This window comes from Salvia hispanica, chromosome 5 (genome assembly GCF_029641045.1).
Source record: "Salvia hispanica isolate PSC_SH4W2 chromosome 5, Shi_PSC_v1, whole genome shotgun sequence".
NCBI lineage: Eukaryota > Viridiplantae > Streptophyta > Magnoliopsida > Lamiales > Lamiaceae > Salvia > Salvia hispanica.
In genome coordinates, this window is record NC_142696.1 from 41917932 (window position 1) to 42058371 (window position 140440).

Consider the following 140440-nt stretch of genomic DNA (forward strand, 5'->3'; position numbering starts at 1 on the left):
GGGACGGAGGGAGTATTTGACACGTATTTACCAAAATATCCAATGCGGGTACCCGCAAATCTAATATTATCATGTTTCATATTTATTCTGTTTATATAAACTAATTTGTGATAAGTATAATAAGTTACTACTATTAAAATTGACATAATATTTATTGACTATTGTTCCATATTTAAAATCTAATTATTACTCCGTTCGTCCCACTTTAGAATTCGATTCCTAAAGTGGGATGGAGGGAGTATTATTTTTTAATGGGCAAATGAAAGAATTCAAAGACCGCATCATAGTAAATTCGAACCCAAGACCTTTGACCTCGGGTATTACCACTCTACTGTTTAGCCAACTCACAAACACACAAGTTCAAAGTTTAATTTCAATACTAACTTTATTTTCTCAATGATATTAGTTTTGACGGAGAGAGTACTAGTTTTAACGATATTAGTTTTAATAATAGATTTTACTTATTTTTAAAATAAGGAACTTTTGGAATGTAGTAGTGGCGCATCGGGATGAGCGAAGAAAACTTAAATTTGAAAAAATGTAGCAAGAAAACATTGTCAAAATTAGGAGTCATTAAATAAATTTACGCTATGTGACTATGGCCCTATCTTAGATTAAAAAAAATATTTATAACTATAAATACAAATGCACAAATCTATAATCGGGTAATACTTAGGTATCTGAAACTTTAAAAAAAAGTCATTTACATCAATCACGCGAATCCATAATTTCAGATATTGAGTATGAAGTATCCAAAATTCACTCGGTATCAGGCTTAGATTGGATATACTCAAAAGCTTAGAACTAAATTTAAAACCATATGAATAATCGAGTTTTCAACGTTGAGGACATAAAATCAATAAAAAAAATTCAAAATTGGTATGGTTGATGACACTTATTCATTAAGATTGCGTTTACTGTATAGGTAGGTGATGATTAAAAGACCATTATATTGCACAAGTGAAATTCATATCCATATACGGCTATGATAATAGGAACAACTATATTTATTTTAGAGAAAATAGCTTATCTTTTCCTAAACACGTGAATTTCTAATGAAAATGTTTCGATATTTTAGGAATTCATTTTTTTGTTAGAGTGTTTTAAAATTTACTAGGACGCAACTTTTTGTTTCCAATTATGTGACCAAATCAGATCCATTAGACGAATAAATCAACATCCAAGATTATAGAAACTTCTTTAAGTCATTTTCTTTCATTTTTAGGTATGCAAAATTTGATAAGAGAATCCGTTTAGAAATTGCCGGATAATAAACCTCAAAATTAGGAATCAAAATGTTATTCCTAATTCCTCTTATTTTTCCCACCCAAACGAAACGTGTAGTATTTCTTTTGACGTGAGTAAATACAGTTTTCAAATTTTATCTTCCACTTAATCTAACAACTGATGAATAGTAAAAAGTGAAAAACAGGTCTTTGTACTTTCTTCTATAAATTTTTTTATTTACAATGCATTTTAATTTTATTAAATATTTTTACAATTTATTTATTAGATTCTTATACTATAATATTTTGATTTTAGAAGTTTTTTAGTTGGATCTTTATTTAACAAATTTTATAATTTAATTAACTTTTATTGTGTTGATTAAATTTTTTCTCTTAAATATTTTAATATTTAATTTTAGTTGCAATATCGATTCAATATTTATTGAAATATGATAAATTTGTAAGTTGATAACAAGCAATATCAATAAATTTTTCCATTTTTCAGATGATTTTTTCCATTTTTCAGATGATTCATGAGTCGATATTGCAACTGAACTAATTTCAAAACAAATATAAGAAAAAAAAGATAAATAATTGAATTTAATTAACACAATAAAAGTTAATTAAATTGTTAAATTTGTTCAATAAAGATTCAGCAAAATTAAAAATAAAAGTATAAGAACCTTTTAAATCAAAATGCATTTGTATAAAGGACCTAATGATCTAAATGACCTGATAAAAGTATAAGAACTTAATGAAAATAAAATTGTAAAATGACCTAATGAAACAAAATGCATTGGTACAAGAACCTAATAAATTAAACTTTAATGAAATTTATAAAATTGAAAATGCTAATAACAGTTTTTATTTTATTATAACCAAACTAAATATTCAAAATAAAACAAACGCAAATTTATAAAATTAAAAATGTTAATAATATTTTTTATTGTATCGTAATCAAACTAAATATTCAAAATAAAACAAACACTAAAAGTGTATCGAACGGGGGCGTGCTCATTGGTCTCTAAAACTTAGATCAAGTTTATGTCAGGTATGACATAAAAAAATGCATTGCACTTTGAACATTATTTTGGGCTTGTCTCCAAATTGAGGCCCAATATTTTTCTTAACTCAAAAAAGAAATTTACTACTGTATGGAGTAGGTCCTACCGGGAGTCGAACCCAGGTCGCTGGATTCAAAGTCCAGAGTGCTAACCACTACACCATAGAACCTCTTGCTTTGCCATAACATACATATTCATAATAACAAATCACTCAAAATATCAATCCGAGTTCCGACAAAAACACCCCCAAAAGTCTAAAGGGCATTTTTTATATACATTACTCTCCAAAAATGGTTCTGACTCTTTGATTTCCCAAGATATTGAATTATATTTTCGTAATGTGTATGTTGTGTATGTCATTTGACGTGAAAAAGTGGAGAAGTAGTATTGAATTATGTTTTCGTCAAGTTTATTCATCTTCTAACATAGAGATAATCATAAAAATTGTCATTTGTGCGAACCCTAGTTTCAGTTTCCACCGCCACATCCATTACCTTCCATACCAAATTTCACCTTTGTTTCACAAATCAAGCTTGAAGGAATTTTAAATGACACACATGTAATTCAATATCTTAGGAAAAAGTGTCAGAAAAAGGTGCCTACTTTTGGGGAGTTAGTGTACAAAAATGTCCGCAAATGATATAATCTGAAAATTGAGGAGAGCTTTTGTCCGAAAATTAGGTCAAAAAGTAACAAGGCACCTGGAACGGGCAAATGGTATAATCTGAAGGCGGCAAATGATATTTTGCAAGCATAGGGACTGCAAATGTTCATCGTTGATTGTATAAAGCCTAAAAATTAGTTCACTCAACTTCTTTTATCGTTTTCATATTTAACTTCAAATCAAGGGGCAGAATAAAAATTAAATCTTCTTCAATTAATTTCTCATCCAGTGACTGGCTCATTGCATAACCTAGTTGTGAGTTTATTTTCATAAGGTATAGTAGTACTAAGAAAAAGTATTAGTGTCGAAAGTAATAAAGTACCAACTACCAAATGAGATAATAACTTCTATAATACTTCAGGAAACACCCTAAAATCATGGGGTGAGAATAATACAGACATTATTTGAGAAACCTTTGTGAAGAAGGAAGCTGCAAAAGACAGCTAAACTAATCTAAAACAACGCCCATAATCTCAAAGCACAAAAGCAGGGTATGAATTTTATCAAAAAAAAGTCATGAGACTGCCCAAGCTCGAAACTCACGGCAGAAGTGAAGACGATCAAAGGCACCATACCCACAAATAAAATAGTGACCCCATCTGTGATTCTTCAAATCAATTCCTAAAAAGAAAATTAATATCTCCAGTACAAGCTAAGGAAACAGAATGCATCAAATAACTAACTAGTCCTATTTCTTATCAATGACCAAAAGAGCAGACATTTTTCAGCAAGAACTCCAAAAAATCATCAAACAATCTCTAATCCATAAACAATTAAATTGCATTTACTTACTCCTAGATAAAAATCATTGATAATATGAATAATGATAAAGCATATAATCAACAGTACTAGTTAACTATCATCCACTCACAGTCGTAAATAAATATAAACTGGTTCGATTATATACTCAAATCAATATACCTAGGTCCACCTTGAGAGAAACACACAATAGCTAGGCCACAGGTTTGTTCAAATTAACCACCTGTGTCATAATTTCTCTGAAAGTAAGCTAAAGAAAGAGCTACACATCTCACATGTCTTTCAGATGACCAAACTAGCACGGCCGCGTACAGCGATAAGAGAGCATACGTCAATCATCTTTAATATTCAGTTTCCACAAAATCTATCTTAATTAGCAAACTAAAGAGTAGTAGCATCTTGCAACTTCACCTGATGATTACCGTTTTAGTGTTTTACTCAAATGGTTATAGTAAGATCTAGAGGCCAAGCTGAACCAGACAGAATAACAGAATTGCGAAGAGAATTGTGCAGTTTAACGCCTAAGCAGTGACTACGAGTTAGCATTTCAATACGAACTTAAATAGATCAAGCACCAATTATAGAGAAGACTTAGCCATGAGGATATGGCCTCAACAAAGACCATTTGCTAACATTCAAACATGAGCAATAATATTCTTTTTTCACAGTAGCCAACTCTTATAAGGACAGTTAAAGTAAAACCCTATGAAGCTAGCCAACTAGGAACTAAAACTATCTACTAATTCCACAAGTTAAAAAGAAGTCACGGGAACAATTCATCATTGTATGTATCTTAATAATAAGGTACGGATCTGCAGAGAGGCAAAATTAGATTTCTGAACCAGGAAATAAAGTGGATATAAAATGTCACATGCAATTATGGCTATGTTTCTCACGGATGTACTTTTAAGGAGTTTCTGAAGCTCATTATCGCCTCATCTTGGAACGACTTTGCAATTCCAGCAGCTGCTCAAGTGATACGAGGGACCATCTGTCCTCGGCCTGGGTAAACACCTTTTGGTTGAGGGAGTCTATAATTATGCTTATATTACCAAATGCATATATTTGATGCCCATCTTGCAATCTACCAGGTTTGGGCTTGAACAGCAAACCATTTTGCTGAGCATAGATTTCAATAACTTCTTTCAAGCTCATCTCGTTTCCACCACTAGTGCCCTCTGCTGGAATTTCATTATGGGAACTTGGCATGGTCCTATGTTGAGCTTGTGCAGCAGCTTTTTTCCGAGTTTCAAACTGCCTTTGCTCGCGCACCCTGAGATAGCTAATATTCTCTTTCAATCCAGGTGGAGCCACCTCCATGCCTTCAACCGCCTGGTTCATCATGGCCAAACCAAGATTAAGCCTATACCGGATATGCTCATTTGCCTGAAGTTCTCGAGGAAGGAGCTCTTTCCAGTTGAGATACCACTGGGTCACTTCGTCAAAATTTGGTTTCGAACACAACCAATGATAAAGCACTTCTTGCCACTTATTAAAGAAAACATCCATTAACTGCAGCATGTGATGAGTAGGAATAGCAGACACCCATTTCATGACACAATTAAATTGTTCGAGACTCTGATTGGCTGGATTTATCTGGAATTCATGCATGACAGTCAATAGTTTTGGAATGATGTACCGAACCATTAAGTGCTCCCAACTGGCAGGATCAAAGACAGTCTTCCAAGGAGACAATATGGCAAAAGCTGATCCATCACTTGGGTGCCAAGCATGAAGAACACTGGCCAATCTATTGCGAATCGTGTGATAGCAATTCTCAAACTTGTGACCCAACAATGGTAACCAAGGGTGGATCCACTCATGGATGGGAATAGTTTCTCTACGCGGATCCCAAGAGTCTACAGCAGCTGATATTTTTGGCATAACAACGTTGTCGAGTATGGCCTGTAGGATAGAAGGAGGCAAAAGTTCTTCCCAAGAATCCAAATACCTAAGCATGGGCTCTGCGTCCCTTGCCTGCCAAGAGTTGGTCCCAGATATTCTTACAGCAGGAAATACGACTTCCATAAGCAGCTGCACATATGGAGAAGCTGTACTTGAGAAATTCAAAGAATCTTTACCTTGCAACAGTGTCTTCCACAATGACACAACCTCAGTTCCATGAGTTGGATTCTGGAGTGGGTCCCATCCCTGAAATATTCTAATAAATAGAGGCAGAGCATGTGAGCACGCAATGCAAGATAAGTTGCATAATGTGTACTCATCCGGAAATCTTGTCTGTAAATCTACAAATGATTTAGCAAGTGATTCTAAAGTTAACAATCCTGAAGAGCTCTTCTCACCCAATTGGTCCAATACAGCTATTATCTCCTCCATGTTTCCAAGCCGTTGTTTCTGGTCATCAGCCTCCTTTTGCAGCTTCTCTTTTTCCTTCTGTAAAGCAACCACAGTCTCCCTTTCGTTTCTCAGATTACTATCAAGTTTCTGAATGTCATGCTCAATTATATCAACTATCAATTTGATATTATGCTGAAGTTCTGGCATCGGGACATCATTTTCCCTGGCCATTTCTTCTGCATTCAAGTTTTCCAAATTTGTCAAAACCCGAACTTGTGGCCCTCTCATGTCAAAAACCTTCTGAACAACTTCAAAACCTTTCTCTTCCTTCTGGGCCAACAGTTCTGCAGCTGTTATATAAGCCTTCTTCTTTGAAACTTTCTTGGACCAAAGCTTTTCATTAGTGCGACCTTCTAAAGAATGGCTTGGACGTGGAACAGATTTTTCATCTACTTCCTGTATTGCTGGAGGAACGGCTTCTTTGTAGTCATTAAAACCCATTCCCATATTCTTAGGCCGAAGCTTGGCCTCAATAGGAGCCGTAATTCCCTGCTCATTTTTACCAAGACCACCACCCTTGTAGCCCATCTTCTCAAGCAACTTCATTCCAATACCCTTGGTATGCTTCTCAAATTCACCAACACCATTTGGGTCCAAGTCCCTTTTGCTAGCTTGAGATGATTTTTTGGCTGCCCTAGCCTTCTCCTTTTCCTTCTCTTCCCGTAACTTCGCACCTTCCCTGATAATCTTCCCAAAGGCAGTAGGCAAGAAGTCATCATCTTCTTCCTTGTCTTCATTTGCCTTTTTCGAATCAGCAGAACCAAATCCGAGACCTAAACCAGCAGGTTTGACATCCTCCTCCATTACATCATTATCCTCCCTGGAATTATGTTCAATCTCCTGACTGGGCATAACTGTGCCAGTTGAAACAAAACTGACTGGCTTAGAGTAGTCAGTCTTCTTAGACGAATCCTTCCTGCGCTTGTTCTTCGACCCAAACCCCTCGTCAGAGTCACTATCACCAGAAGCAAACACACCGTAAAGAACATCGTCTTTGGTCTGCACACGTTTCTGCTTGCGCTTGCCATAAAACTCCCCACCAATCCACTGGCCATCATCATAATCATTATCCATGCCGAACCTTTCCCTCTCCTGATACTCATCCATCTTCTAGTCTGGAAAAAAATTACAAACACCAATCAAGCAACTAACAATTAAGGTAGGGTATATGCAATGATAATTAAATTAAATGACAACCATTTTCCTAGTTTTATTCAAAAAGTAGCTCGCACAGAGGCAGCGTTTCTAAGAAACGATTAGGGTTGTCAAATTGGGTGAAAAATTACCTAATCGGGTATCCAACCATGCTAAAGCTCATTTAAAACCTAATTTCAATTCCCAGTCTCATAATACTATATTATATCAAACCATAATTAAAATTCCAAGTTTTCAACTCGATTAATACATCTTGTAGTTTTGTTATAATCATAATACTAGTATATGAAACCCCAATTTCAATTCCAAGTTTTCAAGTCAAGCTAAAATGTCTAAAATCATCTGCTAAATATGTAAAAACTAAAATTAAGAATGATATTGCTAAGAGGAATGAATAGCGAGTAGAATATGACTGACTGTTGGGTTGAGGGAGAGAGGAGACTGTTTTTCGGGTCCGGTCGTTGCGTCGAGCTCAATCGGCGGTAGGGCAGAGAGTCGGAGAAGCGAGAGAGAGGCGGAATCGTGGGAGAGATGTCCCCAAATAGCAATAGGTGTATAACTATTTAGTTACTCCCAATTACAACAATTTCTTGGGCTACATTATTTTATGGGCTTTGGAATAATATAATGGGTCGAATCCAAGTTGTGAGATGTTTAGGTAATGTGTTACTTGAGCTGAAAGACTTGAATTTAAATTGACAGGTTTATTCAAGTAGGGCTCCGAATTTGAGTTTGCTTCATTTATGATACGATTAAAATAAACTAGATTATGCTAAGTATATTTTATTTATTATAGTATAAATTTCATTACAATATTTTTATTTATTCCTAAGAATAACTTATATTCCGTCCGCCCTAAGGTAGTTGGGTCAGTTCTTTATTTTTTGGCATGTATTTTACGAAATTAATATTATCAAATACTAGTTAGAATAAAGAGAAAATAAAATAGAGAAGAAAGTGTGAGAGAGAGAGAGAGAGAAAATTAGTGGAGTATGCAACTGCCCTCCATGTCCCGAGAGGCATTTCGGTCCAAAAATACGTCGAAAAAGTGAAAAAAAAAAAGATTAAATATGTGATTAACCTCTAAATTTATAGATTTCTCGTGATATTTTTAAAGTTCAGAGACTAAAAAAGTCTAACTCTCAAATATCAGGAATTATTTGTGTAGTTCACTTTTTATTTAAAGGGTAAAATGGTACATAACTCACAAATCTTTGTCAAAATTTGATATTTTTCACAAGCTTAAAATTTTATTATTTGTTAAAATATAACTGGATAAACTTTCCGCTTCTGATGCATTTAAAATTATCAGGCATATAAAAACAAATTCCGATATATTTTATGACACAAAAATGATAACTAGCATATCATTTAGTACGAGTACTAAACTACTATATGCATGCACTTAATAAGATAATATCCACCAAACTTGGATTTATGAATTTGTAACAATTTCGCCACCAAATAGTAGGTCGCCCTAAAGCAGTGATTTGATTGTTACCACTTACTAGTAACATTTTTTATATAATCAGAAATGCTCAGTACTCTAAAAGAGACTAAAGTTACCCTAAAACAGTAGCATTAAAATAGCAACAAACTTTGTCTAAAAAAAAATTAGCAACAAACTCTTAATACTTTTGAGTTATGAAGACTCAAGACAACGATAATATTGAATCTGCCAAAGATATACTAAAAGAACACAAATAAATCTGACCAAAAAATAACAAAGCTAGAAAGGTCCCAACTCCAAATCATGAGAGAGCTAGCTTAACATATTAATTGAATCTGCACAAATTAAGGAAAACATTTGAAAAATAGTTCACGACAATAAAAAAGGAGAAATTAAGATAGTCACTTTTCAATTCATTAATTTAAGAAGACCACTAAAAAATATCTGAAGACCAGCAATCATGAAAATAAAAACAACAATCAACATCAAACCTCTACCTTGTATTTACTCAAAAAAGAAAACTACAATCTACCACGTACCATGTCACATTAATTAAAACATTTATCTATAGTTATAAAATGGCACTTTTTTCACATAAGCCATTGCAATTGGCATGCCGATCTCAAACAATTTGTATACTTTAATTAACGTGCAATTACTATAAACTAGAGAATAAAGATAATTTAGTGATAAGATATGATGAGATTAATAAGTGATTAGAGATTACACTCAAAGGACATCTTATCCTCTAATTAAGTATCATACATCCAACTTTGTGCCTACCTTCTTGAGTATAGCTTTGTTGAACGACAGAAGGCACGGTGGCATTGATTCCCAAATGTTACAATCATATAATTATGTGACTTTTGATACATTTATCAGCAATTAACGTCATGCGGAATGAACAAATAATAAATAGACAAGATGTCAAGATGGAGATTGCTTTTAATAATTTCTAAGTTTGTGCTATTTTTAACGAGGTGCCAATCCCATCCTAATTGAACTTGATTAAACTCATCTAATTAATTATTATTAGTATAAATTATGAAATTCTAATTACACGAAAATTACTAAGTTCGATTTTAACTTTTAGATTAATATAATAAGAACAAAGTTCGATTTATGATTAAGGTTGATGGTTGCACCTTTATTACTTTATTTTGAGTCAGGAAAGCTCTGGTGATGGAGTAGCACAGTTTCAAGAACAAAGTTGGGTTCAACCTGTTTGGAAGGGACTTAAGCCCATACCGAATCCATTTTTTAATTTGACGCGCATTGGTGTATGGGCGGGCACACATGGTGGGTTCGGGGGCTTAAACCCGTACCAAGTTCATATTTTCAATTTTTTTCTTTTATATAATTTTTTAATATACCAAATTTTATATAATTTGTTACGTAAAAGTCCGTATTAGTGGTTGAACTACCTAAAATATATGCATTCGAATAAATGTAAAAAGCTTAACTATTAGTACTAATTTATAAAAAACTACATCTACAAAAATTAATGTATATTATAAACAAATCAATGTAAGTTTAAATAGGAGGTTATTTTATTTTAAGTTACAATGTACACACTACACACGTTACATAATTGGAATATGTAATTTGTTATGAGATAGAAAATGTGTCTCTCAAATATTGTCCAATGGCAGTAAAAGAAAAGGGAAAACAAAATAGACCAAAAACACGCATATGGTTGATTTAGGAGGCCGTACAAAATCAAAGATCCATGGTGCCACCTGTCAATAAAGTAGGCAGACATTTGTATGGAGATCATTCTTGATAAAGCGCATTACCATTTGCTGATGACATATGGATTAGTAATATAAAGGATATAATTAAGTGAAATATAATTGATATGATGCAAATTCAATTGGTTGAAAGGTAAAGTCAGAAATTACTATTGATTTTTTAGAAATAAAATAAAAAAACAAGAAAAAACTCCGCCGAATAGTTTGAACAGAGAGGATAGCTTACTTTGTTTCGTAATTAACGGCACAAAAATATTCTAGTAGTATATTAGTACACATTTTCATCTTAAAATTATAGTACTGCTACTATATATTTTTTCTATTCTTGCAAATACTCATCTGAAATGAGAAACTATAATTTTCCAAGATTACTAAAACATGGGTATATTAAGGACAAATATTTATTTTATTTCCATTTAACAAAGAAACGGAATAAATATTAAAATTTTAACAATTTATATGCATAAGAAATATTAAAATTTTAAAAAATCGACACTTTATATTCATCAATTAAGATCTACATGTGCCGGATTAATTTCCATTTTTAGAATAACTAATGACAAACTTTATGTACTATATAATAGTAATATTTTTTATGTGCACGTACGTACTTAATTAGCATAAAATAGAATTTTAAAAAGGCTATCAAATTAGTTTTGTCATGGGCTTCTTCTAATGATTGATTGATTTGAGTACTAGATTGTCGAACTCAACGAATTGAAACAATATATCATCACATGACGTGTGTCGTGTGCATTAACTTCGTACACACATTATTTTGATTTTGAGCTTTAATTGAATGTTATTATGTAGACACAAGGAGTAATATTTTGCACAAATATTTAGTATATTAATGTTTGTTTCTTATACTGTATTTAGGGATGAAATTAGTATGATGCATGGGATTAGCAGCTTAAACGAGGCACCACCTAAGTAGTTAATCATCTAGGACTTGGTAGGCAAGTTTAAGTAAAATTTGTTGAGGTAGCAAAATTTGAGTAAATGTGTCAATGGTTGAGACACTGGCTTGAAATTATGCACTCAAGAGTTATGCATCTATGTGTAATAATGTAATTGTAGAAGATCGTAACAACAAGATAGATTATGTTGAAAACAGTATCGTACTCCATTTACAAGACAATTATCAAGCTCGAAATGATGTCGAATTTAGTTCAGATAAGCTTTCTGCCTATTCAAAATGATGAGGACTTGGAAATTCCGATTACAGTCTAAAATAGTGATGAAAGCGTTGTGGAGGCCAAACAAAGCACTACTGATTATGGTGAGCAGCCTAATTAAGCAAATTGCAAATTGCTGCATATTTTGTGATTTAAGGGGATTATGTCCCTTTTTTAACTAATAGGAGTAACAAGTATAAATCAAAGTCTTAATGCTTCCAAGCTGCATGTTAGGTAATTTTTGTTGGCTGCCGCCATATAAAATATTTCATGTTTCTTTTTCATCTGATATTTTGTAATAATACGGTTTATGTATTTTAGTTCAAGCAAATAAGAATTTCTATATACACCATATTCCACTATTGAAATCGGTTCATCCATCGCTCTTAAGATTTGATACTGATATATGTGCCGTCAATTGCCATGACTAATAATTATCATAGGATACTACATCTCGTATTAAGTTGCGAGATTATTTTAGTTGGAGGATGTGAGTGTTATTAATTATTATATTTAATCATGAGATATAATCTTGCAAATTTAACAGCCTCATATATTATTATTCTTTAATTAACCTTCTTTACAAGCGGAAAAATTTAGAGATCTTTGATAATCATCTGCTCCAAAGACTAATCAAATCCATTGAATACCACTGACATTTTTAAAAAGTAATATTTGTGAAGCTATAGTGCACCGCCATATTTATGAAATGTACCTATCACATCAAGTTTTGACTGCCTAAAATTTGGAGTTTCAGAATCCAACGCGAAATATCTCACGTGACGACATTTAATTGAATGTTGCCACAGACAAAAATAACGGCTTAGTTATTTTGATTTCTAATTTAAGTTTTTGACGTGGCATATAATATCGGTTCATGTGGAAAATAAGAAGAAAGAAGAAAGAAGAAGGAAGAAGGAAGAAGGAAGAAGGAAGAGTAAAAAAAAATTGTTGAAAATCAAAATCATAAAGAAGGTATCCATAAATGCACTAAACATCGTTTGAAGTATTTTCTAAATACTGGTCATAATACCTTGATGCAAAAATTGAAAAAATGGGCAAAAATCTTATGAAATAGGTAAAAGTTATATTATATCAATAGAGCCGCAAATATGAAAGTAACAATTTCGAAGAAAATAAATTTGTAATTCAGACTTATATATTACTAATTTATAATAAAATGTGATTAAAATGAAGTAGTGCACGAGATTCATTACTAAAAATTTTAAAAACAAAATGTAAAATTTGATTGAATGGACTAATTATTTTTTACAAGTAAATGAGAGAACACCTCATCACATTATCAATCGAATTTACGAATATCTAAAAAGAATAGAATAATATTAATTCTCAAATATTTATTGCATGCAACCGTCACACTAATATTTAATATTGTAAAAGTAGGAGTATAAAACGAACATATAAGTTTGACCGATATATTGACAAACAAATTTATAAATTAAATCAAATCACATAAATTGGACCATATATATAGTTCGATCGATGTGATCCGGGCCTGAAAAATCACGTTATTTAATTAAATGCTAATCAAGGAGTAATCAACTATTGGAGGTTACCGCAATCAAATTTTAGCGAAACAAATTGTCATACAACTAAAAAGGCGATTTAAAAAAAAAGGCAATAATTTCAACGCTCAAGTTTACGTGGCTGTGGATCCGCCAACAATCTCTATTATTCCGTAGGGTTACAAACAATCAATCATTACCTTAGACAAGTATCTAATTACAAAGAGTATCACGCCCCCAAGACCTAAAAACTTTATTTTCTTTACTTAATCACATTTTGTCGTAGGAGCTGTTGATAATCTTGATTTATCTTTGCCTTAATTAGGCGTGAGATTTGAAGTATTTAATTTGTTTTAAAATTATTTTGATACTATATTTTGTTCGATTTCTATTTACAAAATATGAAGGGTATAAAAAATGGAGGCACTTTGTGCTTAACAGTTAACACACAGACCGTCTCTCACTTAGCGGCTCTATCAGCATACACACGGATTACGTGATTTTAGTCTCTTCAGATCCTATTTTTACTCAAACTCCTTCATATTATAATAACTCATAGGTCTAGAAATGTAATCATTCATCATCATTCCACATCATATTTAACACCATTCATAGTTGGAGAAGATTAGGAAGCCATGAGAGCAAGAGATGTCATATAAATTCAAACATAAATAAAGATTTATATGTGGTTTCTATCTAGTTGTTGTTAGTGTTTTTATGACTTTTATTGTAATTACTCACCCTCTTAAGCACACGCATGCGTGCCTTACCGGTGTTTAGGATCGTTGAGCATGTCGTGCTCGCGTGCAAGGTCGTGCAGAGCACACATTTTCCTGCCCAATAAGGAGCCACCATATGTCATTATTTTAATTTTGAATATTAAAAAAGATTTTAATTTATTGTTTTTTTATTCTTTGATTTTATCCATGAATACACATTTCCTGTAATTTTTTTTATTTTTATTTATTTTAGAATTTAATTATGTAATTGACTCGACTTATTTTAACACAAATAATACCCACAAGTGTACGGGGCTAGTGTAGCAATTAGCAAGCAAGAGTATCGTATCCCACAGAGACAAGATCATATCAACTCAAGTACCACGAACAAATTTCGATTACTATCTAGACATTCCAAGAGAAATGGTTTTGTTCTAACACTACTATAAGCATATAACAATGAAAAAGAAATTAAAAGTGACAAGAGGAAATAACCACAAGTGAAAAGATATCACAAAAATGAGAGTAGAGTTTTGGATCCAACTACAATGGAATTGTCTTGTGATTGATTCAACAACTTGGATTACCCATTTTATGTTTCTAGGATTACTAGAAAAGTCGCTAGCCTAGGTTGAGCCCCCTCGCGAGTGTACTCACCCCGTTGATTAACCCTTAATATTGAAGTCTCCTTCTAATATGTTTAGATTAACTCCATAGAGCAAAAGACCCAAGCCCTCACTAAGGTTCCTCTCTCTCGAGTGTAGATTATCAAAGTGATGCTCACTCTTTTATCAAACCTAGATAGGTATCTCTCGATTACAACTATAAAGGTAAACAAACCCAATTAGTAGCTATGCAATTGAATTGAAAAGGCACAAGAATGAACAAAGAAATCACAAGAGCTAAGCAATCAAAAGAAGTCCTTGAATTAATCACAAACATCCATTGTAGTCTTTACCAAAACTCCACAATAAGATTAGCTACTCATGTTCTTCATGAAAACCAAAACAATGGATTCTATCAAATACATCAAAGAAAGCAAATAAATACTCCTGTGGAATGATTCTATGGATTAGAGGCTCCAATCTCTCGATATGTAGTCTTCAATCTTCAAATCTCCCTTCAAGGTGTTCTTGGGGAAGTGTGGAATGTGTGGTAGGCGGTAGAGTGTAGAATCTGTGAACCCTAGGCGTTCTTCCTTTTAATCCCCCATAAAAAATCGCGTTTTTGGCATAAAAATATGCCAAAATAGCGTACCCGGCCGGGTGGAATTATAAAGAGTATATTTCACCCGGCCAGGTGGTCATTTCCGACCAATTTCTGACTCTTTTAGCGCAGAAACACCGTGCCCGGCCGGGTGGTGAATTCACCCGGCCGCGTGAAATTTTCTGGAACGCGCAGTGTTTCTTATAACGGCCATAACTTCTTCTACCGAACTCCGATTGAGGCATGCGAGATACCCACGTAAAGCTCTTTCGAAGACGAAGAGATTGATATGCATTAGGGGCTGATTGGACTTCGAAACTCCAGTTAATATTGTCTCAAACCAAGGCAGCTGCACTTGAACCTTTTTCTACACATTCTTAACATAATGGTCAACATACCAACATAATAGAGAAGTGGATATAAACATGCCCAATAATAGACAAAATATGATCAAATTCATACAAAACCACCCTCTAAAACCATGTAAAATCCAAATATGTCAGGAATTTTCACGGTTTTAATAAAATTTTAGTACTCCATTATTCATTCTTACATTAATTTAACAGAAAATTATAAATAAGGAAGAATAAGAAAAAATATAGATCGAGAATATAAATGAATAAAGTAAATGTTCACTTTATTTTTTTGGTAATTACCAATGGTATCTACCGGCCGTCTCAGTAATTATTCCTCGTGCTGATTTATAGACATTTTAATGGGTGGGACAGCTGGCCCAAAGATTTAAAGCTGCTCCATACCCAAAGACAAATGTTCACTTTATTAGTGTTTAATGGTTGTGGATAGTGTTACTGCTCAAGAATTTGCAGGATCTAAAATAGTATAAATCCGTATCCTAGCTAATTTTTGGGAATATCTTTATAATCGCTGATGGAAAATTCGAATATCGTTTAAAAGCATCCCCATATTATGTTAATAAATTGTGTATCACATTTCGAGGTCGCTTGATTACTGCGATCGATTATATAAAGCATCGAAGATTAGAAAGTGCATGCATTAGCTAATATATAATTAAAAGATAAATGATTTTATGAACTTTAATAGTGAATATGACGTTTCGTTTAATTAATTGAGCTAAAGTGCCTAGCTAGTGATCTTATCTAACATAGTAAACAAATACTAATAGAAAAATTGCACGAAGGCTACTATATGATATTTGTCAGATTAATTTGGTACTTAATTTCTGTTTTAATTGTATGTAATTAGCACTGTACTTTAATTCATGTATTGGGTTCCCTTTTAAGATTTTTAAATTTTTTTTTTATCTTATGCGGAAATTGAAACTCTACTTATGTTGATTATCTCACAATAAATTTTGGACGCGCGTGCCTCTTCATTTCTCAATAGATCACTAACTCTACAATAAAATTATGTTCTAGCTTGTTCTATAGATGTCACTAATTGCGACATGCATCTTGTCGATGAATTTAACTATTAGTATGTACTATGAGTATGTCATATATAGTACTACTAATATATACGCATGTCACAAATTTAGTGACACTTGAGGGTGTAATTATTAAATAGAACCGATAGTAATGCATCGTTAATTAATTAAATCGGGATACAAAAGTATGTTTAGTAGTACTACTTTTTTAAAAATCCTAATCTTATCTATCCACTTGTATAGTCTGAAACATTAATTAGTTAGGATTGTGAACTTTGAGAGAACTTAGCATGCATGCAGAAAAGCCACACCGACCTAATCCAGTCACAAATATCTCATATTTATAATAGTATGTGCCAATCATTTTAAAGGTGAAAGATTCACATATTCATTTATTATGTGCATGATTCATTATAATGTTAATTTGTTGTATAGTGTTCGAGATTCTGTATCACAAATTCACAATCATGCACTGGAAAATGAAAAGAAACATGACAAACTAATTATTTACTATAATTAGACTAGTTAATCTCACCTTGATAGCTTCGCAAATAAACTCATTGAAAAATAAAATTAATTAGTTCTCTTCGGAAAACATCATGTAGTACTGATATAGCAATATAAGAAAATAATGGTTTAATTCCACTTATTAGTTAGTTATTAATTGAGGCCAGCACATAATAATAGTACAAGTATTCTTTTCTAAGCCACCACACAAATTTAAAGGCACATTTGCAATAGAGTTTGGCATGATTGAATTTGATCAAGAACTTTTAACACAGCCCATATAAAGCGGGAAAAGAAAAAGAAATATAAAGTCGAGAACCCCTTTTCTCTGTACATATTAGCACATTCATTTTATTTATTCTTCTCAGGTAGAATCATAATTAAAAATAACCACATAAAATAGAAAAGGAGAAGTGATTGGAAATCAATCAAGCCTCAGGAGAGGCAGCATTTTAATTTTGTAAAGAGAGCTGATCCAAACATGACATAAACCACCAAGACAAGATAAGCCTACAAAATCATATCTTCATTCATTTTATTTCATCTCTACATATCTTCAAAAACAGGGTCGAAATAATGGCCCCATTCTATAATTGATTCCCAAGTGGCATTAAATAATAGCTATTTGTTCCATGTTAGATTTGAATTATTGCTCAATTGGAGTACGTATTGAGATAAATGTTAATAAAATACTATAAAGTTTGAATTCCTTTTTTTCCTCCTCAATTATGTGCTCATACCACTTTGTCCTGAATACTATCTAACCATGCATCAATAATATTGTAGTATTTCCCTGCAAAGTTTCCTAAAAAAGGTAGGAGCTTTTTCCCTCCAAAAAATGTTATTTCGGCTCGTTTATATAAATAGCTAATTTGCATTAATTACGCAAATGCACCCCTTTAATGTACATAATTTCACTTTAAATAATAAATAAAAGTATAACTATATAGGTTTGTGTCAAAATGACAACCCCTCTTAAAGTGACACCGTGACACCACTTATACATCAATATTATAAACGCTACACAGCAATATTACAAACACTACACAACAATCTATAGATTGTTGTATAGTGTGTCGGATATTGCTGGATAAGAAAAATTGTTGGATAAAGACCAACAAATTGCTGGCCGTCTTTTTTCAGATTTTTTTTTGCCACGTGGCAGCTTATTATTCGTCCACGTGTACAAATGATTGGCTAGGAATGGTGGTATGGTGTTATTTTAAGGGGTGATGGCACCCTAACATGCCCCCTAATCATATATGTATAAATTTCTTTCTTAATTGATACAAACTCATTTAATCCATTGTAAGGAGAAATACAATGCATTCGACACTTAAAAAAAAAACCGTTAAAGACATTTTTAATGCAATTAACGACACTAGTTTATGTTTCTAAATATACCACCAACGTTTCAAAAAGTATCCTTATTGTTGGTGTCCCAACTAAAATTAGAGAACGCAATGAAGGCGTCCTTAAAAACAAAAGACTAAATAAGTTGTCCTTAATTTATGAACGCTTTCTTTTGCATCTTAAATTGTGGTTATTTTTTAAAACTTTCCAAAATAACTAATTCATACGCCATAGCTAGATCTAATTTTAAAAAAATCTATACAAAATTGGGCAGCATGTATAATTCGTTAGCTAGCTAAGTATGAAAGATTTAAAGAGAAAATATTGTTACATGAATACTATTGAGCGGTCGATTAGAAAATCTAACCAAATGAATCCCATACACTACATGCAAATTGCAACCGAGGAAATGCCGGTTGAGCCCTCATCTCCAAAATACAAAAGGTTAACTTTATATCTTTTTGGTCGAATTTATCATGCAAAAGTGCCCATTTAATTCACATTATTGCAAAAGTGCCCCTTTCTTTTGTGAATAAATAGGCACATACCAACCAAATGTTAGCCATAACAACTGAGATAGAGTATTATTTCAATCTCTAAATTTGCTAGAGCGATATGGCTGGTTTCTCTGAACATTGGGCTCTTGCATTTGGACTACTTGGTAAATTTTTTGAATTCTTATTTTACTTTAAGTAATTCTATTATGCACACACATATGATATAAATATATTTAGTGCTCGATCAAAAAAATGAACAAAATCTGATGCGAATCTGCATGGTAATCATCAGATTCAATCATGCATAAAAAAGTACGTGCTCGAAACTAACATTTTTGGTGTACTTTTTTGAGGATAATACTTTAGTATATCCACCATAGCTTAGTTTTCATGCATGTGTACGTCAATTTATGCAACCTAACTAACAACTTTAACCTAATCATTACTTAAGATCGATATTCATAATATTTTCTTGAAACAATTAAATTATGAATTCTCTAACATTTAATTGTTTATGCGCAGGGAACATCATCTCGTTCTGTGTATTTCTCGCTCCTTTGTAAGTAATAAATACTTTATGTACTAATTAAATCTTACAAAATTAAACATGGATATCTATATCTCACAGTTTCAACTCTATTTTCACAGACCAACTTTTTACCAAATCTACAAGAAAAAATCAAGCGAAGGATTTCAATCGATTCCATACGTGGTTGCTTTGTTCAGTGCAGTACTATGGATTTACTATGCACTTCTCAAAGGAAACGCTACTTTCATAATCACCATTAACTCAGTTGGCTGTTTCATCGAGACTTTTTACATTGTCTTTTATTTCTATTACGCCTCAAAGAAGTCCAAGGTAATAAATCATTAAAAGAAGTAAATTAACTTGGCTCATATATCCATGCATGGATCAATATATAGTGTGTTTTAAAATAATACTATGTTGTATTTATACGCAGGTAACAACGATGAAGTTCCTAGGTTTGGTTGTTGTAAGTGGAATGGGAATATTTTGTGTTACTCACTTCCTAATGAGACCTTCTCAACGTCCCATCGTAGTCGGGTGGATTTGTCTCGTGTTTTCTTTGTGCGTCTTCATCGCCCCTCTATGCATCTTGGTGAGTACGGATTTACACAAAAATTGTAACATTATGTATCAGTATTGTATTTTATATTATTAGTATTAAAAGTTTATACGATAATTTTTGCAGAGACAAGTCGTGAGAACCAAGAACGTGGAGCATATGCCGTTTCTTCTCTCATTTTTCCTTACAATTAGCGCAGTCATGTGGTTTTTCTATGGGCTTTTGCTAAAAGATTATAACATTGCGGTACGTAACATCCATGCACCGGATTTTGATAAAAAAACAAATCTACTGCATGTTCTATGTATCATACTAGTGGAATATGGGGTCCATTCAGATACACACACGCATTCGTATAAAAATATATAGTATATACGTATTCATGTTTTTTCTTTCTCTGTCTACATAGATTCCAAACGTGCTAGGCTTCATCTTCGGCTTGCTTCAAATGGCGCTCTACGCGAGGTACAGAAACGTAGACAAAATCATGGATCATAAGCTCCCAGAAGTTCAAAAGCCAATAAGTGTTACGGAGGAAGAGAAGAACAATATTCACAAAATCGTTGAAGTTTACAAATTGAGTTCACTTCTGAATTCAGACAAGAATGGGGTGGAAGCAACGCCGCAAACTCAAGCTTGATTTGAATTTGTCCAAATTTGCATGGCATCCAGCTGCATGTGATCATCTAATTTAATTACTATGCTTTTTAAATTAACTTTTGCAATTTATGTGTATTAATTAGTAGTATATTTGTTGATGGAACATGATGTACATCGACTTGTTCTCAATATGCTGGAATGAAAAATGGATGCCTTTATTTTATATACTGTTCTACTCCTCTTTCTTCATCAATTTAAATACTCATATATTGCTTTCTGCAATGTTGCTGTCGTAAATATCTTGTAAATTTCTTATCAGTTTGTGCCACGTGTATATATAATAGACGTAACGTGGTTAGATTGTGTACACAATTAGCGCACATTTTATTGTCTGCTATAGACAAAAAAAAAAAAAAAGGCTTCTTTATCGAACACACTGTGAAAAGTCGAGCTAGTAAATGAAATAACTGTTCAAAATTAGAGGAACTTTAATTTTGAAATGTGAATTGATCCCTTAATTACTTGAGATGGAAAATCGAGGTTTAATTGCAAAAATAATTAATTGCTTGTTATTGATTGTGGTATCCAAGAGTGAAGAGTGTCATATATATCAAGGCCCGTATTTGTGTGCAAAAAACCCAATTTCTACACAGTTTGTGCGCATATATTGCTTTCTCAAGCCCGTGTTTGACAGCAAAAAGCCCAATATTTCAATTTATTGTCCATTTAGGTTGTTTTATGGGATTAATTATACATACTATTTCATATTAGTATTATGTACGTAATGTGTCATCAGTAGCAGCCAAAGAGGTTATATCTATCTCTATATATTTGACAAGGTGTCTGGATTCAATGCTACCCCAATAAAAGCTCATTGTTATCGTATCACAAAATAAGATTAATGATAGAATATATCTTAAATTATTTCGAATAATACTATTTACTAATTGTATCAATTTTATTCCATGTTTTTCAATTTTCCAATGAAACTCCTATCTTTTCAATTTAATCAATCATTTTCAAGTAATTGTTATTTCAAAACAAATTAACATTCTCTTAAAATAGATCAGTTTAGTTTCCAACTTGTAAAAAATAGTGGGACCAACTGTATTGCAAAACTAATGGATTTATTTAGTGTTATGTATATACCCGAAAAACTCCCGTAAAATTTTAAAAGCATGGAAAAAATGAATATGTATGATTTGCATCAAATGAAAAAAAAAGAAGCGAAAAAGAGCGTTATTGTATCGGTTTTAGGGTATGTTTAAATGTCATTTTTGGTACCATCAACTCTTACCGGATCTATATTGTATTGTAAAAAGAACATCCAAATAATAATTGAAAATTTACAAGATAATTAATATATGGTGATATATCATCTTGATCTTAGAATTGGAAGGATAACAAAGATTCGATTTTATCGAAATTTCAACTTTTGCTGTGAAAAGTTGGGGTTTATAATTAGGACAAATATGTTGAATGACATCAGCCAGCTTGCTATAATTGATGTCCCTGTCCCATGTTAAGGCACGTCTTCATTCATGTCTGCCGCCACCATTGTAGGAGTATCTATTAATTTACGTCTGTGTTAATAATATCATGATAAAAAAAAAATACTATACTGGAAGAAGTTGGGAAAATAAAAAAATAGTTTTTGAAATATCAATTTATCATGCACAAAATCGAGAGATTTCAATATATAACTCTGAATTAACTTGAAAATGGAAGAGAAATTTGAGTTGGCGTTGCCGATTACTGATAATCTTTGTATTTTATTAGTTGCAAAATTCAGTGTATCATGTCATCCTAATAAATATCACAACTAGTTCTCTTTTATTTTAATATTATTTGATTAAAAAAAAACTTATATAGTCAAACTTTAGTCATGAGTTTTTTACTCGGAAATAATTTTCGTCTAAAGTTTAGGTACTTTTAATATTTTATTTGCAATGTTTTTAGTGCAGTGATGTAATCCAATCTTTTGTAAAAAGCGTTGGTTAATTAAAGCTTTTTTCTTTATTGTGGTACTTTTCCTTGTCTCATCAGTCAACTGCTATGGAAACGACAAAGTAAATTACATCGTCTAGGTGAATATAAACTACTTATGTATTAACCCCGAAAAATGAGTAAATATTATCAGAGTTAATTTTTCTTCTTTAAAGAACGTGACACGTTCCATTCCATATATGTATATAATCAAAAATACGTGACACGTTCCATTCCATATATGTATATAATCAAAAATACTCATGGCGATGATTACATCAAAATCATTAAACTGGTCCCAAAACCAAAAAGAATAAAATCAATAAGCTTGGTAATAATTAAGTTATCATTACATATAATGACAATTTGAAGTCCAAGTCTAATTGTGTATCGTGTTGATGCACGCAGTTATGCCGCAAAAATTTGTTGACTTGTGTACACGTGGATGATAATGCCGCAAAACATAATGAACCAAATTTGAATTAACTTTATGTGTATATGTAGACTTATCTTGAATAGTAATGTTCCAATAACACCACAAACGAAAACATGATATACTATTGAATATCCAACATAACTATTGATTTGAGTAATTTTGTTGTGTGTGGACTATATTATTTTGGAGTAGTGATCCAAAATCTCAAATTTCAACATGACATAAAGAATACAGAAGACTATTCGAAATGTGTGAAATGACGGTATATATCATTTGATTATTAACATTACCAAACTCAATTCAATATTGGTAACACAATTACGTACATGCGTTGGAATTTTTTTAGAAAAAATGGCCAAATTTTAGAGAACAGTGCAAAACATCTTTAAATTGACTGCACATTTGTCAAATACAGTACATCTTAGTATTTTTCTTTTCTACGATGTTTCTATTTGTGTTCCTTAACTATAGTTGAGACACTAGAAATTAGAACACATTGAAACATAGGTGATGACATGTATTTAAAAATATAAATTAGCATTCTTAATTGAATTACTCTGTATGCATGCGGTTGAGGCTCCATACACAGACCCTCTAGTTCGCTGCTACTGGTTATATATACCATTTAAATTTTAAGTATACAATCATGTTATCCTCTTGTACTTGTTTCTTTAAATTGTAGAAGCTCCAAAAATATAAAAAATAAAAATTAAAGTAAAATATTTTACTAGCAAAGATCTACTGTAAAATAAATGGACTCATCAAAACCCAATGAATTAGGTATTTTCATTGGGCTAGAGCCAGTGGATCTAAACTGCAGGCCTAGTACATTAATTAAGGAACTTAAATCTAACACTACCTATTTTATTCAATAAACCTATGCAACCAAATTTTGTACAACCAAAATTTAGTTTATTTGAGAAAAAATGTAATTTATTTATGCATTTAATTAAAAAGTATAGACATATATATAATATAGGGAACGTTCATAATATAACGGTATTTGTGTATAATTTTTTAAATTTTTTTGAATCATAAAATATAATTAATGCATATTTTAATTCAAATTTGAAAAATAATAGAAAAATAATTCAAATATAAAAATAAAAAATTGAAAATAAGGCCAAAAACTAATAAAGTGTTTTTAATTTGTTAACTAACTATATTTATTATTTTAATATTTAATTAACACATCAAAATTACTAATATAATCTTGTTTTGGTTGTACAAAATTTGGTTGTTTATCAATACTCTATTTTATTTACCTTGAATCTGCAGCCTAAATCTAATTCAATAAAAGTACTCATACTGTACCTAGTAATTAAGAATGCGCAATTTGAGGCGACTAATTCCACCCAATAATTGGAGCCTTAATTTGTTATCAGCTTTTATATAGGACTACTTCCGTCCCCCATATTTTGACACACTTTGATCCGGTACAGGTTTTAAGAAATGTAATGGAAAATGAATTGAAAAAGTTGGTGGGATGTGGATCCTACTTTTAAAGTATTAGTTTTATAATAAAATATGAGTAGGAATGAGTTAGTGGAATATGGGGTCCACTACCAAAAATAGTAAAAGTGAAGTGTGTCAAATTTTCAGGGACGGACCAAAATGGTAAACTGTGTCAAAATTTGGGGGACGGAGGTAGTACTAATTTGCGTACTTATTATACAAAATGAGAGGAGAGTATAATGAGGGATTGGGTTTTATGGAATGAAGGAATGAAGTGAGTTAGATGGGAAAGTGCAGCACAAAAGAAACGTCAGTTAAATGTAACAAAGGAATCAAGTGAAGAAAAAAAGAGATAATAAGATGGGCAAGTGCATCACAAAAGAAACGTCAGTTAAATGTAACAAGTGGTGATGACGGGGCAAGATATGATTGGTTGAGTGGCTGTACAGCATAAGATATTTACTGAATAGGGCATGGAATAAAAGGGTGAAGCATGAATGAGTCAAACAGTGCCCATAAACTCTAATTGTATGAGTTGTAACCCTTATGCCCAATTGGATTAATGGTGGTTGACACATCAGAATCATCACATTTGGGTCCCTTTTGTCTTCGCTTTCTCTTCAACATCTTCTCTCTCTTTTTTTGGTGAATGTATATCGAAAAAGTTTAGAATATTATGTCCTTCAAAACACATTTAGCTAGGAGTATATAACTAATATTTGCAGAAAAAACAGTAATCAGAATAGAAAATCTTGTGTGAGAAGATACTACATGTGGTAGCTAGTACTGAGGAAAGCTAAGGAAATTAACTAAGACCTCTGTCACATTTGTTTATTTAATTTAAGTTGATTAGTAGAGACAATAAAATCGAAAGGTAAACGAAATAGGGCATGAACTAACCAAATTAGGTTAAATGGAGCATTGAGTGGGTGTAAAAAGAATTTCAGGTAGTGATTAAACCCAGCACTATAGATTGTTTTTTTTTTTTGAGTCTTGAACAACTGTAAAGATGAAAACAAGTTGAAATTCACCCTCTCACCTTCAATCCTTCATCTATATAAATGATCCTTCCCACAACCAATCTCACTCACCTCATCACTCATTTAATTCTAAGGCTATATAGTGATCTTTTCATCTGGAAGAAATGGCTGATTTGGCTTTTGTTTTTGGCCTTTTAGGTACGTATCATAAACTACTACCATGCAGAAACATGCAACTCATTTATATCATCCTCACATATAGATATAATTACTCAATATTTTCTTGAATTTTTTGTCCGCAGGCAACATTGTGTCATTCATGGTCTTCCTTGCTCCAATGTGAGCTTCCAATCCAACAATTTTCTCTTCATGATTATCATATCCTATAAATTTATATAGTGACAAATTTAATTTTGTTAATTTGTAGTCCAACATTCTACCAAATCTACAAGAAAAGATCAACTGCAGGCTTCCAATCCCTCCCGTACATCGTGGGATTGTTCAGCGCTATGTTGTGGATGTACTACGCGTTTCTGAAGCCCGACACCACCCTCCTCATCACCATCAACTCGGTCGGCTGCTTCATTCAGTCTGCGTACATCTGCTTCTATCTTGTTTTCGCCTCTAAAGACACTAGGGTAATACTTACTATTATGAATTACATATAACTTCATTTTCCATTTTATTTGAATCTAATGAACTCCATCTCCATCAGATTCAAACCGTGAAACTGATTCTCTCGTTGAACGTGGTGGGATTTGGACTAGTTCTATTCCTAACTCAGTTCTTTGCCAATGAATCAAACCGCGGCAGTATTGTTGGATGGATTTGCCTTGTTTTCTCCCTCTGTGTGTTCGTCGCGCCTCTAGGCGTTGTGGTAAGCACCTACATACATATATATATGCAGTGATCAAATTAATGGTTTTCACGAAAGATAGTCTAATTAGGGTTTTGGTGATTTGCAGAGACAAGTGATAAGAACGAAGAGCGTGGAGTACATGCCGTTTCTTCTCTCGTTTTTCTTAACCCTAAGCGCGGTCATGTGGTTTTTCTTTGGGTTGCTACGCAAAGACTATAACATTGCTGTAAGTCTTTTAACAAAGATTAAAAGCAGCTCAAATTATGATACATGAAACCCTAATTGCTTTACCTTGTACATGTAGATTCCTAACGTTCTGGGATTCAGCTTCGGGGTGATTCAAATGGTGCTTTATCTGATGTACAAAAACGCGAAGGAAGGAGGCGCACAAGTGCCTGAAGTAGTAGAGGTTAAAATAGAGAAGATTAGTGAATTGAAGGAACAGATCATTGATGTTGTTAAGGTTGGAGGAATGACTTTGGAGATTATTCCTTTAGGCGCGGACGGAGGCATTATCGTTGGAGGGGATAAAACCTGCATCCCGGAATAACGAATCAGAGAATATTTGTGTTGAATTAGCTAGTGTTAGTATGGTCTTGAAGTGGCATAAGGGCCACATTGCTTTATTTCATTTCTAGATTGTTATGACTTTCGGTTTTGATTCATGTTAATTAGGTTGATTTCTACTTAGGTGTTTCTCATTTGTTAAGGTCAAGTGTAATGTATGCTTCAATTAATCAAATGCTGCTTAATTATCTCTCTCTTTTATTCTCGTGTAGTAAATATTTGAAAAGGCCAACAACAGTTAGAATTGTCCCCACATTTTTGCCTTGAACTTGGCTGTGCAACTTCATTTTTTGTATTTTGTGACGACATAAATTAAAAATAACTGAATCTGTTGCGAGTCCAATTGCTGAGGAATTTGGTATAAATCTGACGCCTGAAAGTTACAAGCATGCTATTCCAATTTGGGTTTTGACTTTTACTTTATATACATTTGCGTGACCAGTCCAAACATCCTCACGACTAACGACTTGAAAATTGATTTTTAGAATTGAGGAAAACGGTCGTTAAATAGTGTGATCATAGAAAGAACAAAAAATTTACACTATAAAAACTTCGAAACAGGAAATATTGTGGATTGTGATGCACTCGCATACGGGCACCAACATATGATAGAAACAACAAAAAAACTAGTATGTAGTACTACTAAATTAAGAAAAAACATGTGGCAATTTAGAGTTTAATTTAGACCTTGACTGTAAACGAAATCACAAAGGGGCAAAAATACTTTTATTAAGATACTCAACAAGTAAAAAAGAATATTCTGTTTGTCTGCCTAGTGAGGATTAGCACTCGAATTGACAACACTATTTTTGAAATATGAGAAGTACTTGTAAATTCTTGCTGGTACATTCGGTTTGAAGGAAACTGAAATCAAATGTTTGTAGAGGGGATTTGACCAATTTAAAACCAAGATTAGTTAGAGCATTCACAACTGTGCTCGCCGAGACGAGGCATCGTGCGACATTGATGCAGGTGACTCGTCTCAAGAGTGTCATCGTCGCCACAATTATTAAGATGTCTTTTGTATACTTTTTAACTTTTAGAATTTTAATTATGTACTCTTTCTGGTCCTACCGAAGAAGACTCAATTTCCTTTTTAGTTTGTCTCCTCCACTACTAAAAATGAAAACTTTATTCTTTCCACTAACACACAAAATAACACTATATAAAATCATGTGCTGCTCAAGGAATGTGTCATCTTCCTTGGAACATAGGGAGTAATATTTAATTTATGATTTTAATCATGCAATTTTACTTTTGAGTGAACTACACAAATGGTATATGATATTTCACTTTCGCACATAAATGGTACCTGATCTTTATTTTATATCGTTTTTTTTACCTATAAATCACATTTTTTGTACTTGATGCAATTTTCACCCAAAATTGCCCTCTAAACAAATACATTTTTCTATTTTGTGTCATAAAGGATAATTTAGACATACGCAAAACTAGTACCAAAAGTTATATTATAATATCTTCTCTTTATACTATTATTATTAATTCATAGTAATATTATTATTTTGATGTTATAAATTAATAATTAAATTATTTTTTAATATCATTCAAATATAATTAATTATAATTATAATTATAGTTAGTGGGTCATCTTCAATTGCTTATAGCATTATAATCCAAAATCAAGACCAAATCTCCAACCTTAGATTTTAAAATGAGTGGATAAGATTAAATCTTACGAATCTCAATAAATAGAAGACAAATATCAACAAAAGGTAAGATCGTCATTTTGTTATCATATCATAATTTTTGTGTTTTTTTTTTATATTAACATGACATGAGTATTTCAACACAAGTACACAAAAATATCAATCCAGATTTATTAAGATTTCACATTCATTATATTGAGATTTTACATGCATAATATTGAGATTTTATATACATTATATTGAGATTTCGTCAAATCATCAACATACACGAAAACTGAAATAAAAATCATCAAATTTCATCATTCTATCATAATTTTCGTGTTTTTTTTTATATTAACATAGTGTATTACAAATATCAACAAACATTAGTATTTCAACACAAATACATGAAAACATCAACCCAGTTTTATTGAGATTTCACATGCATTATATTGAGATTTCATCAAAATCATCAACATATACGAAAATTGAAATAAAAATCATCAAATTTCATCATTCGAACATCGTCGGAATATATGCAATTGAGATCTCGTTGGAATCCTTATAAAATTACCTTTAATTTGATACTCTCTCCGTTCCGCGGTAGTAGAGGAGTTTCTTTTCGGTACGGGATTTAAGAAAAATTGTGTTAAGTGGGTTAAATAAAGGAAGAATAAAGTAAAAAAGTGAAAAAGGTAGAGAGATAAAGAAAGAAGAAATTAAGAGAGAGTAAAGTAAGAGATAAGAAATGTGTTGACTTTTGCTATAAAAGGAAATAACTCAACTAATATAGAACTTACCGAAATGGCAAAATAACCCAACTACCGCGGAACGGAGGGAGTATATTTTTTGCAAAAATATAATTTAAATTGAGAGAGTTACGTAAATTTTAAGTTTTAGAATAATTTTAATAAGAGGAGATTGACATTAATACCCTTTAATTTATTTTAATACTCCCTCCGTCCCAAATTAAGAGTCACTTTTTACCATAAAAGTCTGTCCCAGTTTAAGAGTCACTTTTAGAATTTTCCATATTTGGTCATACAATTTTACCCCATTCTTCATTAAAATTACATAAAAATGTCATTATCTACATTAAAATAAATCAAAACAAAAATCAAAAGTCAAAAGGGACCCACCTTCAACCAACTCCATCATCTCACTTCATTTATTATACATTCTACCATCTCACTTCATTTATTACACACTCCACCATCTCACTCCATTTATTACACACTCCAACTCTTTCTTAAAATCCGAGCCATAACAATAAGTGACTCCAAATGTGGGACGGAGGGAGTAATTATTTAAATTTAAAATACTCCCTCCGTCCCCCATTAGGAGTAGTACTTTGACCGGACACGGATTTTAAGAAATGTAAAGAAAAGTTGGTTGAAAAAGTTAGTGGAATGTGGGACCCACTTTTTTATATTGGTTTTATAATAAAATGTGAGTGAAATGAGTTAGTGGAATGTGAGACCTACTTACCATTTATGGTAAAAGTGAAGTGCTACTCTTAATTGGGGACGGACCAAAATGGAAATTAGTAACTCTTATTCAGGGACGGAGAGTATAATACACCTGACATTATATCAACCACTAGATCTCCTAATCTAATAGTTAAAAATTGGTCTTAGTTTTGTATTGTTAATTAGCTAGCAATTGATCACCTCCCTATAGTTATAAATATATTTAATTATTATAGTTATATTACTGATATAATACTAATAATTAATAAATAGTTATAGTATAATTTATTTAAAATTATGAATCATATCATATATAATAATTATTATTATTTTATATTAAATTAATAACTAATTAATATAGTCTTAATAAAAATTTAAAATTGTGAATTGTATTCATAATGATATAAAGAGTTTAATATATTTAGTTAGGTGTTTCAACCCTAAAATGAATATAAAATATTTTAATAAAAATATTCAATTAATTTAATTACTTTAAATAATTAATTTAATTAAGTGTTTTGTTTATGATTTATATTATGAATGCAATTAGATGTATGTATAAAGCACTAAAAAGAAAGAAGAAAAAGAAGAGAAGAGAAAAAAGAGGAAACATAAACTAAGGAGATAAAAAAAGGGAAGATAAAAGTACTCACTAAAAAAAAAGAAGAAACTAAAGAAGAAGAAAAAAGAAATAAGAAAGTAAGGCAAAAAAAATCAAATGTTTGGTATCATTTAATTGAAATTTACAAAAATATCTTCCATAACAAAAAAATCACATGTTTGGTACCTAGGATTATTTTTGTCACGGGGTACCAAAAACGATATAAAATAAAGATCAAGTACCATTTATGTCCGAAAGTGAAAGATCTGGTACCATTTATGTAGTTCACTCTTTGCTTTTTAAGAATTTATAATGCACTTTTTGATTTTTTAATGAATTATTTCAATTAATACAGTATTTTAACATGATATAAAAAAGAATTAGTGGAAACCATGAATAATTAAAAGAAGAAATGGTTAAGAAATGAACGTTGCCGGTGTTGTCTCTTTCTTGACTAAGAGATAAGGTAAAAAGTGGCGTGAGCTCATAAATAATGTAGATAAGAGTCTGTTAGGATATGAATAAAAGACACTTTTGTGGATGGCCTTACACTCAAAGCTACAACCTTTATTTATAAAAAATGTCCTAAGTTTTGAAAATTCAAAATAAAGTTTTTAAAAAGGTTAGATTATACAGAAGCTACACCTGATCAACTATTAGCACCTAAGAAAACAGAGGGAAATAAAAGTAAAATAGATTGAGATTCTGTGTGGGTGTTCAGTGACTAGAAAGTGGTTATAATTGAACTTCAAGATAGGCCCACAATCTAAATAGGAATAGGTAAGTATCTAGACATAAGTGAAGATATTGCTCAACTATGGAGTATCCATCCAGATTTAAAACAGGAATCTTCTATATCTGTAAGAACAAGTAAAATGAGTAGACCAATGCTTTTGGAGTTGGATATTCTTTTCTTAGGAAAGCAACTTGCATCTGTAATCAACGCATCTCTAGGTTATATCTGAGAAATATGGGCCATACCTTGCTTTAGTTGATGAGCTTTGCATACAAGCTCCTTTTATCTTCACTAGACTCTGTAATCCACTACATTATGATCAGCAAAACCTGTGACACTGGCTGGTAACGTTGATTGGAATTTCATAACGAAGGATTATAAGCACACGTACATGAAACTCATGAAGTGAGATAGTGTTGAAGGGAAAAAATGAGAAAAACCAATCGTGTAAACTGAAATAAATCAAAAGTTTCTAAACACTCCATAGGCTTAATTGTTTTAAGGATTTTCCCAGTATTTTGAATTCTTGGAGTAGATTGATACATGTATGTAAAATGAAGAGAAGTTCAAATCCAACTGTGCAGAATGGATGGAGACAAGTGGATATATGCTTATGCCACACTTATATGAGCAGTGAGTGAATAAACCTGTTTCGTCAATTAACTAATCTGTTTTACCATGTCAACCATAACTGTGATCTGTCAAATATAACAAGAGAGAGTTGGGACACCCAAAAGCATGGCATTCTCTGAAGTGTTCGAAAATTCTAAGCATCTGAATGAGTATATCTTTTGGATATCTATGTATGGAGCTTGTATACAGATACAGAAGTTTTACATTAAGGTCATTCTAAGAGGAAAATTTTGTGATTACACTATCATAGCTACGTTGACAGATTTCAGTTCCTTCATTAACTGACTCATTCTATCAACTGCAAATATGTAAAGAAAAACAAACAAAAAGAACTAACTAAGAGATGCCCATTTTGGATATGGACACTCGTACGTCCAATCAGGGCCCGAGTATCTAATACAATGCAGCCACAGACCTGCTTCATGTATATCATATCTGCATTTTAAAAACAGTAGGCGTCAATTGATTTCCCAGCCATGTAAAGAGATCCAGTGCATTAAAAATTCAAGGAAAAGAGTAACTTTTTCAGCAAGAGCAGTTAAGTCATTCAACCAAGTAAAAGGAGCTAGCACTTTCAACAATTAAGAATAGTAAGATATATTGTATATCATCTATGAGACCTTTCAATCCATTGTATTGTAATGCAATGAATATCATACAAAAAGAAAATCAACTAAGACATAGCATTAGTCAGATTGATGCACTAGCTTTTGTTTTGAAAGAGATCCATAACCTATATCATATACATATTGCAAAAAAAACACATCATGACCAGTCATTGTTAAGTCAATAAAATCTTAAAAAAGATCACTCAAAGAGGCAATAAAATCTTTAAAACAGTGAAATGTCGGAGCTTATAGAAAAACATCATTGCACCATTCAAGAACGGTTTCTCACCCTTTGGGTGGCAAATCTGGGCAGTTGGTACACATAGGATCGATGTTGAAATCTTCAGCACACTCATCTTCAGAACCAGACTCATTAATCTCACAATGATTGACCTTTAAGGGAAGTCCTGGGTTTGCTGCAGCTCTATCAGCACTCAATCCTTCAATAGAACGATGAGGAACACTTTCCGATAGATAGAGAAAGTCATTAGCTATGGGATGCCCCAGATACTGCAGATGAACACGTATCTGAAAGAGAGGAACTTTGATGTTACAAAAAAACACAGTATAAATATTGTGATGGGAAAATGAAAAAAGTGAACATGTTTTTCAACCATAGTTTTAAGTTACTGCCCATGTCGATCATTAATTAAAACCTTTATACGAAACAATTTTAGCATGCATATGTAATTATTAAAAAATATACTTCCTTCAATTATCAGAGATGTTAAAATGAGAGACACTTCAGTTGGCAGTATGAGTCTTTTTACCTGATGTGTCCTGCCGGTGATTGGCTCACATAAAACAATGCTTTCTGTTCCATTGGTACTAACTCTAGTAAATTTGGTACAAGCGGACTTCCCTTTCGCAGAACTGTTCCCAGTTGGACCATTTTCTACCTGCATAAGTCTAAAAGGCATGATACTTCCAGGTGCTAAAACTACGATGTAATAAAAACAGTTGGTGCATTTGGCACATACAATTTTAGATATGCTACCAGATAAATGTAATAAGATGGGCAAACAAAAACAAGAAAAAATGATAGTACTACACCATGTAGTTTAGAAAGTTTGAGCTTGATGCATCCATTGAAATCTAATAACTTTCTCCTATTTGATTTTCCCTAAGCCTTTTGCTAGTTAGATTTTAATTGACACCTTACTATTGCTTTGGAATTTATTCACAAACCTAGTTCTATAGTCTAGATAGCAAAAGGCAATTTGATAGCAGTAATCTGTTGTTTGATTTCTTCAATCTACGTTGATACAACCTTGTTTTCTACTGTACACACTACACAATGCACTCGTGCATTTGCAGTGTGCTAATCTTTTCGCAAACAAAGATCAATATACAACTTCAAAACCATAAAACAGGGATGAGGAATACTTAATTATCACCTCAACCGTGCTCCTTCCTTCTCGGGCATTATAGTTGACATTGACATCAGCAACTTGCTGCACATTAAAAAAATTCATGTATGTCATATTAGAACTTATGATACAACATGTATGTCATATTAAATCCTTCCGAAAGATTAGGTTTATTTAACAAGGAAAATTATAAGTCAATAAGAACGTGCAGTTAAGTACCTCATCCTCAGGAAAAACTCCTGTCACTCTTGCAATATACTGTTTCTTGACTTCTCCTGATTCAATCTAAAGGAAAATAGATGCAAGAGTAGCATGCATCAGAATGTGATCATCCAACTCCTTTGCGTCATATGGTAGCGGTATGCATGTTGTTCAGGTTATCAAATAGTAAATTGCTCTCTTCATTGACAGGTTAGAATTAATATGGTTATTCAATATCATATAAAAGCCACAAATGGCAAGAAGTATCACTGTATCAGGTAAATTGTTTAATTTTTTTGAAAGACTTCCACTCTGAAGGTTTAAGCTTTTAAATCATACGACATTCTTTAAAACGCAAATTAAGACAGACTAACTAATTTGTTCTCAATATACTATATACATAAGCCCAAATTTGCAAACCTGTTGTCTGAAACTATCAGCCTTGGAAGCACTTCTAGCTATTATAAGAAGTCCAGAGACCAAGCGATCTAATCGATGAATTGCTGGTATTTGAATGTCAAGGATACCAAGAAGAATCTAAACTTACAGATGAAGTAGGAGAGAGAGAAAAACAAATGGTGTAGCAACTAGCAATTTCATGGGTGTAATCATGTAGATAAATTACAAAAATTCTCCATATTAGTCCAATCAATGAAAAGTAGGATACGGAATAGGGGTGCCAGGTCATGCTCTGCTTGAAGAATACCAACAACTGTGTTCTTCCTATATTGTCCACATGGATGCACCTAAATAGCAATGAGTTCCATTTCAGTCAACCCACTTGATCAAAAACATAAAAAGAATAGCCATAATGAACTAATCAGAAACCCAAAATATCAATGATCTAGTCACGCTCAATCACAGCACTTAAATATTACTGAGTTTCTGAAAACAAGGATTTGAGCAAGAAATATTTAGCTGAATGAGTCTGAAGAGAGCTAGAAGGGAACCAAATATGAGTCTTTTTTTGCAGTTTTCAACCCTCCAGATCACTTTGTGTGACACTTATTAATCATTTCATCAATGAGAATCAAACCACATCATTAGAGCCTACAGTTATCAACTAACATCCGCTTACATAAATAAAAATACCCTATTATTGCCACCAACTTATCATATTACTACCCAACTCAACCAGGGAATGAAAGTCAGTAAATGGAAACCAACTTATCAGTAGAAGTCACTTACAGGAGTTGTTGCAGGCTTGTAAACAGTTACAACATCTGGTTCTGTATGGAGAATCTGGATATCCATAGCCATAACTGGTGGTTCATGCCTACAACCTTCAGAATATTAATTACACTGTCTAAGTACAATTTCACCATAACAGTTAAACAGAAAGAAGGCGAAATGGTAACAGTATTACAGTAAATGATAAGAAAAGGTTACAGAGTATTAATGATTCCAAATATAAAACCACAAAATCCACTAAATGTCTATGAGTAAAAGGCTCAAAATTATTACCTATGCAGAAAATGGCTTATTTTTTGGGATGGCTTAACTACATATGATATAGGAACTTTCTGACCATCAACTTGTATGCGTCCAGTTTTCACTGCAGACACCTGTCATTGACTTATGGCATAAACCACTTACTTGTGCAAACAAGTGAATGTTACATGATCCACATATCCCATCCTCGAGAATTAATGTAAAGCATTTTGCAAACTCAGGGTTATTCAAAATTATAATTTATTTGATAAGTATGGCAATAATAACAAAGCATTACAAACCAACAGAAAAATTAAATGCACATAATCTTTTATATCCCACATGGAGATCAACAGTCCGGGAGTGAGGGTGGAACCTTACAGATCCAAGAATCATTGCAAACCAACTCTAGCGAAAAAAAAGACGAAGTATTTTTTTGGCTCAATTTATATTCGAGTACCATATAAAAGAGTACTCCTATAATGAAGTGAAGTTCACATTAGTGACAAGACAAACACAACATCAACAAATTAGGTAGATTATTTCCAATCATGTCATACATATTAGTAGAAAAATTGGTAATTAAGAGGGCAATTAGCACAAAGAAGCCAAATTAAATTTGAACAAAGGAAAAATTATAAGTTAGTTACATAGTAATCGCGAGGTCGGCCTTTAAATTCATCGGCAAACAAATCGACAATCGTCTTCCCCGCCCATCTATTCTTTGCCTGCACACATTCAATCCAGCTTGCAGTTGAATAAGTAGTAAGCAATTGTAAAGAGTATACGAAACACCAACGTTTGCAGCAGACTCACATGTGAAATGAACTCGAAATAGTAGGGCCTCACATATCTTACTCCTATTGAATTACAGAAGCAAATGAGTGCATTTGATTGAAGAAAAAAGTGGGGGGTTTTGGGCGTAGAATTACCGTGGCGGAAAATGTAGTCTTGGCGATGAGGAGGATTGGCGGGAGTTTGCCAGACGATGTCCATGGTGTCGTCTGGTTGCCTCCTCTTTCTCTTCATACCATTAGGTTTACAAAATCCTCTTTCATCTTCATTCAAAAAGTATGAATTCTTGTTTATGTTTTTTTTCTAAGATTGAAATTAGAGCCCAATGCGTGGCCCATGCTAATATTCAATATATCTAAAATTTTAAAAGAAACGAAAAATAGTGGAGTATACAATTTTGTGTATGCAATGTCAGCAACAAAATTCTCTCCGGGAATATGCTCCAACAAAATATTTGCAGGACAACATACATTCAATTGAATTCTTCTCATTGTTGATTTCCAATCATTTTAGAAATTATAAAAAATAAAAATGATTACACAACAAATAAGAATGATTTATAAAAAAATTAAAGATATGGGATTTGAATCCTATACACTCTAAGAGCATCCGCAATGGTGCTTAGGCCAGCCATAGGCCAGCCATTCTCTCCTCTGCCACGTCAGCAACACTAAAAAAACCACCTGCCACGTCAGATTTAGGCCAGCCATAGGCCAGCCGCAATAAAAATAATTCAAAATATACTACATTTACGGAATTAAAATTGCGATATACGGAATTAAATTTACGACACATATACGGGAAAAATAATCCATTCCATTAAAAAAAAAGTACAAAGATTTTAAAAAAAAAGTACATGATTTTTTAAAAAAAAAAAAGGGCTTCAACACCCGAGCCCCGCCACTCTCTACTCCTCCTCGCCGTCTCCGCCACCGCTGCCGCCACCCGTGGTATCTGAGCCCACGTCGGAACCCCCCAGCCGTGACCTCGCGATCTCTAAATCAGCACGCATGCTCTCGAGCATCTCGTAAAGAAACCTCTTCTCCGTGGGGTCAGTGGCGTTCTTCCACTCTCGGAAGACCTGTAACATCTGAGCCCGCGTTTGGTTACGCGAATGGAGAGTGTACTCGAGTGGGGCGGCTGGGAGGGCGGAGGACTGGACCTCGCGGGGCGATAGGGGGGATCCGCCCCTCGCAGCCCGCTGCGCCCGCTTCTGTCCAACCGGGCGGGGGCGACCAGTAAATGAAGGAGGGGATGGAAACTCCTCAGCATCCGGGGGGAGGTCGTGGGATCCGCCGCTGCTGCCGCTGTAGTCGCCGCATAGTTAAGTCGCTGCTTCTTCGGCCACCCAGCGTCACACCCCGCCCGGAACTTCTCCGAGTCCTTCAGCAACAAGAAGCATTCCCAGAAGGTGAACTCCTTATACTTCCCCTCCAAGGGGAACTGACTCGCGGCTATCCTCCGGGCGTCGTCCTCAGTCTGCCCACTTCTGAGCTGACGGAGGGCGTTGGCGTACAAATTCGCAAAACGGCCCACCGCGGCCCTGGTGCGCTCCCACCCCTTCCGGACCTCCTCGTTGCTGAAGTCCTTCCCGTGCGGGCAGTGGTTCTTATAGGCAGCCCTGATCTTCGCCCACATGTTGACGACCCGCTGGTTGTTCGCAACCAGTGGATCGTCGCACACCTCCAACCACCCCTTGGCCACCGCGGCGTACTCATCCTCCGTCCACTTCCTCCGGCCAGTGGCAGTGGGCTGCGATGACTCGCCGACCGCCTTGCCCTTCCCCTTCCCCCTCGTCTTCTTCCTCGGCGCGGCCGGCGTCGCTCGAACGGGAGTATCATCGTCCCCGAGATCGATCCCCATATCATGCAATGACAGAAGGTCATCGCCAGAGAACTGCGTCTCCACCGGGGTCGACGTGTGAGACGAAGCCGTCAAAAAATCAAGCGAGGGCCGATATACCGCGTCCCCTCCCGGTGACCCCTGCACCCCCCCCGGCATCCCGGGATGCATACCGTGCGGCATCCCCCCCGGTATCCCCCCCTGCCACATCATCCCCATCATCTGCTGCAGCATCATCTGCTGCTGCATCTGGGGCATACCCCCCCACCCGGGCGCTGACTGCCCGCCGCTCCCCTGCCCGCCGCCCGGCATCCCCCACGGCATACCCCCCGGCATACCCCCTGGTTCCCCCCCATCGCCCCCCCGGCGCACCAGCCATCATCCCCATCATCTGATTCCAAGGGATGTTAAATCCCAGGCCCATCTGCCCCCATCCAGATCCCACGGGTACTGTGGGAGTCTGAGAGCCGCTCGTCGCCGGACTGGACTCGTTGTTGTGATCCATCACTCGATGATGCTCTTGAACAGAAAGTTAGAGAGAGAGAAAACTCGTTAAAACAAGTGGTGCAAATGAAAATGAAACGAAAATCGCGTTTATATATGATTTAAAAAAAAAAATCGAAAATCGGCGCTAGCCGATCGGGCCTCCACAATGGCGGCTAGCCGATCGGCTAGCGTTTCGGCCAGCGATGAGCGATCGGCGAGCCCACGCCGATCCACTCGCCGATTTTGCGCTGGCCGACTGCAATGGTTCGGCTAGCCGATCGGCCAGCGCGACGAATCGGCTAGCCGGTTGCTAGCCGACCATTGCGGATGCTCTAAATAACTGAATGCTCTACCAGTTGAGCTACATCCCCTATAAATGCCACCCAGTTTATAAATTAATTAAATAATTTTAGAGTAAAGGCCAAAAGGGTTTACGATTTCGGTCTTAAACTTTGTCTTTTGAATTTTTTCATTCTGAATATTTCAAATCGGATCACAATTAGTCCTGAACTAATTGTTCCATTAGTTTTTAACGGTCAACATGTTTAATCCCAATTTTGATTAATTATGATTTCTTACTTCCTAATTATTTCATTAATTATTTTAATAAATACTCCCTCCGTCCACAAAAAATAGATCACTTTTGCCATTTTGGGACGTCCACAAAAAATAGATCACTTTCTAAAAATGGAAAGTCTATCTCTCATACTTTTCCCACTTTTTCTTTCCTTTCTCATACTTTACTCACCTTTTCTCCTCATCTCTCTTGCTTTACCTACTTTTTCTCCTCATCTCTCTTACTTTATCAATTCTACATTAAAACCTGTGCCGAACAACAATAGATCTATTGTTTGTGGATGGAGGGAGTATTCATTTATTAAAATTACGAACACTAGGACGAGTGGACGACCAGAAATTCGGCGAGAAGTAAGAATTTGGTCCAGGATTTGAATGTGGAAGAGGATAAAGTCATAAGCACTAGGATGACTAGAAATTCAACTAGAAATTTGAAGTTGGCCATGGATTTGAATGTTGAAGAGGATAATGTTTTGGAGCCAAGTGAAATCAAAGGATCGAGAGGTGTAAGCACTAGGAGGAAGAAGAGGGAAAACAATGTCGAAGAAACTGTAGTTGATTTGAGCCTGATCGAGGGCAAAAAGACTACGACAGGCAGGGGAAGGGGGAGGAAGAAGCTGATTGTGGAGACTATTCGTGAAAAACAGAGAATGAAAAAGCAAAACTGGAGAGTGAAGGAAAGGAAAACAGTTCAGATATTGCAGCTGATGAAGTGAGAAGCTCTGGAGTGGAAGAATGTAAGAGCATCCCCATCTGTGCTCTTAGCTAAGAGCACGGAAGTGGGCCCGGAGCTACTTTTACTCCTTATCCTTAGCTAAGAGCACAACACCCACATCCGTGCTCTTAGCTAAGGACAAGCTCAAGGATCCCACCATTAAAAAGAATTCTATTACAAATTACAAAATAATTAAAAATTAAAAATTACATAATTAAAATCCATAAAATTAAAAAGACTCACTACTCGTTGCCGAATTTCGCCCAATATTGATTAGATCTTTTTGTAGCTCAGTGTGAGCTCTTGTATCGCGCATTGTGTGTCTTCTTTCGATCCTCTCGTTCAGCGTCGTATGCACACCTCGGCGTGGGGGAGACCTCGCGGTTGAGCTTCTGGCTTCATCCACGTCGTAAAAGTTAGCCGCCATCGGTCCTTCGTCAGCTATAATCATGTTGTGCAAGACAATACACATGTACATGATGTCGGCAACACCGAAATATGCATGCCAAATCCATAGGCGGTAGTCGGCGACTGCTTCAAGGATAAGCGTTGGGCCGCCGCCTTTGTGGCCGCTTAAGTATTGTCCCCTCCAAGCAGTCAGGCAATTCTTCCACTTCCAATGCATGCAGTCAATGCTGCCTAGCATACCGGGAAAACTGTGGACTGTTTCGTGAAGATGAAGCAACCGTTGATAATCTTCGGTGGTGGGTGCTCGAAGGAATTCCTCGCCGCAAGCAGAACGAACGCCGTCGCAAAAAAATTTTAGGCATAGGATTCCATTTGACTCACCTACATGCAAATACTCGTCGAAGAGGTCAGCCGTTTGCTTAGTAGCAAGTTGTCGTATGGCACAAGTACACTTTTGCAACGCCAAGAGACTTTGCCGACCGGTTGCGTCTACCTGATTGAAAGTATTCAACACGGGTGGACAATGTGTTGACAATATGCATAAACAATCGTTTTGACATGTGAAAACGGCGCCGAAAGTAATCTTATGGATACCACGGCTGGTAGGAAAAATAGTCGGCAACGAGCCTTTCGTGGGCTCCCTCCCGATCACGTCAAATGTAGCGACGTTTTGATCTAGTTGGTTGAGGAGGAGGGGCGGGGGTATTGGCGGCGACATAAGCTTCATAGGCAGCATGATGTTGTTCCTGGTATTCTTGTTCTTCGCGCTCCACTTCTGCAATGAGATCGGTGAAATCCATTTTTGAATTTTTTAGAGAGGGTTTGAGTGAGAGAGGAAAATAGATGATTTAGTATGAAAAAAATATGAATGAGAGATAATTTGATGTGAAAAATGGATGATGAATGTGTGTATTTATAGATGATTTTGGGATTAAAAAAAAATCCAAAAAATCCCAAAAACAAGCGTCCATAAACGGCTCTATTTTTTGGGAATCCAAATTTTTTTTCTCTAATATTTGGTATTATTTCGAATTATTTCCGATTTTTTTTTTAAAAAAAAAATCAATTTTTCCAACAGCTAAGCCGTTGGCCAATCACATGGTGCCACGTAGGGCTGCTCAGCGGCACGGACGTGCTCTTATTTAAGAGCAGCGTCGTGCCACTGGCACGAACGGACGACATACATTGGCGGACGAGCTTGTCCTTGCCAGCGGCACGGACGGACGGACGACGGTTTTGCTTACCGTTGCGAATGCTCTAAAGGGGAGATGGTGGCGGATTTGAGTAAGATGGCGTTGGGCGAATGGCTTGACTTTAATAAATGAATATTTATTAAAATAATTAGGGAATAAAAAAATCATACTCCCTCCATCCTACTTTAGGAGTCCCGATTAATCATTTTTGGGTATCCCACTTTAGGAGTCCCGGTTGAAATATTTTATAAATGGTATTAGGCCTCACATTCCATTAACTTTTTTCCACTCACATTTTATTATAAAACTAATATAAAAAGATATGACCCACATTCCACTATCTTTTTTCACCAACTTTCCTTTACATTTCTTAATTCTCGTGTCGAACTCAATCGAGACTCCTAAAGTGGGACGGAGGGAGTAATTAACCGTCTAATTTGGTCAAAATCAGAATTAGACCCGTTGACCGTTAAAAACTAACAGAATAGTTAGTCTAGAACCAATTGTAACCCGATTTGAAATGTTCAGGATGCAAAAATTCAAAAGATAAAATTTAAGACCAAAATCGTAAGATGAGCACATGTTCAGGACCAATTTTGACCTTTACTCATAATTTTATAAAGAAAACAGTTGATAGAATAAAAATAAAATATTTAGGATATATATTAGAGTAAAGGTCTTAACATATGACAAAAATACGAATTTAGCACAAATCATTCACTTTTTGAAAAACGGATCCATAACAGATGAAAATGTCGCTGAAGTAGTCCTTTTTTATGGTTCCGTCAAAAAAAGGACCACTCCGACAAGGATTTCATTTGTTATGGACATGTTTTTCAAAAGTGGATGTTTTGGACCAAATTCATATTTTTGTTACTTCCTCCGTCCCCGATTAAGAGTCACACTTTGACCGGACACGGATTTTAAGAAATATAAAGAAAAGCTGGTTGAAAAAGTTAGTGGATTGTTGGATCCATTTTTTTATATTGGTTTTATAATAAAATGTGAGTGAACCGAGTTAGTGGAATGTGGGACCTACTTACTATTTATGGTAAAAAGTGTGACTCTTAATTGAGGATAGATTGAAATGGAAAAGTGTGACTCTTAATCGGGACGAGGGAGTATATACTACTACAAAATTGGAGATGATGACCATATATATGTCACGACCACAACTCCCTAGTGCTAGTGAGCGTAGCTATTTCGCGACTAAACAATTCTCAGTAATCAAGGGACAACAATAAAAAGGATGAAATCACTTAAATCAATAGTATCAAAGGCATATGAGTACATAGTCAAAACGTGTTCAGAGTATCAAGACTAAGTTCATAGCTTTCTAGCACACAACTCTAGATTGCAGCGGAAGAGTTCAAGACAAAATAGCACGTATGAAGACATGCTACTTTGGGTTACCTAACTACTTATTTAAAAGTCTTGTCCCAACACCTTCGCCTGCTCGTCCACGTTCAACCTGCACATTTGAAAATAACATGCAGGGCTGAGTATTTGATATACTCAGTGGGCACATTGCCAAAAATGGTTCTATCTTTAATTGTCAATGCCACAGTTGAGTGATCACGGGGTTTTTACTTAAAAGACCCGAGTCACTAAAATACTTTTCCTTTAGTAAAGATTTGATTGCGCAATCACATAACATAGATATACCATATCTGAAACTGATGTGAACCGGGAATGTGGCCACATTCCACGACGGTCACTGGACCGGCCAACTCCTTTGTTAGCTCACGGTCCCCTCATGTGTACACTAGTCCGAGTAGGGTTTGCGGCCCTACTGGGACCCGAATTCGATTTAACTAAATTGGCATAGCCAAGCAGATAGGTAATCATAAAACAAAACATGGCATGACAACATACTTGAGCAAAGAATCACATTTTCATACTAAAAACACGTTTTAAAAGAATGCCCACCTCAAAAGCTAAAGCTCTTTCCGTAATTTCCTTAACTTGGCCTTAGACGATGTTCGAAGACGTCCCTTTAGGAAATAAAATGATACTTAATTAGATTTTTGAGATATCCATTAAGCTTAAACATGAATGCATCCTAAGTGCGTGATCGTTTTATTCCTTTTCCTTAATTCAAGAGAAGTCCTTGAGCACTAAATAAATCTTGCGATTTAGTTTGGTGTGGAGGTCTACCAATTATTCGTTTAACGAAAGAGCGTTACCTCCTATATATTTTGTTCAAGCACTAAAATAGACTCGAGGTCTATTCATCGTTTAGCGCATAAAATTCTGAAACAAAAAGTATTTATTCATGCACTTAAATTATGGTCTGGAAATTTAACTTAGCTTCGTGGAAATATTTAGCGGACCAATAATTAATTAATCAACGACATAGGAGAGCCCATGATTTAATTAAATTCTTAGCCTATACTTTTATTTTAGTTGGTGGCCCAGACTTAATAATTAATTCACTAGCCCATCTTCCCATTTAAAACTTTAACCCATGCTTTTGGTTGAAAGAGGCCCAAAACACAAATAATAGATTAGGCCCAAAACATATACTCCTCACTTCCATCGGTCTATCTCCCTCTTTCCCTTCACAAATTCTCAATTCACAAAAATCCCCAATTTCCATTTCAAATCCCTAGCTGAAAGGGGATCGATCGAAAGGAAGAGCAGCGGCGCCTCTCCCTTGCCGCCCATCGGTCATTGCTCCGGTCGGCATCTTCCTCACGCCGACGGAAACCCGCTCCTCCTTCCCCATTCTCTCCCTCTCCGCTGAGTCGCAGCGGTGCAGCTCCACCGCCAGCCGTCAGCGGCGAGTTGGTGTCGTCGCTGCCACGCGGCCAGCTCCGCCGCCTTTTCTCCCTACTGCCGTTGTAGCATTTGCTTCGAGGATGGTTCACGGCGTCTGGTCGACGCCGGCCCGTTCATCCGTCCATCGGCTCGCCGTTGCCTCGCATTCAGCGCTGCCCGGAAAGAGGAGGAGGCATCGCCTCCCTCCGTTCTCTCTCTCGGCTACTATACAGCGATGCAGTACTGTTGCCCTTCCCGCCGTTGCCACGCTGCTGAGACCTCGCCGGTAGCCTCCGCCGGCGTGCTTGATGCCGCCACCGCTCGTGAGCCACGCCGCTTCGTCGGGCAGTAGCTAAGTGCTTAACCTTTCTTCCTTAGTTTCCTTTATTTTCTTAAGTTAAGGGGGTGAGTTGGGAGGCAGTAATACACTTATTTGGATTGGGGTTTGCTTATTATGTAAAGTTAGCACCTTTCTTTTGAACTCACTGTCTGCAGTCAAAAGTTGCAGTGGTATATCTGTTCTGATGTTGAGGGAGCTTTAAGTTTCATTCTAAAAGAGCATGCTTGGGCAGATTGTGGTTTAAGTTTTATACTTCTACGGATGAAACATGAAAGGTGAGGAAGAAGTGATTACTGGTCTCATTTAGGACTTAGCATGTTGTTCCTTAGAGTTTTCCCTCTGTGAGAACTACTTATGATTTTGAAATCCTAATATGATGTGCCTACTTATTCTCAAATGTTCATGCTTTCATGTTTCTATCATATGGAGGAAGGAGTGTTACCTCTTGATTGTAGTTAGTCTTTGATTTTTGCTTCTAGAACTCAAGCTCTCTTACTCTAAATCTTGCTATGTTGCTTGAAATCTCTTATGGTGTGTAGGAGAGTGTTCAAAGGTGGTGTGGAGGGGATTTTATAGGCACAAATGTGTACTCGTGTAGCCTTAATTGGGGCTGTTGAAATTCTTTGTTATTTTCCTGCATCAAATCTCCCTTTTCTTTGATTCTTGCAGTAGCTTTAACAGAATTTGGTGGTATACTAAGGAGGTAAGGACTATGCATTTATGTTATTTGTAGTACTAGGTACTTGGCTGTTTACTTCATCTTGTTCTCATATGGCCACCTAGTGACCGGTACATAAACATTTCAGGTGCTGCCATATGGTGTGAAGGATTAAAGAATTTGACTTGCCCTCTTTGGTGAATTTTTGGTCTCCTATTATCAAAGTAGGGTTGTTTCTTTTCTCCTAATAGTAGCTCCTTAGTTTCCCTTGTTTCTTTGCAATTAACACTTGTTTTTATCTTGTAGGAGGAAGAAACAATTTTGGCTGCCACTTAGTTGCCTCGGAGAGTGGGCTCGCTGCCCTGGGCCCGGTGACCGATCAGATACGGGCCGCGACTTTCGGCCCGGAAGAAGAGGCCCGATGCCATTTGTTCCATGCACATTTTATCTTTTTAGTTGTTCATTTTATTGCCTATGTAACGCTATTCGAAAATTCGTGATATTCTACAACGTATTTCCAATTGTTTAGTTCATTTGGTTACTTTAGCTTTTACTTGCAACTAAAAAGAATTACGTTTCACATCAAAGGCTCGAGTTCCATTAACTCTTCATGAAAAGAGAACTTTACGTCTTTAGTTCGACATTAACAAGACGAAAGAACTGAAATAAGGGTGCGGGTATTACAATATATATCATTCTAAATAGTTGAATGCTCTACCAATTTAACTACATATCCTAGTTTAATGATAAGTATAGTTACTTAGTTCCATAGGATTTGGATCCAGTATCAGTAGCAAGGTTATCTGCAAGTTTTCCCCCCAAAAAATAGTAGTACTACTAATTTAGGATGTATAGTTGCAAACACATTTATCCCCTAGAATCGTATATTTGGTTTAAGAAATTGAAAACTAAAAGAAATAAACTCATTCTTGGTGAACTCAAAAGATTAAGGTGATAAAAGGTTCTCAGTAATGTGTTTCATTTACATGAATTCTAATGACACATTTTTCTAATCTACAAAATTCCACTCCTAAAACACTATTGCTATAAATCATCTTCTGCTGAAACCAGATATGAAATCTACAAATAAGTCCTCGCTGCAAGGGATGGTGAGGCCACCCATTGGGTGATTGAACCCGAACTCTTCCTCAGCTTGAAACAACAATTCTTGAAATGAAGGATGGTTCAAGTACGAGACTGGAATCACAAAGCGCTTCTTTTCGTTATCACCAACATAGACGGCAATGTGCCCTTTTGGAACTTCAGCCGACCTTCTTTCATTGGACAACGACCGTCTTAGAATCTGGCGAATGATCATTGTGTGAATGTTTTCTGAAGTTAGAAAGAGAAGAGTGGAGTAGTTATGAAAGAATTTCAAAATAATTAAGAAAGTAAGGAATTTGAAGGCTTGTTGATGGATTGAAGTTGAGAAAAGTGTTGTATATATAGAAAAGAAATATTGCATCCCTCTGGAAATTGATTGGTTAGCAAACTAATGGATATGTGGTGGGTATTAGAGTTGGGAGTACAAGCAAATTAATGGATCATCATCACATGTATTTTTCTACGAACTTATTTAGCAAGAAATCAAGATTTTGAATGCCATTGTTCCCAGCTAACTCATGCAATGTAGCTATTGACCTCATCATCTGCCCACATATAAACCAAATAAGTATAATAAAATACTTATGTCACACCTATAAATGAAGTCCTACAAATTAAATTTTATAGACGTAATAAATTTGAATGTTGGATTAGTGATTCATCTGGTTGAGTGGTTTGTGAACACAGTTTCCAAAATGGTCCAATCTTTGAAATATAGGTTGTTTACATTGACAATCAGAAATTGATATCCAAACAATAACAACCATCATTCAGAAATTTAGGTTGATTAAAATTTGTACAAATTAGTTATACCAGACTCATAATTCATATAGTTGTGCTGTTGGTAAACATAACATTATTATGGTCCAATATTTGAACAGTACTTCACATATATATTTTTTCTTAAATTTGCATTATGTTCTCAACAAACAAAAAACAGAATCATGTGATTATTAATGTCCCAATGTGACTTAATTTATAAGGATGACATATTTTATTCTATAATTTGGTTTATGTGGGGGCAGATGAGGTCTACATTGTACTAGTTTGTTGATAACAATGGCATTCAAAATCTTGATTTCTTGAGAAATATGTCTGTGTGGTTTAGAGACAATTCCATGTGATGATCCATTTGATTGTGTTTCCCAACTCTCATACCCACAACATATCCATTTATTTTCTATCAAAATATCAGTTTCCATAGGGATGTAATAGTATTTATTTTCCATCTATATATACAACAATTTCTCAATTTCAGCCCATCAACAACATATTCTTTAGCTTTCTTGATTTCTTTCATAACTTTTCTCCTCATCTCATCCTAACTTCAAAAAAGCTTCAAACAATGGCCATTCGCCAGATTCTGAGACGGTCTTTGTCCAATGAAAGAAGGTCAGCTGAAGTTCCAAAAGGGCATGTTGCCGTCTATGTTGGTCATAATGAAAGGAAGCGCTTTGTGATTCCAGTCTCGTACTTGAACCATCCTTCGTTTCAAGAATTGTTATTTCAAGCTGAGGAAGAGTTCGGGTTCAATCACCCGATGGGCGGTCTCACCATCCCCTGCAGCGAGGACATATTTGTAGATTTCATCTCCGGTTTCAGCACGAGATGATTTACAGCAATAGATAGTGTTTTAGTAGTAGAATTTTGCAGATTAGAAAATGTATCCACTGAGAATATATTAGAATGTACACTGAAGCATATTATTGAGACACTTCTGTTTCCTTAAATCATATGGCTCTCTTAAACATATATGGCTCTCTTAAAGATACATAATCATATGATTCATCAGATTTCTAGTAATGGACTCACTCAACATTTAAAGCTCTCTCAATCTTGACTGAATAGAAGTAAAGTAGCTGCGGTTAATAAGTTAATGCTTAAAGATACATAATTTTTTAGATCCATCTATCATGACACATAAGAAATTATGTTCTGTAAAAATTTCTAAATTATTCTTCTTTGCAAAGTGATAAGATTAATGCAGATAAAAAAGAATTCAACTTCTTAAAAAATGAGAAAATTAGGTGAAAATGGAGATCATTTTTTGTATGTGAGGGTAGGGTTGGTAGGCTGCATCCTTCTACATCACAAATTTTTGTTTGCTTCAAAATCTTGTTGATGATTCAAAGACAATCCCATTTGCTTCAAAATTGAGAAAATTAGGTGAAAATCTTGATGATGATTCAAAGAAAATCTTGAGAAAATGATAAGACTAAGAGAGAAGCTGATATGCAAAAGACAAATGCATGTGTTTTTATGGCCCTTACTATCTCACTTATTCCCCCAAACACTTTGAGTTAGACATTGATTACTTATAGAACCACTACCTCAGAAACTCTATTTTAGATGAGTAAATATATCTACGTAGAAAATTTGACTACTGATGCTAGCAATTCTCAAATTTTTATCTTCTTTGACAACTTGAAGAAGTGTAAAGCATCACCAAATAAGACTTTATCTTTGTTTGTATTTTCTGTAATGATAGATGAATCAAAAAAGGATATGTAATTGTAAGCCTTAGTAGAATCTTCGTAGCTACTTGAATTCTATTCAATCAAGATTGATAGAGCTAGCTTTTCATTTTTGAGAAATCTGTTGAATCACGTGATTTTCATTATTATTTTAATACACATAACAACATGAACCTTATTTAGTTTCTGCTGGAAATTTATCAAAAGACTTTGGTTGTTTGAGAGAGCCATAAGTTTCTCAATAATATGTTTGGTTTACATTCTAGATACATTTTCTAATCTGCAAAATTCTACTCCTAAAACACTATTTCTACAAATCATCTTCTGCTCAAACTAGAGATGAAATCTACGAATATGTCCTCGCTGCAAGGAATGGTGAGGCCACCCATCGGGTGATTGAACCCAAATTCTTCCTCAGCCTGAAATAGCAGTTCTTGAAACGAAGGATGGTTCAAGTATGAGACTGGAATCACAAAGCGCTTCTTTTCGTTATCACCAACATAGACGGCAACGTGCCCTTTTGGAACTTCAGCCGACCTTCTTTCATTGGACAACGACCGTCTTAGAATCTGGCGAATGGCCATTGTGTTAATGTTTTCTGGAGTAGTTATGAAAGAATTTCAAAATAATTAAGAAAGTAAGGAATTTGAAGGCTTGTTTGCTGATGGATTGAAGTTGAGAAAAGTGTTGTATATATAGAAAAGAAATATTGCATCCCTTTGGAAATTATATTGATTGGTTAACAAACTAATGGATATGTGGTGGGTATGAGAGTTGGGAGTACAAGCAAATGGATCATCACATGGATTTGTCACACCTATAAATGAAGTCCTACAAATTAAATTTTTATAGACATAATAAAGTTGAATGTTGGATTAGTACTTCATCTGGTCGAGTGGTTTGTGAACACAGCTTCTAAAATGGTCCAATCTTTGAAATATAGGCTGTTTACATTGACAATCAGAAATTGATATCCAAACAATAACAGCCATCATTCAGAAATTTAGGTTGATTAAAATTTGTACAAATTAGTTATACCAGACTCATAATTCATATGGTTGTGCTGTTTGTAAACATATCATTATTATGGTCCAATTTTCGAACTGTACTTCACTCTTCACACATATATATTTTCCTTAAATCTGCATTATGTTCTCAACAAAAAGGAATGGTCCACATTGAAGAAATCAACAGCTTATGTGATATGTTTTCTGCAACTATTTATTTTTGTGGAGCATTTTGAGAGGGGCCCATGTAGAATTGGATTGGAAGAAACAGTGCTTTCAATCCCCAAAAATCTTCATTTTATCGCTCAATCATTAATGGACAAATCAATGTGATTTCTCATGTGTTTGTGTTGTGTTTTTCCAAATTTCATAGCCAAAATTTCTATGATTAACACAGGTATGCAACATTTCTTGTGCACCTATATATACAACACTTTTTCTCCTTCTAACCCAAAAAAAGGTTCAAACAACGGTCTTTGTCCAGTAAACAAGGCCGGCTGAAGTTCCAAAAGGGCACATTGGTGATAACGAGAAGAAGCACTTCATTTGTGATTTCAGTCGTATACTTGAACCAAGATGATATGTAGCAGTGAGTTCTAGGTTTAAAGGAGAAACATTTTATCTAAAAACTAAACTCAACAAAAACTTAGACATGATTACAAACTCAACCAACTTATTATTTAAGCTAAAAAACTTTTTGAAATATGAACCTGTAAAATCTGTAGAGATGTTTTGCTTAAAGTTGCTAAACAAGATAGATACAAATGAGACAATTAGTTGTCAAATTTTCTAAGTAAATAAATCAACTTATCTAAAATCTAGTCTATGTCAGCAATCTAAAGTCTGTTTGTGGAATAAGTGAGAGTAAGGGCCTTAAAAGCACATGCATTTGTCTTTTACATATCTACTTCCCTCTTAGTAGTATCATTTTCTACTAGACTTTCAACAACGCGCTCAACTTGATCTTTGAGCTTCCAAGGTGAAAATAGGCATCAAGTTTATATACAAACTTGTCTTAATTTGATTGAGGCATATGTAAATAAATTGTAGATATAACAACATCCAAACTTATTTCGCATTGCAAGTTTAGAAAAAGATTTTGATTGTTTAAGAGAGCCATTTGAATTAAGGAAACAAAATTTCTCAATGATATGTTTGTGTACAATCTAATGTATTCTCAGTGGATCATTTTCTAATCTACAAACTCTACTCCTAAACTTCATTGCTACATATCATCTTCTGCTCAAGCCAGAGATGAAATCTACAAATGAGTCTTCACTGCAGGGGATGGTGAGGCCGCCCATCAGGTGATTGAACCCGAACTCTTCCTCAGCTAGAAACAACAATTCTTGAAACGAAGGGTGGTTCAAGTAGGCGACTGGAATCACAAAGCGTTTCTTTTCATTGTCACCAACATAGATGGCAACATGCCCTTTTGGGACTTCGGCTGACCTTTTTCCACTGGATAAAGATCGCCTCAGAATATGGTGAATGGCCATTGTTTGAACCTTTTCTCGAGTTAGAATGAGAAGAGTAGTTGTTATGAAGGGAATAAAGAATTTATTGAAGGCTTGTTGATGGTTGGACTTGAGAAATGTGTTGTATATATAGGTGCATAAGAAATGTTGTATCCCTTTGGAAATCATAGAAAAATTGACTAGTGTTGGCTATGAAATTTGGAAAAACACCAGCACATGAGTAATCACATGGATTTGTCCATCAATAAAATGAAGATTTTTGAGAAATTGAGAGCATGAATGAGGCCATCCAAGTCTACATGGCCCTTTCAAATGCCCCAAACATAAATCAAGTAGTTGCAGAAAACATATCACATGAGCTGTTGATTTGATCAAATGTAGCATATCTACTTGACAATTGATGGACAGATTCATGTGGTGGTGTTTTCCAAGTTTTATAAGCACCACTTATTTATCTGTTGTTTTTGCTCATCATTTTGTATTCTTCAACATTTATTGTGCAACTATATATACTACACATTTCACAACTGCACCAATCAACAGGCTTTCAAAAACTTCTTTAGCTTTCTTAATTCTGATTTTTTCTCATAACCAGTCTTCTCAATCTACGTCGACAAAAGTATTAATCAATGGCCATTCGCCAAATTCTGAGACGATCTTTCTCCAATGAAAGAAGGTCAACCGAAGTTCCAAAAGGGCATGTTGCTGTGTATGTTGGTGATAATGAAAAGAAGCGCTTTGTGATTCCAGTTGCCTACTTGAACCATCCTTCGTTTCAAGAATTGCTCTTTCAAGCCGAGGAAGAGTTCGGGTTCAATCACCCGATGGGTGGCCTCACCATCCCTTGCAGCGAGGACTTATTTGTAGATTTCATCTCTGGTTCGAGCACAAGATGATTTGTACCAATAGTGTTTTAGGAGTAGAATTTTGTAGACTAGAAATGTATGCATTGAGAATACATTAGGATGTACACTGAAACATATTATTGAGAAACTTTTGTTTCCTTAATTCATATGGCTCTCTTAAACAATCAAAATCTACTGATAAACTTGCAACAAAAACTAAATAAGTTTGGATGCTGTTTCATCTGTATTTGCCTTATCAAATCATGACACGTTTGTATATGTTTTATCAAACATTTTTCTTTAGAACTATCGATTGTCAGAATACAGAATCATGTGATCTTCTAATATTTTGGTGATGCATTGACTAATGCTTGAAGTTACATAAAGATACTCATATTATCTAGAAATAACAGCAAGTGTATACAAGCACATACTGATTTTGGAAATCTGGAAATGGCTTAATAAATTTTATCTACATTCTAAGATGCTAATCTACAAAATGGTGATTCTCCTAAACATATTTGTACATCATGTTGTGCTCAAGCCAGAGACAACTTCAATGAATAATTCCTCACTTCAAGGGATGGTGAGGCCTCCCATACAGTGATAGAACCCGAATTCTTTCTCAGCTTGAGACAGCAATTCTTACCAAGAGTGATTCAAGTACGACAATGGAATGACAACACATCTCTTTTCATTATCATCAATGTAAAAAAGCAAGATGGCCCTTTAGGACTTAGCTGATCTTTTCCCACTAGACAAAGACCGTCTCGTTATCTGTTGAACTCTGCTGAAATGAAATGAAAAAACGTGTTTGAAAGAAAAGCTGATAATATTATGGAAAGCTTCTGATGGGTGCAATAAGGAAATATGCTGTGTGTATATATATATATAGTTGATCAAAAATGAACTTTTTTTCTGCAATTTTTCTTAGGGCAGTGGCTAATACTACAAATGGATATATTTGCTTTGTTACTGATGATTTTCTACTTTTTCATAAGACCACAATCAAGATTTTTAGAGTTAGAATAATGTGCCGATTTCATCATTGGAAATACGAGGAATCACATGATTCTGTATTCCAACATTCAATAGTATAGTAAAGAAGATGCTTAAGAGTCTAAAAACACAATGTTAGAGCATATACATCGACGTTTTGGAAAAATGTGGATACGTCTGAGAGATAATAGCATCTATACTTGTTTCATGTCTATTGCAAGTTTAAGAATTTGGAATTTTAAGAAATCCTCAAGGACTTAGATTTTTGAGCTATTCCTGTCAAGAAATACAAAATAGTTTTTCATCTGAAAATGGCTAAGTATATTCATATCTTGTCATTACGTACATTTCTAAAGGCTGATCTACAAAAATGTGCTTCTCCTAAAACATTTATGTTATATCATCATGTCCTGCTGAAGGCAGAGACGACGTCAATGAATAAGTCCTCGCGGCAGGGGATGGTGAGGCCGCCCATGGGATGATTGAACCCAAATTCTTCCTCAGCTTGAAACAGCAATTCTTGAAACGAAGGGTGGTTCAAATATGACAATGGAATAACAAAACGCTTCTTCTCAGTCTCCCCTACATAGACAGCAACATGGCCCTTTGAGATCTCATTTCTTGATGAAGCTGATCTTCTCTCGCTAGATAAAGACCGTCTCAGCATTTGTCGCATGGCCATTCTTGTACAAAACCGAGCTGAAATGAGCAAATTTTTTTGTGGGAGAGAAAATCTTTAGTTTATATGGTGAAAGAGTTGATATTGGTTGAATGAAGAAATGTATTTTGTGTATATATAGACTTTTAAAAATTGGTTTATACTAAAATATGATGAGAAGATAACAATTAATGCAAATGGGGCATGATGCCCAAGTTGAAAACACAAGCACATTATGAATCACATGGATTTGTCTTGTGATATGTGGTGGGACACATTGTTACCTTACCAACTATATTGGCAACAACATAATGAATTTTGATGCCTCTCTGGTCCGAAGAAAGGTCATAATTAAATCGTAAGGACTTAATTGCAATTATTAGTTGGGGACAATGACAATCAAAGTCTTGATTTCTTGCTAAATATGTCCATAGACAAATCCATGTGATGATCCCATTTGCTTGTGTTTCCCAACTCTCATATCCATTATATTATTTTGCTAACCAACTCTATTTTCAAAGAGATGCAATATTTCTTTTCCACCTATATATACAACACTTTCCTCAACTTTAACCCATCAACAGGCCTTGAACAGATTCATTACCTTTCTTATTTTCAATTTCTTTCATAACTACTCTCCTTATCTCATCCTAACTTCAAAAAAGCTTCAAATAATGGCCATTCGCCAGATTTTAAACGATCTCTGTCCAATGAAAGAAGGTCGGCTGAAGTTCCAAAAGGGAATGTTGCCGTCTATGTTGGTTATAATGAAAAGAAGCGCTTTGTGATTCCAGTCTCGTACCTGAACCATCCTTCGTTTCAAGAATTGTTGTTCCAAGCTGAGGAAGAGTTCGGGTTCAATCATCCCATGGGTGGCCTCACCATCCCTTGCAGCGAGGACTTGTTTGTAGATTTCATCTCTGGTTTGAGCACGAGATGAATTATAGAAATAGTGTTTAGGAGTAGAATTTTGTAGATTTTTAGAAATATATCCACTGCAATACATTAGAATGTACCCAGAAATATATTATTGAGAAATTTTTGTTTCCTCAACTCTGAAACAACCAAATCTTCTGATAAACTTGCAACAGAAACTAAATAAGTTTGGATGCTGTTATGTGTTTAATAAGAGATTTTGGAAGAAGTGACTCAATTCGCATGCCTTTCAGAATTTGGGATTAAATTCGTTGATCTTTCGAAATATGAGATCGTGGCATGTAGATTTTTCGAAACAAGGTATTTTCAAATTTTTATATATTTTCTATTCTTTTTCTTATTATTTTTCTCGCAACAATAATGAATCAACCAAATTACCCCTACCCCCCCAATATTATGGCAAATCACCGCCACTTCTCCCCCCTCCTCCTCCCCCCTTCGTTGCCTCAACTCTCCTCCTCCCCAGTGGCGTATTCACCTTAGAACAATGGTGTACAACTGTACCCCAAAATAGGATACTAATACTGTGTACTCCATTAAGTTAGATTTCTCAAAATTTTCTTTGGTCCAGTGGTTCTGCCAGGGACGGACCTAGCTCAGGCCAAGCCACCGCTCCACCGGCCGCTTGGCCGGAGCCGGACCCAGTAACCCTGCACTCATGGTCGTTGTCCGCCTAGATGTTTTCTCGCTGGTACTCCCTCCGTCCGCGAATAGGAGTTCCGTTTTTTTCATTTTCGTCCGTCCGCGAATAAGAGTCCCGGTTTATAATTATGATGAATGGTAAAGAGGCATCACATTCCACCAAACTCATTCCACTTACGTATCATTTAAAACTAATATATACAAATGAGACTCATATTCTACTAACTTCCTTCCACCTACTTTTCTTAACATTTATTAAAACCCGTGCCGAAATGGAATGAGACTCTTATTCGCGGACGGATGGAATACGTGAGATTGAGAAGTAGAGAGAGATAAAGTTTTGGAGAAGAAGACTTAAGTGGTGGGACATGAGCATTAATTATTCTTTCAAAATTGGGATTTTGAAATGTGTGCGAGATTGCTGTAGTAAATGTTACTCCCTCCGTCCCAAGGAAGATGAGTCCTTTCTTGTGCGGCACGGGATTTTATACAATTATATTTTGTATGTTAAGAGGAGAGAGTAAAGTAAGAAAAATGGAATAAAGTAGAAATAAATGTGTTTCTATTTTAAGTAATGGGTCATCTTGATTGGGACAAACCAAAAAAGAAAGTGGATCATCTTCAATGGGACGGAGGGAGTAGTAAATTGGATTTAAATACTCCCTCCGTCCTATAATATAATAGATGTCACATTTTTCTTTTTAATCCCTAAAAAAGATGTCACATTTCCTTTTTTAGAAAAAACTCTCTCTCACATTAATATAAATATACTATTTTCTTTCTCCATCCAACACAAAAAATAACAATTCTTAAAATCCCGTGTCAATTCTCAAGTGTGACATTTACTATGGGACGAGGGAATACTACTCCTACTAGTATATAATTATATATTAAAAAGAGTTAAAAATAAATCGTTATATTTAATGTTTTACAAAAATTCTTAATATTTCAATGAACTACTATACGTGGATTAAAAGGAGGGTATTGATATTTTATGTGTAGCATCATTTGCAATAATTTTTTTATATTATGATAACATGTTTTTGAATTTTATTGAAAATATTATTAATTTTTTGTTTGAAACTTAATTCCAATATTTTTTTGGTGTGATTTGAATTTTAATTACCACATAAAAAAAAGAAAAAAAAAACTGATCATATACATATATATACTCCCTCCATCCGTCATTTAAAATCACACTTTGACTTGATGTTAATTTTAAGGAATGTGAAGGAAGTTAGGTCGAAAGAATTAATGGAATATGAATATTACTTTATATATTAGATAGAATATGAGTCCAATGAGTTTGTGAAAAGTGGAATCTATTATCAAAATGGAAAACGTAAATATGGACATTATTTTGTGGACGGGCCAAAATGGCAAATATGGACATTATTTCACCGACGGGGGAAATAGTTTTAATAAATACTATCTATTACTTTATATATGCAATACTATTATAAATTTTTTTTTTAAATTTAGCCCCGGCTACTTAAGCTTTTCGGTTCCATCCCTGGGTTCTGCTACCCATTTTTCACAGCAGAGTTTCTGATCAGTTTGAAACCCCTTAAGTGTAAATTTTGATTTCTTTCCCTTTCTTGCTTTGTTTTATTCAAACACACTTAAAAAAGATCTACGTATATCATACTCCCTCCGTATAAAAGTTCTACGTACTCCTTCCGTCCCAAGTTACTTGAGTCGTATTTCTTTTTGGGTTGTCCGAAGTTACCTGAGTCATTTCTCTTTTGAACTTCTTACTTTATTCTCTTTTCTACTTTATTTTACTTTATTTAACTCATTAAACACAATTTTCTTAAATCTCGTGCCAAAAAGAAACGTCTCAAATAACATGGAACGGAGGAAGTATATCATACTACTTATTTCAGTTATTTTTTGTTTTAGTTTTGTTAATATAATTTGTTTACTTATTTCATGTTTTATTTATTCAGAGAATTAAAAAGTTCTACAGCCTTTTACTTCTTTTTCTGTCTTTTTTATTAGAATAAATGAATTTACTTTATTTTATTTACTTGTATTCAAACAATTAGAAGAATAGGTGCTATTACTTTTTTTATTTGTTAAAACAGTTGAAAAAATAAATCTATACATTGATCAAATTCTCAAATAATCAATAAATTACTTTAAACCTATTTTATCTATTGTGCAGCAATTATACTCACGTAGTATATAAAACATTTACAACTAGTAAAATATCTAAACTTTTTAAAAATAATTGACATTTTGCTTAAATTATTTATTTCCACATGTTTCAATTCTAAGATCTGTTAATCTATTGAAAAATAAATAAAAAATTTACTCAAATATTTTATACCAAATATAATTTATTTCCTAGTTATATAATTTATGTCTATATAAGACATTGGTATTTAAAAGAACAGATAGGATTGTTTGGATTTTTGAACTTCCATAATTGTTTTCCGTATCCCCGAATCAAAAATCCTGGATTCGCCACCAATGGCGGATCCAGACCCCGAAAATGGCAGGTGCGAAATTTTAATATTTTAATATTAAATATTTAATTTAATATTATTTTTAATAATAAAATAAATAAAAATATATTAATATTTAAGCAGCACTAGCTTCGTTAATAAAATATAAGCATGCATTAGCTTGCAAATATGTATTACTCATTTAAAAATATAAAATTATCATAAATATTATATACATTCCAAATCATCATAAATATTATATACAAAAGTGATATAAGTAGAGTATTAAATATTTAGATTTAAAAAATATTTAAATGTTTATTTTGTTACATAAACAATAATTAAGATGCATGGATCACAAATTATAAATACTTTAAAATAAAAAACATTAACACAAGATTAAAAATATTTATAATTATTAAAAGGTATTATTTTGATGATAAGAAAGAAATATGAATTGATAAACTAAAAAGGAGTAAAAAATGTAAAAAAATTGTTAGGTAGATCCCTAAACCTATTAGAAAAAAACCAACGCCCAAACTATTAGACTACTCCATTTTATATGATAAGTAGTATTTATTAAAAGGAAAGGAAATTTCTACACTCCACGGACTATTTTGGGCTCGATTCAAGGGAAAGTTTTGCCTCTCCGATCGGCCGGGAGGGGGCGGTCGCCCCTCTTGCCCCCAAGATTCGCCACTGCTCTCCCCTGCGCTGCCTCCACCCGTCTCCCCTTTTAGCCCCTTAATCAATCGAATATGAAATGACCTGGCATCATCTACGATTTCATTTTTAAGGACTTCGAAATAAATGAAAATTTGTGTAATGAACTCTTGATTTCATTATGCTGGTTTGCTATGATCGGTACTAGGGGTGGGTAGGTAAGGTATACCTTACCGAAACCACCATACCGTATACCTTACCGTAAATACGGTATGCGAAAAAGTCATACCTTTACCTTACCAAAGTTTTTGGTATACCGAACTTCGGTATACCTTATATTCGGTATGACAAATTTCCATACCGATACCGTACCTCATTTTCGGTATACCGTACCGAAGTTCGGTATACCTTATTTTTGCGGTATACCTGACTTTCAACATCAATTAAAATAGAAAATTAGAGTTTTTAAAATATTATTTATAATTTATAATTTTAAAAATAAATTAAATATAATTTATTCATAATTATATTTATATTTCACAATAGATTTATAATTTAAAAATATATAAAATATATTTTATATACAATTGTGTTTATATTATTGTGGCATATACCTTAATTTACGGTATATACCTTAGTTTACGGTATATACCGAATTTCGGTATGCAGCGGTATACCGCGGTATTTGAAAATTCATATCGTTACCTTACCGCAATCTTTCGGTAAGGTATCATACCATACCGAAAGTCACGGTATACCAAAACAACGGTATTTTCGATATTTTTTCGGTACGATAAGACCGGTTTTTCGGTATTTCGGTATTTTTCCCCAGCCCTAATCGGTACATGCGATTTTACCCTTCTGGTAGGTTTCTTTATAAAGTCATAATCTAGGAATAGTTGTTTTCCAAGCTAGCAATTTCGGAATTACTTCATTATTGGAGAGTGGAGCGTCGACGGGGAGGAGGGGGTGGAGGAAGCGTACGGAGGAGGAGAATGAGGGTGGAGTAGTGGTGGATCGATGATATATAATAGGATTAAAAAATATCAAAATTGTGGTGAATACTAGGGATAATTATTCTGGCAATTCATAAATATTCCGAGAGAAACAATAAGAAAAAAAAAAGAGAAAATAGAAAAAAAAATTCAAAAATCCCTTATTTAGAAAAATTTGCATGTCACGATCTCTTATTTTGAAAGGTCATCGGATTTAATCCCTAATTATGAAAGGCATCCGAATTGAGTTCTTTTTTCCGAAATAAAACAATAATGAAAATCATGTGATTCAACAGAGTTTTCTAGTGAGGGACCTGCTCAAAATTTGTAGCTAGATCTATCAATCTTGACCGAATAGACATTCCACTAAGGCTTAAGACTACATATCCTTTTTATGATTCATCCATCATTATAGAAAATACAAACAAAGATAAAGTAAGGGTCATATTCTAAGCATAATGATTTTAGCATTCTAATCCAAAATCAAGACTAAATCTACATCTTTAGATTTTAAAATGAGTGGATGAGATTAAATCTTACGAATCTCAATAAATAGTAGACAAAATATCAACAAAATGGTAATATCGTCATTATGTTATCATATGATTATTTTCGTGAATGTTTTTTTTATATCAACATAGTGTATTACAACTATCAACAATATGACATAATAATATCAACACTAGTACAAGAAAATATCAACACATATTTATTGAGATTTTTACATGGTTTTATTGAGATTTTTTGATGTATTTGTTGATAAAAATCTGGTTATCAACATTTACGAAAACTAAAATAAAAAATATCAAATTTCACCATCCGAACGTCGTCGGAACATATGCAATTAAGATCTCGTTGGAATCCTTATAAAATTATCTTTAATTTGATATTTTTTTGCGAAAAAATAATTTAAATCGAGAGAGTTGCATAAATTTAAAGTTTTATAATGATTTTAATGAGATGGAATTGACATTAATACCCTCTAATTTTATTTATTAATTTTCTTAGTTAAAAATATAATCCAGTGACATTATTTCAACTACTAGATCTTAACTAGTTAGCAATTGATCACTCCCCAGTTGGCTAAAGAAGATAGAAATGAGAGAATTGCTAGAAACAATAGTCGAAATATCTAAGTAAATATATTTACTCGTCTAAAATAGTGTTTTATAAGTAATACTTACCCGTCCTCTAAAAGTAGAAACTTTCCATTTTGGTCCGTTCTCTAAAAATAAAAACTTTCTATTTAAGATAATATTTTTTTCTCTAATAAGGTGGGATCTATTTTTCACTAACACAGGGAGAATGTATTATTATGAAACTTTAGGGAGTAATTTTTAGTGCTCCAAAACATCAGCAAAGAGAGTGGATTATTATGAACACTTCTTACTTAAAGTTGCCAATTATCACTGATTTTTCAGTAACTTAATTATTTTCACGTGGTCATAATTGAAGAAGATTAAGTTGAGTGTGTACTTATCTGCCTAAGTGGAATGCAGATGAATTTTCAAATATAACAGCATCCAAACTTATTTAGTTTCTGTTGCAAGTTTATCAGAAGATTTGGTTGTTTCAGAGTTAAGGAAACAAAACTTTCTCAATAATATATTTCTGGGTACATTCTAATGTATTGCAGTGGATATATTTCTAAAAATCTACAAAATTCTACTCCTAAACACTATTTCTATAATTCATCTCGTGCTCAAACCAGAGATGAAATCTACAAACAAGTCCTCGCTGCAAGGGATGGTGAGGCCACCCATGGGATGATTGAACCCGAACTCTTCCTCAGCTTGGAACAACAATTCTTGAAACGAAGGATGGTTCAGGTACGAGACTGGAATCACAAAGCGCTTCTTTTCATTAAAACCAACATAGACGGCAACATTCCCTTTTGGAACTTCAGCCGACCTTCTTTCATTGGACATAGATCGTCTTAAAATCTGGCGAATGGCCATTATTTGAAGCTCTTTTGAAGTTAGGATGAGATAAGGAGAGTAGTTATGAAAGAATTTCGAATTAGAGAGATGAGGAATCTGAAGGCTTGTTGATGGATTGAAGTTAAGGAAAGTGTTGTATATATAGAAAAGAAATATTGCATCCCTTTGGAAATTGATTGGTTAGCAAACTAATGGATATGTGGTGGATACGAGAGATATGAAACGCAAGAAAAAAGATCATCATCACATGGATTTGTCTACAAACACATATAGCAAGAAATCAAGATTTTGAATGCCATTGTTCCCAACTAACTCTTGCAATGTAGACCTCATCATCTGCCACCACATAAACCAAATAGTATAATAAAATATTTTACACCTATAACTCATAAATGAAGTCCTACAGAAGTCAATTTTATAGACATAAAAAAATGAATGCCGGATTAGTAATTCATCTGGTTAAGTGGTTTGTGAACACGGCTTCTAAAATGGTCCATCAATCAGAAATTTAGGTTGATGAAAATTTGTATTCAAGTATACCAGACTCTAAAAATTCATATGGTTGTGCTGTTTGTAAACATATCATTATTGTGGTCCAACTTTTGAACAGTACTACTTCACATGTATATTTTTTCCTTAAATCTGCATTATGTTCTCAACAAACAAAAAACAGAATCATGTGATTATTAATGTCATAATATAATTTATAAGGATGATATACAATTTGGTTTATGTGGGGGCAGAAGAGGTCTACATTGCACTAGTTTGATGATAACAATAGCATTCAAAATCTTGATTTCTTGCGAAATACTATGTTAGTGTGGTTAGAGACAAGTCCATGTGAAGATCCATTGGTCTGTGTTACCCAACTCTCATACCCACAACATATCCATTAATTTGCTAACCAATCTCAATTTCCATTGGGATGTAATATTTCTTTTCCACCTATATATACAACACTTTCCTCAACTTCAGTCCATCAACAAGCCTTGAACATATTCTTTACCTTTCTTGATTTCTTTCATAATTTACTCTCATATTATTCTAATCTGAAAAAGCTTCAAACAATGGCCATTCGCCAGATTCTAAGACGGTCTTTGTCCAATGAAAGGAGGTCCGCTGAAGTTCCGAAAGGGCATGTTGCCATCTATGTCGGTGATAATGAAAAGAAGCGCTTTGTGATTCCAGTCGCATACTTGAACCATCCTTCATTTCAAGAATTGTTGTTTCAAGCTGAGGAAGAGTTTGGTTTCAATCACCCGATGGGCGGCCTCACCATCCCTTGCAGCGAGGATTTATTTGTAGATTTCATCTCTGGTTTGAGCTCAAGATGATTTATAGAAATGATGTTTTAGGAGTAGAGTTTTGTAGATTAGAAAATGTAACCACTGAGATTGCATTAGAATACACACATATTATTGAGAAACTTTTGTTTCCTTAATTCATTTGGCTCTCTTAAACAACCAAATCTTCCGATAAACTTGCAACGATTAAATAAGTTTGGATAGATGCTGTTATATCCTAAAATTCATATGCATTTTCCTTATCAAAACGCGTTTGTATATATTTAATCGCTGTAATGTTCTTAGAACTATTTATTGTCAGAATACAGAATCATGTAATTATCTAATTTCTGGTGATGATTGAACTAATGCTTAAATATACAGAACTTTTTGGTTCATGTATCATTACAGACATCTTCTGGTGACAATTTCAATGAATAAGTTCTTGCTGCAGGGGATGGTGAAGCCTACCGTAGGGTGATAGAACCCGAATTCTTTCTCAGCTTGAGACAGCAGTTCTTGAAATGAAGATTGATTCAAAGACCATCTCATAATCAATGAATAAGCCACTTTTCTCACCAATATAAACAGCAAAGTGGCCCTTTGGGGCAGTGACTAACATTACAAGTGGATATATTTGCTTTGTTACTGATGATTTTCTACTTTTTCATAAGACCACAATCAAGATTTATAGAGTCAGAATAATGTGCCTGATTTCGTTATTAGAAATCTAAGGAATCATATGATTAATGATTTTGTAAGGGTCTAAGAACTCGATGTTAGAGCATATACAGCGACGTTTTGGACAAATGCAGATAAGTGTGAGTGATAATAGCATCTAAATTTCTTTCATGTCTATTGCAAATTTAAGAACTCGAAATTCCAAGAAATCCACAGAGACATAGTTTTGCATCTGAGAATGGCTAAGTATATTCGTATCTTGTCATTACATACATTTCTAAAGGCTGATCTACAAAAATGTGCTTTTTCCTAAAACATTTCTGTTATATCATCATGTCCTGCTGAAGGCAGAGACGACGTCAATGAATAAGTCCTCGCGGCAGGGGATGGTGAGGCCGCCCATGGGATGATTGAACCCGAATTCTTCCTCAGCTTGAAACAGCAATTCTTGAAACAAAGGGTGGTTCAAATACGACAATGGAATAACAAAACGCTTCTTCTCAGTCTCCCCTACATAGACAGCAACATGGCCCTTTGAGACCTCATTTCTTGATGAAGCTGATCTTCTCTCGCTAGATAAAGACCGTCTCAGCATTTGTCGCATGGCCATTCTTCTACAAAACCGTGCAATGAGCAACTTTTTTTGTGGGAGAGAGAATCTTAAGTTTATATGGTGAAAGAGCTGATATTGGTTGAATGAAGAAATGTGTGTTGTGTATATATAGACTTTTAAAAAAATGGCTTATATTGAAATATGATGAGAAGATAACAAGTATATATTGAAATGGGGTATGATGCCTAAGTTGAAAACACAAGCACATTATGAATCACATGGAGTTGTCTTATGATATGTGGTTTGACACATTGTTAGCCTACCAACTATATTGGCAACAAGCCATGGCCACATAATAAATTTTGATGCCTCTCTGATCCGAAGAAAAGCCATAATTGAATATGTAGGACTCAATATATATGTGTGACAGGTTTTATTACTATAATAATATTTGGTTTAATGTGGGACATATGAAGTTAACATTGCAATTGTTAGTTGGGAACATTGGCAATCAAAGTCTTGATTTCTTGCTAAATATGTTCATAGACAATCCATGTGATGATCCATTTGCTTGTGTTTCCCAACTCTCATAATCATTAGCTTGCTCACTAATCTCTATTTCCAAAGAGATGCAATATTTCTTTTCCACCTATATATACAACACTTTCCTCAACTTCAACCCATCATCAAGCCTTGAACAGATTCATAAGCTTTCTTATTTGAATTTCTTTCATAACTAATCTCCTCATCTCATCCCAACTTCAAAAAAACTTCAAACAATGGCCATTCGCCAGATTCTAAGACGGTCTTTGTCCAATGAAAGAAGGTCCGCTGAAGTTCCAAAAGGGCATGTTGCTGTCTATGTCGGTCATAATGAAAAGAAGCGCTTTGTGATTCCAGTCGCATACTTGAACCATCCTTCGTTTCAAGAATTGCTGTTTCAAGCTGAGGAGGAGTTCGGGTTCAATCACCCGATGGGTGGCCTCACCATCCCTTGCAGCGAGGACTTATTTGTAGATTTCATCTCCGATTTGAGCATGAGATGATTTATAGGAATGGTGTTTTAGGAGTAGAATTTTGTAGATTAGAAAATGTATCCACTGAGAATACATTAGAATGTATACTGAAACATATTATTGAGAAACTATTGTTTCCTGAATTCATATGGCTCTCTGAAACAACCAAATCTTCTGATAAACTTTCAACAGAAACTAAATACAGTATACAAGTCTGGATGCTGTTATATCTGAAAATCCATCTGCATTCCACTTAGGCAGATAAGTACATACCCAACTTATTCTTCTTCAGTTATGACATCATGAAAATAATCAAGTTCTTGAAAAATCAGTGATAATTGGCAATTTTAACAGAATAATATGACAAGTGTTCATAATAATACACTCTCTTTGCTGATGTTTTGGAGCTCTAAAAATTACCAAAAAAGATCGATTGGAGTAGTAGAATTGGTAGTAAAATAATAAGTATATCATTAATTAAGAAATTATGTCTGTAAAAATTTCTTTAACAGATCTTCACTAAGAAAAGATTAATGCAGATAAAAAGAATTCAACTTCTTAAAAAATTGAGAAAATTAGGTGAAAATGGACATCATATTTTGTTTGTGAGGGTAGGGTTGGTAGGCTGCATTGTTCTACATCACAAATTTTTGTTTGCTTCAAAATCTTGATGATAATTCAACGACAATTCCATGTGGTTTCTCATGTGCTCATGTTTTTTATTTTTTATAATAAGATGTAAAGACTAAACAGTTTATAATAGGTAAGAGGATAACATAACAAGTGGATATGCAATAGGCCTGCAAATTGTAAGTCAAAGTCAGATGGAATTGTCTTTGAATCATCACAATAATATCTGATGTACTCCCTCCGTCCCATATTTGGAGTCACTTATTGTTATGGTTCGGATTTTAAGAAAGAGTTGAAGTGTGTAATAAATGAAGTAAGATGGTGGAGTAGCAAGTAGCAACATGGGCCCTCGCATAACACTCTTTGAAGCCAATTTTCACCTAAAATGCTCGATAATTTGATAATGAACGCGTTCTCATCTGTCAATGTTGAAGGTTTTGAGAAAATGATAAGACTAAGAGAGAAGCTGATATGCAAAAGACAAATGCATGTGTGTTTATGGCCCTTACTATCTCACTAATTCCCAAAGAGTTTGAGTTACACATTTATTACTTACGAAAATTCTGTTTTAGATATCTTCTTGGAAAATTTGACTACTGTTACTAGCAATTCTCAAATATCTATCTTCTTTAACAACTTGGAGGAGTGAAAAGCATCACCAAATAATACCTTTGTTTATATTTTCTGTAATGATAGATGAATCAAAAAAGGACATGTTAAAGCCTTAGTAGAATCTTTGTAGCTACTTGAATTCTATTCAATTGATAGAGCTAGCTTTTAAATTTTGAGAAATCTTTGAATCACGTGATTTTCATTATTATTTTAATAAAATAACTACATCAGCCTTATTTAGTTTCTGCTGCAAGTTTATCAAAAGACTTTGGTTGTTTGAGAGAGCCATAAGAATTAAGGAAACAAAAGTTTCTCAATAATTTGTTTGGTGTACATTCTAATGTCTTCTCAGATGATACATTTTCTAATCTGCAAAATTCTACTCCTAAAACACTATCTATTGCTATAAATCATCTTGTGCTCAAACCAGAGATGAAATCTACAAATAAGTCCTCGCTGCAAGGGATGGTGAGGCCACCCATGGGATGGTTGAACCCGAACTCTTCCTCAGCTTGAAACAGCAATTCTTGAAACGAAGGATGGTTCAAGTACGAGACTGGAATCACAAAGCGCTTCTTTTCGTTATCACCAACATAGATGGCAACATGCCCTTTTGGAACTTCAGCCGACCTTCTTTCATTGGACAACGACCGTCTTAGAATCTGGCGAATGGCCATTGTGTGAATGTTTTCTGAAGTTAGAAAGAGAAGAGTGGAGTAGTTATGAAAGAATTTCAAAATAACTAAGAAAGTAAGGAATTTGAAGGCTTGTTTGTTGATGGATTGAAGTTGAGAAAAGTGTTGTATATATAGAAAAGAAATATTGCATCCCTCTGGAAATTGATTGGTTAGCAAACTAATGGATATGTGGTGGGTATTAGAGTTGGGAGTACAAGCAAATTAATGGATCATCATCACATGTATTTTTCTACAAACTTATTTAGCAAGAAATCATGATTTTGAATGCCATTGTTCCCAACTAACTGTTGCATTGTAGACCTCATCATCTGCCCCCACATAAACCAAATACTAGTATAATAAAATATGTCACACCTATAATTTATAAATGAAGTCCCCTACAGATTCAATTTTAAAGGCATAAAAAAGTGAATGCCAGATTAGTAATTCATCTGGTTGAGTGGTTTGTGAACAAAGCTTCTAAAATGGTCCATCAATCATAAATTTTGGTTGATGAAAATTTGTACTACAAGTTAATTATACCAAACTTTCACAAATTATATGGTTGTGCTGTTTGTAAGCATATCGATATTATGGTCCAATTATTGAACAGTACTTCACATATATATTTTTTCCTTAAATCTGCATTATGTTCTCAACAAACAAAAAAAAACAGAATCATGTAATTTAATGTTCTAATATGACTTCATTTATCAGGATGACATATTTTACTCTACAATTTGGTTTGTGTGGGGGCAGATGAGGTCTACATTGCACTAGTTTGTTTGTAACAATGTCATTAAAATCTTAATTTCTTGCAAAATATGTTTGTGTGATTTAGAGACAAGTCCATGTGATGATCCATTGGTTTGTGGTTCCCAACTCTCATACCCACAACAAATCCATTAATTTTCTAACCAACCTCAGTTTCCATAGGGTTGTATTATTTCTTTTCCATATATATATACAACACTTTCTCAATTTCAACCCATCAACAAGCCTACAGCATATTCCTTACCTGTCTTGATTTCTTTCATAGCTACTCTCCTCATCTCATCCTAACTTCAAAAAAAGCTTCAAACAATGGCCATTCGCCAGATTCTAAGACGGTCTTTGTCCAATGAAAGGAGGTCCGCTGAAGTTCCAAAAGGCCATGTTGCTGTCTATGTTGGCCATAATGAAAAGAAGCGCTTTCTGATTCCAGTCGCATACTTGAACCATCCTTCGTTTCAAGAATTTCTGTTTCAAGCTGAGGAAGAGTTCGGGTTCAATCACCCGATGGGTGGCCTTACCATCCCTTGCAGCGAGGACTTATTTGTAGATTTCATCTCCGGTTTGAGCACGAGATGATTTACAGCAATGGTGTTTTAGGAGTAGAATTTTGTAGACTAGAAAATGTATACATTGAGAATACATTAGACTGTACACTGAAACATATTATTGAGAAACTTCTATTTCCTTAATTCATATGGCTCTCTGAAACAACCAAATCTTCTGATAAACTTTTAACAGAAACTAAATAAGTTCGGATGCTGTATGTCATTAAATTCATCAGCATTTGCCTCAATCAAATCCAGACAAGTTTATATATGTTTTAAAACAATCATTTTCTTTAACACTATTGATTGTTAGACTACAGAATCATGTGATTCATCAGATTTCTAGTGATGGACTCACTCAACATTTATAACTCTCTCAATATTGACTGAATAGAAATAAAGTAGCTACGGTTTTTGAGTTAATGCTTAAAGATAAATAACATTTTTGATCCATCTATCATAACAAATAAGAAATTATGTTTTGTAAAAATTTCTAAGCTATTCTTCTTTACGAAATTGTTGTATACAGAACAGTAAGCGATAAGATTAATGCAGATAAAAAAGAATTCAACTTTTAAAAATTGACAAAAATTAGGTGAAAATGGACATCATAGTTTGTATGTGAGGGTAGCGTTGGCTGGCTGCATTCTTCAACATCACAAATTTTTGTTTGCTTTCAAAATCTTGATGACGATTCAAAGACAATCCCATGTGGTTTCTCATGTGCTCGTGTTTTCGAATATATATAATAATGTAAAGTCTAAACAGGTTGAGATATCTCATTCTAAGGTTGAAGATATGACATAATTACAGCATAGGTATCATACTAACAGCATATATACATATCATTCACAATTTTTTCTTATCTTATTCTGTCAAGTTAATATATTACCATTAGTCACTGATTTTTCAACAACGTTATTATTTTCTCTAAAAGGCAGCTAAATGTTAAGTTGTAAGGATACTTTTCATTGATGGATTAAGGCTGTTGACAATTTATTGGAAAATGTTTCATGTGACAGGTGATGAGATTTTTCAAGGATCTCATTTGTCTAGAAATAACAGCAAATGTAACAAGGACCAAGCTCATATTGATTTTTGGCAATCTGAAAAATGGTTCAATAAATGTCATCTTCATTTTTAGTATGTCATTGACTACAATTTCTAAGAGATTCTAATCTACAAAATGGTGATTCTCCTAAACGTATCTTCTACATTAATCATGTTTTTCTCAAGCTAGATACGACGTCAGTGAATAAGTCCTCGCTGCAGGGGATGGTGATGCCGCCCATAGGGTGATGGAAACCAAATTCTTCCTCAGCTTGAAACAACAATTCTTGAAACGAGGAATGGTTCAAGTACGACACTGGAATGACAAAGCGCCTCTTTTCATTCTCACCGATATAAACAGCAACATGCCCCTTTGGGACTTCAGCTGACCTTCTCTCGCTAGACAAGGAATGTCTCAACATCTGTCGAATGGCCATTGCTGTGCAAATTCGAACTCTTCTGAGCTGAAACAAAATATTTGTTTGAATGTGAAGAAAAGCTTTTGTTGATGGTTGCAATAAGGGAGTGTGTTGTGTATATATGGATGATCAAGAAATGATTTTTTTTTCATGTATTCTTATGATGGGTAAGTGGATAACATAACAAGTGGATATAAATTGCCTGCAATTGTAAGTTGAGAAGCACAAGCACATGAGGAATCACATGGAAATGTCTTTGAATCATCAGCAAGATTTTATTGCAACAAGATTATGTGATGTAAAACTATGTAGTCTACCAACACTGCAAGTAACAACGCGGGCCCTTGCATAACAAACTTTGATCCCTTTTCTCACCTAAAATGCTCGATAATTTGATATTGAACGCGTTCTTATCTGTCAAAGTTGAAGAGACTGATATGCAAAAGACAAATGCATGTGTTTTTATGGCCCTTGATATCTCACTTATTCCCCCAAATAGTTTGAGTTAGACATTGATTACTTATAGTAACACTACTTCAGATAAGTAAATATATTTACTTAGAAAATATGACTATGGTTACTAGCAATTCTCAAATATCTATCTGCAAGTTGAAGGAGTGAAAAGCATCACCAAATAAGACTTTATCTTTGTTCATATTTTCTATAGATAAATCAAAAAAAGGATATGTAATTTTAAGCCTTGGTATAATGACCGTAGCTACTTAAATTCTATTAAGTCAAAGATTAATAGAGCTAGCTATAAATTTTGAGTAGGTCCATCACTAGAAATATGTTGAATCACATGACTTTCATTATTATTTTAAAACACATAGCAGCATCCAAATTTATCAGAAGATTTTGGTTGTTTGAGAGAGCAATAAGAATTAAGGAAACCACAGTTTCTCAATAATGTGTTTCGTATACATTCTAATGTATTCTCAGAGGAAACATTTTCTAATCTGCAAAATTCTACTCCTAAAACACTATTGCTACAAATCATCTTGTGCTCAAACCAGAGATGAAATCTACGAATAAGTCCTCGCTGCAAGGAATGGTGAGGCCACCCATCGGGTGATTAAACCCAAATTCTTCCTCAGCTTGAAAGAGCAATTCTTGAAACGAAGGATGGTTCAAGTAGGCAACTGGAATCACAAAGCGCTTCTTTTCATTATCACCAACATAGACGGCAACATGCCCTTTTGGAACTTCAGCTGACCTTCTTTCATTGGACAAAGACCGTCTTAGAATCTGACGAATGGCCATTGTTTGAATGTTTTGTGAAGTTAGAAAGAAAAGAGTGGAGTAGTTATGAAAGAATTTCAAAATAATTAAGAAAGATAAGGAATCAGAAGGCTTGTTTGTTGATGGATTGAAGTTGAGAAAAGTGTTGTATATATAGAAAAGAAATATTGCATCCCTTTGGAAATTGATTGGTTAGCAAACTAATGGATATGTGGTGAGTATTAGAGTTGGGAGTACAAGCAAATGTATCATCATCACATGTATTTGTCTACAAACATATTTAGCAAGAGATCAAGATTTTGAATGCCATTGTTCCCAACTAACTCTTGCAATGCAGACCTGATCATCTGCCCCACATAAACCAAATAGTATAATTAATTATGCCACACCTATAATCTGCATTATGTTCTCAAACAAGCAAAAAAACAGAATCATGTGATTATTAATGTCCTAATATGACTAAATTTATAAGGATGGCATATTTTACTCTACAATTTGGTTTATGTGGGAGCATATGAGGTCTACATTGCACTAGTTTGCTGATAACAATGTCATGAAAATCTTGATTTCTTGCGAAATATGTTTGTGTGATTTAGAGACAAGTCCATGTGATGATCCATTGGTTTGTGGTTCCCAACTCTCATACCCACAACAAATCCATTAATTTTCTAGCCAGTCTCAGTTTCCATAGGGTTGTATTATTTCTTTTCCATCTATATATACCACACTTTCTCAATTTCAACCCATCAACAAGCCAAGAGCATATTCTTTACCTTTCTCGATTTCTTTCATAACTTCTCTCCAAATCTCATTTTAAATTGAAAAAGCTTCAAACGATGGCCATTCGCCAGATTCTAAGACGGTCTTTGTCCAATGAAAGAAGGTCCGCTGAAGTTCCAAAAGGGCATGTAGCCGTCTATGTTGGGGATAATGAAAAGAAGCGCTTTGTGATTCCAGTCACATACTTGAACCATCCTTCGTTTCAAGAATTGCTGTTTCAAGCTGAGGAAGAGTTCGGGTTCAATCACCCGATGGGTGGCCTCACCATCCCTTGCAGCGAGGACTTATTTGTACATTTCATCTCCGGTTTGAGCACGAGATGATTTACATCAATGGTGCTTTAGGAGTAGAATTTTGTAGACTAGAAAATGTATACATTGAGAATACATTAGAATGTACATTGAAACATATTATTGAGAAACTTCTGTTTCCTTAATTCATATGGCTCTCTTAAACAACCAAATCTTCTGATAAACTTTCAACAGAAACTAAATAAGTTTGGATGCTGTTATATCATAAAATTCATCAGCATTTGCCTCAATCAAACCAAGACAGGTTAATATATGTTTTAACACAACCATTTTCATTAAAACTAATGATTGTTAGACTACAGAATCATGTGATTCATCAGATTTCTAGTGATGGACTCATTCAACATTTATAAGTTATAACTTTCTCAATCTAGACTGAATAGAAATAAAGTAGCTACGGTTATTGAGCTAATGCTTAAAGATACAGTTTTTTTTAATCCATCTATCATGAGATAAAAGAAATTATGTTCTGTAAAAATATTCTTATTTGCAAAATTGTTGTATGAAGAACAGTAAGCGATAAGATTAATGCAGATAAAAAAGAATTCAACTTTTAAATATTGAGAAATTTAGGTGAAAATGGACATCATAATTTGTATGTGAGGATAGCGTTGGTAGGCTGCATTCTTCTACATCACAAATTTTTGTTTGCATCAAAATCTTTATGACCATTCAAAGACAATCCCATGTGGCTTCTTAGGTGCTCGTGTTTTCGATTATATATAATAATGTAAAGTCTAAACAGGTTGAGATATCTCATTCTAAGGTTGAAGATATGACATAATTGCAGCATAGGTATTATAGTAACAGCATATATATATGCATATCATTCACAATTTTTTCTTATCTTATTCTGTCAAGTTAATATATTACCATTAATCACTGATATTTCAACAATGTTACTATTTTCACTAAAAGGCAGCTAAAACAACAGATTTTATATGAGAAAATAAATTTTTAAGTTGCAAGGATACATTTAATTGATGGATTAAAGCTATTGACAATTTATTGGAAATTGTTTCATGTGACAGATGATGAGATATTTCAGGGATATCATTTGTCTAGAAATAACAGCAAATGTAATCAAGGACCAAGAACATAATAATTTTTGGCAATCTGAAAAATGGTTCAATAAATTTCATCTTCATTTTTAGTATGTCATTGTCTACAATTTCTAAGAGATGCTAATCTACAAAATGGTGATTCTCCTAAACATATCATGTACATTAATCATGTTTTTCTCAAGCTAGAGACGACATCAATGAATAAGTCCTCACTGCAGGGGATGGTGATGCCTCCCATAGGGTGATGGAAACCAAATGCTTCCTCAGCTTGAAACAACAATTCTTGAAAGGCGGAATGGTTCAAGTACGACACTGGAATGACAAAGCGCCTCTTTTCATTCTCGCCTATATAAACAGCAACATGCCCCTTTGGGACTTCAGCTGACCTTCTCTCACTAGACAAGGAACGTCTCAGCAATCGTCGGATAGCCATTGCTGTACAAATTCGAACACTTCTGAGCTGAAAGAAAAAAGTATTTGTTTGAATGAGAAGGAAAGCTTTTGTTGATGGTTGCAATAAGGGAGTGTGATGTGTGTATATATAGATGATCAAGAAATGATTTTTTTTCATGTATTCTTAATTCTTATGATAGGTAAGTGGATAACATAATAAGTGGATATGAAATGGCCTGCAAATGTAAGTTGAGAAGCACAAGCACATGAGGAGTCACTGACATACTTGGATTTTACATGGTTTTAGAGGGTGGTTATGTATGAATTTGATCATATTTTGTCTATTATTGGATATGTTTATATCTACTTCTCTATTATGTTCGTATGTTGACCATTTTTTTAAGAATGTGTAGAAAAGGTACAAAATGTATGGATATGCAGTAGCCTTGGTTTGAAACAATATTTACTTGAGATTTTGAAGTCCAATCAGCCCCTAATGCATATCAATCTCTTCGTCTTCGAAAGATCTTCGCGTGGGTATCTCGCACACCCCAATCGGAGTTCGGTAAAAGAAGTTATGGTCGTTACAAGAACTCTGCGCTGTCGAGAAACTTTCATGCGGCCGGGTGAATTATTACACTGTAAATTCACCCGGCCGGGTACAACAATTCTACGCGAAAAGGGTCAGAAAGTGGTCGAAAATGACCACTCGGCCGGGTGAATTTTGCTCTTTATAATTCCATCCGGCCGGGTACGCTATTTTGGCGTATTCTCTTGCCAAAAACGCGATTTTTGATGGGAGATTAAAGGAAAAACGCCTAGGGTTCATATCATTCTACACCCACCGCCTCCATCACTCATACACACCCCCAAAGAACACTTTGAGAGAGAGAATTGAAGATTGAAGACTTCCAATCGGAAGATTGAAGTTGTCATTCCATAGATTCATTCTCACATGAGTATCTTAATCTTTTCTCCATGTATTTCATTGAATTCTTTGTTTCAAACATGGTTTTTGTGAAGAACATGAGTAGCTAAACATTTCTTGTAGAATTCTTGGTGATGATGCACTAATTTCATGGTTTTTATCCAATTAATTTTGTTCTTGGCTTGCTCTTGTAATTATTTGATTATTCTTGGGTTTATTCCTTTCATTTGCTTGATCACCATTTGATTGTGTAGGATTAATTAGATTAATCGAGAGATGAAATAATTAATCTGGAAATAAAAATAATTCACACCTAAATGCAATAAAACTCGGGTGAGTTGAGGTTTTGAGTGAGGTCTTTGACCTAATCGAGCTTTTGGGAGTTAGGGGTTTTAGGATTAGAAGGAGACTTCAATCCTAGCACCTAATCTGCAGGTTTCTCACCTCGGGAGTGGCTTTTAATCTATAATTGTGGTCGACTTAGTAATTTTAGAGACACCAAAAGGTAAGACAATTTGATTGGATAAGAGCTTGGAATTGTGCATCGGATCTACAATTTTCTCCATATTATCTTTTCACTTCGTGTTTACTTGCTTTTATTTATTTATTTATTCATTATATGCTTTTCGTAGTGTTAGAACAAAACCAAATCTTTCCCGATTCTTTAGATAGTAGTCAACATTTATTCGTGGTAGTTAAGTTGATATGAATTTGTCTCTGTGGGATACGATACTCTTGCTTGCTAATTGCTACACTAGCCCCGTACATTTGCGAATATCACTTGTGTTAAAATAAGTTGAGTCAGTCACATGGAATTGTCTTTGAATCATTATCAAGATTTTATTGCAACAAGAATATGTGATGTATAACTATGTCCTCTACCAACACTGCAAGTAACAACATGGGCCCTCGCATAACAAACTTTGATGTCTATTTTCACCTAAAATGCTCGATAATTTGATAATGAACGCGTTCTTATCTGTCAAAGTTGAAGGTTTTGAGAAAATGATAAGACTAAGAGAGAAGTTGATATGCAAAAGACAAATGCATGTGTTTTTATGGCCCTTACTATCTCACTTATTCCCTCTAACAGTTTGAGTTACACATTGATTACTTATAGAAACACTATATAGATGAGTAAATATATTTACTTATAAAATATGACTACTGTTACTAGCAATTCTCAAATATATATCTTCTTTAGCAACTTGAAGGAGTGAAAAGCATCACCGAATATGACTTTATCTTTTATCGTATTTTCTATAGATGAATGAAAAAAAGGATATGTAATTTTAAGCCTTAGTATAATGCCCGTAGCTACTTTAATTCTATTAAGTCAAAGATTGATAAAGCTAGCTATAAATTTTGGGTAGGTCCATCACTAGAAATATGTTGAATCACATGACTTTCATTAGAGTTTTAAGGAAACCACAGTTTCTCAATAACATGTTTGGTGTACATTCTAATGTATTCACAGTGGATACATTTTCTAATCTGCTAAATTCTACTCCTAAAACACTATCTATTGCTATAAATCATCTTGTGCTCAAACCAGAGATGGAATCTTCAAATAAGTCCTCGTTGCAAGGGATGGTGAGGCCACCCATGGGATGATTGAACCCGAACTCTTCCTCAGCTTGAAATAACAAGTCTTGAAACGAAGGATGGTTCAAGTACGAGACTGGAATCACAAAGCGCTTCTTTTCATTATGACCAACATAGACGGCAACATGCCCTTTTGGAACTTCAGCCGCCCTCCTTTCATTAGACAAAGACCGTTTTAGAATCTGACGAATGGCCATTGTTTGAAATTTTTTTCAAGTTAGGATAAGATGAGGAGAGTAGTTATGAAAGAAAATCAAAATAATTAAGAAAGATAAGGAATCTGAAAGGCTTGTTTGTTGATGGATTGAAGTTGAGAAAAGTGTTGTATATATAGAAAAGAAATATTGCATCCCTTTGGAAATTGATTGGTTAGCAAACTAATGGATATGTGGTGGGTATTAGAGTAATTGGGAGTACAAGCAAATGGATCATCACATGTATTTGTCTACAAACATATTTAGTATGAAATCAAGATTTAGAATGCCATTGTTCCCAACTAACTCTTGCAATGCAGACCTGCTCATCTACCCCACATAAACCAAATAGTATGATAAATTATGTCACACCTATAATCTGCATTATGTTGTCAACAAACAAAAAAACAGAATCATGTGATTATTAATGTCCTAATATGACTAAATTTATAAAGATGGCATATTTTACTCTACAATTTGGTTTATGTGGGAGCAGATGAGGTCTACATTGTACTAGTTTGTTGATAACAATCGCATTCAATATCTTGTTTACTTGCTAAATATGTTTATGTGATTTAGAGACAAGTCCATGTATTGATCCATTGGTTTGTGTTTTCCAACTCTCATACCCACAACATATCCATTAATTTTCTAACCAGTCTCAGTTTCCATAGGGTTGTATTATTTGTTTTCCATCTATATATACCACACTTTCTCAATTTCAACCCATCAACAAGCCTACAGCATATTCTTTAGCTTTCTTGATTTCTTTCATAACTAATCTCCTCATCTCATCCCAACTTCAAAAAAACTTCAAACAATGGCCATTCGCCAGATTCTAAGACGGTCTTTGTCCAATGAAAGAAGGTCCGCTGAAGTTCCAAAAGGGCATGTTGCCGTCTATGTCGGTCATAATGAAAAGAAGCGCTTTGTGATTCCAGTCACATACTTGAACCATCCTTCGTTTCAAGAATTGCTGTTTCAAGCTGAGGAAGAGTTCGGGTTCAATCACCCGATGGGTGGCCTCACCATCCCTTGCAGCGAGGACTTATTTGTACATTTCATCTCCGGTTTGAGCACGAGATGATTTACAGCAATGGTGTTTTAGGAGTAGAATTTTGTAGACTAGAAAATGTATACATTGAGAATACATTAGACTGTACACTGAAACATATTATTGAGAAACTTCTGTTTCCTGAATACATATGGCTCTCTGAAACAACCAAATCTTCTGATAAACTTTCAACAGAAACTAAATAAGTTAGGATGCTATTATGTCATTAAATTCATCAGCATTTGCCTCAATCAAATCTAGACAAGTTCATATATGTTTTAACACAATCATTTTCTTTAAAACTATGGATTGTTAGACTACAGAATCATGTGATTCATCAGATTTCTAGTGATGGAATCATTCAACATTTATAACTCTCTCAATCTTGACTGAATAGAAATAAAGTAGCTGCGGTTAATAAGTTAATGCTTAAAGATAAATAATTTTTAAGATCCATCTATCATGACAAATAAGAAATTATGTAAAAATTTCTGCACTATTCTTCTTTGCAAAATGTTGTATACAGATAGTAAGCGAAAAATGGACATCATAGTTTGTATGTGAAGGTAGAGTTGGTAGGCTGCATTTAACATCACAAATTTTGTTTGCTTAAAAATCTTGATGATGATTCAAAGACAATCCCATGTGATTTCTCTTGTGCTCATGTATTCGATTATTTATAATAAGATGTCATCATGTCAAGTCTGAGGTTGAAGATATGGCATAGTTACAGCATTACTGGCATAGTCACAACATATATACCTGTCATTCACAATTTTTTCAGATAGTACTAGCTATTGATTACTGGTTTTTCAACAAAGTTATTATTTCACTAAAAGGCAGCTAAAACAACAGATTTCATACTATAAAATAAATTTTGAAGCTGTAAGAAAACTTTTCTTTAATGGATTAAGGCTATTGACAATTTATTGGAAAATGTTTCATGACAGATGATGAGATTTTTCAAAGATATCATGTGTCTAGAAATAACAGCAAATGTATCCAAGGACCAAGCACATATTGATAATTGGCAATCTGAAAAATAGTTCAATAAATTTCATCTTCATTTTTAGTATGTCATTGTCTAATGTCTACAATTTCTAAGAGATGCTAATCTACAAAATGGTGATTCTCCTAAACATATCATGTACATTAATCATGTTTTTCTCAAGCTAGAGACGACATCAATGAATAAGTCCTCACTGCAGGGGATGGTGATGCCTCCCATAGGGTGATGGAAACCAAATGCTTCCTCAGCTTGAAACAACAATTCTTGAAAGGCGGAATGGTTCAAGTACGACACTGGAATGACAAAGCGCCTTTTTTCATTCTCGCCTATATAAACAGCAACATGCCCCTTTGGGACTTCAGCTGACCTTCTCTCACTAGACAAGGAATGTCTCAGCATCTGTCGGATAGCCATTGCTGTACAAATTCGAACACTTCTGAGCTGAAAGAATGATATGAAGTGAGAGGGTGACAACCAGGGAAAGCCCTTGATCGTGTATCAAAGGAGGAAGAAGCGTGAGGATCGGGATTGAGTCTACATTCGTGGGCTGTGTAATTAGTGTAAATATTGTAAATAGTGTGTATCTTGTAAATAGAATAAAGGGCGGTTATGATGCGCCTGTTGGGGGGGGAGGTCGATTATTATTATTATTATTATTATTATTATTATTATTATTATTATTATTATTATTATTATTATTATTATTATTATTATTATTATTATTATTATTTCCATATTAATAGTTTAGGGGATAGTTATTGAAGGGGATCAGTTTGTATGAAAGGAAAAGCCTGGGGCTTGGGCGGCACTGCCGATTGAATAAAAGAAATTCTACATTTGTTTTCTCTTCAATTCTGTTGAGTTCTTAACAATTGGTCCGACCTGCCGGATCCCGTCCTCACGTGAAGATGACGAGATCGCAAACGGAAAGGGTGGAAGCGCTGGAAAAAGAGCAGCGAGAGATTCGAGAGGATCAGAGAGCGATGAAACAAATTTTGGAGATAATTACTGCTACCCTCACCGAATTATCGGTTGCCATCAAAACTAAGTCGGAATCTCACTCCGGCGGAGGAGGGTCCAACAACGACGACGGAAATAAATCAGAGGAAGGTAGCGACACGGGCGAGAAACCCGACCAAGGAAAGAACAAAGGGGCTCTACAACTGCCGTCATTCGATCGGAACGGACCCCATCGGTTGGCTAGCCCGTGCCAACCAACAGTTCGAGATAGCCGGAACTGCGACGGAATCCCGAGTTGCAGTGGCGGTGGTGGCAATGGAGGGACCGGCTTTGTATTGGATGACTTGGCTGCGTTCTCGTAAGCCCTCCCTCACATGGAAGGAATTTTCGGAAGCATTGGTATCTCGGTTCGATACTCGTTTCCAAGGGGACGAATTTGAGAGATTGGCTGTTATTAAACAAACTAAGGGAGTCGATGATTACGTCAATTTGTTTGTTCAACTCTCAAGTCAAGTACCGGGTTTAACCGACGCTCATTATCTCGGCTACTTCATGAAGGGTCTTAAGGATCCAATACGAGGATTTCTACGCCTATTCAGGCCGACTGAACTGGAATCGGCGATGGAATTAGCACGTGACGTAGAAGATAATTTGGCTATCCAGGGAGGAGGACGTACAAATTTGAATTGGAATAATTCAACGCCAAGGGGAAGCGGCTGGAGTCGAAGCGGAACAATGGCTTGGACTGGCTCGGTAGGGGGGCCAAGTCAGAATTTCACTAGTAGTAACTCACGTCCGGGTGGGAAATCTTCTATGTCAATGGCCAGTGAAGCGATGCAGCCTCCACAACGGCCTCGTTTAACGAGGATCTCTTCACAAGAATTGGCGGAATTAAAGGCTAAAGGGCTGTGCTTCCGGTGTCGAAAGCCTTATTCTCCGGGGCATGAGTGTCGCCTCAAACAGTTGCGAGTGATGATCGCCGAAGAAGGAGAGAAGGTGGACCTGCAGCAGTATGAATTTTATCAGCCAACGGGACTCGAGGAGATGAACGAGGAGCATGAAGAGTCTGGCGAAGGAGACGTTGAATTGCCATTATATTCAATGGCGGGAATTGATACCGCTTGGACTATGCGCCTGCACGCAAGGTTGGGAGAACACACTATCATAGTTCTTATAGATAGCGGAGCAAGCCACAATTTTATATCGAGGGCGCTCTTGGACCGGCTGCAACTACAGCCCGATCGAGAAGAGCGATTCGGCGTTCTCTTGGGAAACGGTTTACGCCAAGAAGCGGAGGGTGCATGCCGGAAAATTGAGATAACATTGGCAGGATGTCAGTTCCTATTGGATTTTTTTGTGTTTCCGCTGGGTGGTGTAGATATGATCTTGGGTATGACATGGCTTTCGGCCTTGGGAGAAGTGAAGCACTACTACGACAAAATGTTAATGAAGTTCGAAAAGGGCGGTCGCTGCATCGAGCTGCGGGGCGATCCTCAATTGTGTCGGGGACCTATCAGGTTGAAATCATTAATCAACTCTCGCGATGCACAAGTGTGGGCGATAGTACTAGAAGAAAAGGGCGACGCTGAGATACACGAGCAAGAAGGGGCACAAGAAGTGCTGCAACACTTTCACGAAGTATTTGGGGACCCGAAATCCTTACCACCTGAGCGAGTGACAGACCATCGCATTACCTTGGAAGATGGTACTCGACCAGTTTCTGTGCGACCATATCGTTATGGGCATCACCAGAAGGACGAGATTGAACGATTGGTGAAGGACATGTTATTGGCAGGGATTATAAGACCAAGTTCTAGCGCCTTCTCAAGCCCAGTATTGTTGGTTAAAAAGAAAGACGGGAGTTGGCGATTCTGTGTCGATTATCGAGAATTAAATAAGGTGACGGTACTGGATAAATACCCCATTCCGGTGATTCAAGAGATGCTCGACCAGCTGGCTGGGGCGGTCGTTTTCTCCAAAATTGATCTTCGATCCGGATATCACCAAATCCGAGTTGCAGCCGCGGACGTACCCAAAACCGCATTCCGAACTCACGGTGGTCACTATGAATTCTTGGTCATGCCTTTCGGCCTCACGAATGCACCAGCGACTTTCCAATCCACTATGAATGACATGTTCAGGCCCTATTTGCGGAAGTTTGTGTTAGTATTCTTCGACGACATACTCGTCTACAGCCGTTCGTGGGAGCAGCATCGAGTGCACTTGGAAACAGTGCTTCGGATTTTACAAGAAAATCAGTTTTTGGCAAATCACAAGAAGTGCACATTTGGTTGTCGGCAAGTTGAATACTTGGGTCACATAATTTCGAAGGATGGAGTAGCAATGGATTCGGATAAAATTAAGGCTGTGCTAGAGTGGCCGAGAACTTCGAGTATACGCGAGGTACGTGGATTCTTGGGTTTGACTGGGTACTACCGCCGTTTTGTCCGGGAGTATGGCTTGATTGCGAGGCCATTAACGATGTTATTAAAGAGAGACGCTCCCAAAGGCTTTGAGTGGACTGCTAAAGTGGAAGAGGCCTTCTGTCACTTGAAGAGGGCTCTTACGAAGGCACCGGTGCTGGCATTGCCCCAATTTGATCGACCCTTTGTTATCGAATGTGATGCTTCCGGAACGGGCATAGGGGCAGTACTAATGCAGGAGCGTCGACCGATTGCCTATTTCAGCAAATCTTTGGCTGATCGTACCTTGACAAAATCGGCGTATGAACGGGAAATGATGGGCCTCGCTTTAGCCGTTCAACATTGGCGACCTTATCTACTGGGAAGGAAGTTTGTGGTGCGAACCGATCACCGGAGCTTGAAGCATTTGCTATATCAAAAGATTGTTACTCCCGCGCAGCAAGTTTGGATTGCTAAGTTGATGGGATATGACTTTGATATTGAGTATAAAACCGGAATTTCTAATGCTGCGGCGGACGCTCTCTCACGACGGGACGGTGATGCCGAGTTGTCAGCGTTAAGTAAGGCGGAGTGGCTGGGCTTCGAGGGGATCGAGAGCGAGCAACGGAGTGACGAGTATCTCAAGGCCATCATCGAATCAATTCAGCGGCAGCCGGACAGTAGGTCGGGTTTTCGGCTTGTGGGAACGAAATTATTCTTTCACGATCGCATCACGCTACCGGCAACATCGTGATGGATTCCCGAACTTCTTCATGAGTTCCATGATACCCCATCTGGGGGACACGCAGGAGTATTGCAAACATATCGACGGATCGCAGCCAACGTTTATTGGAAAGGTATGTTCCGTACTGTTAAAGAATATGTTGCTAAATGTTTGATTTGTCAAAAGATGAAATACGAGGCAATGTCGCCGGCCGGGCTACTACAGCCGTTGCCTATTCCGCAACAAGTTTGGGAAGATATTTCTATGGATTTCATCACATGCTTGCCTAGGTCGAAGGGATTTTCTGTGATATTGGTGGTGGTTGATAGGCTATCTAAGTATGCTCATTTCTTACCATTAAAGCCTCCGATCACTGCTCGCTCGGTGGCGAAAATCTTCATGAAAGAAGTGGTCCGCTTGCATGGAATTCCCAACTCCATTGTTAGCGATCGTGATTCCATGTTCGTAAGTGCTTTTTGGAGAGAATTATTCGAGCAGTCCGGTACTCGCCTCAAGTTCTCTACAGCCTACCATCCTGAAACGGATGGTCAAACGGAGGTGACGAATCGGGTGTTGGAGACATACCTCCGTTGTTTCACTAGCGAGCAGCCCAAACAATGGGTGAGATGGTTGGCATGGGCAGAATTATGGTACAATACTTCATACCAAACCGCGGCGGGAATGACTCCCTTCGAGGTGGTATACGGTCGCCCGGCTCCAACTCTTCGCCGTTTTCTGCCCGGGGAGTGTAATATACCGGCAGTGGTCGAAACCTTGGCCAGCCGAGATGAAGTTTTGCAGCGGCTTCGGGGAAATCTAATGCAGGCGCAGCAGGAGATGAGCATTCAGGCCACAAGCACCGTCGAGACGTAGAGTTTATAGTTGGTGATAAGGTGTTTCTGAAGGTCCGACCGTTTCGGCGCGCCTCGTTGCGGGATGGTAAGGATCATAAGCTGTCGGCTAAGTTTTATGGGCCTTTCGAAGTTCTTGCTCGGGTGGGGAAAAGAGCATTCAAGCTGCATCTTCCGGAAGGCAGCAAGGTACATCTGGTGTTTCATATCTCTCAACTAAAGAAGGTGGTGGGGAATCATGAAGTTACAACTGAATTTCCGGAATCTATAGAATTGCCGGTCTTGCCAATGCTCGAGCCAGAACAAATCTTGGCATTACGGGTGATTCCACTGGGGGAACGTGAAGTTGAGCAACTATTGGTGAAATGGAAAGGCGAGGGTGAAGATGGTGCTACTTGGATCGACTTGCAACAATTTATGGGGCAATTTCCAGATTTTGACCTTGAGGACAAGGGGGATGGAATTGATATGAAGTGAGAGGGTGACAACCAGGGAAAGCCCTTGATCGTGTATCAAAGGAGGAAGAAGCGTGAGGATCGGGATTGAGTCTACATTCGTGGGCTGTGTAATTAGTGTAAATATTGTAAATAGTGTGTATCTTGTAAATAGAATAAAGGGCGGTTATGATGCGCCTGTTGGGGGGGAGGTCGGTTATTATTATTATTATTATTATTATTTCCCTATTAATAGTTTAGGGGATAGTTATTGAAGGGGATCAGTTTGTATGAAAGGAAAAGCCTGGGGCTTGGGCGGCACTGCCGATTGAATAAAGAAATTCTACATTTGTTTTCTCTTCAATTCTGTTGAGTTCTTAACAAAGAAAAAAGTATTTGTTTGAATGAGAAGGAAAGCTTTTTTTGATGGTTGCAATAACGGAGTGTGATGTGTATATATAGATGATCAAGAAATGATTTATTTTCATGTATTCTTAATTCTTATGATAGGTAAGTAGATAACATAATAAGTGGATATGAAATGGCCTGCAAATGTAAGTTGAGAAGCACAAGCAGATGAGGAGTCACATGGAAATGTCTTTGAATCATCATCAAGATTTTATTGCAACAAGAATATGATGTATAACTATGTAGTCTACCAACACTGCAAGTAACAACGCGGGCTCTCGCATAACAAACTTTGATGCCTATTTTCACCTAAAATGCTCGATAATTTGATAATGAACGCGTTCTTATCTGTCAAAGTTGAAGGTTTTGAGATAATGATATGACCAAGAGAGAAGCTGATATGCAAAAGACAAATGCATGTGTTTTTATGGCCCTTACTATCTCATTTATTCCCCCAAACACTTTGAGTTAGACATTGATTACTTATAGAACCACTACTTCAGATGAGTAAATATATTTACTTAGAAAATTTGACTACTGTTACTAGCAATTCTCAAATATCTATCTGCAAGTTGAAGGAGTGAAAAGCATCACCAAATAAGACTCTATCTTTATTCATATTTTCTATAGATGGATCAAAAAAAGGATATGTAATTTTAAGCCTTGGTATAATGTCCGTAGCTACTTGAAATCTTTTTAGTCAAAGATTGATAGAGCTAGCTATAAATTTTGAGTACCATCACTAGAAATATGTTGAATCCATGGCTTTCATTATTGTTTTGAAACACATAACAGCATCCAAATTTATCAGAAGATTTTGGTTGTTTGAGAGAGCAATAAGAATTAAGGAAACCACAGTTTCTCAATAATATGTTTTGTGTACATTCTAATGTATTCTCAGAGGATACATTTTCTAATCTACAAAATTCTACTCCTAAAACACTACTGCTTCAAATCATCTTGTGCTCAAACCAGAGATGAAATCTACAAATAAGTCCTCGCTGCAAGGGATAGTGAGGCCACCCATGGGGTGATTGAACCCAAATTCTTCCTCGGCTTGAAAGAGCAATTCTTGAAACGAAGGATGGTTCAAGTACGAAACTGGAACCACAAAGCGCTTCTTTTCATTATGACCAACATAGACGGCAACATGCCCTTTTGGAACTTCAGCCGACCTTCTTTCATTGGACAAAGACCGTCTTAGAATCTGACGAATGGCCATTTTCTGAACTTTTTTTCAAGTTAGGATGAGATGAAGAGAGTAGTTATGAAAGAAATTCAAAGTAAGAAAGGTATGGAATCTGTTCAAGGCTAGTTGATGGGTTGGAGTTGAGTAAAGTGTTGTATATATAGGTGGATGGGTTGGAGTTGAGTAAAGAAATTCAAAGAAATATTGCATCTCTTAGAAAATAGAGATTGGTTGGCAAAATAATGGATGTGTGGTGGATACGAGAGTTATCAAACACAAGCTAATGGATCATTATCACATGAATTTGTCTATAAACATAAATAGCAAGAAATCAAGATTTCCATTGTTCCCAACTACTCTGGCCAAGTAGACCTCATCTGCCCACATATACCAAACAAACACAGGCACTTGTGGTGTCACTTGGATTGTCTTTGAATCATCATAGAATTTGTGATGTAGAACTATGTACTCTACCAACCACAGAGGACTCACATGGATTGTCTTTGAATCATCATAAAAACTTTGATGTTGTTTTCACCTTAAAATGCTTAGAAGTAAAAAATGATACTAGTACTGATGGATATAAGGTTATATGGGAAGACAAAAGCATGTGCTAGTAAAAAATGATACTAGTACTCTCTCTCACTTCTTCTCCAGACAATTTGAGTTAATTAGACATTGATTGCTTATATTGTTGCATACATAACAATATTGTAGAGTACTAAATTTTATTCAGATCTTCATAAAATTCAATCTCATTGCAGGGGACTACCGGGCTGCCTATCTGATGATGAGAACCTAACTCTCTGCCTGCCAATTGCGATAATATATCTTGAAAATCATGATTGTTACTTGTTAGGTATGCTATTGACATCTCATATTCTAAATCTAAATGGTTTCTTGCCTAAGTGAATTTAAAATTTTCAAATTTACTTGATATTGACATTAGTCGTGAATGGATTGGATAAGGAAATCCATAATGAAGCCCATAGGAAATCCATAACTTGTTTTGCTATATGATAATGAAGCCCATAGCTTGGTAGTGTATTAGTTGTGCAGACTAAAGTTGCAAGATCATAAAAACTGATTAAAAATTAAATGTGAAACTTCGTTCAAATAAAAATGAGATTATTTCTTTTTTGTCTCTTTGGTTGTGTGTAGGTGAGGGAACTTAGGAGCAGTTTGCCGCAGATTGCTTGGAATCATTTAGACTATTTATGTGATTTTATATTTTCACTTAGATTTCATATATGTTTATCAAATGATTTTAAATTAAAATTATATGAAATATTTCATTAATATTTATTTAATACTCCATTCTTTCCAATTTAGTCTTGGCTGACATGGGTTGGGATTCTGATGGCTTTGTTGGGCCTGGATTTGACAAATGCTCAATAGGAGCTCATTTCATCATATGACCCAGCTCACACCCACTTCTTTCGCTAGTGCTGGGTCGGTCTAGCCGAGTTGACAACTCTAGTGGTGGTACTCTCCGGATTATTCGGTAGAGAATGATGAGGAGGTTTCTTTAAAATTTTCGATAAATATATTAGGTGTAACTTCCCCTAATTTGATTTTTTTCATAGTTAAGAGCATAGCTACGTACACAATTGAAGTTGTACATAAATGTAGTGCTGCAAGCAGCTGGAGGATAATAATGTTGTAGAATGAATGCATTTCCTCAACCAAGTTGGTTTATAGCTCAACCAAAAAAGATCTGTATTTGTAGTTCTCGCTTTAATTTCTTCTTTTATTAGAACACCTAACGCTTTGCATCAAAGTTATTAGTGCAAATTTGTGTAATGTATAGTTTTCATTTGGTACTTGTAAACTTAAATGCTTCAATAATGAATTGCTTATACTTCTAGTTTAATTCGATACTCCCGATTTTCATAATTTAACTAATAACGTGGCAAATAAATTCAAATACTAGCAAATTTGAAACTCTAGTTTTGTAAATAATAACTGTCATTCATTTCAGAAATATAAAATTATATTTTTTTAATTTATTGCAATTATTCCATGAAAATGTTTAAAATAAAAAATAATTCTCATGACAATCATATATAAAATGATAATAAAACGGCGTTTAGAGTGACTACCAGAACTAGAAGTCAACAAAAAATTGTAAATTAAAATGATCTTTTCTAAATGCCGTGATATTTTTCAAATATTCCATAAAATATATCGGTCTTGTAAATATAGAAAAGTTTTGTCCATAGTGAAACGTTTCATAAGTCGTATTAAAATTTCAATTTGATCAAAGTGCACTATTTGATAAACCTTTAAAAGTTAAATGCATTCAATCAAGCATTGTTTCTGTTTTATATTTTTCAACGTGTCCTTTTTGCAATATAGTGTAATTATTTTAATGTCTGAACTCTCTGAAGTTCTAACATATTTGTAATTTTGTATAGTATAATTATTTTAATGCACTATTGGGCAATAAACTTGAAAAAACTAGGATACTAAAATAATTAATATAGGTTATATTTCATGACATGAGTATAAACTAAAGGTGGGACTTTTACGAACTTGTATAATAAATTTGCATGATGTAACTTTGACTTTGGAGTATGGCATTGGAGTATGTGCCAAATTCTAATCATTGAAAGCAGTAAGGAGTAATCTCTTCGTCCAAGGAAACTGAACCATTTTTTTTCAGTAGCACGAAAATTAATACTATCTCCGTTCCATAGTAACGAAGGCGTTTCTTTTCGCCACGAAGATTAAGAAAATTGTGTTGGGTGAATTAAGTAAAAGAAAAATAAAATGGAAAATACAAAAGGTAGAGAGATGAAGAGATATTAAAGTAAGAGTGAGTAAAGTAGATGCGAAGAAATATGTTAACTTTTACTAAAAAAAGAAATGACTCTATTACTATGGAATATACCGAAATGCCAAAATGACTCTATTACTATTAGTACCGTAACATTTTTACATAATAAACCTTGTGTATTGAAATCTTTTTACTACTTACATTTTATATTATTTAGTTTCAATACAATCTTTTTATTTTTTACAGTTTTAAAATGAATCTAACGAGAAAATCAACAACCCTCTCGCCTATTCTTTCCCAACAAATTTAAATGTGATTGGGTTTGGACGCATCTGGGTAGTCGGAAAAATTCTGATCAGGGATGCTTTTTCTATTTTCTTATCTCTGTAGCAATATTATTTGTTTACAAGTTAAATTCTCTAAATCATTGTCCTACATCGGCTTGGTGATGATCGGCTTGGTGATGATCCTAGCTTCTCTATATAAGTGTGGATAATCCTCCCCCTTATGAGGACTTTTAAGGGGTGAGTGGCCCATTTCTAATATGGTATCAGAGCGGGCCCAAGTCGATGATGGATTTCTCTTTATCTCTTATCAACCTCACGAGTGGAAGACCGATGTCCTTTCCGGCCCACATCGATGATGGTTCTCTAGCATTACCTTCCCACGTGATGGAAGACCGATGTCCTTTCCGGCCCACACGTGAGGAGGCGTGTTAAAATTCTAATATTTTGTCCCACATCGGCTTGGTGATGATCCTATCTCTTCTATATATAAGGATGGATAACCCTCCTCCTTATGAGGCCTTTTAAGGGGTGAGTGACTCATTTCTAATATGGTATTAGAGCAGGGCCCAAGTCGATGATGGTTTCTCTTTATCTCTTCTCTTGCCTACCCACGTGATGGAAGTCCGATGTGTCATTCCGGCCCACACGTGAGGAAGCGTGTTAAATTCTCCAAATCATTATCCCACATCGGCTTGGTGATGATCCTAGCTTCTCTATATAAGTGTGGATAATCCTCCCCCCTTATGAGGCCTTTTAAGGAGTGAGTGGCTCATTTCTAATATTTACAACACCATAATAGTACCATATTCTTTTATATTGTATCACACATTATTGTTGAATATTATAGCTTATAAAATAACATATAATAATCTTTCAATATATATACGGAGTATCAATTATTTTATAATATTGTATTTTAATATTATTTCATGGATTGATATCATAATTATTGATTTTCATATTATAATATATTCTTATAGGGGAGTGATGAATTGCTAACTCATTATTTAATTGTTAACTACAACTAATTTAATGTCATATGATTTTAGAAAACGTGTGGTCTACAATTTGCCACGTGTAATTTTCATTTTTATTAATAAAATAAAAAAAGATAAAAAGAAAAACTTCAAATTAGGGTTTTGGATGAAAATGTTAAGAGCATCCGCAGCGGTGAAGAGGACGGTGCTCGTCCGTCCGTGCCGCTGAGCAACCCTACGTGGCACGCGCAAATTCGTTTTTTTTTTTTTTTTTTTAATTCGAAATTTATTTAAAAAAATGTTTTTTAAAAAAAAATTATTTTCCCACTTCCCAAAAAATTATATCCGTTTTCTACCCACTTTTAATTTATTTTTCAATTTTTTTTCCCTAAAATTCACATTTTCATCTATAAATACCTCCACTTCAACACAAAAAAATCACATTCTCATCTATTCTATCATCATCTACATTCTCTCATCTTTTTTCCTCATACTCTCTCATCTAAATTCCCACCACATTACACAATGTCCAGCTCCGGCAATCGCGGTTGAAACCACGATTGGTTCGACTCCGAGGCCGGATTTAGTCCGGAAATGTAATTTACGGCCCCTCCTCAAACCCAAGGTTCGCAAGCTCCGGGTGGCTACCGTCCTTACCCGGTGCACAACCTAAATGCCTCCGCCTCCGGGTTCGGGTGGGCATCCGAACCCGGATCAGGAGGGAGTAGCAGCTCTACTCCTACTCCTACTTCTGTTCCTACTCCTCCTGTTCGTGGCACCCGCACCCCGTACACTCCGGGTGAGATGATGGCGATGTTCAAAGCCTACTTGGCAGTCTCCGAAGATCCGAAAGTTGGCACGAACCAGACCGGGGAAACGTATTGGTGGCGCATCACTCGTCTTTACAATGAAACCCGGCCGGGGGGAACCATCTATCGCAATGATAGTATGGTTCGCAATTGCATCTTCAGATGCAACGAGGCAATCGGGAAGTTCCAGGGGATTTACCTCCAGGAAGAGCGGTCGGCGGGGAGTGGCACGAGCGAGCTCGACATCATCACTGCCGCCTTGACAACCTACCAACGGGAGGAGTTCAAACCGTTCAAGTACCTCGATTGTTGGCAGGAGGGCCGCCTACATCCGAAGTATAGGGGCGGCATAGTAGCATCCTCCTCCAGCTCCTCCAGCAAACGGTCCAGGTCGGTAGCCCTATCCGACGGCGCCTCCGATGATGTGGCTACCCAGCTTGCCGGAGCTAACTTGGGTAGCCCCGACGCTGGCCCGAGCAGTTCCCGCCGGCCGGTCGGAAAGAAGAAGGCGACGACCACCCGCCGCCGCGCCTCGACTCCATCCGCCCCCGCTGCCGCTCCCTTTGTGCCTCCTCCACCCCCGAACAACTCGTTGTGGACCTCTTGGGCCAACTCTATTTGAACGATACGTCTAAGATGACTCCGGAGCAATTTGCAACACATGAGCAAATGATCTGGGGTCTCAAGAGGCAATTGGGGTTAGAGGAGTAGTCTTCCACGTGTGTAATTTTTAATTTGTAGGATTTCAATTATGTATTTATTTATTTTCTAGGATTTTAATTATGTATTTTTATTTTTTAGTATTTTAATTATGTAATTTTTATTTTTTAGGATTTTAATTATGTAATTTTTATTTTTTAATGTATTTTTATAATGTAGAAATGTTTTTAATAATTGGAGTATTTAAATTGAATAATAGAATGGTGGGACCCTTGAGCTTGTCCTTAGCTAAGAGCACGGATGTGGGTATTGTGCTCTTAGCTAAGGACAAGGAGTAAAAGTGGGTCCGGGCCCACCTCCGTGCTCTTAGCTAAGAGCTCGGATGGGGATGCTCTAATATAATGTGTCGAAAATATCAACACAATGATTTGAGAATGTCAACACAATGCTCTAAGAAGGTTAACTCATTGCTTGTATTGACATTTTACATGTATTATATTGACATATTTTATATAGTATGTTGACATTTCTGCTTGTACGAAAAAATTAAAAATTTTCGAAATTTTTTTCAAATTTTGATGTCGGAACATATGCATGTAGGATATCGGTGGAATCCTTATGAAATTATCTTTAATTTGATATATGTTAGTTATATGAATTTTAAAGTTTTGGGATTTCTTTTAAATGTTAGTTATAACTAAGCATGTAGTTAATTGACATTAATACCCCTATTGATATTTTTTGGAATTAATCATGTGGCCTTATTGACGTTTTTCGTTGATCGTATTGACATTTAGGGATTAATGATCTAAGCCCTTAATTTGAATATCTAATGGTTATTATTTAGTTGTAGTTAACAATTAAGTTAGGAGTTAGCAATATAACACTTCCCCTTGTATATGTACTAATTAGTATACATTGTTGTATCATCAGTTCATCACTATATTTACGTCCCACAATAAGAGTCATATTTTGCCCTTCGACTGTCCCACAATAAAAGTCTTTTACTTTTATCATGAATGCTAAGTAGACCCCACATTCCAATAATTTACTACACTCACATTTTTTATAAAACTAATATGTATAAGTGAGACTCACATTCCACTAACTTAATCAACTTACTTTTTTTACATTATTAAAACTCGTGCACAAACCAAATAGGACTTCTATTGTGGGACAAATGAAGTATTTAATACTCTCCATCCTATCATAAGTGACTTGTATTACTTTTACATGATTAAAATTTAAATTATTGAATGAATTTTAAGAATTACTTTGAATTCAAATTAATTCACATCCTAATTATCAATTGAAGCTAAGATCAAATAAAATTAGTGTACTATTTAAATCTTCAATTATCTTGAGTTCAAATTAATTTAGATCTCAATTATTCAATTGAAACTTAAGATTAAATAAATTTCAAATCGATCCATGATCTACCGAATTGTAAGAACAATTGAAATTTCCAATTCAAACATTCAATTTCAACTACATATAGAATTAATATTAATTGAAAATACTAAGCTATTTAATTAAATCTAAAATGTATTTAAATGTCTGACTATACAACGAATATACAATTGAAAATTCAAAATTTTAGTTCATTAGATCCTTGTATAAGTGTATTTTGTTTCATTAAGTCTTTTACAATTTTTTTGTGTTGTTAGCATTTTTCACAATTTTCCTAATTAAATAATATTTGAATTAATATTGCAACTGAATTAATTTTTAAAAAAATAAAAAAATAACTATATCAGCAAAAGTTAATTAAATTGTAAAGTCTATTAAATAAAGATCCAATCAAATAAAAAATATAAATATAAAAACCTCTTAAATCAAAATGCAATACATAAAGACTTAATGAAACTTAAAATTGTTAAATGACTTAATTAAAGAAAATACGTTGGAGAAGGACCTAATGAACCAAAAGTTTGTTGAATGATCTAATGAAACAAAATGTACAAGTACAATGAGCTATTTTGACTATAATTCTTCAATATTCAATATATGGAGTAATTGAGCATTATAATATATATTTAATTAAATAAATGATATTTCAAATTATCTAAAATTCAACTGAATAATTGGTTATTTAAATCTATCTTAGATATATTTAGAGATTTCAATTAATCTTAAATTCAACTAAATAAATAGTTGGACATTTCAATCCATCTTAAACTCAATTAAAATTTGAACGGATATTAGATTAAATTTCCTAATTAAGGATTTCAATTGAAGATTTTAGTTGATCTTCGTCCGAATTGAGATTTTAATTAATTTTTTACTCGACAAAAATTATACTTAATCAAATACTATTAACCAGTGATACTACAATATAATACTATAAATATTATTGTTGCTGTAAGTTATTATTGATTTGCAATTTCAAATCATTATGTTTTACATTTTTTTATCCGCAAATTATCTAAGTATTATTAACTTCAATTTAATTTAAATAAATGAAACTACATTATATACATATAATTTAACAATGATTATCATGGAAAATTCATAAAATAATTTTATAATTTCAATTGCAATTGATTTTTTTTATTATAGACTACATAAAAGTGTTGCAATTAATTTAGGATATCTAATGATCTAATTCACTTTCAAGGTTAGGGATCGTTTGATAAGAAAGATGAAATATAAGAAGATATGCAAAGTAAGATAAGAAATGCGAGCTTCGTGTCAAGATAAGCTAAGAAAAAGGTTTTTTCAGTGTTATTTGGTAGACAACAAACGAGGCAGAAATGTTATCCAATCAAATTTGTGAGATACATATCCTAGTATTTTGCGGAAAAAAACTATGGGCTTGAATGAGTCAAAGAATAACACAGGATTACATGGATTACATGTTAGGTTAACTATGATATCAAACACTTAAATATACTCATATAAATATCTATATCTAGACATTACCAACTTATCAAACAAGTTCTTAATATTATATTTCACTGAAAAGTACTTAATATACTACGGACTAGGGAAAACTATAGTTTTTTTTGTATATTTTTAATATTGAAATTCATTTCTCTGTAAAAATATGAATTACTTGTATATCAAATTAAAGTATTTTAAATTATTATGGTCAAGATCTATGTTATCTAAATTTATTTAATAAAATTGAGAATTAGTATAATACCAAATTTAATGAATAATTAAATTAAATTCGCATAGAAAATTATGTGAAGATCAAATAATTTTTAGTGCATTATTTTGAATTAGTAAGAAAAAGAAGACTCTTTCCCATCCCCATTCCCCACTCTTTCCCTTATTCATCGACACTTCACCACACATTAACAAAAAGAGTAATTCTACATTCTTCAATTTTCCGCTGTATGGTTGATTGAATAAGAATGTATTTTAATTTTCAGATGTATGGGCACATATATTTTACACAAAGAATTTATTTAAGGGTACAATAGTCTTAAAAGAAAACTTGTACTTCCAACGTCAGCTGATCTCATTAAATGAGTATTAATTATACAATTTTTATTAATACTTTATTATTATAGCCGGTCTGGCCATTTAGCATCACTCTTGTAGCAAAAAAGGTGATGTAGTCACCCTGGCCGCACCCACACCCCGGCCCGACAGTTTGTGAGGTTGTTCAATCAGGGTACACAGCGATTCGTCAGAGAGGAGGCCTTCAACCCACTGTTCTGACAGGAGCCCATCTCCCAAGGCCTCACACTTGTGCCTGAGAGATGGAAGCTCCCACGCGTCAGTAGTGGGATTCGAACCCAGCTCCTTGTAGCAATATCTGCTCCCCCGGAACCAACTGCGCTAAGCCCCTGCGGGCAGCATCACTCTTTATTTTATGTATAGAGTGGAAAGACTAAGATAAAAGAAAGTGAATAAAGTAGAGAGAAATCATGTGTTTAATTTCATTTTTAGTAATGAGTAATCTTGATTGAGACAAAAAAAAATGAGTCATTTTCAATATGACAAAACAAAAAGAAAAATGAATCATCTTCGGTGTGACAGATGGAGTATATATGCTATTTCCCGTTTTTATTTTATTTTCCGAGTGAAGCACCTAAAAGTTAGTGCCAACATATAACTAGTATAGTATTTCATGTGCCAACAATAATTAGACAATAAAATTTCCAAACTGTATATAGTATTAAAATTATTTGGGAACTAAAGAATATTTTTGAATGAAAGTTATTAAAGGTATTATATAGATATACTCTCTTCATCCATGAAAAGAATGAATTGTTTCCCTTTTAGTCTGTTTCTGAAATAGTACTATGAATTTTTTAATTTAGAAATTTTTTTCTTTCTAATGAGGTGAGATCCATTATATATCCACTAACAATACTTTAAAAATAATTATTTCTATTTCTCTCTTACTTTTTTCAATTATACATTAAAACTCGTGTCGAACCAAATGTTCATACACTTTGAGACAGAGGGAGTAGTATTTTTTTCTGATTTTAAAATGGTAGAAAATACATAAATGAAATAATCTAAAGCATGATACTTATCACAGAAGTAAAAATAGATTCATGTAAATAAACTTTGAATAACCAGAAGATAGTTGTATGAATGGACTAGTATAAAGCACATGAAAGTTGAAGAGTCTAAAACATACTCCTCCATAAAGGCATTGTAACCAATGTAATGGACCAGTTATGTATGTTAATCACTACCCTTTCAAAAAATACCAAAAATACACATGGGAGAGAGATCGGCCAAAACGGTATTCGGTTCGAGGTCAATTCTATGGGATTAAGACAATCTAGATTAAACAACTCCTTCCTACCCTATTAATTCTAACCGTAACTTTTCTTGTACTCCCTCCATCCCAAGAAAGATGACCCCTTTCTTGGATGGCACGGGATTTTATGCAACTTTATTTTGTGTGTTGAGAGGAAAGAGTAAAATAAGAGATAGAGAATAAAGTAGAGATAAAGATGTTTCCATTTTAAGTAATAAGTCATCTTAGTTGGGACAAACTAAAAAGGAAAGTGGATCATCTTCAATGAGACGGAGGGAGTACTATTTGAAAGCTATATTTACATTCCTTTAGCCACAGCGTATCTATGAAGTGACGCCTAACCAACAGATTGCTAGTTGACTTATAAATTCATATATGTATGTTAATCGGGCCGGCCAATCGGATTTTGGGCTAACCCTATTCGGGTTGCGGGTCAATCGGGTGTGGGCTAGTCGGGTTGTGATTTCTTTCGGGTTATAAAAGTTCAACCCTAACCCTAAAAACTCAGGTTTTGGGCTAGTGGGTTAATCGGGTTGCTTCCCATAAGATTAACGTGCGATCAATTCAATAAATAATAATGAAAATTAGTTATATTCATGAAATGTAAATATTTAATTATGATAAATTTGAGATATTTCGTGAAATTGTAATGCATGTTTTAGAAATTTAAATAATTTTTTAGTGAATTTGAAGTTTTTAATTTATTTACCAATTATTATATTAATAAAAATTTAATATATAATTTGTATATTTAATATAAAATTGAAAGTTACTACCTCCGTCCACCAAAATTTGTCTCATTTTTCCATTTCCGTCCGTCCCCCAAAATTTGTCCCATTTCACTTTTACCATTTTTAATAGTGGACCTCATATTCTACTAACTCATTCTTACTCACATTTTATTATAAAACTAATACTCCCTTCGTCCCCGATTAAGAGTTACACTTGCATTTTTGCACTCGTTTTGTAAAAATGATAATAAATAGTTAAAGTAGAAAAATGGTAAATTAAGAGAGAGAATAATGTAAAGAAGACTCTTCTCTACCTTATTCTCTCTCTTACTTTACCATTTTTCCACTTTAACTATTTATTATCATTTTTACAAAACGAGTGCAGAAATGCAAGTGTGACTCTTAATCGGGGACGGAGGGAGTATATAAAAGTAGGACCCACAATCCACTAACTTTTTCAACTCACTTTCCATTACATTTCTTAAAATCCATGCCGAGTCAAAGTGGGACAAATTTTGGTGGACGGAGGTAGTATTTTTTTAGTTATCTACATTATAAAATTAATCAATAAAGTGTCGAATTAGTACTAAAAATTAGAATAATAAAAATTTTATCGGATTTTCGAGTCTGGCCCTAACAGGTTACGTGTTAGTCGGGTGCGGGCTAATCGGATTTTAGTTTTGTCGTGCTATAAATTTTCAACCCTAACCCTATAAATTTGACGGGCTATTCGGGTCAGTCCATGGGTTGCAGGCTAGACTGACAACACTGAATTCACATGCGGAGTAATATTCATTAAAATTGTAAACATAAAAACTCGATATGATTTAATAACATAAAAAATCAATCTAGTAGTTACTATATATAAGGCTATTGCCACTCAATTCATATTTCATCCATACTAGAAAAAACAAAAATGGCAAATCCGGTGGTTAATGGCGGCAAAGTGCGCGTGGAAGCAATTCAAACAGTGGTTCCAACAAAGGCAACAGATCCACGCCAATCGCGCAGAATCACCGTTTCACAGAATGTGGGATCCACGGCGCTGCTGCAGCGCCGCTTCCACCTGCTCCTCTGCTACAACAAGGCCTCTTCCGGCGACTCCGGATGGCTCCTTGCCGGCCAGATTAAGGAGTCTCTCGGAAGAGCCCTGAAGGACTACCCCTTGCTCGCCGGCAGGCTGCGCTGGTGCGACGCTGATTTGGAGATCGTGTGCAATGATTCCGGCACTCGAATGGTTGAGACCAAGGCGGAGATGGCATTGGCTGCTTTTGTTGAGAAGAGAGAAGACGAGACGGAGCTCGTTTTCTGGGAGGATGTTTTTCACCATACCCCTCAGTTTTCTCCGCTCTTTTATATTCAGGTAACTTTTTAGTTACGATCTCGTCTCGCGTTATTTGAGTCATATTTTATTATGGGATAGTTTAGTTTCATGCTACTTAAGTCATTAAAAATGAACAGAGTTGGTCAATTCAATATTGCAGTTAAGACCTAATTATGATGATTAGTATTAAATCACTTCAATTAACGCTAGTAATTTTCTAACCATAATCATTATTTACATTGCAAGTTTTTAATATATTCTATGCAATAATTAAAGAATATAGATGGTAGTAATATTTTTATGAAATGATAGACGGTAGGAGTAGTAAATGATATCGTAGCATTTAATGTGTATTAATACTATGCCATGAATATGAGTAGCTGTTTCTGTCCATAATAAAGTTCTATATTGTTGATGCCGATTTAGGAAGTGAAGAACGTCATTTCATTTTTCACCAATTTCTCTATTTTGTGCATAAGTGTACTTTTACATTTTAAATGCATAAATATGCCATGCGCTATTTAAATTATTAAAATTTAATCACTAGGAGTATTAAATTATTATCTTGATACAAATTCACACTACACATCCACTACTTCATGTTATACAAATCAATCTACAATTTATACTAGTTGAACTAAAACTAAGCATATATACCTCCCACAACAGAAAAAATAACTCTAGAATTGTGTAAATCTAAGGTAACAAACTTCACATGTGGGGGATACTCAATTGGGATAAGCTGCAGCATCCTCCTTGGTGATCCTTTTACCCTAACAACCATCATCAAGAAATGGGCCTCTCTCCACAACACCATGTTTCCATCAAATGAAATTCCCCAAATCCCCATGTTCTACCTCCCCAATCATGGCCCACCACCCTCATTTACATCTCTACTAACTGGATCCAACACAACCAAAGATCCAGCTGAGAGTCTCATCTTCAACATCCCAACAAACATTCTCAATTCAGACAACAACACCCACAAGCATCTTGCTGCCTTGTGCGTTGAAGAGGCCGAGCGCGAGACTGGCCAGAAACTGGCTCCAAACTTGTCCCTGCTTGTTCAGTTGCCCCCTGAGGATGATACGGTTGAAGTTTGCTCGAGAGAAGGGCTCTTAGAGTGTTCAAAACTAGATCATGGTGCAAAAGGAGTGAGTTTTACAAGAGCATGGGATGAACTCGAATTGGACAACATATGTTTTAATGAAGGAAACAAGCCCATTTATGCCTCGTGTTGGATCAACTCAGTGGTTGATGAAGGTTGTGTGATTATTGCGCCATCAACTGATCAAGGACTTCAAATTGTGGTCACATTCACTTAGAAATGTGGTCACAAAGTGCATTATTAAAATTATTTCTGTCATTCTATTTATATGTATCCTTGATCAATTTATAATAAAATGTTGTTATGGGGCTATTCTGTTGTGCTGTAAGGTAACCATTTCTAGAGAACGCATGTTTAATTTGTTAGAAATATGACAAAAACCCAATGGTTGGTGTGATTCAATAAAAGTAAATAGACAGCAAAATTCAATGGTGGTAATAAGAGATGACATACAATCTTCAACCACTGGCCTAACATGAATTGCAAATTTATACAAATCACTTACTTTCAAATATCTGTATATAGTTTATCTGAAACGTCTCAAACTAATTCTACAAATTTAAATACAAATAATGTGATCATCAAAAAATACACAAGAAACGCTACCTATATAAGCCAAAAAAAAGAGTAAAAGGTTATGATTTCAGCATTAGCATTTAGCTCCTAAGTTATAATTTAAGCTGCTGCTATGCGCAAGGTCCAACGATCAATGGTAGATAAATAGATGATCAAACTACATTAACTTGTACCGAAGAAAATCTCCGGTGGTAGCTATTGATGCTCATCATTCATCGTCTCCATCTTTTCCTGCTTCATCCTCAGAGCCAGCCTCCCCTTCCTCTTCATCATCAGACATGTTTTCTATTACTTCAGTAATGATTTCTTTCACCTCTGTTTTCCTATGCATCAGATCTACTCCAAAGTGCTCCCCTGGTTGTTACCAACATAAGTAACGATTAACTGACGAAAAAGGGAGTGGAAAAAAATTGTGGTAACAAATGTCCAAATAGGGATGAGACATACCAAGTTGTCGTAGAATGTCAGATAATGTTGCCTGCATTTTAGAAAACATTGAAAACAGTAAATAACAACCAAACATTAGCAATGGGTATATTATGACTATGGTTGTACTTACTGTATTAAAATCAACTTCCTTCAGTATATTCGCCACCACAGAATGCATCTCTTCTCTGCTAGGCTGTTTTTCAGCTGCTTTTGTACCTTTCCCTTTCCCTGCCATAATGGAAATACTCAACATTAAGTAAAGGAGAAAGAAATGTAAAGAAGAAACAAAGATTTACATCAAACATAGCATTACAATTAAATGTGTGTAACAACATACTTATAGGGAACATTAGGAAGATTTTCCATATGAAGCATGACTAAAAACTCAAGTTCATTATTGAAAAATAATACCTTGTTCCTTTTCTAATGACTTGCTTGGCTTTTTCTTGCTTGCGGATGCATTCTTGGTCGGTACTTCATTGTCCTCCTCGCTTTCCTCATCATCCTTTTTCTTCTTGCTTGAAGGTGTCTTAGCTTTACGGTTTGATTCAGCTGCAGGTTCTTTCTTTGATGCTGAACTGGAAGGTTTTTTGGTAGGTTTACCAGTTTTCGACGGTGTTACATGGCTTCCTTTACCAACAGACTTAGACTTCAACTCAGTCTTCTCAGTATCTTTCTTTGCACTTTTCTTAGAGGAACTTTTCTCGACAACCATATACTTCTCAGGTTCATCTTCATCATCATCCGTTCCTTCTTCTGAGTGATGCTCTTCTTGTCCACTTTCTGCTCCACCAACTATGCTGTCATCATCATGATCATCTTCAATTTGTGACGATTTACTTTTGTCATCATCACGGTCTTGCTCTTCTTCTACAGAAGGCTTTGACTTCTTCCCAGATTTAGAATCCAATTTTTGTTTCTACATGTCAGATAAGAGCAATGATTTACAGCAAATTGAGGTATATACAGAAAGATACAGAGCAGTCAACTAATACAAATTATTACTAGCATGCCAAGCGAATGGCTCAAACATCAAATCTTTGGGTATGACAATTTCTCAACCCCACAGAAAATAACATGAAGCAATTCACCATAAAGAAAAGCAACAAGGTAAACATAAAACTATAGGCATCTAAAACTTGTACTCCCTTTTACTAGAAAAATGGCATGGCATGAAGTTCAACAAATTGCTGTTAAATAACTCCATTTCATAGAGGAATGCACAGATACAGATACAGAATGCCAAAAAGAGAGCCATTGTACAGCTGCAGCTATAAAACAGTATGCTTACTGAACTTGGATTCTGATACAGTTAGGTGGCTATAGAATAACGCAACAAAAATTGGCAAGGTATTATGAGCAACTAGTATTAGAGGATCCACTAACTTCAGATGGTTTCACATATATATTCTAAAGTTTCAGGCATATTAAAGATAAGTAATGAAAGATCAAAATAATTAGGATCTTTCATGATTAGGTATGAAAACGGAATCATTTCAAATTTCATATGCCTCTCCATAGCCCAAAAAATCAACATATTGATATTGCCATTGAGAAATTTGAACCTAGCACTGCCTTAGTATATTTTAACAAGACTGCCTTGAATGACACTAAGCCTGAAACGAATTATGCTGAGTTCAAATGTTCAATCTTTAGTTTTGAATTTCATATTTATGGATCAAGATAGCTCTGCTGAGTAGAGAGAGAAAGCCCCACCTTTTTTGATTGTCCAGCAGTTGCATTAGAAGAACTGGGACTTTTGTTCGTTGATCCCCTACTCTTCCGCTTCTTACCCTTCTGAAGATGTGTTGTCAAGTAAAAAAATCAGTTAATGGCTAAAATGGTTAATTATATGGATAAAACTAGTGTAACATTTATGCAACATACAACACAGAACTACGACAGATTTACCTTCTCCTTGTCAGCAAGCAAGCTATCTGTTGTAGCATGTGGAGATTCCAAGAAGTCCACCAACATTGTTGTAAGTTCCTCCTAAAATAACAGTGTGTTCAGTAAGACAAGGATGTTGCACAAATTCCATAACCAGATAATGTAAGATATATTACCTTCTTTGTAGTGGTTTTGTTCACAGTGATGTTAAGAACATCACATAAATCAAGCAACTTTCCTCTAACACATTTGTCCAATTTCTCCTTGACTTTTGTCCTCTGCTTTTCCTGATTAAAACAATGGTAAAATTAATTACTCTTGTCAAGGGGCAAAAGCACTTTAAAAACTACAGAATAGTTGCTGATTAGAATTAGAGCAGAACATAAAAAATTGGAAAAGCTGCCACAGTAGCACAACAACCAATAGTCACCCCCATCATCCAATGTTCGGAACAAATGCTCCAGTTAGGGTAGGAAAAATGCTTTAATTAGACCTTATATTTTGTCATTTCAGTTGTAAGTGGTGAAATATGAAAAACAGAAAGCAGCCTCCAAAATAAAGTGCAGCACATAAAAGACACTGTTATTGTTCTCGAGCTATATCCCCTATAATATTACTCTGTACAAAAAAACGAATTCTTCATAAACCCCTCAAAATCTATAAGATGTGAAATTCCAATATACTATGTCCCAAAGTGTTGCTTGGGAACAAGCTCTAGAATATCGAGTAAGCTACTAGTATGTCATGTAGTATTCAAGTCACCAAATGCATTTGAACCGCAAACAAGTCCTCATATACAATGAATGAGGTTGATCAGATTAACATAACATATTATTCTCAAGAGTTCCTCTTCTTACTAGAATAGCAAGCTTCCAGGAACCAAATAGTGAACAATATTAGAATTATTGTTGCATGTAGATACCTTAGAAGTGTCTTTTATCTTGTACACAAATGCTCTACAGTTCAGTAGAATAGAATGGGTATTCACAAGAATAGTCAACAAACAGTTGGAAGCAATTAAGAGAAAGAAATTATAAGTCCTTAGTGTGCGCACTCCAAACTAATCAGCTTGTATTAAACTTTTCTTTTGTAGGCTTTGATCAAAAGTAAAAAATACTTCAGCTGGATAAAAGAAATATTTCAAACATAACCATGAGTGTTGGCAGACAGAACTCAAAAAGAAAAGATGAAAACAAGGTTACCTCATTCTCAACCCATACAAAACCAGAAAAGAGGCCTATATTTTTCTTAAGGGTGTGAACCTGAACATTACATAGAAAAAGAAGCATTAGGATAAAAGATTGATAAAAAATGCTAAGAATCAAACAAAAAAAATCCTCATTTGAAAGAGACCTTAGATTTCTTGCCAAAAAGAACAGTGTGGAGAAGCTGTAGGGTCTCATCAGTTTTCCTCTTAGACAACTTGAATGCAACTGAAATGACATGAAAGAGGCTCATTTTCTCAGAACATGAATCTCAGCAGTAATGTATCAAGAGACACCAGCAATGCAAAGGTCAAGAAGGATAAATGTATTCAAGTTAACTATGAGCCAGTAATAAATTTAAACTATAGTATAAATCCAGTGTAACACGTATTAGCAGTAATTGATAGAAAATCCCAATCCTCCTAGAATTATATAGTAGTCAGCACCAATAAACACATCACCAACGAATTAAAGCAGCTGCTGAAACAGAACCATATGTTTTGAAAGAAAAATTTAAGAAACAAACAGACATCCTATCCAACTTTATTGTGTGATTCTCCAAACAAAAATTGAGTTCAAGTACCAAATATAATTATCATACCATTTGGGATGTCCTTAAGCTGTGTGCCTTTACCCTGTCACCATAATAAACAGGCATTGGTCAGAGTTTAAATAAAACCCAATATGCAATGCACCACAATTGATCATTTGTGTTGCATCAAATTATAACCAGGAACATACTTAAGAAGTCCACACTTTTATTAAAAACAACAACGAGAGATTAAAACCATGAAATGACAGCACAAGTTTCTTCTTTCATACAAGGAAGCCAATCCAAAAACATGATTATTAGCCCAAATAGCAACACCATATGTTTTCAGAACATAAACATATACTATGTCCATACCAATAAAGCAAAGAATAAATAGAGCATATATATACTACTTGTGTTTCAATCTCACTTTGCCCATATTACACATAGCAAAGTGGCATTCATACCAACAAGGAAACAAAATTCTTGATTTACACAATATTCAATCTTCAACCCCATGCCAATAAAATCAGATGTACTCAGATCAAACCCATGGAAATATCCTCTTCAGATTACGCCAATATAAATGAAAAGCTATAAACCGTACATTCTGCAACTCCATATTTAAAAATAAAAAATAAAAAATAAAAACAAAATAGTGGTGGTACCTTTTCAATTGACAGAGTCTTGCTAGCCGAGGCCCTCGGACTCTCCCCCACGATGAATCTCTCCACCGTTTTCCTCTCCCTCGTTGGCCTCTCACTCCTCGGCGATTCCAACTCCATAGCCTCGCCTTTTTTATCCTTTCTCGATCTCTTCTTCAAATTCTCATTCTTTTTCTCACTCTCTTCCTCCTCCAATTTCTCTCCCTCGTCACTTTCAGCTTCGCCCTTCCCCTCCCCCTCTGCTTCTTCCTCATCCATCCCTCCCTCGCTCTCTTCCTCTACTTTCGCCTCATCTCCTCCTCCTTTCTCTTCATCCCCTTCGTCAGCGTCGTCCACCTTCAGGCCTTCATCTTCAACATCATTAGGTTTCGCGTCTTTCTCTTGGTTCTCGCACCCACCGACATCGACTTGTTCCTTTTGTGCAGCCATGGAAGCCCTCCTCAAGGTTTCACACTGAAATTGAGAGCAGATGAAATTTAGAGGAAAGAGAAGTGGCAGTTTGGCGCGCAGATGTTGGGGATTTTAATAGGAGTAGCAAAATTGGGGAAAAGGCGGGTGTATTTGGCGCCGAATTTATGAAATTGTAGCTCAAATTTTTTATCTGCCGCCATCTCTAAACCCTTCTTAGGGTTGTTGGCTAGTTATGCTAATATACAGCTGGAAGGATTATAAATTCACGTAAGATATCACCTATTTATGCTATATTATTATTACATTTGCAAAATAACTTGGATTATTTTATAGTAAATGAAGTTATAAAATTGTTTTTTTCTTTTTTACTATACTTTTTATCTCATTTTTTTTAAACAGAAAATGAGGAGACAAAGGTAACAGTTCCGGAACCGCCGATTATGGTCACAGAAAATCTCGAACAAGAAACAAACCTTGAGCGTTTTCGCGGTTGCGGTTCGAAAACTACAGGTACTAGTTTTGGTTCTAAACCAGCGATTTTTTGTGGTTCGTTTCAGTTTTGACCACCTGTTTTCGGTGTTTTTTTGCAGTCCCGGATCGGTTTCACAATTTTCCGGTGGTTTTCCACGGTTCCGGCACAGTTTCAGTTCCAAAATTTTGAAATCTGAATTGGACACAGGTCCACAAGTGGTTGTTTCAGTCCATTTAAATCTTACGGTTCCGAACTACCACTGATTACGGTTTTGCGGTTAACCGTCCGAACCGTAACACTTGGACATCTCGTTTCAGACCAACCAAATGCGAAATTAAGATACTCCTACAATATATTCATATACTATGGGGACTTATCGTACACTTGTCAATGGGAGGACAAGGAAGATAACACGGACCCTTACCGGTTTTTGGAATCCGAATCCGAATCCAAATTGAGACTTTTAGTTGTATTTTTTGGTAGATTTTTGTGTGTTTTGTCAGTTATATTTCTATTCATAAAATAATTGAATTATAAATTGAATAAGAAATAATTAGAGATATGCTGTAATAAAAATAGTAAGGAAATAGCCGAAAAACAAGTGAATTTGATCAAATTGCTGTTCCTGCCTTGTGATGCACGGAGGTGGCTATAGAACAACGCAACCTGAATTCAAACAACTCCATAATTGTCTCACACAATTAAAATAACAAGTAAAGAAATGGAGTATTGGTAAAGCTACCTGGGTCATAGCAATATTGATGCAAAGCATTCAACTTTATTCGAATAGAAAACATTCCATAGCTAAGATACATGACGTACATTATTATTCCAAAGTTTTATACCGAGCACTTGGTGTAACAAATTATACAAAAGAAAAATAAAAATAGCAAAGGCCACATTTCCGAACACCATACCTTGCATGGTAATTCCCTCAGTTTGAACCACCCCAACCCCCACCTCCTGGAGTTAAAATCTGAAGAATTTCCCCAGCCTGCACCTCCACTGTGTTCTTCCCTCCAAGGTATACCTTGCATTTGTCTTTTGTAACGAGGTAGTTGGCTCCCCGAGCCCCATCTTTCCCCCCCTTGAGTCCCCTCGGGGCATGCACTCGTCTCTCAGAAAGAATGCTCACTACAACAGGCCGTCTGAATTCTATCTCCCTAACAATCCCATCGCCTCCTCTATGTATCCCGGCACCTCCACTGTTCTCCCTCAACCCGAACCTGTGCAGCAGAACCGGATATCTCTGCTCAAAAATCTCAGGATCAGTCATACGAGTGTTAGTCATGTGGCATTGAACACCACTAGTACCGTCCCAGCCAGGCCCAGCGCCACATCCACCCCCGATTGTCTCGTAGTAGCCAAAGGTGTCGTCCCCAAAGGTGAGATTGTTCATGCAACCCTGCGAGCAAGCACAAGCCTGGAAAGCTGTTAGAACAACGTCCGTTATTCTTTGAGATGTTAGAACATTACCACCAACCACTGCAGCCTTATCACTCGGGGAAAGAAAAGAACCGGGAGGGATGTATATTTTTACTGGGGCCAAGCACCCCTGATTAAGAGGGATGTCGACATCCACCAAACAGCGTAGACAGTAAATCACAGCAGCAGCTGTAACCGCCTCCGGGGCATTCCAGTTCCCGTATACCTCTGGGCTTGTCCCTGAGAAATCGAAAAATGCTTCTCCTCTCTTTTGATCAATAGTGAGTTTCAAATGTATAACAGAGCCATCATCCATGGAATCTTCCTCTTCGATGATCAAAGAATCTCCTTCGACTTTAGCCGAGTCAGAGACTTTAGCGGCAACAGACTTGAGCATCTCTCTAACCGCGCCTTCTGCATTAACTTGGACATGGTTCATGTAAGACTGCACAGTTTCCAAACCATATTGCTCGATAAGCTCCTTTATAAGTGAAATTCCTCTTTGGTTTGCAGCAATTTGTGCATGGAGATCGGATAAGTTATCCTGAAGCCTGCGAGTCCCGGGTATTTTATGACCCGATTGTTCAGTAGATGGAAATAGGAGAAGCTGGCTGATCCCTTCTTCTTGAAAAATCCCCTCTTTAACAAGTTTGAATGCTTTTATTGCAGCTCCTTCCTCCCATATGGACTTTGAGAACGGAGGCATGCTTCCAGGAGTAATACCTCCGATCTCCGCATGGTGCCCTCTGCTGGCAACAAAGAAAACCAGTTCCCCCTTATCAAACACCGGTGTAACAACAGTTATATCCGGCAGATGGCTACCTCCAGCACAAGGATGATTAGTAACCAGAACGTCGCCCTCTTTTAAATTGTCACCCCAATATTTCATCTGCCATTTTACTGTGCTCGACATAGCTCCCAAATGCACAGGAACATGCGGAGCATTTGCAACTAGCCCTGCATCAGGACCAAAAAGAGCACATGAGAAATCCAGTCTTTCTTTAATATTGGTCGATATTGAAGTCCTCTGTAAGGTGCGCCCCATCTGTTCAGCAATTCCCATGAATCTGTGGTTGAATATCGAGAGTTGCACAACGTCTGCCACTTCTTTGGATACCTCCACAACTTTGTGAATCGATTCAATCTCGATTTTGATGTTCCCGTATTTTGTAATAACAGCCTTACAACTAGGTTCTACTATTACAGTACTATTGCCATTCATAATTATGGCAGGACCAGATATGACACAACCACATGCCAAATCTTCCAGCTTGAATAACGGTGTGTTGTGCCAACCGTTTCCAAAATAAACTTTGTATTGAGCTACACTTTTTGCGGTTCCTGAACCAGGCGGTAGAGCTTGAGGCTTAAGTATGTTAGTGACTCCAATACCACGAACTCTCACATCACATATCATGATATTCCTGTTCTCAAGTTTAAATCCATACTCTTGCTGAAATAATCTTGTAAATTCAAAAGCATAATCTCCTTTAGATCCACCATCATCTATAGGTCTCCTTACCATAATTGCAGTGTCTGTTCCCTCATATCTCAGGTTTAAATATGTTTCAGTTCTAATATTCTCCTCTTGAAAACCTTGTAATTGGAGCTTCCGCTTGACCCGATTTAATAGAGCTGCTTCTCGATTTGAGGCCTCCAACACAGATTCCGGTCCATAAACAGCAGAATACGGTCCCTGTTCTTCCTCCACAACATCTGCCATTCCCATCCCATATGCACTTAAAATCCCGCAGAATCTATGAATAAGTACCTCTTTCATACCCAATGATCTAGCAATAGCACAGGCATGTTGGGGTCCAGCCCCTCCGAAGCAAGCAAGAGCATGGTTTTTTGTCTCATGACCCTTCATCTCAGTCAATTGTCGAATAGGACGGCACATTGTTTCGTTGGCAACGTTAATAAATCCCTGCGCAATTTCCTCAACCGTCATATCCTTTGCTGCTGGATCCTGATTCCTTCTGTAGATATTGATTTGCTTTGCAAGTTTTTCAAATTCAGTTTTAGTTGCATTGACATCTAAAGGCCGATCCTCGCTGGGGCCAAAGATAGATGGGAAATAATCCGGAATGACATATCCCAGGATGAGATTTGCATCAGTAACAGCCAATTCCCCTCCCTTGCGGTAACAAACAGGTCCTGGATGGGCAGCAACTGATTCTGGACCAACCTTGAAAGCTCCAAATTGGAACTTCAGCTTCGACCCACCTCCAGCAGCAACAGTGTTGATCTCAAGCTGAGGTGCTTGAATTATTGCCCCAGAGATTTGGGTTTCTATCACATGTTCATAGCTACCAGCATAACGGCTCACATCAGTAGATGTGCCACCCATGTCAAACCCAATAAGAGGCTTGTTCGTCTCAATCCCAAAAAGTGTCTGGGAGTACCCAACTACTCCTCCCGCTGGGCCTGATAAAACAGCCTTGTGGCCTGAAAACCTACTCTCCGGTGCCAATCCACCATCTGACTGCATAAAGAGAACATTCAATTCACCTGTTCCTTCATCAAACTTAGATATAAATCCTCTCAAATATTCTTTAATAACGGGAGTCAGGTACGCGTCCACACACGCTGTGAAACCTCGAGGAACAGCTCGAACCATGGGCGTCAAAGCCGATGACAAAGACACTTGTTTGAATCCCATGCTCATTGCCAACTTCGCAAATGATGTTTCATGATTAGGATAAGTGTAAGAATGCATCAATACTACGGCCAAGCAGCTGATTCCTTTATTCAGTAGACCTTTAAGCAAAGGTCTTAAAGCCTCCTCGTTAAGTGGCTTCACAACCCTTACAAGCTGCCCAGAAACACCTTGAACTATTGAATCAGAAGAATCTGATACATTCGCCTCATCAATAACAAGCTCGACTCTCTCATCAATTTCCACAATCTCCTCATAAAGATTTGATGGCTTTGACACAGTTAGGTCAAAGATATTTGGTCGAGCCTGGTTACCAATCCGCAGCAGATCCCTGAAGCCTCGAGTCACACACAGAGCAATTCTTTCGCCTTTTCTCTCTAAAAGAGCATTTGTTGCCACAGTTGTTCCCATCCTCACCCATTCAATTTTGTTAGTGGGAACTTTAGAACTTCTGGGAATCTTTTCTCCAGTGAATTCTTCCAAAATCCTCCTAATTCCTTCTACCGGGGCATCATCGTAATTAGCAGGATCAACAGACAGCAATTTCATCACTCGGCCTTCAGACCTACCCGGAAATTCAGCATAGACATCAGTAAACGTGCCCCCTCTATCAATGCAAAACCTGAGCTTTCCCCCTTCAACACTCCCCATTTGTAGTCAAGTTAACACAGGATATCTGGATATCTTGAGATATATGAACCCTGTCAAACATTCTGTGAAGTAAGAACTAACAAAGGTATGGCGTATGATCACATAAAACTGAGAACTAACTTCATTACAAATTACACTAAATATCAGTCGACTTTCACTGGGCCTGTGATACAATATGCCAACATCACACAGTTCTGATTTTCTCGTTATTATCAAAAATCAACCACACAAACTACAATTCTTCAACACCCATATATAATGTTGCTGAACACAAAAATTCCTAAATCACAAAAATTAGCAAATTACAAACTAGAGTAGATATCCAATTCCAGATTCTAGCACCATACCTCTGTTTTATTCTAATCGACAATTCAAAAGCTTCAAATCATTCATCAGTTTTATGACCTGCAAATATAACCCCAAACCAGGTTAATATAAGTAGTTGGTCCAATTCGCAAAGGCTTGGATGAATAAAAGATCGATCAAACCTCTATTTGTTGCGCCTATGCTCTCCTACTTGTTTCAACTCTATGTAAATTACCAAATCCCCAACCTATTTTTGAAGAGATATTAATAGGGATTCATAAGTATAAAACTGAGATGAGAAAGCTGGTTGAGGCGGCGGCGCTGTAAATTAGAGTAGAGAGTAGAGAGAGATGAGAATAGTGGAAAATTGGAAATGAGACTTGGAGATTAGATAGCTTAGGTGGAGCTGACACACGATTACTCATTACCCAATCAGGTTGGATTTCGGTCACATTTTTTTTCTTAACAATTTTTTTAGAATTGTTTTTATGAATTTTTTTTAAAATACTATCCATCATAAAGGAAACATCTTGATTCATTTGAAACGAATATGTTTGAACTAAGCATTGGTGTTGTGTAGTTAGAGTTCAAGTCATATCTTTTTTTGTTTTGACTATTTTTGCGCTTAATAATTCTTTCAGTTATTTAGGTAATTATTGAGATGATCTCAAGTGTTGAAGGTAATATTTGATTATAAACAATTAACTCGAGATAATTGAGATTAAGTATGAGATTTGGAATCTGACATTTCTTTTAGGAATTGGATGATATATACTAGATTAGTGTATATACTAATGATATAATTGCATGATATATACTAATGAAGCAAAAACGTAGTGTATAATTCACATTTTAGATACTTTGAGAGAAGGTCTGAGCTAGATTAGTGATAATCATAATTCATAACATAACTTGAGTCAAAATAAATATTAGATGTATTAGTTGGATTTAATGTGTAGTAGATTAACGAAATCCCTAAGATTAATTCCCTCTTTTATCATACTATATTAAATCTTCAAGTTTAATATTTGCTTTAGCTATAAAACCATATACTCTTCCATATACTCCTATTGCACCCGTGGCCTAGAATATATCAAAACTTGTAAAATATGCATATCAACTTTATCCAGATGTAATATATTTGTCTTCTGGCTTCGTTATTTAACTACATTAATTTCTGATAATCCATATTTATAAATGTGATCTAAAGCTTATAAGTCTTGCATGAAGATGGGTTTTCCACCTACGCTTATTACACTATACTAATAAAAATATACTGTACGTAACTAAAACTAAAGTATCCGTCTTTAATAAATCAGGCCCAGTCTGATCTTTTTTATTCATCAAGGCCAATTTATTTATATTCTTGTCTATGTTTTAAAATCTTAAATATCCTTCAATTCACACTTGAGCATTTTGGCTTTTACAAGGAACTGAGGAAGCACAATCAATAGTTAAACACATGTCTACTGAAACACAAACATTATATAGAAACTTGATACACTACTTGTGTCGTAAGATCCATGACATTATTTGAGCAGTACTTAGCCAACTGCAGGACTCAAAACACCTCACTCATAACACACACACACTACAGAAAACAAATCGAAAGCCATAGAAATACTTGCGCGCGCACACGCACACATACATGATGAGAGAATGTTTTCAATGGAGTGGCTAGCCCAGGCAGATGCAGTACTTTCCCTTAGGGCCGGTTGCGCAGGTGGCACTAGCATACTTTGCCTTCAACACTTTCTTACAGGCAGCGATGCATTCCGGCAGTGTGCAAGGATTCAGATCTATGCCTATTGCACACTCCACTATTCTTGGAGCCAACACTACAAAAAACACCATTACCATCATTGCTACAACAATCACATTACAATTTTTGTAAGCCATCAGAGTTAATTAACTTGCTAGGCTCTATTAATTTTGGGCAGATGAGATTATGTATGTTTTCTTGTACAAAAATCGATGTATATATATAGGTAGAAGGTCGTGATGAGTCATGCAAAATCTGGTGCAACTTTCATTATTCCTCATCTAATTGGTGCATATGGATACCAATCCAATTCCAGGATTTCTCCACCACTAGTCAAGTAGTATTTAATTATTTGCAACATAGTTTTAGTGTGTGTTGTAATTTATTATATGCCTACCTCAATTGCTTTTTGGAGTGTGTGTATTTATATAATGAATATCAATATATATTTATTGTAAAAAATGAAGTTGGAACAGTAATCGATTTTTATTAATTTGATACGAAAAATAAATATAGAAAATAATTACAAATCATTATTGGACTAATGATTCCTAGTCAATGATTATAAAAGCACACCAATTCATAAAATATTGAAATTAAATAGTAATAAAAAAGTTGTTAGCGGTGTTATGTTTTATGAGGAGTACTAAATTATAATCTTGAGTCACACACATTATTTGTGGAGGGAACTTCAAAAATGGTCCATGGACTATGGGTTTATCTCGCTCATAGTTCTTGGACTTTAAAAATATCGCCAGTAGTCCCTGGACTAAGAATTTATCTCGAAATTGGTCCTTTTGGCTTTTTTTGGTACGAAAATACCCTTTGATATTATTTTAGGGGTTTGGGCAATTTGGTCGTTTTACACTTTTAACATTTTAAATCTGATATTATTTCAGTTATGTACTAATTTTGATATTATTTCAAATTTATCATACTTTTTTCCTTTTGTCATCCTTCACTTTGTTTCTTTATTTCAATATTAGATTTAATTTTATAAAATTTTAAATTTTAATTTTTAAATATCAATAATTTTTTTTAATTATAAAAATTATTATATAGCAAAAAAAAATAGTTATAATCAATATTTGATAGTGTATAGTACTATGTAATCAATAAGGTATGACAACGCCTTAGTTTTAATCAATATTTAATAGCTTTAATCATAAATAGATTATATAACACAATTTATTCTGAAATAAATATGCATCTAATGTAAGACTAATATAATTTTCGTTTATTAATTTGAAAACAATCAAAATTTACTAGAAAAATTCAACAAAAATACTCCTATATAAAATTTTTAGTAGGATCAAATTTTTAGTCAACTTCATAATATTTAATCACAAGCAATTATAACAACTGAACGGAGGCTAAATAGAATAACTCTTATTTTTCCATCATGATTAATATTATTTTTCTGTACTTCTTCAAAATTCAATTGAATATTATATTAAATAACAAAAATTAAAAAAAATTATTGATATTTAAAGATCTAAATATTAAATTTAATTTTATAAAATCAAATCTAATATTGAAATAAAAAAAACAAATTCAGTGAAGGGTAACAAAATGGAAGAAGAATGATAATTTTGAAATAATATCAAAGTTAGTACATAACTGAGATAATATCAGATTTAAAATGTTAAAAGTGTAAAACGACCAAATTGCCCAAACCCCCTAAAATAATATCAAAGGGTATTTTCGTACTAAAAAAAGCCAAAAGGACCAATTTCGAGATAAAGTCCAGGGACTACTGGCGATATTTTTAAAGTACAGGGACTATGGGCAAGATAAACCCATAGTCCAGGGACCATTTTTGAAGTTCACTCTTATTTGTGAATGAGAGACCAATCAACATTTGTAAGATTTCATCCCAAGCAATTGGTTGTAAGAGGATATATTTTCAACTAAGGGATAAATCAAATTGTGCATATTTTAGTACATCCTCTGAGTCTTTCGTAATTTGTTAATATCTGAACATGATCACCCATATTATATTGATGTCACATTTGGTTTGAGCATGGAGCATGCTCTGGTACCAAGTTAGATTTACAAGGGCTCTATAACGAAAGAGATATCAACCAAATATTTGTACTATTCCAACACCAATATATTGATAAAAATGATTTACTACTACTAGATATCTAAATTAACTTTTTTAGTTTCATTATTTTTTATGTGAGACAACGAATGATCGAGCATGAAATCTCATCAAATGGGACACCATAATTAAGATAGAGGATTGAGAGCGGCATTTAAATTGATACTATTGTTTTGGTTGAGGCCAAGACTGTTTGCCCTCGAAGCAAATAAGGTCTCAATCCTTTGAGAATCTTGTGTACCTATACTTTTAAATAAACACATATTATTATTGAAGTGAAATATATTACCTCAACGGCACTGAAGAATGTATGCTCTCTTTTGTAAAAGGTACATAATTCGATACTGGAGTATATAGTAGTTGATATTAATTCCTTTGTAAAATTAGACCTTCTTACCGTCTAAATACATGTGAATAAACAAATAATGTACAATCTTAGGAACGTACTTTAACTTATTTCGTTCACTTTTTTTTTATCTTTCTTAAGCAGGGAATTGAAATGGTCTGATCCCAATTAATTTTAATCATACTTTATAAATATATACACATAAACAGAAACAGTCATTCATAATAGTAATATTGTACACAGATATAACTAAATAGAATAATATGATTAATTTAAGTTCACTCTATTGATGAATTGGCTTGAATTTCAAAGTATAATTGTTTACACACAGGAAACTGATATCCGGCTTCCCCTCAGATCTGATATTTTCTTTCAAGATCTGATATTCTAGATTCTAAATTCCTTGGCCTCTTAGATTTAGACACTCTATCAAAAATAATTGTTAATTGAGGAAGTGAATCTAATTGTTTAAGGGTATTTTCTATAATTAGTTACTTTGCTTATAATTGGAAATGATCACTACCCAATAATTAGTGATTTTATAAACCCACTTTAATACTACTACTCCATCATAGTATTATCAAACATGACTTGTAATTGGTCGCTATTTCTAGTGATTCCACGTCCGTAACGATGATCCATTTCATTGGTCAGCAATCTCATCCTAGGATTAATTTTTCATTTGTTTGTTCTCTTATAATTAAAGCAAGATTCAGTTAGAGTTTAAAAATTGAAGTTGGGGAGAAAAGCATATTGTTTTATATTTTGTAGGTACCAACTTTTAAGGTTTGCGAATTAGAGAGCAACAATTGCTGGAGGCCATTCCACGCGTTGGAGTTCCATGCTGTCTGCCCCGAGCACTAAAAACTAAGACTAGATCCTCTAGTATCTAAATATTTCTATTATTCTGTAAAGATTGGTGGCTAAATAAAGTGCTTAGTATAATAAGTATTTCTAGAAGCTAAATCAAATGACTAGCTATAGTTTGTTTCCTCCAATAATTTAAAGAGATTTATACTCCTCTTGTTTCACAATAATAGAGTCATTTCATTTTCTGCACTCGTTTTAAAAAAATAATAATACATCTGTCCATATTAAATGTCCATTGTTGCTAATTTTTCCCGTCCCTCATTGATTATCAACTTTCATTTTTTACCATTAATAATAAATATACATGACATTCTACAAACCATGCATTTAGTCAGTCGATAAATACACTATGCTACATTGAAATGTCTAGACTATATATTTACTTTGAGAGGCTATAATTATATTGGGCTTTAAATGCCAAGACTATATATTTACTTTTTATTTGGTCCAAGTTCCAATTGAAACTATTTTACAACCTTAGAATTGGCAATACATGTTCTTTAGTTAACTATGGTAGTAATATTTTATATATCGAATTAGGAAATTTTTATGCTTATAAGGCTCTTAATATTATGGTGTTTTGCGTGAATACTTATTAATTTCATTTTATTAAATTTCCTATTTAATGCCTTGTTTTTTTTTTTATAGATTTCATAATATTGTCATACAGTCGAATCATTATATAGAAAGATAGAAAACTATTATCGATCATTTATTTAAGAACAAAGACACCCAAATAGTTCCTATATATGCGTTGCGAATATAATGGGCCATTTCAAAAAAGAGGAAAGCGATGGGCCTGAATCCACTAATCTGGTAAGTGAATCATAGCCCGATTTTAATCATACCCAATTTAGATTAATAATATTTGTATATAGTATAATTATTAACTTATTCCATAACCTTTAGTCCCCAAGTAACATAAATATATTAATACACATTTTTGAAACTTGAAATATTGAAGGAATCCTTGTTTGAGGAAAAACCTTGTCTTTACAATTCAACCCTCAATATTGTTTGAAGCCAACAATATTACAATATATTGTCTGGGTTATAAACATAAAAAAAAATATATGTCTATAGTTAGATGGCAAATTAGTTGTATTTTATTTGCTAATTGCAACATTAAAATCTCTAATAAGTTGTAGTATCGTATGTTATACTATTTCCGTGATGGCCTCCATTTTCTCTCCCACTCTTAAACAAGTGGTTGAGCTGCTTATTTACTCCCTCCTTTGAATATTTCAAGTCAATCTTTAGCTGCCCATCTCCTTCTTTCCAGCTCTAATTTCCATTAATTAGATTACCAACTAAAATCCAAATAAATTCACTAAACCTAATTGACATGCAACATCTCAAGCTTCAAAATCCAAAATTTGACACACTACTGAATCAGTGACAGTTATGGCATTGCTGCAAAACGCCGCGGTGCCCTTCAACCGAGCTGATTCGTTCATCAGCTTAGAAAAACACGAGGGTTTGGATGCGCGTGCGCGCGTGGGTTTTGGTGGTGGATGGAAGTTGAGGCCGAGGAGGAGAAATCTGCAGTTGGTGCTAAACTCTAGCACCAACGCGAATGTGGAGACGATAAATGGGAAGAAAGTGAATGGAGTGTGTGTAGAGAGGGACACGAATTTGATGAACCATGAATTTCTGTTGGGGAGATTTGCGGAGGAACGATTTGTGTTCAGACAGGCATATGTGATTAGGTCTTATGAGATTGGGCCTGATCAAACTGCCACCATGGAAACCCTCATGAATCTTCTCCAGGTCATTCCCAAACGATTTTAAGTATATAAGATTATGTTGTTCTCACACTGTTAATTTTGTGGAGTTTGTATATAATGTTATATCTCCGCCACATATTTTGTATCATACTTAAATTTGTTGTGTTTACAATTTTTTACGTGGATCGATTATTTGGGTTTAGGAAACAGCACTGAATCATGTGGCAAAGTCTGGAGTGGCTGGAGGCGGGTTTGGAGCGACCCGGGAAATGAGCCTTAGGAAACTTATTTGGGTCGTCACCCGCATCCACGCTCAAATCGACAAATATAGCTCATGGTATGACTCCTTTATTTATACTTCAAATATGGCATATATTTAGTTATAGGGGTCTAACTGATCCTTAAAATGCTATCTACAACTAAATAGTACTTCCTCTATCCCACAAGAATATGCACTATTTTCTTTTTAGTCCGTCCACAATATATGCACTTTCTAATTTTAAAATTTTTTTTCAATCTATTAAGATTGGACTCATTCTCCACTAACAATACTTTAATTACTTTTTCACTCTACCTTTCTCTTACTTTACCAATTTTACATTAAAACGTGTCAAACCCAAAATACATATTCTTTGGGGACGTTTGGGGACGTAGGGAGTAACCATTAGATAATCAGATCGAAGCCCAAGATGGGGTATTAATACCAACAAATTAGTAAGACCTAACTAGGGTGAGGAAAAAACTGAAAATCGAATAACCGAACCGATCCAAACCGAAATTTTGAAATTCAGTTTGGTTTACCGGTTCAGTTTTAAACAAAATTTTTGGTTTTTCAGTTCGGTTTGGATTTTATGCTAGATTCGAATTTTTGGGTTCGGTTCGATTTGGAGAAAAAAACCAAATCGAAACACGAATGCTGACCCCTAGAACTAACTCGTAAAAAATGTCAAAACTTTGAATACATACAGCTTTGACACAATATATATCAAATTAAAAGTAATTTTATTAGGATTTTTAACAATAGGGTGTATTAGGTCCTCACACCTTCTTAGTACAAGTTTTGTGTGAGTTGGTCAAGTGGTAGAGAGGTTAATGTCTGAGGCCAAAGGTCTCAGATTTGATTCCTCTGTGGCGCGACCTTTAAATTTAAAGTTATGTAACCATAAAAAAAAAACACAACACAAATCACAGCCCATGGATTGTATGGTTGTGATAAGCTACATTATTAGTGGTTGTGATAAGCTACATTATTAGATTAAAATGCTAGTACATTATTTTACTAAAATAGCTAAGTTACATTATTAGACTAATAATCTATTAAATATATTATTAGATGACACGTGACATTAATCTAATTGTTAGATCACATTCTATGAACTAACAAGTGTTTTGTTTTTAAACAATATTTACCATACGAAAATGAATACATTCTTTTAACAATATCCTAATTATATACGTTTGGATGACAAAATTTGATACTCCGTACATTTCGATAAGCAGATTAATATCAACATTCTCTTGACTTGGAAAAAAGGGAAAAAGAAAAGTGATATTGGGGTTAATTTGATCACCAATACCATTGATTTAAAACGAATAACAAGGTTCTAGTGAATTACTACAATATTATGACAGCACGATAAGAAGTATAGTATGCAAAATGGAGTGGTAAAATCAATTATTAGCTCTTAAACTAATGAAACTTATAGTATGCTCTTACTTGAACATAGTACACCTAGTATGGTTATGAAGTATTCATAGAATTGTAGTAGGTGGATTATATTGAAATAGAAGTGTATATTTGGTGCAGGGGTGATGTGGTGGAGATAGACACGTGGGTAGATGCGGCGGGCAAAAACGGAATGCGGCGTGACTGGATTATCAGAGACTACAAATCCCAGAAAATCATTACAAGAGCAACAAGGTAGCTAATGAATTCACATTAGTTGAGAAAATACTAAATGAATTTGACTGGATGCATATATGCAAATGCAGCACATGGGCCATAATGAACAGAGAAACAAGAAGACTGAGTAAAATCCCAGATGAAGTGAGGCAAGAGCTGCAGCCCTTTTACCTTGATAGGGCAGCTATTGCAACAGAAAACATGGACACCCAAAACATCCAAAAGCTTAGTGATCAAATTGCTAATCGAATTCGCACCGGCCTGGCTGTAAGTTACTACTACTACTAATTCATTTCTCATCATTAATTCATGTAACTAATTGCCTATATTTATGTTGTTTAATTAGCCTCGATGGAGCGACATGGATGCCAATCAGCACGTCAACAACGTTAAGTACATTGGATGGATTTTGGAGGTATTATAATTACTTACCATTTACACGCATGAGTTTTATAAGCTTAGTGATGGAATTATTATACTACATATGTGCAGAGTATGCCTGTAAATGTGCTAGAAGATTATAAGATGAAGAACATAACTCTAGAGTACAGACGTGAATGTCGTCAGAGCAATGTGCTCGAGTCATTAACAAGCATGAAACCTATCACTCAACAACAACAAGAAGAAGATGCACAACACTTGGAGTGCACATCTCTGCTTCGGATGGAAGGAAGTCATGCTGATATTGTGAGAGCTAGATCACTCTGGCACTCCAAGAAACAAATCTCTCCCTCACTTTGATTTAATCAACTACAAACGTATTACTCCTACTATTGTGTGTGTAAACTCAGGTTTTTGGAGGATTTTGTGTGGAGTAATCTCTCTCTCTATTAAACTCAATCAGTGAGGGCGCAACAGAATCAACATGCCATAATTATTCACTAAAATTCTTGATTGTCACACTATTAATTACGTAAAATATCACTGGTATATACTTGATTACTTTCACTAGTGGAGTACTATAAATGTCGAACGACTTAAATTTGTTCGTAAGTTCGGAAGTTTGATTGTACTGCGCTAATCATACCAAATTGAATTTGAATGTAGAGTGGAACATTTGGCTCAAAAATAAAATCTGCCAAATTCTTGAAAACTGCAATTCTGGAAAAAGGAATCACGTGGGTGGTGGAATGAGAGAAATCCAAAGTTCATCGTAACTTGTGGCTACTACTTTTATGTCCTTTTCTCTACTAAATTTCTGTTAATTTACTGACTCGATGTATAATTAATTTAGCTAATTTGAGTGATACTTATTTGTCCTCTTGTCTTACCTGTTTTACCCAAATTATCAACAAAAATAAATTTGCCTCTCAGTAAAATATTTAGAAGGTTATCTTATTCTACAGTTGAGTCGGTTGTAAATAGAATAATAATGTAATCTTAACAACAGATTCGAGTTAATCATTTAACACCAATTCAGTGTTCCACAATATTTTCAACAACACATTCTGGAGTACTGATGTAATGTTACTAATGTGCTTCGGAATTTTTTTTTTTTTACATATAAAATTAAAAAAAAAACAAAGAAAAAGTTGAAATTTTTTAGGGGTGATAATGTGTAGCATTGCCATTGGCGGATTTAAACCATTTATCAGAAGTTTTCAAAATCAAAACTTTAAACATTGATGGCCACCTATTTTGCTTGCGATTTTTGTGTGCCACGTGTTATGTGCCACGTTATTTGAAATTTAACTTTTTAAATTTGAATCCAATTTTTCTTTCAAGCAATGATAAACAACCAAATTTTATACAAACAAAATAAAGTTATATTAATAATTTGATATAGTAATTATATATTAAAATTATAAATATAGTAAGTGGATAAGTTAAAAAGACTTATTAGCCTTTAACCTCATTTTTTATATTTACATTTGAATTTTCTTTCTATTATTTTTAAAATTTAAATTAAAGTATGCACTAGTTACATATATAATTCTAAAAAAATAAAAAAATTATAAAAAATTATAAATATATAACCACAATATTATGCACTTTCCATGTAATATATATGTATCTAATATTTTAATTAAATTCATAAATAAACCTATTTTTTTATTAAATAAACATAAATTAGGTTGTACAAAATTTGGTCACATAGATTTATTGTTTTCGATTTAATAATATTAGAATTCATAAATAAAAGAATGAGAAGCTCAGGTTCAAATCGATTGAAGGGTTGATTTAACATAACTGTATTCATTGGAAACATCATTTACAAATTCCGAGAAAAGGTACTACCGCATTTAATTTAATTTAACTATTGTGAAATCATTTCAAACATGAATCCTAATCTCTGTAATTAAATAATGCAAATATACTAGCATTATTATTTCTCTATTTCTTCTGTATTAGACTAATAAGAAGTTATGTGGTGGAAAGCTGAAAAACGTACGGAATGAGATGAATTCAAAATAGGGAGGCTAGATAAAGATAAAACTGACAATACCCACGTCCATGCCATTAAAGGTTTGCCCTTTTCAATTACTACTAAGTAATATATTAATCTTACGAGTATTGTTTTTAGTTTTGTTTTAATACGAATTGCAAATGAAAATATAAAATCAAGCGACCAAGCTAGGATATGAATGTCACGCATCCTATATATCTCCCACTCCTGAAGTAACAAAAATAAAAACAGAACAATTATTTTGGAATCTTGGTCAAATCCTTTTACAACGTATGGTGGTTACTGAATACTCCCTCCGTCCCCGATTAAGAGTCACATCATTTCAGCCCGTTCACAGTTAAGAGTCACACTTCATTTTTACCTTAAATAGAAAGTAGGTCACACATTCCACTAACTCAATTCACTCACATTTTATTATAAAACCAATATAAAAAAATGGGGTATAGAGTATATATCTTCTTTTTTTTATGAGAATGAAAAAGGGAGATTTGGAGGAAGTTACGGTATACACTAAAGAGAAACGAGAGTTAGGAGAAAAATAAAAGAATAGTAGAAAGAATATTTAGGATTTAGAAGTAACAACTATATACAATCTGAGAGTGGCAAACGAAGAGAAGGGATCAAGCTTTTGAGTTGTTTACCTATCATATTCAGGTGTGTATAAATCACACTTTTAATTTTACATATTTTATGTGATTAATTGCTCGGAGTAAATATTTGAATTATATGATGTGAGCCTAAAATGGTTATGTGTTATTTGATATTGATGGTGGAATATTGAATATGTGAGTGGTGCTATGGATATATTTTTATATAGCATTAGAATTATTTGCAACATTGGATTAAAGAGGATATGTGACAGTCTTGCCCTAGGTTCTACGGGTCATATTCAATGATAAAGGACCTACGGGTCAAAGAAATGTGCAAAGAGGGGCCTTTGCGGAAAGGTCAAAATGCAAAGAGGGACCTTCGTGGAAAGGTCAAATAATTATAAGAGACCTTCGGGTCGTATATAATGGAAATCCCGGGCAGATACCAGGCTTGATCTGTCACATAATAATGAAAAGAACGGAGAGGCATATGCATATGAATATTAAATTGTTTATGATATTTATTACTTTCGGTGATATATGTTGGTGAATGATTGTGTTTGATATTTGTATGTGCATAATTTAAAGATAAGGTTTATATACATTGAGTTGTGGCTCATATAAACCACTAATATTTTTCAGGAATAAGATATCAGTGAAATTATTCGTTGACGTGAGTCATAGAACTACACACGTTATCAGGGCCGGCGGCTGACGCGTTTTGGCAACCTTCTCCTCCTCATCTTTTTTGCATGTAGATAAATGTATAGTATATAGAGTGGTGAGAGGGTCCCACTACTATTTAGAGTGTTTTGAAATATGTACTTGATAAAATAGTGGTTTTTGAAACTTTATAATATGTGTGTTTTATTTATTTGAAGTGTGATTATTTATTTTAAATCTTGAATTTATTTATAGTAAATGCATACGTCATAAAGGGTTGAGGTGTGACAAAGTATGTATTTAGTGGACGCATACCATATCCCAACCTGATATTTTATGGTCACTTTTAAAAATATTTCCACTTTATTCACAAATTAACACTTCATGAGACCATCTCTAACCATACTCCAAAAATGAGTTTTGGTGTAGAAATCTTCTTCAACCATACACCAAACTCAAATCCATTTCAGTGTTTTTTTATGAAACAACATCAAATATGGTATTACTGCAAAAAATTTCTGAGACAAAAACCTCAAAAATGGCGTGAATTTTGAATTTGATGTAAATGGTTGGAATAAAACTACTTACTTTTTAATATGATGTATACTCAAAAATGAATTTGAATTTGATGTAAATAGTTGGAGACATGATAATATTACAAATTGAAAGGCTAAACAATCAAATGATCTATGACATTAGAGCATTCATAGTATCTATAGGGAGAGAGATCAATTCTTCCGAATCCATGGTATACCATTAAATCATTTAATAGTTGTCAAAAAAAATTAAACGCATACATAGTATAGCTGATAAAATAAATAGTAACAATGATTTAGACTGATTTTATTCTAATTAGTGTAATTCTAGCATTATAAACAGTTTTGTAAAGATTAGGAAAGATGTAGCAATAGATATACCAATTTAACCAGATTATATATGGAGTATTTTTTTAAATTAAGCATAACTATATAATATGTTGTTAAAGTGTAATTAACAATCCGAAATAAATGACAAAGAATACTGTTATTTCTATTATTTAGTTGCTATGCATAGATTATAGGAGTATTTTTCTTCTATCTCATAAATCATGCTACCTCTGCCCCCAAATTTTGACACAGTTTACTATTTCGGTCCATCCCTGAAAATTTGACACACTTCACATTTTACTATTTTTGGTAGTGGACCCCATATTCCACTAACTCATTCATACTCATATTTTATTATAAAACTAATACTTTAAAAATAGGATCCACATTCCACCAATTTTTTCAACTCACTTTCCATTACATTTATTAAAACTCGTGCCGGGTCAAAGTGTGTCAAAATTTAGGAGACGGGGGTAGTAATTAAATAGAGTGATGCTAAATGGCCATATTATGGCCAGCCACACAAGGTTAAACTAGTAAATTTAAGTGTATATTAATAAATAAAATATTAGTTATAGTTAGTGGATGACTTAAAATTACTTGTATATCCTTTGCCTTATTTTTAGTTATTTATTCTCATCTCAAATTTTCAGACGAGGAGGGAATCTGTATACTATTTCAAATTTCAATAAATTAAAGTTGCATTAATAACTACTCCACTTCCTATTTAATAGCCCTCTAATTGGAATTTGAATCAAAGCAGACACTAATTAATTGAGTTCTATTTATATGTCCAATCGATTAATATATTGTTTACTATACTACAAAATTAAATTATATATTAACAAAATATATTTATAAATTTGAAACATATAATACTGAATCTTAGTTAGCATGAAGTGTAATTTTTTAAATAAAAAGTTAAAAATAAGTGTATTAGTAACTCAATTAAAGAAAATTAATCTGCTATTTTTTTTTGTATTATAAGTTTTAAATGTAGTTGAACAATTAGATGAATTTTAAAGTCAAATGAACAACTAAATAGTTACACCCTCCGTCCTGGATAATTCGGGTCATTTTGACCGGGCACGGGTTTTAAGAATTGTAATGAAAAGTGGGTTGAAAAAGTTAGTGAAATGTGGGTCCTACTTTTATGTACTTCCTCCGTCCCACTTTAGGAGTCCCTGTTGAGTTCGGCACGGGTTTTAAAACATGTAAATGAAAGTTGGTGAAAAAAGAATGTGGAATGTGGGTCCTACTTTTTTATATTAGTTTTATAATAAAATGTGAGTGAAAAAAGGTTAGTGGAATGTGGAGCCTAATACCATTTATGGAATATTCCAACCGGGACTCCTAAAGTGGGACACCTAAAAATGGTAAACCGTGACTCTTAAAGTGGGACGGAGGGAGTATTAGTTTTATAATAAAATGTGAGTATGAATGAGTTAGTGGAATATGAGGTCCACTAATAAAAATGGTAAAAGTGAAATGGGACAAATTATATGGGACGGACTGAAATGGAAAACTGGAACGAATTATCTGGGACGGAGGGAATACTTCTTATAATCGAGTGAATTTTTAAATAGTGGAATTGTTCGATTTGATAATTGAATAGTACCAATAAAAATCTCAAGTGTATCAATTTAAACGATTACTACCTTTTATATACTACAGTACTATGTTTAGATGTAATTGGGCAAGGTGAATTTTAGATTCAAGTGAACAATTCAAGTGAATCTAAGCACTATTGAATTGTTCAATGGATTCTAAGTTCATTTAAATTATTTAATTACATCTTACGGTCGAGTGAATCTAAACAATAGAATTGTTCGATTTTATCTAAGATTCAATTAAATTGAGTAGTATCAGTAATTCAATTAATTCGATTACCTTTATATACTATACTATGTTTAGATGTGATTGGGCAATGAAGGTTAGTTTTAGGTTCAAATGAATAATTCAAGTGGATCTAAGCACAATTGAATTTTTCAATGAATTATTTAGTTACTACATGTTATAATAAAGTGAATCTAAACAGAATCTAAACAGTAGAATTGTTCGATTTAATCTAAGATTCAATTAAATCGAGTAGTAACAGTAAAAAAAAACATAAGTGAATCAATTTAATCGATTACCTTTTATATACTATGTTTAGATGTAATTATGCAATAAAGGTGAATTTTAGATTTATATGAACAATTCAATTGAATCTGAGCACTATTTAATTGTTCAATTGGTTTTTAAGTTTAGTTAAATTATTTAGACACATCTTATACGATTGAATCTTAAATAGTAGAATTGTTCAATTTGGTTTGAGATTCAATTGAATTGAGTAGTATCAGTGTATCAATTAAATACCTTTTATATACTATGTTTAGATGTAATTGGGTAATAAAGGTAAATTTTAAATTCAAATGAATTGAGTAGTATATGTAACAAATCTAAAGTGTATTATTTTAATTGATTACCTTCTATATGGAGCAGTACTATGTTTAGATGCAATTGGCCAAAGGTGAATTTCAAATTCAGACGAAGAATCCAAGTGAATATAAGCACTAATGAATTGTTCAATTGATTCTAGATTCAATTGAATTATTTAGTTACATCTTTTAATCTGGTGAATTTAAACAATCGAATTGTTCAATTTGATCTAAGATTCAATTGAATTAAGTAGTGGCGTATTAGTACTCTCAAGTAGTCAAGTGTATCAATTTAATCGATTATTTTTTTATATAGCATGTTTAGATATAATTGAACAATAAATGTGATTTTAAAATTCAAGTAAATCTATGCACTATTAATTGTTCAATCCATTATAAGTTCAACTGAATTGTTCATGTGAATATAACTTCCAATTATATTGTTTAATTTAATAACTCAATTGAATCAAACACCAAATTAATATAATAGTATTAAATTAGATAATCGAATTCGATATTTTTAAATTTTGACTAGATTTTTAGATTAAACTTAATTTATTCAGGGATTATTTGTTGCTTAGTTATTCTTATATCTATTTTTAATTAATATTATGTTGTATTCCACATTTTTCTTAATTTAGTTGAAATAAATAAAATTAGATATAAAATCCAAATAAAATTAAATATAAATAAATTAAATTAAATATAAAATTGAAATATTTTGACATTTTCTAAACCCGAACGTACGGGATTCATTTTATTTGGAGTAATTTTTTATGGCAACTTTACTTTTAGTCAACAAACATGTGAATCAAATTATCAATTTAATCTATTACATTTTGCATTCATTTTTAGATTAATTGGACAATTAAGGTGAATTTAAATTCAATTAAACAAATCAACTGAGAATCAGATTTTATTGTTAAAATTTGCGATGGAGTTACTGATTTTATTTACTTAAAATTGTGGATGATCGATAGGATGCTTCTTTAATTGCAAGATTTCAATTAATTGTCTACAACATCTACATTTAAATTCCCACTCCTTTTTCGTTCATTTATCGGTCCATTTATCAATACAAGCATACTGCTTCCACTAGATGTAAGACATGTACATTTAAATTCCCGCTCCTTCTTTTTCGTTCATTTTTTTGTCCATTCAATTAGAAATATAAGAGCATCCACTATAGGGGCGGCGCGCCGGCCGCCCCGATCGCGGCTAAGCCGCGGCGGCCTATTGCGGTGGATGCGTCCGCCCCGGAGGCGGACGGATTTGGTGGGGCGGAAGGGCAATCGCCCCGAATGCGGCGAGGACGAGCCGGAGGAGAGAGAAGCGCGGCGGCCGCCGCGCCTATCTATTGCACTGCGAAATCGCCGCGGCGGTCGCCGGTTCCTATTTTTTATTTTTTTTTTTATAAATTTCAATTTTTTAATTATTTTTTTGGCTTATTTTAATAAATACCCCACCAATTTGTTTTTCACTCCACACCCATTTTCACTCCACCTCCAATTTCACTCTACAGAATTTTATACCAAATGCACAAGAGAGACGAAGATTCACCCGGCACGGAAGAATCGGGATACGGATACTATCCTTTTTTTATAAAATGTTCGTTGTATAATTTTCCGGTATCCATTAATACAACGAATATTTGGTCTCATCGCACTTTTTAATTTTATTATTATCTCGTTTTCTAATTATTTTTAGTCTAATAACTTTAATTCTAATTGAATTAAAATATACAAAGAATAAAAATAAAGTGAAATGTGGCTAACAAAAATGTCCACTATTGCTGCGGAAACTTTTTTTTGTGGCTATGGACAAAAAAAAAGTGTCCACCAAAAAGTGTCCTCCTATAGTGGATGCTCTGACTCTTGCATTCTAACCTTTAATTGCATAATTTGTCCCTTATATTATTCATTCGTGGGAGAAGGGATGACCCTGATGGAACACTATGGAGATCAACCAAGGGCAGTAGCAATGAGTAGAGCAACAAATACTAATAAACTCATTCTCACATTTTATCATGTCAATATAAACCTATTTTACTTTATCTTACAACGAATCTAACCAAAAATAATAACAAAAATTTACAGAAAATCAAAAATACCATCATAGAAAACATTTAAGAAATCCATCCAAATTTTATAGAAAAACAAAAATATCAACACTGGAGTCTTTTCCATCGCCGCTGCATCGATTGTGAATTTCAGTCAAAATATCAAAATTACGTAGACTCTTTCTCGACAACTTCTCCATTGATTCAAAGTTTGTCTAAAAAATGTAAATCGGGGCTTTTTTGCCACTCAACCTATTCAAATTTTATCCAAAAAAATGTAAATGTGTGATTGAGAATTGCTGCACATTTCCTTTTTCAATCTCAGTTTCGCCGATTTGCAAATTGGAGACTTTTTTTTTGCATATTTTTGTGGAGATGGGTGAAGGTTCCAGATATGGGAGAGAGAGAAACTAAAAATGAGTGAGGTTTCCAGATATTTTCAGTTTCAAAGTCGTTGCTGCATCAATTTTTTTTTCAGATGACAGAGAAAGGCTCAGATATGGGGGAGAGAGGATGCTGAACATAATAGAAGAGAGAGAGAGAGAGTGACGACGCAAAATGTCATGGCTCCAAATGTCATGGCTCCAAATAGCGCCAATTTCACCTCCAAATATGAAAAGGATATAAAAGTAAAATCAATTATTAACTAAATCGGAAATTTTAAATAAACCGATTTTTTTTGCTATAAAATCAGTTTATGACCGGCTATAATGTGGCCACGTAGCATTTCCCAATTAAATAAAGATATTTTGTTATCGGACCAAAGATCCACGTCAAGTGGACGTGGGTGTACGTAAATGAAATGCAGAAAGTCATTAATATGTATATTTTCGCACTCATTAATTTCTCAAATGATTTTGGTTTCGAATCACCATGTATAATTAGACAAAACAAACCAACAAAATAAAGAAATTATGTCGGCAATCATGAGTCGTTTCGAAATAATTACCCTTTAAAAGTATCTAATTTTTAAGTTGGTGAGGTTGGTAAAGTTAATTTCCTTTACTAAAAGAGAAAAGAATAGGTGTGCAATGTGAGAATTGAAGAAATTAAATGTAGATAAACGAAATCATATATGCTTTTATTTTAATTAATTTTGACATAAGATTCCTTTTCTCATGTGGAAAATTGGGGCATCAGTACGTTTGGAGAATTTCTTATTAACTTTTTTACAACATACTAGTTTATCTGAATTTGTAAATAACATGTATTGCTAGGGTTTAACGAAATGGTACTATTTTACTATTCAAATCACATGAGTGTAGATCGATTCTAAAAATTACGTAAGGTTTTCTGTGAAAAATGACGCAGGCAATAATGAGTCTCACTGTCCACCCACACACGTACGGGGAGAGCCACTCGCCCCAGCAACTACATATTGGGTGAGTGCAGGGTGTCTATGTGATTGGGCGACTATGAGATTGGATGAGCAGACATGTGTATGAATTTATTTATTTTTAAATTTGTTGATCATTTTTGTTAAACTTTCCTCTAACTAATTTTCTTTTTTATTTTCCATTCTTTTTTTTTTTCAGAATGTAGAAATTGAAGTAGTTGATGATGTGTCACCACTTCATCATAGGGAAACACCATAGTGGGTGATGTAAAAAACGTTAAATAAAACTGTAAATCTCGTTCTTATTAAAACATTTTTCCGTCTAAACTACATTTTGAATCGATTAACATAATCTGTTGTCAGAAAAAATAATGGTAATAATAGAAGAAGTGATAAATTACATTAGATTCTCCCTTGAGATGTGAGAATGTGTAGGACGTGACTGCAAATCGAAATAGTCCAAATTAGAGAGGTTGCAAATCTTGGCGGGAGATGTAACGGCTACGGATGCAGCCTCTCATTATAATATAAATCCTGTAATAAATGTCAGGATATCTCATTACTAACTATGCATTGCATTACCTCGTGACAAGAATTTGGTCCAAATCTTTCTTCTATTATTACAAAAAAGTGTCTTAATAAAAATGATTGGATTCCTTTAAATCAATATTCCCTAAGTTTGTGGGACCCAAAATGGGGGCTCATTCCATCTTTACTACTAGTATATGATAAGATTAAGTGCATGTGACGATAATTAAAAGATGCAGTACCTTCTCAAGAATATTAAAATTAGGAATAATAAATTAATAATTAGTGCCAATGTGATAGTAGTACTTTGTAATTAAAGAAATCAATATACCACGAATTTTCTTTGACCGGAGTATTATGTTAATTATGATCACACAAATTACAAAAATTCAAGATGCTAGACCAATAGGTCAAATTTTAAACATTTTAATAATCTAAAATGCGAGTGCTTAGATTAAAAGTGGTACAGTAAGATTCCATAGCAAGTTGGATGGGATGCATAAATATGAGCGCACATGCTGTGGTACAAGAATAAGTTATGTACCCCATTAATAATGGCATGAAAAATCATTGAGTAAATGAATGGTTGAATCTATATATAATGTCACATTAGTTCAAAAAGAATATTGAATGGTTTATGAATCAGAGGTAATCAATTGATAAAGTGGGCCAATAAATTTGCGATTGGTGATCTTCTACATCTCGATCCCGATCTCCCTCGTACCTATATTATAATTCACGTACATTATTCCTCGTTTGTGTGCTTTAGTATACATATCACACTTACTGAAATTGAAAAATTAGATATGATATATTTAATTCTATAAAAAGTGGTGGAATTTGTTAGATAAAACTTTATACCATAGGGGAAGTTCGGTTACTCATCGAAGTTAATTACTATGTCATTGAGAAAGGCTAGGATTAATAAATTAGGACCATTATTGCAATGTGGCATGTCTTGAGATTAAGTATTGAAGTTGTAACTGTCCAACTTTCATATTGACGATTGTCCTTACATAATAACACAAGTGTTTTCAGTATGTTTTGTCCTTATTCATATACTTTTTGAAACACTTCTCATTAGTCATTCATTGCAAAATTGTAACAGACTCACATTATGACTCACATTATAAGCACGCTTAACTTTAAGATTCTTTTAAGATGACCACTAGAGAAGAATATAACTTCTTATTCATATGAATAGCATCCATAAAATCTATTAAACTCTCATTTAATACTTTGCATATTCGTGTATTCCCTCGGTCCTAGTGTGTTTCATTTTATTAATGTTCCCGCTCACTTTAGAAATATGAGTCGCTCATTGCACGTGTCCACGCACCGACAACCATCCACTATGTCTATAATAGTTAATCATCTCCGATCTACTAAACCGAACACCCTATAAATATACTCAGTACATCACTACTAAATACTTGTATCATTTTAAAGTTCAAATTTGTCTGAAAAAAAATTTGTTGGAAAATAATTTTTTTATTTACACATTAAGTGTAATAGCTACTGCCGAAACAATATGTTTTGATCCATATTTATCGACTTCGTCAAAAAGTTGATGGTCAATAACATTGTGGCCATATTAGGTGCAATTATAAGAAGCAAGAATATCATATGATACACCTTATTTGTAAATTTTGATTTCAGATCTACCTTCTTAATTTTATGTTACCAAACATAGTTAATCAATATGCAAGAGGTGATACTATTCACCAACAATATTTTTATGTTGCCAAACATAGTCTAATTGATTATTTACTTGAGGAGGTGAAATGGAGTCTAGCTTTTCTTCAAATTCATAATTATTTATGTAAAATCTACCCAAAACAATTAAAATATAGTCCAAAGCTCATAATTGCTTCTCCACTTGCGCAAAATTACATAATGACAAGGTAAGTGCAGCATATTAGACGTAACAAACGTAGTAAAACTCCAAAATTTGAAAGAGAGACATCTCCCATTTCAGAATATCCCACCATCATCAACTACTTAGATGCCATGCTTCTAAAATGAAATATCTCCATCTCATAAATGTTCAATGCATCCATTGTATAATCACATGATATATACTCCACCTTATTTCTAACTATATACAATTAAACAATTTTACTATCAAAATACTTTTTCTCATTACATAAAGTAGCACATAAGTTAAAATCGGTTACCAACCATTATTTCCCTATTTTATATATATATATAACCGACTCATCGGATAATTCAATCTACCTAAATGTTGTCACTATATGTCACTAGAGATAAACATTTGACGTGCCACAATGACATAGAACAACCGCACACCATTCAGTTCTATATTTGGATTGTGTGGCATTCAATTCCTATTGTTTTCCCCACATTAATTCACCTTCACAAATTCACCTATTATATCTACCAGTCAGTTTCATTTTATGACTATTTATCCTCTTTTGTCCTAGTTTTCCCCTTGCTTTTAAATGCATCAACCCTCCAATGATGATCATGTAAACAGAGCTTGTGAAGTCGGACAAAGTTGCTGGCATCGAAAAGCCGAATCGGGATGTAGTATCAAAGTGGAGCTAAACTCCGAAAGGCTAGGGCAGAGCTGTCGCACCATGGGTCTTGCAGCTAACTCTAAAGGTGGTGGACCACGATAGAGTCGGTTAACCTCATCCCCATCCGGATCCGTCATTGCAGCATGACCAATCTTAATTTGTGTTTACGAATACCCAATTTTAATTTTGGGGTTAATTACTTGCAATTTAGATCAAATCGTTATAATATGGAGTAGCAATATACTCAATTTTAACATTCTTTGCAATATAAATTTACCTAATCTTATAGGCGAGATTAGAGTTGGACAATATGATGGGCTAGCTAACAGTCAAGGCACCAGTTTAAAATTATTTAATCAATTTTGAGTTTTAATATAAATAGAATATTTAAATCGTGATCTCGTTTTAAAAAGTGTAGATAGGATCTTCATAAATGAAATTTAAATAATTGGGTCCAAACTAGAATAAATGTTAAGATTGGATCTTCATTAATAAATTTCAAACATTGGGTACCCAACTTAAAGTTGAGTTTCCAATTTATACAGTGAAGACATTTCAGTCTATCTTGAAGTCTAAAAGAAACGATATATAGAAAATTCAAGTTAAATCGGAAACCATTATTTATAATTTTTAAAAATAAAATAAAAAAGGCGAAAAGGGCCACCAACAGAAAGTCATGTAAAAAGACTAGGTTGGTGTAACAGATGATGATTTGGCCACTACATGAATTAGTAATTAACGTGTAGTCCAATTAGTGTTGTTTGCAGAAAGGCCATAGGTTCAACTGTTTAAGTATATTATTATTTTACTGTTATTATTACTGATTGATGGGTATGTAAGAAAGATTAAAGAAAGGTAAAAGTAAGAGAGGGGTATGTAATGTAGATTTAGAGGGCAGACAGGGCCACATGAAGAGAGAGAGAGAGAGAGAACAACATATTAAGATGGGACAGTATACCCATGTGGCCACCACTATAAGTTGAATTCCCAATTATACCCTTGGTATCACATCACGGTACATGCATTCGGATTCTCATCGCTAAACATCTGCGGCGGTGGATATTCAAGCTGGTATTCCTGCATAAATCTCTGCGGATACACCGGCTGCGGCGGCACCTGCTGGTAGTAGAAGTTTGGGTTGTAATAGTACTGCATCATCTGCATCTCATTCTTCTTCAATTCCACCACCTTCGTCTCTTCCCCCTCCGCCGCCGCCGGAGCTGCCTCCGTCTTCGCCGCCGCTTCTCCGCCGCCTTCTTCTTTCTTCTCTTTCTCTTTCTCTTTCTCTCCTCCTCCTTCTTTCTTGGCTTCCTTCTCCGCTTCCTCTGGCTTCTTCTCCTCCTTCTTCTCCTCCTCTTTCTTCGCCTCCGCCTCCACTTTCACCACGGTGGCGTGCTTCCCGGTTCTCTTGTGCACGTAATCCGTCAGCTTCTCCGCATCCAACACTCCTTTCACTGTCACTTGTGAGCTCTTCAGGTCTGGCTCTACACTCTCCACTCCTGCAATAATTCTATTTTACTAATTTTGTATATACTGAATTGACTTTGGGATTAATTCAAACGGAATCTTGGACTTATCTTTTTTCTTTTAAAACCAATCTCTACTAGAGATGGAAAAGGAGATAAGGATGGGAAAGGCTAATAGAGATGAAAAGGGAAACATAAAATTAATTCAATAGTCTCTTTTCTGAAAATCAAAATCACCTTTCATTCTTTGGATTCTCTTTTTGAGCTCTTGAGCACAGGCCTCACAATGCATGTACACTCCCAACACCACTGTAATCACAGGCGGCTGCACACAAATCACATGATTTACCAATCAACATTCTCATTCTCAACTAATCAACACCAAATTAAAAATAATTAATTAATTAATGAGACCTCCTCTTTCTTGACTTCAGGCTTGGGCGCCTCTTTCTCCTCTGGCTTCTTGGCTTCCTCAGGCGCGGGAGGCGGCGGAATCGGCGAGATGAGCTCCACTTGGCGGTGGCTCTTCCGCTGAACCCTCTCCAACACCTTGAGCGGATCTGCTTTCTCCCCCTTCACCACCACTTTACTCGTCCTACAATCCGTCATCACATCCTCCACTCCTGCAAATTTTTACAAATCAGTTACTCGCATGCACTATTATTTTTTTAAAAATGAAAGATCTAATTAATTAATTAATGTAGTTACTTACCATCGAATCCTAATTAGATTTTTAAACAAATAAAATGAGAGATCTAATTAATTAATTAATGTAGTTACTTACCATCGAATCCTTTGAGGCAGCGGCGGACTTTCCGAGCGCAGCCCTCACAATGCATGTAAACTTTGAGGACGATTTCCTGCGGCGGGGGCTGCTCCTCCGCTTTCTTGTCATCCTTGGGCGGCTCCTCCTCGGGCGCCGGCTTGGGCTCCTCCGGTTTCTTCTCTTCCTGCTCAAAAAAGGGAAAACATAAATGAGGCGGACATTGAAAGCAGGGAAAGAGAAAGCGCGGGAGGGGAGAGAGAGAAAGAGACCTCTCCCATTTGCAGAAATGAAATGAGTCTCTAGCGGAAATGCAAATTTGAGCTTTGGTGAGTGTGTATTTGGAAAGAGGAATGGGGTAGGGGGAATTTAAAGGTGGCTTCATGTTTGGGCTAATCACCTAACTCAACTTTCATTTAATTCTATTTTCTACAAATTTGTATCCACAATTTTTAAAGGCGTACTGGATATGCCTCCCCGAATTTGATATAATAATTATCAAATTAAATAATAACGGAAATTTTACACAAAATTAGTGTTTGCCTAGTTAAGTAAATAAAGAAAAAAAATTAAAAGTATAATTTTTATTAAAAAATTGAAATGGCTCTGGAATTTCTCATAAAAAATGAATAACTTAATACGGTGGATAATATAGATGAATTAACAGTATTTTGGAATTTTAAATGTATAATTTAAGAAAATTACATTAAACATTTTTAAAATATTCAAAAAATTACAGCTGCGACTAAAATATAGTACTACGAGCATTACTCCAAAATTTATTCAACATAAAAATGACCAATTATTAAAAGAGAGTCAGTGTTGATTTCTCAATTAATCAGATGACCAATTATTTAAAGATAGAGAATTTAGACTCAATATTTTATTTATTTATTTATTCCATAAGATTGTAACGGTGGTTTGTGTTTTATAATTTGATGTACTGTACTGAAGATTTATTGAACTTTTGTTCATTATAGTTATCTCAAATGTGTAGCTAGCAAAAGTTGTAAACCATTATCTATAACATAAATATTTTTTTTAGTACTATATATAAATTACAATCAACTTGTATAAATTTATAGTTCCGTCACTGTATAACATAACTAGATATAATCAATTTTTATAAATGATCGCAAAACAAACTCACAAACAATATTTAGAAATTTTAGAAGAAATGGATTAGCATGGGATACATAAGATATGATCTCAATTCTCAAGTAATTAACTAATGAAGTAGCAATTGACAGATCACAGATTGCATATATTTGGGCCATCAGTATCGAAGTCTCACTCCGTCTTAAAATCAAACTACCACATTCCACTTCTTTATATTCAATGTCAATATTGTACTTATAAATGAATGTGATCGAGTTTGTTGAATAATCAAAATAATGTGACGAGTAAATTAAATTTTCTTTATGCGAGTTCAAAAATTCTAAAATTATGTTTGCTTTCATTAAAGATAAAATTGCGTTTGGGTGATTTCAGATAAATTTCTCAATAAAATATGTGAATTAGGACATGCGTTGTTATTATTTATAGGTGGTATCGCATTTGTGCCTTTCGTAGCAATTATAGTTTGGTACTGACAATACAAACTATGCCTATATGTCGTTAGGTGTATTAGAAATAACAAATTTGAATTGATTTATCACGAGCTTTTTGAAATTTGATTGACATTCAAGAAATTTCATTTTTTTTTTCTAGTACCTTTTTATCTGATAAACAATTCCGATGAATAGAAGTTGTTTTAGAAACTTAAAATGTCAACATAGACAACATATTCGATATATTAAATTAAACGACATCATAATCATGAGTTCATCTAACGCACTTACATACTCGGACTTGAATTAAACCTGAATTTGCGCATCCGTCGCAATTGCTACCTACTTATAAGACTCGACACCAGACATACACATCTGATTTTAACAAGTTGACCAATTTTTCCCATTAATTATCCACTTCATGCACACAATAGCCACTTCAATTTTGATTTCACCGAAAATCTAAGTTGAGTAAAAAACCTAGGAATATTGAAAATTCTTTGATTCTCATTCATATTTTGAAAGATACTATTAAAAAAATATACTACTACCAAATTGACATTTTGGGTAATAGTTAGATCTTTTAAATTATTCAATATTAATTTTGAAATATTATACTACTACTAATATTATTGCCGATAATTTGTCATCAGTCGAAATCACTCTCATTCGAATTTTTTATTAGAATTTCGAACTTGTACTCCCTCCCGTCCGCCATTAGGAGTGTCATTTCTTGGTGGCACGGATTTTAAGAAATATTAAGAAAAGTGGATGGAAAAAAGTTAGTGGAATATGGGTTACACTTGAATATAATAATTTTAAATTAAATGAGAGTGAAATGAGTTAGTGGATGGTCCTATTACCAGTAAAAGTGAATCAGGACTCCTATTCATGGACGGACAAAAATGAAAAAACGAGACTCATATTCGCGGACGGGGAGAGTATATTTCATGAAGTCCAGCAAAGTTAATACTATATGCACACATTTTCCGTCATCACATAAACCTCTGTTTTGAACTGTAAATTTAGGAAGTTAAAACGAGCATATGATTCATGTGACTAAGCTTAAACAGGATTACAAAAGGTGTGAGTATGCAAGGGACGTGGCAGTTATGTGAGAGGTGGCACATGCTTGGTGTATCTGCTCTACGTTATGGGCAACCGTATTTTAAGCATATACCCATTTTGGCATTTTCGTCTCTGCTCATATTCTTGCGTTATCTTACGTGCTCTTCACGTGCTCCTCTATTCTTCCCTCTAATTATTTTTATATTCTCTTATCAGATTTAAACTGCTTAATTATTTTCACAACAATAACCCATAGATAAAACCATGCGTACTCACATGTTTGATGCATCATACTGAATTTATTACTCTGTTTGATGGAGTAAATAATCTGTCTATTTTTAGAAACTTTTTTTTTTCTGATGGATTTCATCTCCAATAGTATTCTAATTTTTATTCTGTCTCTTATATTTTATTAATTATTATAAAACACAAGCTATTTCAGAAGACATATACAAAAAGCCATTTTGCAGATATTGGAAAAATCTATCTACAGAGGAATTTTGTGCCCAATCTATATACTATATTCTTAAAAAATAAAAGGAATCTAAGCTCGAATTGCTAACCATATCTCTAGCCAAAACCAGTTCAAGGTATTACACCCTATGACCTATATATTGTACTCGGATATTCTATTTATCCCAAATAATAGTCGTATTTTATTATTTTGGTTTATCTATTAAACTTGAGTGGTGTTCAGTTTACTAGATAAAATAGTAATACCAAAATATAATCTAAAATTAAGTTGTGAAATTATTTTAGTCATAGACAGTTAACTATAACTAATCATTCCATGATTATCCATCTAAGATTGAATTATGGAATTGAATCTCATGAACCAAACACATGACATATTTAATTATGTGATACAATCTTGCAAACTAACACCCATTTAATCTATTTTTGTTTTTGAAAAAATTTCCACAACACGTTACATTAATATGTATACTAATAAAGATATCACTATTTACTAATATTACAAAAATTTTTTCTATCTGACATACTACTTTAATAATTTTCATTTAAAATCCATATATATAGGAGACCAATGAAATACTTGTTGGTTTCTGGATTTACAAGATATAAGCCGGGCGTGATACAACCCAAAAGAAGGAATACAAATGAACTAACTGAATCGAAATTACAACGGAAATTTCGAAACAAATAAACCGTAAAAGGAATTTAGCCGAGTCGATGAGGCCTCTTTCCACAAGACGAGATACGCCCCGGTAGTGCTCTTTGGATTGGCGTTTCGTCCCTAAAGATAAAACGGCTGCGTCTCTGGTGAAGCAGCACCGCTATCAACAGAGCTCCGGCGAACTGGATGGAGGAGAGGGCAGAGCTTCGACAGAAGAACAATGCAGAGAGAGGAGAGAGTGTATGATGCAGAGTGTGGATTCTAGTTTCTGGTGTGTAGAATGCTAGTCTACTGTAGGGTTCAACGCAACCTTGATGGCTGTCATCAATGTCACACCGTAACGGTCGTTGGTTACGAGCTGTAACGTTCGGGCGTTACACGCTCAGAGCTAGAGAGGTTGAATCTAGACGCTTCTAGATTCAGTCATGACGTGGACTGTCACGTTGGCTTACGGCGTCATACTAACGAGGTGTCATCCCGCTTGGCTCGCTGACGTGGAAACGGTGGTGGTCTAAAAAGAATTAGACCCTAGACCCACTAGCCTTGGGCCAAGCCCACAACTAGGCCCAAGCACCAAGCCCACGACCAGGGCCAAAGACCACCCAAAGACCAATTGCCAAGATCCAAGGACAAGGACAAGGACACGGGCACGCGCTCGGGCTCGGGCTTGGGCTCGAGGCTCGCGGCACGCGGCTCGCGGCGGGGCGGGCGGCGGCGCGCTCGTGTGGGCTCTACAGCCCATCTTAGTCCACTATAATTATTCCATGTAATAATCCTTCTTATTAAATACTAGTTTAATAAGGTTGTAACTTCCAATGTGGGATAATTAACTCTCTTAATTATTCCCTAAGCTTCTCTCATAGCTCATTAAGTTTGCAATTTTGCACAACTTTAATCCCTTATTTCTCACTCACCGGGAATCGGATTTGAGAAAATGAATATACCACGGTCATCTACTCCGAACGTATATCGACGCTATATCATTTAATTTCACAAAATTAAATGTCTCGTTGAAATTAAATTGGTCAAAGTTCATTGACCGGGCATAGATTCCAACAATCCCCCACATGAGTGGAAATAGCCAAATGCAAATGCATGCAGACACAAGCTCAACCCTCGAGAGGTATATAAGCATAAGTAGGGGTGTCGAAACGGGTACCCGCGGGTACCCGCACCCGACGAGTCGGGTACCCGCACCCGATTTTGGCCGAAATTGTTGTCCCGATACCCGCCCCGCACTGTGTCGGGTATTACCCGATACCCGAGTCGGGTATCCCGCACCCGACATGGCGGGTACCCGACCCGACCCGACCTTTTTTTATATTTTTTTAAAATCTTTTTTTAATTATTATTTGCATTGTCCTCAACTTATAATCTTCATCCGTTATAATATTGGTATTTTATGCATCTAAATAACATACAATTCCATGAATCATTAGAAACTTAACATCCACAATTTAATGTGTGCAGTAATACATGTGTGTGTAACATATGCTATTGTATATTATTAATGCACTACATATGCTACTGTATATATTAGTATTTGTACATAGAAAAACACACTTTAATTGCTCTTAATAGGAAAAAAGTTTTTTTTAAAAAAAGAAAAGTTATATGCTGAAGTTTGAGTCACCAGATAATTTAAAAATTATATTAAAATTAAAATTTACAAAATGCTAAACTAAAACCGGGTAATTTTTGGGATTATCGGGTATCCCGAGCGGGTATCGGGTATACCCGATAACCGCAAAACCAAAAATTTGATTACCCGATCCCGCCCCGTTACCCGTTTCCGTTGGGTAGCGGGTACCCGACACCCGACGGGTATCGGGTCGGGTGTGCGGGTACCCAATACCCGCTACCCGTTTCGACACCCCTAAGCATAAGGATAGGTAGCTTTTAGCTTTTAACCTTCCATAGTCAATGCCATCGAATACACAGGCGGCCTAGTAGCGCGATGCTTTGAACTAGTCCCCCACGGCGTGCTCCGAGACAATGGTGTTGACACTTAAACACCTCAACCTCATCCGTTCTCACGTTTTGTGTCCTCTGTGGCCTTGGACACCACTTTGGATTCATAAGTGTGTAATTTGAAGCGGCCACACTTCACACTTACATAGGTGATTCCTGCTCGAGTATCTTGCCCTACTCGGTCTCTTTGAGAACTTAATCTCCTTGAGATCCTTAGGAATCATTAAAAGTCATAGACTTATCCTCACCACAAGGCAAGTTTTCAAACACTCTAATGCTCTTTAGGGAATAGATGTAGATGAGTGTTTCTCACGAACTCTCATAGCTTAGTTTTCCCATTGAACCAAGTTCTTGGGATCTCCAGTCATCATGGTTGGGTTACCACTATGACGATTCTTTAGTTTGTGGATTTCAAACCCATTCCCTCTAGCAACTTATTCATCTGATCACGGTTTAACCCTTTGGTTAGCGGATCCGCTAGATTATCTATTGACTTCACATAGTCAAT

At 34.8% G+C, this 140440-nt stretch overlaps 28 protein-coding genes, 1 long non-coding RNA gene, 1 other non-coding gene and 1 pseudogene across 34 annotated transcripts; 12 read left to right on the forward strand and 19 right to left on the reverse strand.

The window, feature by feature from the left end:
* Positions 1–2387: 2387 nt before the first annotated feature.
* On the reverse strand, positions 2388–2459 carry TRNAQ-UUG (transfer RNA glutamine (anticodon UUG)). Its single transcript has one exon. It is a non-coding gene; the product is annotated as a tRNA-Gln (tRNA).
* A 1845-nt stretch (positions 2460–4304) lies between these two features.
* On the reverse strand, positions 4305–7799 carry LOC125188318 (septin and tuftelin-interacting protein 1 homolog 1-like). The gene is made up of 2 exons (XM_048085098.2): positions 7644–7799; positions 4305–7186 (listed from the first exon to the last, which is right to left on the reverse strand). The coding sequence occupies exon 2, from the start codon at positions 7176–7178 to the stop codon at positions 4641–4643; it is 2538 nt and encodes an 845-aa protein (XP_047941055.1). The 5' UTR covers positions 7179–7186; positions 7644–7799; the 3' UTR covers positions 4305–4640.
* Positions 7800–18881: 11082 nt separating this feature from the next.
* LOC125190564 (bidirectional sugar transporter SWEET14-like) lies at positions 18882–20729 on the forward strand. Its single transcript, XM_048087890.2, has 6 exons — positions 18882–18982; positions 19341–19377; positions 19467–19677; positions 19781–19939; positions 20033–20152; positions 20316–20729. The coding sequence occupies exons 1-6, from the start codon at positions 18937–18939 to the stop codon at positions 20544–20546; spliced, it is 804 nt and encodes a 267-aa protein (XP_047943847.1). The 5' UTR covers positions 18882–18936; the 3' UTR covers positions 20547–20729.
* A 4722-nt stretch (positions 20730–25451) lies between these two features.
* Positions 25452–26990, forward strand: LOC125191260 (bidirectional sugar transporter SWEET10-like). Its single transcript, XM_048088775.2, has 6 exons — positions 25452–25561; positions 25666–25702; positions 25791–26001; positions 26079–26240; positions 26329–26448; positions 26527–26990. Exons 1-6 carry the CDS (start codon positions 25528–25530, stop codon positions 26770–26772), a joined length of 810 nt encoding a protein of 269 aa, XP_047944732.1. The 5' UTR covers positions 25452–25527; the 3' UTR covers positions 26773–26990.
* A 4972-nt stretch (positions 26991–31962) lies between these two features.
* Positions 31963–36577, reverse strand: LOC125186325 (Pseudouridine synthase family protein). 2 transcript variants are annotated; one of them, XM_048082675.2, is made up of 12 exons: positions 36417–36577; positions 36301–36344; positions 36135–36212; positions 35518–35618; positions 35242–35329; positions 34721–34799; positions 34474–34556; positions 34072–34137; positions 33869–33936; positions 33253–33391; positions 32772–33010; positions 31963–32309 (listed from the first exon to the last, which is right to left on the reverse strand). In XM_048082675.2, the coding sequence occupies exons 1-12, from the start codon at positions 36511–36513 to the stop codon at positions 32207–32209; spliced, it is 1185 nt and encodes a 394-aa protein (XP_047938632.1). In that variant the 5' UTR covers positions 36514–36577; the 3' UTR covers positions 31963–32206. The 2 variants fall into 2 exon arrangements, with proteins under 2 accessions (XP_047938632.1, XP_047938633.1); XM_048082676.2 differs by having other exon boundaries at positions 33253–33381; positions 33880–33936; positions 36417–36575.
* A 7465-nt stretch (positions 36578–44042) lies between these two features.
* On the forward strand, positions 44043–45790 carry LOC148926856 (uncharacterized). 4 transcript variants are annotated; one of them, XR_016130267.1, is made up of 3 exons: positions 44043–44874; positions 45139–45481; positions 45564–45790. It is a non-coding gene; the product is annotated as an uncharacterized LOC148926856 (long non-coding RNA). The 4 variants fall into 4 exon arrangements; XR_016130269.1 differs by having other exon boundaries at positions 44045–44874; positions 45406–45481; XR_016130268.1 differs by lacking the exon at positions 44043–44874 and having other exon boundaries at positions 44881–45302; positions 45406–45481.
* Positions 45791–46203: 413 nt separating this feature from the next.
* On the reverse strand, positions 46204–46798 carry LOC148926857 (auxin-responsive protein SAUR20 pseudogene; annotated as a pseudogene).
* Positions 46799–47539: 741 nt separating this feature from the next.
* LOC148926858 (auxin-induced protein 15A-like) lies at positions 47540–48091 on the forward strand. Its single transcript, XM_089058047.1, has one exon. It carries the CDS (start codon positions 47707–47709, stop codon positions 47971–47973), a length of 267 nt encoding a protein of 88 aa, XP_088914173.1. The 5' UTR covers positions 47540–47706; the 3' UTR covers positions 47974–48091.
* Positions 48092–48955: 864 nt separating this feature from the next.
* LOC148926859 (auxin-induced protein 15A-like) lies at positions 48956–49596 on the reverse strand. The gene has a single exon (XM_089058046.1). It carries the CDS (start codon positions 49417–49419, stop codon positions 49153–49155), a length of 267 nt encoding a protein of 88 aa, XP_088914172.1. The 5' UTR covers positions 49420–49596; the 3' UTR covers positions 48956–49152.
* Positions 49597–50967: 1371 nt separating this feature from the next.
* Positions 50968–51424, reverse strand: LOC148926860 (auxin-responsive protein SAUR24-like). Its single transcript, XM_089058043.1, has one exon. It carries the CDS (start codon positions 51339–51341, stop codon positions 51075–51077), a length of 267 nt encoding a protein of 88 aa, XP_088914169.1. The 5' UTR covers positions 51342–51424; the 3' UTR covers positions 50968–51074.
* Positions 51425–51826: 402 nt separating this feature from the next.
* LOC148926861 (auxin-induced protein 15A-like) lies at positions 51827–52328 on the forward strand. Its single transcript, XM_089058048.1, has one exon. It carries the CDS (start codon positions 51950–51952, stop codon positions 52214–52216), a length of 267 nt encoding a protein of 88 aa, XP_088914174.1. The 5' UTR covers positions 51827–51949; the 3' UTR covers positions 52217–52328.
* A 1133-nt stretch (positions 52329–53461) lies between these two features.
* On the reverse strand, positions 53462–53918 carry LOC148926862 (auxin-responsive protein SAUR20-like). The gene has a single exon (XM_089058044.1). The coding sequence runs from the start codon at positions 53844–53846 to the stop codon at positions 53568–53570; it is 279 nt and encodes a 92-aa protein (XP_088914170.1). The 5' UTR covers positions 53847–53918; the 3' UTR covers positions 53462–53567.
* Positions 53919–61086: 7168 nt separating this feature from the next.
* On the reverse strand, positions 61087–61669 carry LOC148926863 (auxin-induced protein 15A-like). Its single transcript, XM_089058045.1, has one exon. The coding sequence runs from the start codon at positions 61464–61466 to the stop codon at positions 61200–61202; it is 267 nt and encodes an 88-aa protein (XP_088914171.1). The 5' UTR covers positions 61467–61669; the 3' UTR covers positions 61087–61199.
* Positions 61670–62274: 605 nt separating this feature from the next.
* On the forward strand, positions 62275–62874 carry LOC125189314 (auxin-induced protein 15A-like). The gene has a single exon (XM_089058049.1). It carries the CDS (start codon positions 62516–62518, stop codon positions 62780–62782), a length of 267 nt encoding a protein of 88 aa, XP_088914175.1. The 5' UTR covers positions 62275–62515; the 3' UTR covers positions 62783–62874.
* Positions 62875–63636: 762 nt separating this feature from the next.
* On the reverse strand, positions 63637–64130 carry LOC125188850 (auxin-responsive protein SAUR20-like). The gene has a single exon (XM_048085913.2). The coding sequence runs from the start codon at positions 64020–64022 to the stop codon at positions 63744–63746; it is 279 nt and encodes a 92-aa protein (XP_047941870.1). The 5' UTR covers positions 64023–64130; the 3' UTR covers positions 63637–63743.
* Positions 64131–64548: 418 nt separating this feature from the next.
* LOC125188851 (auxin-induced protein 15A-like) lies at positions 64549–65124 on the forward strand. The gene has a single exon (XM_048085914.2). The coding sequence runs from the start codon at positions 64745–64747 to the stop codon at positions 65009–65011; it is 267 nt and encodes an 88-aa protein (XP_047941871.1). The 5' UTR covers positions 64549–64744; the 3' UTR covers positions 65012–65124.
* A 1393-nt stretch (positions 65125–66517) lies between these two features.
* Positions 66518–67046, reverse strand: LOC125188853 (auxin-induced protein 15A-like). The gene has a single exon (XM_089058700.1). It carries the CDS (start codon positions 66898–66900, stop codon positions 66634–66636), a length of 267 nt encoding a protein of 88 aa, XP_088914826.1. The 5' UTR covers positions 66901–67046; the 3' UTR covers positions 66518–66633.
* An 852-nt stretch (positions 67047–67898) lies between these two features.
* Positions 67899–68367, forward strand: LOC148926864 (auxin-induced protein 15A-like). Its single transcript, XM_089058701.1, has one exon. It carries the CDS (start codon positions 67984–67986, stop codon positions 68248–68250), a length of 267 nt encoding a protein of 88 aa, XP_088914827.1. The 5' UTR covers positions 67899–67983; the 3' UTR covers positions 68251–68367.
* A 959-nt stretch (positions 68368–69326) lies between these two features.
* Positions 69327–69847, reverse strand: LOC148926865 (auxin-induced protein 15A-like). The gene has a single exon (XM_089058702.1). It carries the CDS (start codon positions 69704–69706, stop codon positions 69440–69442), a length of 267 nt encoding a protein of 88 aa, XP_088914828.1. The 5' UTR covers positions 69707–69847; the 3' UTR covers positions 69327–69439.
* Positions 69848–70566: 719 nt separating this feature from the next.
* On the reverse strand, positions 70567–71055 carry LOC125188852 (auxin-induced protein 15A-like). The gene has a single exon (XM_048085915.2). It carries the CDS (start codon positions 70949–70951, stop codon positions 70685–70687), a length of 267 nt encoding a protein of 88 aa, XP_047941872.1. The 5' UTR covers positions 70952–71055; the 3' UTR covers positions 70567–70684.
* A 607-nt stretch (positions 71056–71662) lies between these two features.
* LOC148926866 (auxin-induced protein 15A-like) lies at positions 71663–72146 on the forward strand. The gene has a single exon (XM_089058553.1). It carries the CDS (start codon positions 71767–71769, stop codon positions 72031–72033), a length of 267 nt encoding a protein of 88 aa, XP_088914679.1. The 5' UTR covers positions 71663–71766; the 3' UTR covers positions 72034–72146.
* A 999-nt stretch (positions 72147–73145) lies between these two features.
* Positions 73146–73600, reverse strand: LOC125188855 (auxin-responsive protein SAUR29-like). Its single transcript, XM_048085916.2, has one exon. It carries the CDS (start codon positions 73516–73518, stop codon positions 73252–73254), a length of 267 nt encoding a protein of 88 aa, XP_047941873.1. The 5' UTR covers positions 73519–73600; the 3' UTR covers positions 73146–73251.
* A 2194-nt stretch (positions 73601–75794) lies between these two features.
* Positions 75795–76313, reverse strand: LOC148926867 (auxin-induced protein 15A-like). Its single transcript, XM_089058554.1, has one exon. The coding sequence runs from the start codon at positions 76206–76208 to the stop codon at positions 75942–75944; it is 267 nt and encodes an 88-aa protein (XP_088914680.1). The 5' UTR covers positions 76209–76313; the 3' UTR covers positions 75795–75941.
* Positions 76314–76927: 614 nt separating this feature from the next.
* Positions 76928–77407, forward strand: LOC148926868 (auxin-induced protein 15A-like). Its single transcript, XM_089058552.1, has one exon. It carries the CDS (start codon positions 77026–77028, stop codon positions 77290–77292), a length of 267 nt encoding a protein of 88 aa, XP_088914678.1. The 5' UTR covers positions 76928–77025; the 3' UTR covers positions 77293–77407.
* A 948-nt stretch (positions 77408–78355) lies between these two features.
* On the reverse strand, positions 78356–78712 carry LOC148926869 (auxin-induced protein 15A-like). The gene has a single exon (XM_089057895.1). It carries the CDS (start codon positions 78680–78682, stop codon positions 78416–78418), a length of 267 nt encoding a protein of 88 aa, XP_088914021.1. The 5' UTR covers positions 78683–78712; the 3' UTR covers positions 78356–78415.
* Positions 78713–84884: 6172 nt separating this feature from the next.
* Positions 84885–85452, reverse strand: LOC125190285 (auxin-induced protein 15A-like). The gene has a single exon (XM_048087551.2). It carries the CDS (start codon positions 85267–85269, stop codon positions 85003–85005), a length of 267 nt encoding a protein of 88 aa, XP_047943508.1. The 5' UTR covers positions 85270–85452; the 3' UTR covers positions 84885–85002.
* An 11626-nt stretch (positions 85453–97078) lies between these two features.
* On the forward strand, positions 97079–98949 carry LOC125188936 (HXXXD-type acyl-transferase family protein). The gene is made up of 2 exons (XM_048086036.2): positions 97079–97568; positions 98231–98949. Exons 1-2 carry the CDS (start codon positions 97122–97124, stop codon positions 98852–98854), a joined length of 1071 nt encoding a protein of 356 aa, XP_047941993.1. The 5' UTR covers positions 97079–97121; the 3' UTR covers positions 98855–98949.
* A 159-nt stretch (positions 98950–99108) lies between these two features.
* On the reverse strand, positions 99109–104579 carry LOC125188935 (DEK domain-containing chromatin-associated protein 1-like). The gene is made up of 11 exons (XM_048086035.2): positions 103938–104579; positions 103339–103372; positions 102886–102965; positions 102735–102794; positions 101709–101819; positions 101554–101634; positions 101359–101439; positions 100054–100561; positions 99773–99870; positions 99661–99691; positions 99109–99567 (listed from the first exon to the last, which is right to left on the reverse strand). Exons 1-11 carry the CDS (start codon positions 104361–104363, stop codon positions 99422–99424), a joined length of 1656 nt encoding a protein of 551 aa, XP_047941992.1. The 5' UTR covers positions 104364–104579; the 3' UTR covers positions 99109–99421.
* A 996-nt stretch (positions 104580–105575) lies between these two features.
* Positions 105576–110206, reverse strand: OXP1 (oxoprolinase 1). Its single transcript, XM_048085108.2, has 3 exons — positions 110041–110206; positions 109900–109957; positions 105576–109602 (listed from the first exon to the last, which is right to left on the reverse strand). The coding sequence occupies exon 3, from the start codon at positions 109550–109552 to the stop codon at positions 105752–105754; it is 3801 nt and encodes a 1266-aa protein (XP_047941065.2). The 5' UTR covers positions 109553–109602; positions 109900–109957; positions 110041–110206; the 3' UTR covers positions 105576–105751.
* A 6047-nt stretch (positions 110207–116253) lies between these two features.
* LOC125191012 (palmitoyl-acyl carrier protein thioesterase, chloroplastic-like) lies at positions 116254–119456 on the forward strand. The gene is made up of 6 exons (XM_048088467.2): positions 116254–116710; positions 116871–117004; positions 118475–118588; positions 118660–118837; positions 118917–118985; positions 119063–119456. The coding sequence occupies exons 1-6, from the start codon at positions 116345–116347 to the stop codon at positions 119309–119311; spliced, it is 1110 nt and encodes a 369-aa protein (XP_047944424.1). The 5' UTR covers positions 116254–116344; the 3' UTR covers positions 119312–119456.
* A 13379-nt stretch (positions 119457–132835) lies between these two features.
* On the reverse strand, positions 132836–134636 carry LOC125190255 (heavy metal-associated isoprenylated plant protein 7-like). The gene is made up of 5 exons (XM_048087509.2): positions 134481–134636; positions 134230–134395; positions 133860–134068; positions 133683–133770; positions 132836–133478 (listed from the first exon to the last, which is right to left on the reverse strand). The coding sequence occupies exons 1-5, from the start codon at positions 134487–134489 to the stop codon at positions 132985–132987; spliced, it is 966 nt and encodes a 321-aa protein (XP_047943466.1). The 5' UTR covers positions 134490–134636; the 3' UTR covers positions 132836–132984.
* Positions 134637–140440: the final 5804 nt, after the last annotated feature.

Bases quoted from the DNA above. Each gene is read 5' to 3' on its own strand.
- LOC125188318 (XM_048085098.2), bottom strand. From the start codon at position 7,178: ATGGATGAGTATCAGGAGAGGGAAAGGTTCGGCATGGATAATGATTAT.
- LOC125190564 (XM_048087890.2), top strand. From the start codon at position 18,937: ATGGCTGGTTTCTCTGAACATTGGGCTCTTGCATTTGGACTACTTG. The intron at 19,378-19,466 runs GTAAGTAATAAA...CTATTTTCACAG, and splicing joins TGTGTATTTCTCGCTCCTTT to ACCAACTTTTTACCAAATCT. The intron at 20,153-20,315 runs GTACGTAACATC...CTGTCTACATAG, and splicing joins TAAAAGATTATAACATTGCG to ATTCCAAACGTGCTAGGCTT.
- LOC125191260 (XM_048088775.2), top strand. From the start codon at position 25,528: ATGGCTGATTTGGCTTTTGTTTTTGGCCTTTTAG. The intron at 25,562-25,665 runs GTACGTATCATA...TTTTGTCCGCAG, and splicing joins TTTTGTTTTTGGCCTTTTAG to GCAACATTGTGTCATTCATG. The intron at 26,449-26,526 runs GTAAGTCTTTTA...TTGTACATGTAG, and splicing joins GCAAAGACTATAACATTGCT to ATTCCTAACGTTCTGGGATT.
- LOC125186325 (XM_048082675.2), bottom strand. From the start codon at position 36,513: ATGAAGAGAAAGAGGAGGCAACCAGACGACACCATGGACATCGTCTGG. The intron at 35,619-36,134 runs GTAACTAACTTA...AGTCAATGACAG, and splicing joins GCCGACCTCGCGATTACTAT to GTGTCTGCAGTGAAAACTGG. The intron at 33,937-34,071 runs GTACTTAACTGC...TTTAATGTGCAG, and splicing joins GAGTTTTTCCTGAGGATGAG to CAAGTTGCTGATGTCAATGT.
- LOC148926858 (XM_089058047.1), top strand. From the start codon at position 47,707: ATGGCCATTCGCCAGATTCTGAGACGGTCTTTGTCCAATGAAAGAAGG.
- LOC148926859 (XM_089058046.1), bottom strand. From the start codon at position 49,419: ATGGCCATTCGCCAGATTCTAAGACGGTCGTTGTCCAATGAAAGAAGG.
- LOC148926860 (XM_089058043.1), bottom strand. From the start codon at position 51,341: ATGGCCATTCACCATATTCTGAGGCGATCTTTATCCAGTGGAAAAAGG.
- LOC148926861 (XM_089058048.1), top strand. From the start codon at position 51,950: ATGGCCATTCGCCAAATTCTGAGACGATCTTTCTCCAATGAAAGAAGG.
- LOC148926862 (XM_089058044.1), bottom strand. From the start codon at position 53,846: ATGGCCATGCGACAAATGCTGAGACGGTCTTTATCTAGCGAGAGAAGA.
- LOC148926863 (XM_089058045.1), bottom strand. From the start codon at position 61,466: ATGGCCATTCGCCAGATTTTAAGACGATCTATGTCCAATGAAAGAAGG.
- LOC125189314 (XM_089058049.1), top strand. From the start codon at position 62,516: ATGGCCATTCGCCAGATTCTAAGACGGTCTTTGTCCAATGAAAGGAGG.
- LOC125188850 (XM_048085913.2), bottom strand. From the start codon at position 64,022: ATGGCCATGCGACAAATGCTGAGACGGTCTTTATCTAGCGAGAGAAGA.
- LOC125188851 (XM_048085914.2), top strand. From the start codon at position 64,745: ATGGCCATTCGCCAGATTCTAAGACGGTCTTTGTCCAATGAAAGAAGG.
- LOC125188853 (XM_089058700.1), bottom strand. From the start codon at position 66,900: ATGGCCATTCGCCAGATTCTAAGACGGTCGTTGTCCAATGAAAGAAGG.
- LOC148926864 (XM_089058701.1), top strand. From the start codon at position 67,984: ATGGCCATTCGCCAGATTCTAAGACGGTCTTTGTCCAATGAAAGGAGG.
- LOC148926865 (XM_089058702.1), bottom strand. From the start codon at position 69,706: ATGGCCATTCGACAGATGTTGAGACATTCCTTGTCTAGCGAGAGAAGG.
- LOC125188852 (XM_048085915.2), bottom strand. From the start codon at position 70,951: ATGGCCATTCGTCAGATTCTAAGACGGTCTTTGTCCAATGAAAGAAGG.
- LOC148926866 (XM_089058553.1), top strand. From the start codon at position 71,767: ATGGCCATTCGCCAGATTCTAAGACGGTCTTTGTCCAATGAAAGAAGG.
- LOC125188855 (XM_048085916.2), bottom strand. From the start codon at position 73,518: ATGGCTATCCGACGATTGCTGAGACGTTCCTTGTCTAGTGAGAGAAGG.
- LOC148926867 (XM_089058554.1), bottom strand. From the start codon at position 76,208: ATGGCCATTCGTCAGATTCTAAAACGGTCTTTGTCTAATGAAAGGAGG.
- LOC148926868 (XM_089058552.1), top strand. From the start codon at position 77,026: ATGGCCATTCGCCAGATTCTAAGACGGTCTTTGTCCAATGAAAGAAGG.
- LOC148926869 (XM_089057895.1), bottom strand. From the start codon at position 78,682: ATGGCTATCCGACAGATGCTGAGACATTCCTTGTCTAGTGAGAGAAGG.
- LOC125190285 (XM_048087551.2), bottom strand. From the start codon at position 85,269: ATGGCCATTCGTCAGATTCTAAGACGGTCTTTGTCCAATGAAAGAAGG.
- LOC125188936 (XM_048086036.2), top strand. From the start codon at position 97,122: ATGGCAAATCCGGTGGTTAATGGCGGCAAAGTGCGCGTGGAAGCAATT. The intron at 97,569-98,230 runs GTAACTTTTTAG...TGTAAATCTAAG, and splicing joins CTCCGCTCTTTTATATTCAG to GTAACAAACTTCACATGTGG.
- LOC125188935 (XM_048086035.2), bottom strand. From the start codon at position 104,363: ATGGCTGCACAAAAGGAACAAGTCGATGTCGGTGGGTGCGAGAACCAA. The intron at 101,820-102,734 runs GTAACCTTGTTT...TGTTTTAATCAG, and splicing joins TTGTATGGGTTGAGAATGAG to GAAAAGCAGAGGACAAAAGT. The intron at 99,568-99,660 runs GTATGTCTCATC...GGTAACAACCAG, and splicing joins TGACATTCTACGACAACTTG to GGGAGCACTTTGGAGTAGAT.
- OXP1 (XM_048085108.2), bottom strand. From the start codon at position 109,552: ATGGGGAGTGTTGAAGGGGGAAAGCTCAGGTTTTGCATTGATAGAGGG.
- LOC125191012 (XM_048088467.2), top strand. From the start codon at position 116,345: ATGGCATTGCTGCAAAACGCCGCGGTGCCCTTCAACCGAGCTGATTCG. The intron at 118,589-118,659 runs GTAGCTAATGAA...ATGCAAATGCAG, and splicing joins ATCATTACAAGAGCAACAAG to CACATGGGCCATAATGAACA. The intron at 118,838-118,916 runs GTAAGTTACTAC...TTGTTTAATTAG, and splicing joins GAATTCGCACCGGCCTGGCT to CCTCGATGGAGCGACATGGA.
- LOC125190255 (XM_048087509.2), bottom strand. The intron at 133,771-133,859 runs GTCTCATTAATT...ATTTGTGTGCAG, and splicing joins CTGAAGTCAAGAAAGAGGAG to CCGCCTGTGATTACAGTGGT. The intron at 133,479-133,682 runs GTGATTTTGATT...GAATTATTGCAG, and splicing joins GAGAATCCAAAGAATGAAAG to GAGTGGAGAGTGTAGAGCCA.